This window comes from Drosophila bipectinata, chromosome 2L, assembly GCF_030179905.1.
Source record: "Drosophila bipectinata strain 14024-0381.07 chromosome 2L, DbipHiC1v2, whole genome shotgun sequence".
NCBI lineage: Eukaryota > Metazoa > Arthropoda > Insecta > Diptera > Drosophilidae > Drosophila > Drosophila bipectinata.
In genome coordinates, this window is record NC_091736.1 from 9,313,779 (window position 1) to 9,436,114 (window position 122,336).

At 41.6% G+C, this 122,336-nt stretch overlaps 19 protein-coding genes across 33 annotated transcripts; 6 read left to right on the forward strand and 13 right to left on the reverse strand.

Moving 5' to 3' along the window:
* Positions 1-2,395: 2,395 nt before the first annotated feature.
* On the reverse strand, positions 2,396-28,110 carry wwk (white walker). 3 transcript variants are annotated; one of them, XM_043212640.2, is made up of 16 exons: positions 27,707-28,110; positions 12,590-12,842; positions 11,968-12,338; positions 11,486-11,778; positions 11,275-11,430; positions 8,213-8,348; positions 8,022-8,152; positions 7,676-7,960; positions 7,276-7,605; positions 6,806-7,168; positions 6,650-6,741; positions 5,375-5,636; positions 4,822-4,920; positions 3,910-4,354; positions 3,666-3,811; positions 2,396-3,600 (listed from the first exon to the last, which is right to left on the reverse strand). In XM_043212640.2, exons 1-16 carry the CDS (start codon positions 27,948-27,950, stop codon positions 3,361-3,363), a joined length of 3,846 nt encoding a protein of 1,281 aa, XP_043068575.1. In that variant the 5' UTR covers positions 27,951-28,110; the 3' UTR covers positions 2,396-3,360. The 3 variants fall into 3 exon arrangements, with proteins under 3 accessions (XP_043068575.1, XP_017099243.2, XP_017099245.2); XM_017243754.3 differs by lacking the exon at positions 4,822-4,920 and adding an exon at positions 10,507-10,572 and having other exon boundaries at positions 27,707-28,108; XM_017243756.3 differs by lacking the exon at positions 4,822-4,920 and having other exon boundaries at positions 27,707-28,108.
* A 1,133-nt stretch (positions 28,111-29,243) lies between these two features.
* vas (ATP-dependent RNA helicase vasa) lies at positions 29,244-42,492 on the reverse strand. 2 transcript variants are annotated; one of them, XM_043212639.2, is made up of 10 exons: positions 42,355-42,492; positions 37,367-37,414; positions 37,282-37,309; positions 34,872-34,913; positions 34,533-34,815; positions 30,976-31,256; positions 30,175-30,918; positions 29,900-30,113; positions 29,566-29,840; positions 29,244-29,503 (listed from the first exon to the last, which is right to left on the reverse strand). In XM_043212639.2, exons 4-10 carry the CDS (start codon positions 34,890-34,892, stop codon positions 29,453-29,455), a joined length of 1,869 nt encoding a protein of 622 aa, XP_043068574.1. In that variant the 5' UTR covers positions 34,893-34,913; positions 37,282-37,309; positions 37,367-37,414; positions 42,355-42,492; the 3' UTR covers positions 29,244-29,452. The 2 variants fall into 2 exon arrangements, with proteins under 2 accessions (XP_043068574.1, XP_070132746.1); XM_070276645.1 differs by lacking the exon at positions 42,355-42,492 and adding an exon at positions 41,299-41,417.
* Positions 31,269-34,381, reverse strand: solo (sisters on the loose). The gene is made up of 2 exons (XM_070276643.1): positions 33,272-34,381; positions 31,269-32,951 (listed from the first exon to the last, which is right to left on the reverse strand). Exons 1-2 carry the CDS (start codon positions 34,123-34,125, stop codon positions 31,487-31,489), a joined length of 2,319 nt encoding a protein of 772 aa, XP_070132744.1. The 5' UTR covers positions 34,126-34,381; the 3' UTR covers positions 31,269-31,486.
* On the forward strand, positions 33,062-39,919 carry vig (vasa intronic gene). 3 transcript variants are annotated; one of them, XM_070276646.1, is made up of 5 exons: positions 33,062-33,218; positions 35,071-35,219; positions 35,636-36,394; positions 37,497-37,766; positions 37,837-39,919. In XM_070276646.1, the coding sequence occupies exons 3-5, from the start codon at positions 35,698-35,700 to the stop codon at positions 38,331-38,333; spliced, it is 1,464 nt and encodes a 487-aa protein (XP_070132747.1). In that variant the 5' UTR covers positions 33,062-33,218; positions 35,071-35,219; positions 35,636-35,697; the 3' UTR covers positions 38,334-39,919. The 3 variants fall into 3 exon arrangements, with proteins under 3 accessions (XP_070132747.1, XP_070132749.1, XP_070132748.1); XM_070276648.1 differs by having other exon boundaries at positions 33,094-33,243; XM_070276647.1 differs by lacking the exons at positions 33,062-33,218; positions 35,071-35,219 and adding an exon at positions 35,256-35,414.
* A 455-nt stretch (positions 42,493-42,947) lies between the features above and the next one.
* On the forward strand, positions 42,948-44,562 carry TfIIS (RNA polymerase II elongation factor). Its single transcript, XM_017243326.3, has 3 exons — positions 42,948-43,245; positions 43,359-43,445; positions 43,510-44,562. The coding sequence occupies exons 2-3, from the start codon at positions 43,374-43,376 to the stop codon at positions 44,383-44,385; spliced, it is 948 nt and encodes a 315-aa protein (XP_017098815.1). The 5' UTR covers positions 42,948-43,245; positions 43,359-43,373; the 3' UTR covers positions 44,386-44,562.
* Positions 44,563-45,269: 707 nt separating this feature from the next.
* On the reverse strand, positions 45,270-53,030 carry Chd1 (chromodomain-helicase-DNA-binding protein 1). 2 transcript variants are annotated; one of them, XM_017243615.3, is made up of 7 exons: positions 52,829-53,030; positions 51,418-51,906; positions 51,245-51,354; positions 51,008-51,181; positions 46,389-50,945; positions 46,207-46,329; positions 45,270-46,131 (listed from the first exon to the last, which is right to left on the reverse strand). In XM_017243615.3, the coding sequence occupies exons 1-7, from the start codon at positions 52,835-52,837 to the stop codon at positions 45,933-45,935; spliced, it is 5,661 nt and encodes a 1,886-aa protein (XP_017099104.2). In that variant the 5' UTR covers positions 52,838-53,030; the 3' UTR covers positions 45,270-45,932. The 2 variants fall into 2 exon arrangements, with proteins under 2 accessions (XP_017099104.2, XP_070132816.1); XM_070276715.1 differs by lacking the exon at positions 52,829-53,030 and adding an exon at positions 52,703-52,777.
* A 447-nt stretch (positions 53,031-53,477) lies between these two features.
* Positions 53,478-55,127, forward strand: Bem46 (abhydrolase domain containing 13-like protein Bem46). Its single transcript, XM_017243510.3, has 5 exons — positions 53,478-53,739; positions 53,801-54,042; positions 54,104-54,445; positions 54,502-54,680; positions 54,738-55,127. Exons 1-5 carry the CDS (start codon positions 53,601-53,603, stop codon positions 54,856-54,858), a joined length of 1,023 nt encoding a protein of 340 aa, XP_017098999.1. The 5' UTR covers positions 53,478-53,600; the 3' UTR covers positions 54,859-55,127.
* Positions 55,128-55,229: 102 nt separating this feature from the next.
* okr (DNA repair and recombination protein RAD54-like okr) lies at positions 55,230-58,139 on the reverse strand. Its single transcript, XM_017243509.3, has 6 exons — positions 57,897-58,139; positions 56,517-57,840; positions 56,310-56,463; positions 55,828-56,233; positions 55,607-55,770; positions 55,230-55,552 (listed from the first exon to the last, which is right to left on the reverse strand). Exons 1-6 carry the CDS (start codon positions 58,137-58,139, stop codon positions 55,231-55,233), a joined length of 2,613 nt encoding a protein of 870 aa, XP_017098998.3. The 3' UTR covers position 55,230.
* Positions 58,140-58,261: 122 nt separating this feature from the next.
* Positions 58,262-62,100, forward strand: Edem2 (ER degradation enhancer, mannosidase alpha-like 2). 2 transcript variants are annotated; one of them, XR_011442065.1, is made up of 9 exons: positions 58,262-58,401; positions 58,478-58,838; positions 58,979-59,125; positions 59,184-60,003; positions 60,059-60,452; positions 60,528-60,799; positions 60,948-61,046; positions 61,110-61,724; positions 61,789-62,100. XR_011442065.1 is itself a non-coding variant. In XM_017243507.3 (8 exons), the coding sequence occupies exons 2-8, from the start codon at positions 58,675-58,677 to the stop codon at positions 61,632-61,634; spliced, it is 2,421 nt and encodes an 806-aa protein (XP_017098996.2). In that variant the 5' UTR covers positions 58,262-58,401; positions 58,478-58,674; the 3' UTR covers positions 61,635-62,100. The 2 variants fall into 2 exon arrangements, 1 of the variants encoding a protein (XP_017098996.2); XM_017243507.3 differs by having other exon boundaries at positions 61,110-62,100.
* A 355-nt stretch (positions 62,101-62,455) lies between these two features.
* Positions 62,456-68,336, reverse strand: LOC108126802 (uncharacterized). The gene is made up of 5 exons (XM_070277318.1): positions 67,582-68,336; positions 65,841-67,508; positions 63,723-65,780; positions 63,467-63,665; positions 62,456-63,408 (listed from the first exon to the last, which is right to left on the reverse strand). The coding sequence occupies exons 1-5, from the start codon at positions 68,090-68,092 to the stop codon at positions 62,667-62,669; spliced, it is 5,178 nt and encodes a 1,725-aa protein (XP_070133419.1). The 5' UTR covers positions 68,093-68,336; the 3' UTR covers positions 62,456-62,666.
* A 677-nt stretch (positions 68,337-69,013) lies between these two features.
* Positions 69,014-74,890, forward strand: Pect (phosphoethanolamine cytidylyltransferase). 4 transcript variants are annotated; one of them, XM_017243739.3, is made up of 7 exons: positions 69,014-69,425; positions 72,215-72,465; positions 72,527-72,593; positions 72,658-72,770; positions 73,432-73,595; positions 73,656-73,841; positions 73,902-74,890. In XM_017243739.3, the coding sequence occupies exons 1-7, from the start codon at positions 69,304-69,306 to the stop codon at positions 74,217-74,219; spliced, it is 1,221 nt and encodes a 406-aa protein (XP_017099228.1). In that variant the 5' UTR covers positions 69,014-69,303; the 3' UTR covers positions 74,220-74,890. The 4 variants fall into 4 exon arrangements, with proteins under 4 accessions (XP_017099228.1, XP_017099229.1, XP_017099230.1 ...); XM_017243740.3 differs by having other exon boundaries at positions 69,016-69,425; positions 73,468-73,595; XM_017243741.3 differs by having other exon boundaries at positions 69,016-69,425; positions 73,489-73,595.
* LOC108126949 (uncharacterized) lies at positions 74,882-76,000 on the reverse strand. Its single transcript, XM_017243742.3, has one exon. The coding sequence runs from the start codon at positions 75,856-75,858 to the stop codon at positions 74,914-74,916; it is 945 nt and encodes a 314-aa protein (XP_017099231.2). The 5' UTR covers positions 75,859-76,000; the 3' UTR covers positions 74,882-74,913.
* Positions 76,001-76,142: 142 nt separating this feature from the next.
* LOC108126719 (coiled-coil domain-containing protein 34-like) lies at positions 76,143-77,618 on the reverse strand. Its single transcript, XM_017243393.3, has 2 exons — positions 76,983-77,618; positions 76,143-76,911 (listed from the first exon to the last, which is right to left on the reverse strand). The coding sequence occupies exons 1-2, from the start codon at positions 77,337-77,339 to the stop codon at positions 76,300-76,302; spliced, it is 969 nt and encodes a 322-aa protein (XP_017098882.2). The 5' UTR covers positions 77,340-77,618; the 3' UTR covers positions 76,143-76,299.
* Positions 77,619-83,453: 5,835 nt separating this feature from the next.
* Positions 83,454-92,574, reverse strand: nrv3 (nervana 3). 2 transcript variants are annotated; one of them, XM_017243607.3, is made up of 8 exons: positions 92,537-92,574; positions 90,048-90,476; positions 86,829-86,969; positions 86,501-86,620; positions 85,933-86,099; positions 85,746-85,856; positions 85,526-85,691; positions 83,454-84,924 (listed from the first exon to the last, which is right to left on the reverse strand). In XM_017243607.3, the coding sequence occupies exons 2-8, from the start codon at positions 90,172-90,174 to the stop codon at positions 84,821-84,823; spliced, it is 936 nt and encodes a 311-aa protein (XP_017099096.1). In that variant the 5' UTR covers positions 90,175-90,476; positions 92,537-92,574; the 3' UTR covers positions 83,454-84,820. The 2 variants fall into 2 exon arrangements, with proteins under 2 accessions (XP_017099096.1, XP_070133936.1); XM_070277835.1 differs by lacking the exon at positions 92,537-92,574 and adding an exon at positions 90,792-90,810.
* On the forward strand, positions 86,507-99,195 carry Gr39b (Gustatory receptor 39b). 4 transcript variants are annotated; one of them, XM_070277833.1, is made up of 4 exons: positions 86,555-86,638; positions 98,621-98,789; positions 98,844-99,011; positions 99,071-99,195. In XM_070277833.1, exons 1-4 carry the CDS (start codon positions 86,634-86,636, stop codon positions 99,125-99,127), a joined length of 399 nt encoding a protein of 132 aa, XP_070133934.1. In that variant the 5' UTR covers positions 86,555-86,633; the 3' UTR covers positions 99,128-99,195. The 4 variants fall into 4 exon arrangements, 3 of the variants coding, with proteins under 3 accessions (XP_070133934.1, XP_070133935.1, XP_017098938.2); XM_070277834.1 differs by having other exon boundaries at positions 98,844-99,015; positions 99,071-99,133; XM_017243449.3 differs by lacking the exon at positions 86,555-86,638 and having other exon boundaries at positions 97,765-98,789.
* Positions 93,881-97,100, reverse strand: LOC108127000 (cytosolic 10-formyltetrahydrofolate dehydrogenase). The gene is made up of 3 exons (XM_017243804.3): positions 96,936-97,100; positions 94,730-96,835; positions 93,881-94,667 (listed from the first exon to the last, which is right to left on the reverse strand). The coding sequence occupies exons 1-3, from the start codon at positions 96,939-96,941 to the stop codon at positions 94,038-94,040; spliced, it is 2,742 nt and encodes a 913-aa protein (XP_017099293.2). The 5' UTR covers positions 96,942-97,100; the 3' UTR covers positions 93,881-94,037.
* Positions 99,196-99,951: 756 nt separating the features above from the next.
* dtr (defective transmitter release) lies at positions 99,952-105,003 on the reverse strand. Its single transcript, XM_017243856.3, has 5 exons — positions 104,758-105,003; positions 104,229-104,698; positions 104,102-104,166; positions 103,894-103,979; positions 99,952-103,836 (listed from the first exon to the last, which is right to left on the reverse strand). Exons 1-5 carry the CDS (start codon positions 104,903-104,905, stop codon positions 100,025-100,027), a joined length of 4,581 nt encoding a protein of 1,526 aa, XP_017099345.2. The 5' UTR covers positions 104,906-105,003; the 3' UTR covers positions 99,952-100,024.
* Positions 105,004-105,204: 201 nt separating this feature from the next.
* Positions 105,205-109,095, reverse strand: Tsp39D (Tetraspanin 39D). Its single transcript, XM_017243308.3, has 4 exons — positions 109,011-109,095; positions 107,038-107,134; positions 106,351-106,929; positions 105,205-106,291 (listed from the first exon to the last, which is right to left on the reverse strand). Exons 2-4 carry the CDS (start codon positions 107,098-107,100, stop codon positions 106,226-106,228), a joined length of 708 nt encoding a protein of 235 aa, XP_017098797.1. The 5' UTR covers positions 107,101-107,134; positions 109,011-109,095; the 3' UTR covers positions 105,205-106,225.
* A 2,267-nt stretch (positions 109,096-111,362) lies between these two features.
* Positions 111,363-112,962, reverse strand: dimm (basic helix-loop-helix family member dimmed). Its single transcript, XM_043212580.2, has 2 exons — positions 112,674-112,962; positions 111,363-112,607 (listed from the first exon to the last, which is right to left on the reverse strand). Exons 1-2 carry the CDS (start codon positions 112,845-112,847, stop codon positions 111,573-111,575), a joined length of 1,209 nt encoding a protein of 402 aa, XP_043068515.1. The 5' UTR covers positions 112,848-112,962; the 3' UTR covers positions 111,363-111,572.
* Between the last annotated feature and the right edge of the window lie 9,374 nt (positions 112,963-122,336).

A 122,336-nucleotide genomic window follows, 5' to 3' on the forward strand; every position in this document is an offset into this window, starting at 1 on the left:
GTGAAACATTTTCGGGTCAGGTGCATGGGCCCCAGACTCCGGAGTCCGGATCCCAAACAGATTTCACCAACCTGTATCCCAGACAACGCCCCAAAAAGATTGTGGCAGTTAGTGGCTTGGACTCTGTTCGTTTTTGTTGGCCATTATCTTACGGTAATATCACTCATAAAGCGTTTTCTGTTTTCAGCTCGGTGGCTATTTGGTTCGTGTGTCATCATCACCACGATGATCATCATCGTCATTAACATCCGAGCAACCTTCGCGATCTCTTTGGAGTACAAGTACATATAGCAACTTTGGCTCGTTATGGTTTCCGACATAGGTTTCCTACCCCTCTTTTCTCTGGCCGGCTTTAAGCCATTATTCCGGTGTTACTTTTTCGTTTGGGTGTTGCGCAGATTTATGTCAGAGCCGGCCATTTTGATTGGCAAGATCTTGTTAGGGTTTTTTCCTTCATTTTATTTGGCTCTCTGGTTTTTGGGTTTATTGCAATACACTTGTTTTGTGGGTACCGCTTTTGACTGAAATTTCCGGTCGAAATCGGGAATTCGGCGGTGATCTTAACGATTATGACGGTTCGAATTAGGCTATTATTAAACTTCATTTTAGTGGCAAAATTTAGAGCATTTAAAGAATCGAAACCCTTTTATATAAACTATGATCCTAGGTGACAGGTTATACTTATACTTGCATACTTTTTTGGGGATTAAATACCAAACAAAGTTTGTGTGGCGAAATGTAAAGCGTTTCTGAAATCAGGAACTTTCTGAAATCAGATATTACTAATTATTTGAAAGTGCTTGAATTATCTTTAAGTTGCAATCCACCTTTCAGATAAATCTGTCGTGCTACGAATACTTGAACTTCATTTAGCATACGACACATATCGCAGCGGCCAGTGGGACGGACAATCGTGTCAGCTTTGCAACCTCAGGCCATAATGCATGCGTAATGCGACTCGTGCCCCTCGGGACAAAGGAGACACTCAGTTGGGGAGCGGTATGACGGTGAGTGGTGAGGGAGCTCGGGGCCTATGGGGTTTACGGGAGCGAGGCCCTAAAACGCGCGTTAATTAGCCGTACGTGAGGAGTGCGTTTGTCAAGCAGGCAAATGGCCAGCAACTGCTCCGCTCAGAAATTTTATCAGCCAACTGAAATCAGTTACAGGCAGCTCCAGCTCCAGCTCCAGCAGCAACAACAACGACATCTCACCTGCAACAATGACAAGTGTTGATGGCGATGACGATGACGATGTACGAGGCATGGGGCAAGAGAATATGGGGTATGAGGTATGGGATCTGAGGTAAGAGATTTGTACGTGGAATTGCGAGAGAGACCCATGTGTGCAGAGGGTTGACTTGACCCGTGTCCACCATTCGTTGAGCTTGGCTATAAAACAAAATGAAAAATGTTGTTGCAAAAAAATACAATAAAATAAAAACAGAATCTCACTCGCAAAACACTTGTTCCCATCTAGTGCAGTGCTATGTGGAGGGCAGTGGCTGGAGGAGCTGTTCTATTTGATTTAAACGTAATGATTAAACCGCAACCGCAACGATGCATATGACAATCAGTTGTGGAAAAGTTCCACAGCCGACCCTAAGCCGTCCATTATCCTTGACCCTTTTAATTAAAACAAGTGCCTGGGTATGGGGATGTTTACAAGATTTACATATTTTTCAGATCTACCTAGTTGCATACCAATTAAAAGGAATGAGGGTTATACTTAAGAATTTTTACAAGGGACAAAGAAATAAATTAATGGAAGAGGGTTTTAGAAGCAAAAAGTTCATATCAGCCTTAATAAGAACCTGGTTCGAAGAAACCATACATCTATGAGGCCTCTAAGATTTATCCAATGTCTATTTAAATTCTTCAAAATAGTCACTATATCGCCTTATAGACTGATTTTTTTTGGTTTTATCATTTTTATAGAAAAAAGGTTTAAAAATCATAAGATGGTAAAAAAGTTTAAGAAAAATTAGTCTCGTTTTATTTAGTATTAATGAGACAACCTTGATATGTGTCATAAATGACAGAATTTTTGTAATTTGTACCGAAAAAATGGCGTCAAAATCCGAAAAACAGGAATGAAATGCGAAAATTGATTTAAAATAACGCGTTTAAGAATTTTGAAGCGCAAAAAAGTCGCAAAAAGCGGTTGTTTTTAAAAAAATCAAGATTTTTAGTGTAATACAAATAATTTAAACACGGTTTTGTGTTATATCCAACCAGGTAAGTAATTCTTACTGTCACATTAAAAATTCAGAATCTCTGTTGCACTGTGTAATTTATACTTTTCTATTGAAATACTATCGTTCCTAAAAGTATACTCTGCTTTTTCGAAGAACTTCCTCTTAGCCAAGTTTAAAGCCCAATTAATTAAAATCAGTTAATGGGTTTCTCAAATGAATGGGCTTTAATTGAGTTCGTTTTTCCAACACAAAAGCACATACAATCATTAATTTATTTTTGTTTGTATAGATCGTTTCAATTACACTTAACAGCTACAATATATTTACAAATATCCTTTGGGTGAGTGTTTGAGTGCATTTGTGTTTAAAAGTAGGTCCTGTGCCCACAATATCGATACATATTTCTTGTAATAAAGCAAGTACTGAGTAAACGAAGAAATGCAGCATATTATAGTTATAGTTTTTCGTAAGAAAGCTGCTGATGTTGATAGTTTTTATCCGATCAGTTGTACCATATAGCTAAAAGCGAGTGCGAAGGCTTAAACCTTGAATATGGAAGGAACAATGGACGATATTATCTCACAGTTTCGTGTAAGTGCCTTAAGTCGTTGTGCTGTCAGATTTTGATTCGTGGGTGAGTGTGTTTGATTGTTGTATTCCTTAATTAATATACGTATATTCAATATTCATTTACTGGCAACATAAATGCAAAACGTAACATTTTCAACATTTCTTCGTGTAACAAATTGATTTTTTTTCTGCTAAACGCTAATTAACATTGACTACCAAAAACACATTCAACAGCTAAGATGCTAACCAAAAATTCGTTTCAAAACATTATTGCTTTGGCTTTACTGCTTTTTAATGTTTCAACTATTGCAGAAGGCTAAATATTATCAAGATTTTCGTTAAAAACGGATTTCTGCAAAACATACGCTTCTCTCTTCGATGACATAACTTAGTTTCTCTACTAAATACTACTAGGTATAGTTTAATAGTTGCATCCAACTCTGGACAAGACACACATTCAGCAAATTTGCTCACATATCATCGGTAACTTCGATAAAATCTCAGCTAGATGGGGAAGGATCCAGTGCATAGAAAACTATTTACAAAGTGTGCGAGTGGGTGGTTAATTAATTTCGGTACTTTCGTATTTAATAAGCTCAATTATCCGTATGTGGGTGCGAATGTGAGGGCGGATGATACTGCTGCGGCTGTTGGTATTGATTCTGATATTGATACGTCGAAGAACCGGCTTGACTCGAGGATGTGGGTGCTGTCATTCCTGATGGATTTGCAGGCTTAATCGCAGGTTTGATATCGTCGATTTGAATTAACTGTTCGATGGGTATACAAGAAAGCTCCCCACCCACTGGCTGAGGCATTGGTAGCTTTGCCAGGGCCTGTAAATAAAATAGAAATTTTATTTAATAATAAATATATATTTTCTTAAATTTTATTTTCTTACCTTGGCATGTTCAACGGCTATGGTGGCTGCCTTTTCCGCCTCGCGCTGTCTTCGCTCCTTCAGTTTTAGTGAGAATATGGCCACGGATCTCGCACTCTTGACCAGCTTCTGTTTTAGGCGGGATTTCTTGGCAGCCAATTCAGCTGCTAAAAGGACAGAAAGAATGAAAAATTTCAAAAAAATATGTAAAGTTTATATAATGTAAGATAAAAATTAAACCGATTATATTAAAGTTAAAAATTACCCTTGGCTTCATCATCTGTGTTGCCCGTTGATGTGGATGCGGCCTGAGCCTCTTTCTCCTTTTCTTTTTCTTTCTCCTTTTCCCTTTCTTTCTCTTTCTCCTTCTCCTTTTCCCTCTCCTTTTCTCGTTCCCTTTCCTCCTTGGCAAGCTTTTGTTGCTGCTTATGGGATGAACTGGATGAGGAGTTGGATAGGGCGCCGACACTGGGTCGGGATTGGGAATTACTAATGCCAGCGGGTGCGCCAGTTGGACCAGCACCGCTGGGACTGAAAACGCTACCCCCGCCACCCGAGGACGACGATGAGGATGCGACTATTTGCTGCTGCTGCTGGGAGGCTGGTGGTGTTGCTAAATTGCTGCCAGGTGCGCCGGACTTCATGGCCACGTTGCACCAGGATGGAGCCGGCTTTAGGATATCCGCGGTGTCGGCTGTATTCCCGAGTTCCTTCAGTTGGATATACGGAGAAAACCATAAGAGTTAGTTGTTAAGTTAATAGTGTGTTTGAACTCCAAATCTACAGACACCAAAAGCTTTCTGGGGATAGGCTTTATATATTCATGTGTATTATGCTCAAAATCCATGCCATTATATGATTGATGGGGTGGAGGTGTGGTGGATTGAGAAGCCAGCGTGGGGTTGTTTGTAAGAAAGCTTCTGCCATGCCAAATCAATGTTTTTAGATTACTTTCCCCCTTGCCCAAAACTTGAATTTTCAATAAAAGCAATTTTCAACATGGATATAACTTTATAGTAATACTATTAATACATCATCTACTGTCAATGATCCTGAGTAATTTCCAAGGACGAACAATACACATCAATTAACAAACACATTTTTCATATTCGTATGCATATGGATTTGATATATGCAGGTATATATAAATACATAGTTATAGGCATCTCGCCACTACCTTTGCAATACAATCTATGCTCCTATGGAGATTCGTATTATCGTTGACTTTTAAACGAGACATCCATTCTGGTGCATGAAGTTTTATGTGTAGCTTGTCCTTTGAACGGCAAGAGTCGAGTGGGGTTTTGGGTTAAGTGAGTATTTGTATTTATTCAAGTGAGGGTTAAGGTAGTGCATTTTTAAATCTATATTTCAATTTCCCAATTACTTAATAAAAATCAGTATTCTAAAGAGTCTAATAAGTCGTATATCGTTATCCTCCTTCCTATTTACATATTTAAAGTCCCTTTAAAAGTTTGGTAGATATAGATTTTGAGATTGTTAGTAAATTTAGTAAAGTGATGTTTAAGGACAGCTACAATTTGTTAGTGAGTTTCACAACTATCGGAGCTTTTATCGGGGTATGCAAACTTCTACAGACACAAAATATACATTGAGCAGCTACTGCGGCCTTTTTGGCCTGGTCACTAAGGAAATTCTTGTGATTTAGAGGGAAATTCCTGTTTATAAGAAGTGCGATTCTACTACAGTTCTATCCCCAAAGATCTTACGCTCATGTTCAGGGGCGTGGAGCTCTCCGCGGATATTTTTCGCGTCTTGTACGGTGGTATCTCCGGGATCGTCTGCTGCGGATCCCTTTGTCCGGATAATTGGCGCATTGTGGTCCGCTGGGGACTGCTGCTGGTGCTGCTGCCAGTGTGATCAGCCGAATCGCTGGATTTCTTTCGGAATGGCGGTATTTCTTGGATATGCATCGACTGCATACGGGCTGCATAAGCCGCCGAGTTGAGAGCTAGCGTGCTGGCAGAAGCTCTGTGCCACAAAAAGCGAGAAAGAGGGGAAAAAGTACAGAAATCGTGTAAGAAATATAGTAAAAAATTTTAGATAAAGCTCATATCATTAGTAACATATAAAATGAGATAACGAAGATTCAGCAGTTTGGCCAATAGAGAGAAGTTCACGAATTTTGAAGGCTTGTGAAGAGTATTTACACAGAAACGAACATATAATAACCCTCTAATACGAAAACTATCTGCGAAACATATTTATAAAACACGTTTCTAACAGCTATACATGATTAAGGTTTAAGAAAGTTAAGGATCTGAAAACCAGTCAAGAGATTACATATGTTTTGGAGCATTTAGGATTAAACTTCAAAGTCTCAAAGGCTTAAAAACAAAACCTTTTAAATACATTTAAATCATTTTATTTTCTTGAATAGCATTAGAGGGTTAAAGAAAGCAAATCTAATACCGATTTCGAACGCAACGACTTCCGAAACCAGTTCCAGATACAAACTATTGAAGCATTCATGTGATCTATTTAGTAATAGACTCTATTATATTTATCTTTTGTTTAAAACACACTGATCTATCATCTAACGAACTATCCAATCCAGCCATGATTTACCCGCTTTTTAGCTTTTTTTGCTGTTGTTTCATTCTCGGAATGTTTCCGGTTAAAGCTGTTAAATTTCTCACAGAATATCCAAGGTATGGCGGAATTTCCGGTATAAAGATTTGTGATTTTCTAACACAACTCTGACAAGCTCTAACAAAGAATAAATATACAAATGCATCTTAATTTAAGATTAGCCAAAAGTATTAATAAAAGAAAGTGCTCTTAAAAAGCTAGAAGAATATTTTTTTTAAGTAAAGTTATAAAAAAGGTAGATTTAATAACGTTCTCTCGAAATCGAGCTGTTGTGAGCGCATGTAGTTTACGAGTATAATGCTTAGGGACCATTAGTTCGCTGGCGTGTGCGAAATACTTAGGATGTTAAGACCTTAACTCCTTCGTTATTACTCTAATTGAGGGAAACTCACCCGCCATTGCCGTCCTGATGAAGACTCGACATTGAGGCGCCACCGTGCGGAGGGGTTGACTCGTGCAACGGCCTGATGAGTATGGTGCTGGTCTGCAAAGTAAAAGTGCAAATTTTAAATGCATGTTAGAAGACCTCCAACAAATGCAACACCCACCTGTGAGGGGGGTGAGTCCGGTGACGAGTCACGATTCTCATAAATATTAACATCCGCCTCTATGTTGCGACCATAGCTAGCGAATTCCTGACCATAGAGCAATATATCCTCGGCCACCTGGCTCTCCATGGACTGATCGTGGGTGGTATTGGCGCCGCTATCCATTTGCATGCCGCCGGTGCCCTCCTGTTCCGGCTGAGTGGACGTGGTCGACTGCGGCGTGGGCGGTGTGGGTCGTGGCGAGGTGCCCTTGCACTGCATTTCCCGACGGCAATGTTCGGCGCGTGCGATTTCCGCCGCCAGCCAGGAGGGCAACTCCGGCAGTAACCAGGTGAGTGCCTGCCGCAACCCCAACATTATGTGCTAAAATCAGAGTAAAGATTATTAATTCATCTTTGTTTCTGGTCTTGGAATTCAAAATTATTAAAATCAATCTGCTTTGAAGAACTCTTACTGAACCAGAAACTCACCTCGAGAGTGACAATCAGAATTATTGTCTGAGCGGTGGTCAGTCCCGGCCACAGCCTCGAAACCTGACCAGAGAGGCCAATTAGGGCACAATTCACGATGACAGCTGCCAGGGAAAGGATGCTCAGGGCATTCTGCCAGGTGCCAATGTTGGCCACACGCTGTCCAAACGGACGCTGATGCACATGGGCCAGCTTGAAGGCATCGGAGCGAATCTCCATCAGGTTGTTGATCAAAGCGCAGACGCCGGCCAGGGGAAAGGCGGCCGAAAAGAGCACCACATACCCCATTTGGACGAGCATCTCCAAATGGTCCGAAAATGTGCCATCATACTGAAAGGAAAAAACGGGAAGCAAACAGAGGTGAACCTGCAATTGAATAATTAAAATGCCGCACACTCACCTTGTACAGCGAGCTCTCGATTTCGGCCTGCCCGATATTCCGTTTGGACTCGGTTTGGTGGGCTTGGTGGCTTTTAGTGGGCGTGCCAGATCCCTCCGCCTTAAGCTCGGCCTCTGCCGTTGCCAGTTCCTCGGCCAGGCTGCGTGTCACGTTCTGGGTGGGGCTCAGAGCTCCCCACATGTTGAAGCTCAGCTTGGCCAACTTCCATTGTTCGACAAAGTAGGGAAGGGCAGACTCGCGTAGGTTTCCAATGATTTGACGAGAGATTAGTAGACCAGCCAGTTGCTAAAATATTTTAATTTTAAATTAAATTATAATTAAAATTAAAAAAAAATATTATACTCACCTCTTTAAGCTTATCCTCGTCGCGCAAGTAGAAGGCAATATAGAAAAGTGATAGAAACGAGTTGACGAATTGGAACAAAGCCACTTTGGCTATTAAATGGTTCTCATATTTGGACTGCAGACGATAGTTTTCTGTAAAATAATAATTAAATGTTGGTTAATAAGGTCAACCACTCGAATAGCCATACTAACCCCGATCATTGAGCCACACTGCCAGTTTAAAGTAGGCCTCGTCCATTAGGGTAATGGCTCCTGCCAGTAGAACTTTCGGAATGACACTTAGGCAGCACAGGACACTCTCCTCCGGCAACTTCGAGTCCCACCAATCCTGTTAGTATTAGGGAATAAAATAAGCCTTGTATAAATCTTAATTAGGGATTTTCTTATTAGCCAGATGCCTAAGGGGAAGTGTAAATATTAATCAACATTAGTGCCACCCACCCACTTGAAAATGCTAATCAATTTCCGGACGCCCATTTCAGCCCAACTCCTATATCGTTTAATTAACCTTTAATTATAATTCCCCACTTCCCCACCTATTTTTCTCCTATTATTCAACCGGATGTTGTATGTTTGGAGTTATTTCCGAGGGATTAGTTTGTTTGTGGTTTGTTTTTCCTCTGGATATCCCAGATACAGGTTTAATATTTGGTGAACTATTTGTTAAAGAGTTAAATACAATAGGTATCCCTTAACAAAAGCCTTTCATGCCTTCGTTTAATGTAGCTACATGTTTTAAAAAGCTTTTATAAAGTTTCGCATTGTTCGGCTTAATAGGCAGTTAATTTAATTCCTTTTTTCCCCAAACTATCCAGCATATTACGGCAATTTGGTTAATAGCTGTTAATTCCCTTTGAAGTTGGACACCTTTTTATTGACGTATTATGTTTAATGGGCTTTAATTATTTTTTGCAGCCGAGTTATAATCAAGGTAATGCATCCAGGAAGTTAACGAAATGGAAACTTCCATTAAATTTCAGCAGCTCTCCAAGTCATTTGATACAGACACACATACTGCAGCTAACAACTAAACAGTCAACTGGATACTTGTCCTTTCACCATACCAGTCTGCTCTTGACAAATTCCACCATAACCGCACACAAGCACCCACACGTGGCACGCTTCATTACGACAACATTTAGGTGCTCGGCTGAGCAGTAAAAAGAACGGAACCGAAAATGCCATTGTCCCCAGGCTCTCAGGCTACCAGGTACGCATTAAGCCACATGAACTACCAGCAAACACCCGACAGTGGCCAAAAGCCAAACAACAGTAACGACAACAACTAAAAGGTCCATTGTCTGGTTAGAGAGATGAGAACATGTCCACTAAGGCTGACAGCTTTTAGCACTTCTTACGAGATGAACAGACGAAAGTGTGAAATGGTTTCTCATCGAGAAAGCGTGAAAGGTCTTAAGACACGCCTCTAAAGGATTTAAAGGCCAGAGATAAATCTTTAATTCTATAGGATAAGCGAGGAAGTATTCAAAACTATTTCAATTCTTTTCAGACTTCTCCCTCGCTTGACAAGAGCTCTAAAGCTCAAAAGGACCTGTCGCAATTATCACATAAAGGTCAAAGCTTAAGACAGCCAGCTGCAAAAAATAGAATTCCCCCATCAGTCGCTAACGGACAAATTAAAGTTTATTTCCCCCAAGATTTAAAGACAATGAGGACTTGAAGGTCACGGTTAGTTGATGGTCGTTCAAGATGGCAGCATTCGTCCATCGTCCATTCAGATTGTCCCTAACTTTTGGCCTTAGCTCGTCGCTTTTCTCTTACTGAATCTTCAATTATCCGTAAAATTTGCCAATGTCAACACAAGTTGCTTAGTATTTTATCAACGTCGATGTTGGAGTCCCAGTTCTGGGCTTAAATGTGTTCCTTTTTCGCCATATATATTCACATCTTGCTCCTCCTTCAGCTTCCCCAAAGGCAGTTTATTTTTCGCCAGCTGAGCATTTTAATTAACGTCAGCTTGGTTAAAAAAAAGTATAAAAAAATGTGGAAAAAAAGAACTGCGTATGCAAAATAATAGCCGCAAGCCATTACAAAAACGCTTCGACCCAACTGCATATGTGTGGCCAAAGTTTTAATGAAAAAAGGCTTGGTTAGCACAGCCTGGAAGAGTGAAAACCAAAACAATTCCTTTTGTGTCTGGAACTGTTTGGGATTAATGGAGATTCTCCATTGGAGAACTACCCGAAAAAGCGCCACCAATTGTACCAATTCAACTGAATAACTGAAATGTGAAGCTACTAAGCGCAATCAACTACTCTTAAGGCTAAATCGATTGATCCGATTATGATATTTTCAGTGCTAATGACATAATTGGCTAATGACATAAAAGCTACCCCTTGGCCATAAATTATGTTGCATGTTTTATGCATTAGAGCCAAGCACTGGCTCGGGACTACAAATTATACTTGTGGTTACACAATACATACGCTTAACAATCGAAATGCAAGTTAAAAATGAATAAGAACCTTGTGCAAATTATACATGCATTGAGCAATTCCTTTGTCTGGTATGTTATGGTGATCCAGCCAATCCTGTGAAGTATACAAAAATAGAAAAACCAACAAAAGACCAACACAAGAGTTTAAAACGAAAACGAACATCAATTCAATGAGGCGTGGTGAGTGATAATGTTAATCATATTTTAGATGTATGTTTTTAGAAATAGTAGTAGCAGAAAAAAGGATAATAAAACGATAATTTACAAGTTCGAAAGAAGTTAAGCGTGTGCGAGGGGCAGTTCAGATATGAGCGTGTGTATGTTAAGCAATAGCAACATAAACAGCAACCAAAAGTGGCTAACACAAATTGATAAACAGGCAACACCCACTCACTCTCACACCTATGTATACAGGACACACACAGCCCCTTAATGTGAAAACAATATTAATTATACGCCCTGTGTAACACCCGTGCGAATTGCCCTGAAATGGAGGCACGACCTCGTGATCGCCCAAGAGCGCTTGGCTTATGCCCTTGCAAATAAAAATAAAGCTTTACGGGTTTGTTGCGAACCACTTGCATACATTTGGATGGGCCATAAAAATATGATTATACGGTAATGATATTCTCGGCAATACAAAAACGAAAGAAGTATGCACATTGATCTTTCCTTAAATATATTACATTTAGTTTAATATTCACTTATCGCTTCATATTTGAAACCCATACACACTCACAGGCCATATCCTTATAGTTATATATTTACAAAATAACATTTCTTTAGTGAAACTCACCTGAAAGCGTAACATGAGAAACATAACAACAAAGACCATGCAGAGACAGCATCCTATAATTGGAAAACTGACCAGGTAGCGAAACGCACGTCGTTGCCAAGCAGGAGCCTCCCTCGGCTCTAGTCGCCCAGTTACGTTGTTTTCCTCCAAAGGACCCTACACGCGGCAACATATTAATTATACAAATTGGTGATAGCTTCGGTTGGCCTACCTTATACAGGGGCCTGGGCGGCTCCAGCAACTCCGGTGGCGTTGATAAAGTGCCCCAACGGAAAGCCAACTCCACGGAATACCGCTTCCAAGCCTCCAAGTAAAGCGAGGCCCAGGCTACGTTGAACAGCGAGAAGAGAACATGACCCATGTCCTGGGCGGTCTGACCCTTGCCCCAGAGAATGCAATAGAGGATGGTGCCAAAAACAGCCGGTACGCCCAAAGCGCAGGTGTAATGACCCAGCCAGGCAAAGTATAAGGCAACCTTAACGCCAAAATAGGCAGCAATGTCGTCTGAAAAGGGGAACAAAAAATAGGTAAGTGCTTTAAAATGTTTTGTTTACATTACTAAGGTAAATAATAGTTATACTATAGAAACAAACTTGGGTACGTGCAGAAATTACAATTAAAATGTCAAGTCAATTGTCTTAAGTTTTCTATGCTAAGAACCTCCTAACTTAAAGTCCTATCTTAACCCCTTACCTAAAGGCTGTGGTGCAAATATCTGTTTAACCCAATGCGTCTGAAGCTGGGTTAGCGAGCTGGGCTCGTGAAGGGGAAAGACCTGTGTGATTAGGCCGGACTCCTGCCAAGCGGCCACAATGCTCTGGCCCTCAGAAACGGCCGCTCGTCCGTGCAAAGCATCGATGTCACTGCAGCCAGCCCGCAGTCCTTGGAGCACCTGAAGGACCAGCCATTGGCGCTCCTGTGAAGTGAACAGCACCGTGCTGCCCACATCCCCACGCAGCTGTTGGAAGCAGTGGCTCTCGCGGGTGGTGAACTCTCTCAGTGCACCACCCAAGTCTGGTCTTAAGCGCTTTGGCAGGCGGGCATCTTCGGCGGCTTTAAAGAGGCTGTAAAATAAGAGTTTATATCAGAAAATATTTGAAACTCATTCTTATAATTTTAAAAAGATATCTAGAATCTGGTGTTATAAGAAACATCTTAATAAACTTTTCAAATGCCCACAATGAATTTCATTTGACCAAGACTTGCTTATGAAATAAGGAAATGAGCACAGTTTCAATTGAAATCTTTGAAGAAAAATCAAAAGGAAAAGTTTTTAATTAAATATTCCCCCGCTCTGTCAAAAGGTTCCACTTACACATTCACCGGAGCACTGACATAGAAGGCATTCCGCCGCGAACTCTCGTGCGCCTTGACCTGGACAAGGAGCCCAAGACCGGCCGGTGGCTGGGAGCGGATGCGGGCCAGGAGCCAGCGGAGTGCCTCGTCTGGCGCGTCCTCGGGAAATTCAATAACCACGTCACATTGTGTGGGAATTTTATTGAGCCAGAGGCGACGCGGCGTCATCAGATGGCCGGCGTAGGGCACTTTGCGGCGTAGTTGGCGGGAAGCTGGAAAATTCAAAAGGAAAATACTCGTTTACTCTCACTTCTGCACTGCTTGTCCAACTGAATATTTATGATTTTGAAGAAGTAAAAAATTTTAAATAAAGCTCTGAGCAAGGAAAAAATATTCCCCACATAAAAACATCAAGCCCTTTTTTTGGACCGACTAAAAAAAAAATAAAACCATAGAAAAAATATGCAAAAAAGGTACAAACTTTGAAATAGAAAACTTGTGCCCTTTCGGATACAACAGCCATAATGGAATAAAATCTGCATCACAGGGAGCTTAAAAAAAGGTTCTATGCCACTCAAATACACAGATAGATACTCACAATACACAAAACACAAAAAAAATAAATAAACAAAGCTGACAACATGGTACCATACAAACTACAAACCGCAAAAATCCACAACTTTTAATTAGGTAAGAGAAACAAAAAAAGGCAAAATCTAAATGAAAATACAACCAGGTAACTTGAGGACCCCCTTTCTTCCGAGAATGGAAGAGTTTTGTGTCAAAGAGCATCCTGAAGCCAAAGAAACTATGACAACAAGAAAAATTACGAAAAAATTGACTAATGACTGAACACAGCTTGGAGAAGAAGGTAAACTTACACTAAGAGAAAATAAAATAATTTTTATAAAAATTCTAAGACCCGAGGTAAACTCATTTCGAAGCTAATGAAAAATTATTAATGTTATACCAATTAGTTGGAATATATTTCATTTAATTTCAAAAGAGAATCTGAGCTTCAAGTGCACCAAGTAGAACCCATCCGTAGTCACTACAAAAGTTGGGTGCCAGATTTTAACGGTCGTAATTAATTATGAACTCGTCCTACTCTGCACCCGACCAAAAGTGGAATTTCAAAAGGAAGCCAAAATAATGACGGCGAGAAAGGAAAAAAGCACAGCTGCACGACAACTGATAGAAGGCGAGGACTTCTTGCAGCCATTAGGACTCCTGACCTTGCGGCACTATCAACAGCTTTCACTTTACATTTGGCTAATGAATAATGTCACTTGCAATGACCCCCAATTTTGGTTGGTTGGGTGCCAATGTTGGCCTTTGATAAGAATAGTAATGGTTATTTCTTTTGCACTTGACAGGGCTTGAGTTGTCAAAAAAAAACACTAATTGAAATGTACGACTTTACTTGAGCAGAGAATAATTGATCGGATTCCATTGACGTAATACTTAAATCTATCTAATTTCCTGCGTAAAATAGAACACCCAAAATCCTCTAATTCCCCAAAAGCTTTCATCTTTTGAAATATTAGGCATTTCATTTCGAAATAGAGACACAAAACAAAACCCATCATTAATTAAACATCAGAGTCATTTATATTTTCGTAACAGCTTTCCGAACGAATCTCCATTAGAGATTTTGGCATATTTAGATATTTATGTAACAAACTCAATTACACAGATTATAATGTAATGCCCCTGAGTTGGTACCCAAAAGGGCTTAATTACAATGCATGTGGATGGTTCCAAAGCACTTCTAAATATGGTGGTACAAAACTCATTAGGAACGACAAAAACAGACCGCAAAAGATGACAGTATCCTATGATGCGAAATTCGGTAATTAATTCCATGAATAAACCAGGGACAACAGGAAACACAAATCTATACCAGCATGTGATTGAAAGATAGCGGTTCGGTTCAATTCTGTTCTGTTGCATGGCAAATGAGCTGTGAATTTGTCTGTGGGAAATGCAAATACCAAAATCGTTTCAAAAAGAGACCCAAATCCGACGCCCCACGGGCATCACATGATAAACTCATACGCAATCAATGTACACAATGTACAATTGCCATTTTGATATGCTAAACACACGCACCCATGCCCATGAGCACCCCGGAAAGGTTTCCACTTTCCACTTTTATATGGCAGTGGCGCCCTCACGCACTGCTCATAAAATTGTCACAAAAGAATGGATCATGGCCACAAGGACCTCTGCCGGGAGGAGCACGCTCTGTGCATAGTTGCTCTTTCCTATCCTAGGGGATTGGGGAATAAAATTAAAGGCACTTCGAGGTGAGTGAAAAATCCCGAAATACTTTATTGTCGGCGTAGGAAGCTGGCATGCAAATTAGGAGAGAGCCAATAAAAAATGGAACACCCTTGACGCAGGCAATTTGTTGGTTACTTTAATCATGATTAACTTATTGCATATATGGGTTGTTGGACTATACGAGTGGCTTCACTAACTGGCACAATAAACAATAAATAGTTAAAGAAATAGTTATAGTTTTATTTAAGCTTTTAAAAAAAATAATATTATAATCATATATTTTCTTCAACATCTTTCAGTATTTCTGTGTTGATCTGGGATTTCCTTACTAATCCTACCCTATCTAAATCATTTTCCGCAAGTAATAAGGAAAATAGGCAAATAGCTAAAGCAGCAAAATCCTCCATCACATAAACTACACAATTCATTATACAGTCGGCACATGCTCAAGTTGACACCGACAAGGACGACTCCCGGTCTTGGTCCCGACCAAGCCAAACCAGACGAGGAAGTGGCAGCTAATGCCTTCGGCTGTTAAATCACCAGCAGTGGGCGCCCAGGGGCAGGCTGTGCGTTGAATAATTAATGAAATCGACTTTGGGCAACCATCCGGGCTCGGTTGGCGGCGAAACCAAAACCCGAATCGCGCCACAGCCGACGCATAATTTGTTGCATAAGCAGGACGAAGCTGGAAGAGTGTGATGGCTCAAATTTAATCAGCGGCTGCTGACTCTGGAGTCTGGGCGGTGTGATGATGTGCAGCTCAGATCCCTTCTCGACAACATTCAGTTAAAACAGTTTATGTTTTAATTAACCTTGATGACGTTGAACGTGGAACGAGAAAGTAGTGAAATGAAAGTGAAATGACTAGAAAAGCTCATTAGCAAACGCTCAACACTCCACGCTGAATGTCTGACATAATTGACTTGAGCTCGAATAGCGTCTAATTGAAATTAGATGATGTAATTTTGATGATGACCTGTCGTACTCCGTCTATTTTCCACAACATAGTTGCTGCGGAAACCATTTTCCATTATCGAATAAGTTAGTCAGGTCAGGTAGTCTCGCTATCAGACACATGTCACTTTCATGGCGGGGAGACAACAAAGTGGTACTCAATTCGGGGGATTTTCCTCTAACGACAATCTGACAAAATTGCTAAATGGATATAAACAATATCAAATATATTGCTTTTTGCGGCCAACCAGGATAAGCTAAGACTATATCAATTGAAATGCAGGTAACACAATAAGAGGTCTTCCTGGTAAAAATATGTTCATGTAGCACATTAATTGTTTAATAAAATATTTACACTTTGTTGATGATACATTCAAGATAAATACTCCGATTAAATGCACTCAACCTTTCACATACAATTCATACATAAATTCATTTGCATATTTGCTTATATCCTTGCCCAAAGGATATTAAATATTTAATCGACGACGAAAAAATAAATCGTTTCTGTTTCAGTGGCGAAAATTTTTCACATGGGTACTATCAAAACCAGTCAGCCGTAAAGTATTTTCCTCCTTGGGAGTTAAGAGGTGCCGTGGTTTTATCGTTTCACTTTTTCAGTTTTATTGGCATCCTTCTGGCTTCGCTTACTACAACTCAAATACATATATAACATATATAATACATGTAGTTGTTCTTTGGTGGCAAGTCTGTATTGATGCACTGTATCCTTGCTGTGATTAATGTACCCAAAACTTCATTCCCATTACTTTTTTGTCGTGTCTCCTTCGACACATTCACCGGCTATCCAGTGCTCGTCCTTTGTAACTTTTGCTGCCCAAGTGGTTGACAGGACAGTGAACATTCAAGGACCACCGCTTGGTCAGCATAAATTAATTGCATTTGTGTATGGGACACAGACCCCAGGATATGGAGCATCAGACACAATGGATTTATGGAGGCGTTCTCCACAGCCAGTATAAGTATTTATCATCAGAAGGTATATATGTATATTTGTGTTTCTGAGTGGCTTAAGCACATTAAGGTGCCAGGTCTTTAATTGAGTTTTAATCAGGTTAAGTGAAAGTGGTCAACAAAATCGGATTGGCAATGAGCTTCAAGCTTAATCTATGCTAGAAAGACGGGTTTTATGTTATATGCATAATAGAGATATCTAATTTTATATAAATGCTTTTGAGAATATAAAATTATTCAAGGCCTGGCCTCTTTCACATTTTTCCTTCGTTCATCTCATCAAAAGGATTTTTCATAGACATGCTCTTCCGCAGTCTTTTTCCCAAATGCTATAACTGACAACTAAAACCACTCAAAGTGTCAAAATCCCCAATCAGAGTGGAAGGGAAGGATGCAGAACGAATGGGTCTGTGTGGGATGGAAGTCTACGTGGTGGACCCTTCAGCGAGACGGGCTCTTGAACGAGCTCCGACTATATTGATTGGATCTGCATAAATAATTGAAGGCGAACAATTGAAAATCAAAATGTTTCGAAGACGGCGGACACCACACAAGTTAGTTTAGTCCATTATATAAAATATCTTAAATTGTAAGTCTTCTTAAAATTTTCAATTATATAAGTGCGCAGCTGAGAACCGTTTCAGTTCTGCTCAGTTGGCCCTCGAAAGAGTTAATTAGGGTTGACGGCGACAAAGCTTTACGTTCCTGGAGCTCTTTTAGCTTAAATGTGTCAGTTCTTTTTTTAGCAAACTAAATTGAAACAGAGCTAATCTTTACCTTGCATCTTTCAAAACCTCTCAATCTTTTTCCAATTATCTTTCAGGCTGCAAACAGGACTGTCGGAAAGGCAAGCGCCTGTGGACATAATTACAAATTATGTTCGCAAATTAAATAATAAATCTTGCTTATGTTTATAATGAAAATCCACTTAGCGCGGAACCGGCACAGGGTCAGACAAGAGCAAAATAGCAAAGCGCGAGATAACAACAGGACAGGCAGGCAGCGCCAAACAAACAGGACATGCCAAGGACATGCACGCCAAGAGATTTTCTCCGCACTGCTTTCTCTTTTCATTTTCCTGCGTGTGCTTATGTCGAACATTATTTAGTTGCCAGCGCTGCTATGTTAATATAAGGTAACACGAATTCTCCCCCAAAAACCCAAAAGAACACAAACACACATACCGTTTAGAAGAACCGAGTTTAGGGGAAAAGAGAATGTGCCAGGCAACCAACATTTTAATGGCTTTTGAAAAGATGCAGCCAGAAGACTCGTCGCGGCTTAAATAATTTTAATTGCTTTAAACTTAATTAGGTCTGCGAGAAACCATTTTGCGTTTACAATTTAAACGAAATATGTCAGCGGGTGTGGAGGAATTTTATTCTATAATGCGATACAACGAAACCATAATTTGGTGGTGTACATGGCGTATACGTAATATGTGCTGCAAACGTCAGATCATGTCATGTTAGGAACTTTGTCCTGTGGTGGGGCTTTGCAATTGGGGGCTGTTCAAAGTGGCTGTGACGGCACCTGACAGGTGCGTATATCATTGCCATAAACTCGAGTTGTCAAATGTCAAAAGAACCCAACAATTGGCATCGAAAAGATGAGTGAAATGTTTATATTAAATTGAAGGAATTGGCGAAATATTTAGGGATACTTTAACTACGAGCCGTCTAAAACTTTCCACCACAAATCTGCATCATAAAACCCTTCATTTGACGCGCCTCTCTGCTCGATGTGACTAATAACCCAAAAAGAGGAGATTTTTGATTAATTGCTTTACAACTAGTGGGCACACATTGTGGTGCTTAGCATGTTGTTCCAGCCTGCTTTATGGTGGAAAAACAAAAAGACACTGTGAACCAGGAAGTGATGATTGATTGTCCCTTTTAACGGCCACAAAAACTACAATAAAGGACAAAAACAGGGCTGACACAGTGTCTGGCTGTTGAATCCAATACTGGAAATCACATTTAGCCTCATAAGTGACGCACACGCAGGCTGTAGCCCGGCCTTGTAAATGCAACCATTTAGGCCAGAAGGAAGATCCTACCGAAGGATAACCGCAGCTGAGTCCAGTTAAATCTGTGGCCATGCACATGTGGCCCTACAGCTTATCTTGGATCTGTGTCGTCTATACGCACACCTAATGTAAACCACTGCAAATCTATGATTGGAATATATTTACTTTATATATACGGACATAATTGATTTAGTGGTGTCCGGACATCTGTTCAACCTCGAGCAAGTAAACAGGATGTTCGGCGGAGAGCACGCAACGAAGAACATCACTTAAGAGCCACCGGATGTACTTGTGTTAGGTCAGCAAACAAAATACAGTACTACCTCGCCTCTAAAAGCTTAAATAAGTAAGCTTTACTTTAAGCCTAATTAGCCTTAGAGATTTTTATTTTAATAATATAATTAATGTCAATTCCGTTGCTGTACTGAGGCTTTCGTTCTATCTAAAGTCTGCATTAAAATTGCTGCATCATAACGCAATTTCCTTTCTGCTAGCTGCTAGCTGTCTTTTTATTGAATAAACATTGTGGCTTGGCTGTCTGACATCAATTTTCCGCTTCCTCGCCTTCGTCTGCAGCCGCTCGGTAAACGGAAATTGATTTTATGCTGATGTAAATTAAATAACTAAAAAGCGCACATCAACAGGCCACGCACGACTTCCAGCCAATCAATTTGTGCGAAAAAAAGTGCGGCGAATAAATATATATTTCATTGCAATAAATATGTAATGACAATCCAAACGAGCTCCTTCCTGACCAAAAACTGAAAATCATTACGCGCATATATCGGAGAGAAAAGAATGTCAAAATTCAATTGAATTGATGAAAGAATTTCTGGCTGAGCGCCACACGAAAGGGCTGTGATTGATATGAAAACATTTCCAAATCACAGCTTGAAAATTGTGTGGAAAAACGTCAAATGTTATTTATGGCAAAATCAAGTCGAAGGAGTCAGTGAACGACGAACGAACAATTTACAAATGCCACAGACTGGAAATGTTGGTGGCGTTCGCGAAATTTAGAAAATATAGCATACTTAATTGGGCATGGAGAAATAAAATTACACACAGGTTTTTTAAGGTTTTTGCAAATTTGGAGATCTATATAACTATTCATTTCACAATCACTTAGCTACTTGAGGTATCTCAACTACTTAGCAGTGACTGATACTAGAGTTCTTGGCGAAATGCTAGCAACATTCAACTTCCGTTGGCCTCATTGATTTTTTCTATTTCTATTTTCGTCATTTTCGGCAACATTTCCAAGTGCACTTGCGGCTATTGCGACTACACATACCAGCATATATATCTACATACGTACAGCTGGACAAGCACTATACATACCTATATATATATAGGTTGGACTGAAGCCAAGAATCGTTCTAAAGGCAGAGGACATGCAATGTATATATATACAGACAAAGAGTACATTTGGATTGGTTCTCTTTTCGCTTTACTTTGTATTTTTTTGGTCCAATTTTTTGGCTGAGTAGAAAACCAAGAGCAGTGCTGTTGGCGGTTGGTTCGACTCAACTTCGACGGAAACAGGTAAAAGATAACGGAGGCCCTGCTCTGTAAAAGTACTGCGAACAGGAACTATTTCCTTTGCCATGGTTTGGGCATTTGTGCACTATCCTTTGTTTCCTGCAAAGCAGGTTAAGCCTTCAGCCAGGACTGACGAATACACGAGCATCATCAGGACTTAAATGTTATGCACAACGGGAATGCAAGCAAGATTGTCAGATAGCTTTGGCTTTATGGTATATCCTCCAATCCAACTCCAGTGCCCCTCGTTGCAACACCATTCAAGTCTGGCATATTCAGACATTGTCTGAAATCGAATTTTGGCAGTGCTTTGCTACGTGTGGGGGTGTCAGGATAAGGACTGACAACTGGTTTGAGGGGCGAAACCGTAGCATTCGATGTGAAAGGACATTGTCTAACCAGGCAGAGTTCCTTTACTAAGGTTATCGCTACCTTGTTATGTTTTTACAAAGAGCGTAGCTCTATTTTGTGGAACATTAAAGTCATTCTTTGTATTTATTTATTTCTTAGGCAAACAATTCCATTTTGAATTAAAATATGTAAATTCCAGTTTTGATTTCGGTTATTATTTAGTTTAAGGTTTTATTTAGAGCTATTAAATTTTTTTTAATTGTGTTATTTAAAGATCATTTGAAACAATGAAACATTCTAGGTTAATCTCAGATATATTCTTGTTTATTAATACTTTTTATTGAATATTGAATATTTTCCTGTGCAATCTTCTGTTTAAAACAGTATGTTTGAAAAAAGCTAAATTTTATTGCGATTAAATAGAGCATAACTAAAAATGTTCAGTATATTTCCACATTGACATTTAAACGATTTACAGTCTAAGTGAGCTCCCTGGGTTCTTATTTTAAATCGAATCACACGGACCGAATGACTTGTAAGAGAAATCTCCTGCCCACCTCGTTTCGCTCTGTTGAATCCCTATACAAAGCTAATCAATAAGAAATTAAAGCAACACTCTGCAGCTAACCTGGCCGACACGCAATGAACTCGGAACGGCAAGAGGCAAAGGTAAAACCGTTGACATAAGCCAATCAGATTAGCAGCCAATCAAAGCTATGAGCCAAACTTGCACACAGCTACGCAAATGAAACCGGTATGGTAACAGAATACCGGCCGGGGCAGGGATACGGATAACAAGGCGGGGAATATATGGGGTATTTTACGGAAATTAAGCTGCTCTCAGTGCCGGCAGCACAGATGCCAATGCTGCTCATAATGATGATGGTGATGATGTTTGGCGCCATCGATGACTTTAACAATTTGAAACATCGACGCACGCAAAATCCGAATTGTGGATGGATTGACTTTGCCGACTCTTCACCTGCAAAATCCCGCATCAGCTGTCAGACAGTTCAGTCAACGATTTGGGTGAAAGTATACCAAGCATATGCAACTATGCAACGGATGCAAATACACACAGAAACATCCGGTTGTCTGTAACTGGCACGGGAAAAGGAGACGGTAGTCGTTCGGGTGGTGGGCCTGTGGCTTGGCGATTCGGTTGGATGTACTCAGGGCTGGAGATGGTGTCGGGTTGGTTGGCTTCCTTGGAAGCAACATGCGCAACTTGCCACGCATTTGCATATCAAGATTTTCAACAGAATTGTGGCTAAGCTTGCCACCTCTAGGGTTTTAAGCGAAACTGTAGAAAACAATTGAAGATCTTTCGGATAATGTTTTTAAACTCTTACTAAATATACACCGTCAATTTAAGGTCCCCGTGCTATATCTTTTAAGATATTCATAAGACGTTTAACAAGCTAAAATAAAAAGAACGAACGAAAAGGATTATCCAGAGAAAAGTTCTGATTTTCTTCATTTTTTTCTGAGCTACATCACGACCGCAATCATTTCTCAAATAAACTGACAGCTTTGCAAATTTATATAATTTATTATGTGAAAAAAGGACCTCGGAAGATAACAAAATATGTATGTATTATTATACACACATTTGATTTATGGAAAACATAAAAATTCATGAAAAAACATCGCATTTAATTTTGGCCAACTCTTTTGAGATTTCGCCTTTCGCCTTGAGAGAAGCCATCAATTTTTCAAAGAAAACGGAAGAAAACAAAGCACTCCTGCACTGGGCACTTAAGAACCATAAAGAATGCAACACAAACAATGAAAAGGCCATTAAAATTCTTTATTTAAAATCAGTTCCGCTCTCTGCGAGCTTCATAGTTCCTGCTAAGCCAAAGTGCAACGACAATGTAATGGCCAAATAATGGCTTGCCATGGTGTAATCTTTATGGAGCCTCTTTGCTCTGGTTTTCGATGACCTCTATTTTTTAATTTCCTCCAAAGTTCAAGAGCAGCTAAGAGAGAACATTATTTGTTTATTCTTTCAAATGATTTTTTTTGCCAACCAGAAAGAAATCTGACAACCTAAGAAAAATGAAGCATTTTCCATGCCCATGTTTTTCCCATATGTGTGCTCCATATTTGCTTTTCTCTCAGCCAAAAGCTTTCGTAGACAAAAGGCATTACTATATGGACTATGTGTATGTAAAGGAAAAAAGTAAGAATAAACTATGAACATTATGTGGGGCTTTTGTTTGGCTTATGTTTTTGGCCCGCGATACACAAGCATGTATAATGCCACATGTTACGCCCCCAAGATCAATGCAATAAAAAGATTCAAAGGATGAATAACCCAGGGGCTGGCCAAGTGAATGGATACAGATAATATATAAAAAAAAAGAAGTGTCACATAAAGGTATCCTTTCAGGTGACTGGGTTCATAGAAATTACATGGTTCTATACAATGCATATACATTCTTTCCTACCCATATCTGCCATCTGCTTAAATCAAATATTTTTACCGATTTGAATAAAACTTTATTTCTATCGTTCCATTTTCTGTGCATCCAAAAATCGTTTAAGGTCCTCCACTTGAGAATCGGATGAGAATTGGGGAAGATATAGCCATTCCTGTGGGCCCTCTAGGAGAAAAACTCATTTTCAGGGATCCCCTCCCGAAAAATGCACAAAAAAATTAAAAAATATTTTGTCTCAGGATTTTGATGCAGAATGGTGGCGAATCGATCCACAAATTGTTTAAGGTACTCCGCTTGAGAATCGGATGAGAATCGAGGAAGATATAGCCATCACTGTGGACCTTATAGGGGAAAACTTCATTTTCAGGGGATTCAATCACAAAAAATGGACAAAAAATTGAAAAAAATTTTGTCTCAGGATTTTGATGCAGAATGGTGGCAAATCGATCCACAAATTGTTTAAGGTACTCCGCTTGAGAATCGGATGAGAATCGAGGAAGATATAGCCATCACTATGGACCTTATAGGGGAAAACTTCATTTTCAGGGGATTCAATCACGAAAAATGGACAAAAAATTGAAAAAATATTTTGTCTCAGGATTTTGATGAAGAATGGTGGCAAATCGATCCACAAATTGTTTAAGGTACTCCGCTTGAGAATCGGATGAGAATCGAGGAAGATATAGCCATCAAAAAATCAAAACATCAAAAAAAATATCAAATATCAAAAATATCAATATCATCAAAAACAAAAAATTTGAAAAATATTTTGTCTCAGGATTATGATGCAGAATGGTGGCGAATCGATTCACAAATCGTTTAAGGTACTCCGCTTGAGAATCTGATGAGAATTGGAGAAGATATAGCCATCACTGTGGGCCCTATAGGGGAAAACCCCACTTTCAAGGGATCCCGTCACGAAAAAAGGACAAAAAATTTAAAAAATATTTTTTCTCAGGATTTTGATGCAGAATGGTGGCGAATCGATCCACAAATCGTTTAAGGTACTCCGCTTGAGAATCTGATGAGAATTGGGGAAGATATAGCCATCACTGTGGGCCCTATAGGGGAAAACACCATTTTCAAGGGATCCCGTCACGAAAAATGGACAAAAAATTGAAAAAATATTTTGTCTCAGGATTTTGATGCAGAATGGTGGCAAATCGATTCACAAATCGTTTAAGGTACTCCGCTTGAGAATATGATGAGAATTGGAGAAGATATAGCCATCACTGTGGGCCCTATAGGGGAAAACAGCATTTTCAAGGGATCCCGTCACGAAAAATGGACAAAAAATTGAAAAAATATTTTGTCTCAGGATTTTGATGCAGAATGGTGGCGAATCGATCCACAAATCGTTTAAGGTACTCCGCTTGAGAATCTGATGAGAATTGGGGAAGATATAGCCATCACTGTGGGCCCTATAGGGGAAAACACCACTTTCAGGGGATTCCATCACGAAAAATGGACAAAAAATTGAAAAAATATTTTGTCTCAGGATTTTGATGCAGAATGGTGGCGAATCGATCCACAAATCGTTTAAGGTACTCCGCTTGAGAATATGATGAGAATTGGGGAAGATATAGCCATCACTGTGGGCCCTATAGGGGAAAACCCCACTTTCAGGGGATTCCATCACGAAAAATGGACAAAAAATCGAAAAAATATTTTGTCTCAGGATTTTGATGCAGAATGGTGGCAAATCGATTCACAAATCGTTTAAGGTACTCCGCTTAAGAATCTGATGAGAATTGGGGAAGATATAGCCATCACTGTGGGCCCTATAGGGGAAAACACCATTTTCAAGGGATCCCGTTACGAAAAATGGACAAAAAATTTAAAAAATATTTTTTCTCAGGATTTTGATGCAGAATGGTGGCGAATCGATTCACAAATCGTTTAAGGTACTCCGCTTGAGAATCTGATGAGAATTGGAGAAGATATAGCCATCACTGTGGGCCCTATAGGGGAAAACACCATTTCAAGGGAAAACACCATTTCCATTTTCCCGTCACGAAAAATGGACAAAAAATTGAAAAAATATTTTGTCTCAGGATTTTGATGCAGAATGGTGGCGAATCGATCCACAAATCGTTTAAGGTACTCCGCTTGAGAATCGGATAAGAATTGGGGAAGATATAGCCATCACTGTGGGCCCTATAGGGGAAAAAAGCATTTTCAAGGGATCCCGTCACGAAAAATGGACAAAAAATCGAAAAAATATTTTGTCTCAGGATTTTGATGCAGAATTTTGTCGAATCGATCCATATCTGGATCTCTGCAAGGGTATAAAAAGAACTATTCAGGTCATAGAATAAATAATAAATACTACACAATTGTTTGAAAACGATTGCCGACTCTACAAATTTATTTCCCACTTGAACCCCTGACAACAATACCATAAAAGGGGTTAACTGTCAAAATCATGGAATCATCTATGCCACCCGCAGACCCACAGCCCCATCCTGGGGCCTGTCAATGCCGATGGCAGCCAGAGCAACAAATTCCCAGGCTGTGCCCTGAAGCCAACGCAAATAAAAATGACAACAAAACAATCTTCGACAAAGGCAAACAAACAAAAATGCGAATACAAACATGGACAGTTAGACAACGTCGGATCCCAGACGAGAGCAAAGAAAATGGGGGTACAAAAGCCAACGTTAGATATGACTGAAGTATGATTCAATTCCATTACCAGACGTAATGCACAACGGGAACCCGACAAAAAAAAAATCGATGAGCTCCCATGAACGCCATTCGGCGAATTTGCTTCTAATTCCTAACGCACGCAAGTGCAGCTCCATTGAGAAATGGGTTGGTGCTAATGGAACATTGGGGATGGCAGTTATCGTGGGACAGAATAGGGTGAGAACGCTGGCCACGTCACTCGCTCGTCCCAGAATGCCAGTAAAGTTTAAAAGTCATGTCTGCCATTTTGGCAACACGTAAATCCGCGCACTTCCTGAACACTCACTCCTCGGCCACACAGTGGATGGCGCTCTGATGAGGAGCCAATCGAGGTTCAGGTCAGGAGCCCTCCTCCTCCAGGAGGTGGGAGCTTTTGGGTTCACGCGAAAAACACCGCAACACGCTTTAAAATTTGTTGTGCAATTTTCACAGCTAACGAAGTGGGAGACCATGGAATTTGATTAGAAATTCAAACGGAAATAGGACTTGGAAAGCCAGTAAATTGCGAGGAATATTCCACAAGAATGATGGTTATATAAGCTGGGGAATAAATTCAAATCTTCAAATAAATTATAATAAACAGCGACATTACTCTTCCACCAAAATCAATCATATACCATATAAAGCATATAATCAATACGCAGTAATAGAAATCGCCTTGAGGCTCCTAACCCATAAACTAGTAGAGGCGACCCACCTCATATGCCATTGACATGAGACACTTCACCCCTGCACGCAAGCAAACTCAACCTTGACCCATAAAAGCTAATGAAATTAATTAACTACCCTCATGGAAGTCACCGAAAGTAAACATGAAAGGAGCCAAGTAGTAGAATTCATCGCATCACATATGGGGCAACTCGAGCGAATGGGCAAACACTTGAAGTAAAATAGTTAATCCATTTGCACACTCAACATTTAATGAAACCCGCAGCCACTGGCGTGCCCAAGGAATAAAAAAAAACAATCAATATGGGGCTGGGGAAGCGGAAAACCAAGTCCAACAAGACCAAGTCAGCAAGACGCCCAATCAATTAAAGAGTAATCAAATGGGGAATATCCCGCTCTACTGTTGCAGGGGGGATATGCACCGCTTGAAGCGCATTTTCTTTGTCATCTGCTACATAAATAATTCAAATTGCGCCTTCCTTTAGACGATGGCGACGTCTTTCAATAGCTTGGCAGCACAAAGGACTCGACTGGGACAATGGCAATGCACCACTGGGCACGGGCAGGGGCAGGGCCCACACGCCCACTTGAGGCGGAATGAATGGCAAAGTTAGTTTTATTTTTCTAACGCTAACAGAACTTGACAACGGAACCGGAAGTATGGCAATTTAAAAGTCATTCGATAGTTGGCTCGATCACAATTAAAAACTTTTAAGCAAATTGTTTGCGAATAAAAAAGTTTTCCTCAAAATATTTTTGGAAAAATAATTAATTAAAGACAGGAGACCAATGCACTTGCGCATGCAAGAGGGTTAAAATTAAAGCACAATCAGTTCTTGTTCCAAAATCCCCTCCATGACAAACTGGATCCAATCAAAGTTTCCGACGTGCTCCAGTTGTTTTTGATTAAAGAAAAATGAGAGCCCCGCAGCTATTCACACGCCTTCGTTCCTTCCACGCCTTCTCCAACCTGCTATTTCCTATTTTCCACCTATGACAAATGAACCTGGTTGGAAGTTCGCCTCGATGGAAATTGTTTGTTTTTCCGCCGAAAGGTGGTGGTGTGCTCCGGGTTGCTCAACGCAATTGGCACTCAAATATTCATCGGCTTACGCCCGCCAATTTTTGCGAACAAAACGAAATACTATACCCAAAAAAATAGGAAATTATTGTTGTTTTTGCCTTTGACACTCACCATTCTCGATGGTCTCCTTGGCACAGGATATTATTTTGCCTTTGCGACGTCGCAAATTCGATTCAAAATTGTTGTCATCGGTGAAATCATCCTCTCCGCCATCCCTGGTGCCGCCGCCACCATCGCCGGCTGTTGTAGTCGCCGTAGAATCCGGCACATCCTCCGACGACTGCCGCTCCGAGTACGAAACTCCGTCTCCGGACCCTTCACCACCGTGCATTAAAGTTTTAAAACTTTGGCTCATGCTGTGCCAAAATCTCACTTTGCTGATTTATTTTAAATTTTATTTGTTTTTGTTTTTTATAGTTTATAGAATCTTTTCAGATATTATAAAAATATTATTCTATTACATTGCAGTTTAATCACAATATTTGCGTGTCAATTAATTGACTTATTACAAGAACAGGCCAAGAAAATGGTTTCACTCATTAATCAGATGACCTGAAAACGCAGGTAAACAGAAGCCTTTTGATTACAAGTTTATGAAAAAAAAATTAAACGGAGGAAAACGCAAAAATTGGGTGCGTGATTCGAAGAAAAGCTTAGCACGCAATCGGCAGAGGAAAAGTGTAAAAAGAAATGCCCAGACTGCCGGCTAAAAAGACGTTTTTTTTTTCTGTTTTAGTTGCCATAAATGGCTAGTAAAAGTGGGTTGGTTGGCAGACTAGCGATAGTAAGTCACCGCGAGAGAAGGGTGGGTGGGTTCGGGTTCAGTCATTACCCGCAACCCCCGAGATGGATCCAAAATACGATTTCAAAAATAACTACCAGCCAAGCCAGCCATCAGCAAACTAAAATTAAAACCTTTTGAAAGTTTTTTGCAAAACCAACAAATAAAAAAAAAAGCTGAAATGCTTTTCTTATTTCATAATCGCTTCTTGCATTTAGGTTAAACAATCGCCGAAATAACACTAGGAATTTATTTTTTTTAACACAAAGAACTGCAAGTCGCTACTTTCGATAGCATACTTTTGGGCTGGAATTGCCGTTAGTGGGCCGAGGTACACTTCCGTGGTTAGTTTTATTTCAAAACTGTTAAATATATTTATTTATTTTGCTGTGGAAATGTGAACTGGGGTGTAGCCGTCGAAGAAAGAAAGTGTTTGCGCGCTAGGAAATGCCGTCAGAGACTGAAAGTCTTTCACTTTGCCGTGGGAGCCAAATACCCAACACAAAGAGCAGCCAGATTCGTGGTGAGTTACTCAGTTATTGATTTTGTACACTGCAAAGACAGCAAAGGCAGAGAGAGAGGCACGACGCATTCGGTGGTCGCCGGATGGCACTGGCTTTTCGGTGGGAGGGAATCGCACTGGCAGGGCGAGGCAACCATACATTCAAAAAGCCGGCTTGGATTCGAACGGAGAGCGCGAGAGCTGACAGAAAGACAAACAACAAACAATGAAACACGAAGGATGAGTACATAAGAACAAACATATGATTATACCGGGCACCATCGTGGCTTAAACGGGAGTATCTATTTCATAAAGCTCTTTGCTACACATAAATTAATTTAAAATAAAAATCGATCATTTTTTTCAGGCACTTATGCCATTGTGAGTATCTCTCGGTTTATTCTATTATTTTTAAACTTCGTACAATGTGTTTAAAAATGGTAATATGTTGGTAATGGTTGAGTAACTGCTGTATATATTCAATATATATATACTCCTTAAGATATCTAACTTAAACCACTAGGTCATCCTAGTCAAAATTCGATGGTTAAGTTCAAGTATTAACTTAAACCCCTTAGTCCCAGTCCTGCTCGTCCTCGTTAGCAGTAGTCGAGTAGTTCTTGCCCTGAGATTGGAAGTCTTTGTTAGTATCAGCGCTATCATACAAGAGAAGGTATTTCTACTTACACCACCACCACGAACGTCCAGGCCACCAAACTTCGACTCCAAGTAACCGCCACCGCCGCCACCTCCCATCTGGCGGAGGAACTCGGGAACTTCTTGCCCCGACCCCTCTAACGTGGCAATCAAGTCAGATGCCAGGGATCGGTCTTGGTCGGGATCAAAGAAGGAGGTGGCGCGGCCGTTGTTTCCCACTCGGCCAGTGCGTCCAATGCGGTGTACGTAGTCGGCAATGTTGTTGGGCATATCGAAGTTAACCACATGCTTTACATTTTTGATATCTGCGGAGGATTAATGGAGGATTAATGAAAGTAATCTGGGAATAATAATAGTAACCAACCTAAGCCACGAGCGGCCACCGAGGTAGCAATCAAGACCTTCATCTTGCCAGTCCTGAAGTCGCGCAAGGCCTGCTCGCGCTGACTCTGGAGACGATCGCCGTGAATTGAAGTCGTCGGGAACTCGGTTTCGGACAAGAAGGAAGCTAAGAAGTCGGCACCGCGCTTGGTTTCAACGAACACAATTGTGCCGTTGGCGTCTTCTCGTAGAATTTCCTACAAACATAAGCAATATAAGCATAAAATGAGCACAAAATCATCCAGAGATTAAACCCACCATTAGCTTGGAACGCTTGTTGAACTTGTTAACTTCGTAGACGGTCTGAGTGACATCCGAGCACGCACCTCCTACCACGCCAATGGTGACAAACACATAGTTGTTGAGGAATTCGCCGGCCAGGCGCTGGATCTCCTCCGGGAAAGTGGCCGAGAACATGAGGGTCTGATGCTCAGATCGCATGGTGCTGTGCGTCATGATTTTACGCATACTATCCGAAAAACCCATGTCCAGCATGCGATCGGCCTCATCCAGAACAACGAAACGCACGTCCTCAAATGTGATAAAGGTGCGATCAACGAAATCCAAGAGACGCCCGGGGGTGGCGATCAGCACATGGCAGCCCTTAGTGATGCACTCGTTCTGATGCTTGAACGAGGTGCCTCCGTACACGATACTGATCTTGAGGTACGACTCAAATCCAAATTTTCGGGCCTCACTGAAGATCTGGATCGCCAGCTCGCGAGTGGGCGACACCACGATAGCCTGGGGCTTTCCAATCTCAAGGTCCTGGGGTTCCTCCAGCAACTTGCTCAATATCGGCAGCAAAAACGCAGCCGTCTTGCCAGACCCAGTCTGGGCGCAGGCCATCAGGTCGCGTCCCTCGTTGATAACCGGAATAGAGACCTTCTGAATTGGAGTCGGCACCTTGTAGCCAGACTTGATGACATTTTCAGTCACTATGGTTCGGAGGCCGGCTTCCTCGAACTTCTTGATGGGCTTGGGCACATCCTCTCCGCTAACCTGTTGGTGGACAAATATTTTAAATTTGACCTATGAGGGGCAGAGTTTGGGACCAACCTTCACGGGAATGTTGTCGTATTTGGAGAAATTTATACCGGAAGTAATGCCGCTACTGAAAATCTCATTCTCGTCATTGGTGGGCTCAGGCGGAATGTAAAATTCGCGCTTCTTCTCGCCATCATCTCCATACTCGTTGTTGTTGTTAACATCGTCATCGTTGCGGCGACGTCTCTCGTAGTTGCCGCCTTCTCCACGGCCCCCACGTTCTCCTCCGCGTTCACCACGTTCTCCTCCGCGTTCACCACGGAATCCTCCGCGACCACCACGAGACTCTTCTCCTATTTCATAAATGGTTGATACGAATATTAAACAAATAGTTTAGACGAAACTTACACCAAAACATTTAGAAGACCACTATTATCAGTAATATAATCAGAAAAATAATTAAAAACCCCCTAGGGATTTATCCTAGTGGTACAAACCAATGGAACTAACAATACTTATGAAATAACCTCTAACTTTAATGCTTAATTTTAATATCTTAATAGAATTTATGAAAAGAAGTAAGCTAGCGAAGTGAAAACAAGCGACCATCGGCGCTTAGATTGATGAAATTTTTGGCTTTAAGGTCGAGTAAGTATCGAAAGGTTATAGCCGCATCCATTCGACTTTTGACAAATGGAGCTTTTTGGATATCCATCGAGGGCTGGGTTACCAGACCGATCATTATGCCGGATACTATTTGTGTTCTTCTGGCTGGCACATTGAAAATGACCTGCGTGTTGTAGAACTTGGTGGAGGGTGTGGAGATGTACTTTTTTTTCGAATCTTTGCCATTGGAGTCTGTGCCGCTCTGATCACACAGCTCCTTTTTCTGGCGAATAATCAGCGAGAAAAGATCAATGTGCTTCACCACATAGGCGTAGCACTCCATGGCTTCGTTATACACCAGTTTGCGACGGTCACTCAACGTTACACCTGTCGCCCTTTCAGCAGTGGGTATGGGTATATCTGACACACCATCTGATTGGTTTATTTGGTGGAGGATCTGTGATGGGTCAACATTAATGGGTGGCTGTATTATCTCCACGCTGGTCACCACGGCCTTTTCGCTTGTACTTGGCAGACAAGGGGTTTCGTCCAAAGACGGGGCTTCCACTATCGGGGGCAGTGTCGGAGGATCAATAATGGCGTGAGATATATTTGAGATATTCATGGAGGTTAGTATTTCGGAAGTATTGTTGAGAGTTGTGGATTCTTTAGGTGGAGGAGCCCCATCAGAGGTTAGGGCAGTGGAGCTTAAGACATCAGTAGGCGCAGCTGGAGGGAATATTTCGTTGACCGACTTGTCCTTCTGATGAGATTCGTCTGCCGATTTTCTAACAGCTTCTGGCTCTGCTTGAGTTACTTGAGCTTCCGGACCGAACTCCATTCGGAGCTCCTTCTCCATTTCGGATGCTTGTTCTAGTAAATCCGCCAAGAAGTTGGTCGTCACATTATGATTGCTTTGCGCCACCTCCGGCGGTACCACAAGCTCTGGCGTGGTGGGTCTTGGAGGTGGTCGTGCTCCTCGAGGCCTACGAACCCGGCGCCTTCTTTGTCTTGGGTTGGCCGGTGCCGATCCTTCATTGTAGTTCATAACCTCCTCCCGTGTCCGAAATATACTAGCCCAGTCCCGGCTGACGCTGGCAGGCTCTGGTTCTGGAGCCACCGAAGCAGCGGCAGTAGATCTTAGTTCCCTTATGGTATCTGAAAAGCCAGAATTTAACTCTAGCCGCTGCTCCTCATGGATCGCCGGAAGCAGGGGTTGGAAGGACGAAACGGATGAGGGAGTAACTCCAACGCGAGACCGCAGCACTGAGGGAGGATCCACGAGCGCTGTTTCCTCGGTATCCGCCGGTAACACCAAAGTACTGCCCTCCGCATCAGATACTAATGGAAACTCGGCCGGCAGGGGTGGGGCACCTAACGACCCATCTGGCAGCGACAACTGGTGATCGGGGCTATCGATGGTGCTGGGGAAAAAGGACCGTCTGTGGACGAACATGTGGGTTCGCATTAGTCTTTGGGCATGTATGTATATGTATTTAATATGTTAGTAAGATGTTAGCAGTCGTCTGGAAACATTTTCAAGTTAAATAGTAGCTTTGGAATCTATAAGTCTTGACAAATAATATTTTATTTCTTTCCACAAAAAAACACGAACATGTTTTGTTAAATGTTTTCGTAAGCTTTCAATGTTCGAGTTCTTCAATTAACTGCCGACTGACTCCGGAGCAACTCCAGGGCGCCCGTACATGGTAAGGTGTTAGTTTGGAATGCCGGGTTAGTATACATATTGTGGAGTAAGTACCTATTGTGTTCGTTGATGCGTCGCAGCGGCGTGGAGGACGCACGCATGGCACTCTGACTGAGAACCCGACTGGACGACAGGACCATGTCCTCGTCCCGGAAAGAGTCTAGCTGATTGGTGGAGACACCTTCGAGGAACTCCTGGTTCTGCGATTGCTGCTGTCGCGGCATGTGAACCGTACCGCTGACATGGACATTGCTCTCCAGGTGTTGATCCACAGGGGCAACTGGTGCTCTTCGCACCTGGTGCTCTTCTGGGCGCAGCTTGAGTGATTTGCGAATCCCGTAGCCCCGTGGCCTCGGACAAAGTAACCACGACTGAGGAGTTACATCGGGCCAAGGCATTCCTCTGCGATATTCTTGCATGTTTGGATACCTGAGCAACCGACAGTCGCGTAGAATCATATAATCTTCGTTTAGAATGGTCCGATTTCTGGAGGAAGGCACATAGGTCGGCCGAGGCGCTTCCGATGGAAGTGTCTCGTCGTCACTGTCACTGTCGCCCCCAAGGCTATCCCTGGACCTATCTAAGGCGTTCATATACATCTCCTTTACTTTTCTGATGAATGAATCCTCGCGGGAATCATTTACTTCGCGTCGATGGCTTGCATTTGGTTCACGGGATGTGCGACCCTCGTCCGTGATGGCTCTTCGCCTGCTGGCCCTTCGCTTTGATGGCGGGGTGCTGGGAACTGCGAACAACTCTTCGTCCAAGTTCTCATGCAACTCATTGACTCCCCTCTGCCACTGCGCCAAAGCGCATTCCCCTGCTGGTTCCGGCGGATCTTCCACGTTGTTGAGTAGGTTATCGATTTCCAAAATAAAACTGTCCATTTTTGCGGCCGTTTCGCGCATTTGCTTCAACTCCTTATCTCGGGTTTCCTTCTCGAGTTGCTGCAGGGCGGTCCAACCTTCGTGAACCAGGTTCCTGAAGGCGATGAAAATATATTGGCGAAGCTCCCGCAACTGCTCCACGGACTTGTACTTGCTCAGGTCGACCTGATCGATGAAGGCGGCCACCACATCCCTGTCCCAGCTATTAGGGAGTGGCGGTGTTTCCACAACTAAGGTGGCCACCAATTACCAAAAAAAAGGAAAAGAAAATAACGAAAAAAGAGAACAAACTACATGACAAGACGATAAACTAAATAACAAAATATTAGCATACTCTAGCCCTTTAATGAACATCCTATCTTAATTTGAACCCTTTCCAGCCATGGAGATCGAGCCGAATAGATTCATTGTCCACCACTTCCACTTACCGTCGTCGTCATCCCGACGTCCACGATAGCCGCCGCCTCCGCCTCCTTCGCGGCGACCTCCGCGGTAGCCATTTCCTTCACCATCCTCGTCTCCGCCGCCACGGCGATCACCACCGCCTCGGCGATACCCGCCGTCGCCGTCGCCACCGTTGCGTGCGCCACCCCCGCTCTTGCCTTGGTCGTCGTCATCACTCCAAGCGGATGCATCCTTTTCCGGCTTGCCCTTGGGCTTGTCCTCCCAATCACCTCCACCGCTGCTGCGGCCGCCGGTTGGTGCAGAGGGCTGGAATCATTCAACATATTAATGGGCAGTCTTGTTAAAATATCAAGGATACGCACCTCTTCCTCCCAGTCAGACATGGTTCGGAGTAATTACGTAGGCTATATAATAGAAAGGATGATTATTTCTCGAAAATTCAAACTTGGCGCCAACAAAAAAGCCTCTTAAAGACTAGTTCTTTAAACTCAATTCCTTAGCCAGCCACCTCAATAGAATGCCAAGCTTTCATAATAATGACCCCATTTATTGCCATTTCAGCCTTCCTCCCACTAATGTCATGAGATGATATTCAAAATCAGTACCAAGTAGAGGCTACGAACAGAGGCCGCTAAACACAGACGTTGGGGCAACCAGTGGGACCTTGTCCAACACCCATTTGCCGTTCGCATCGGGACGCGGCCAAAAACGTGAGTCTCTGTTTTTCTATGTATACCAAGAACACATGTGGGCCGCTGGCTTGGCGCCCCTGTGTGCGTGAGTTGGGCCATGTGCGTGTGCCTTGGCCTGCGCCTGTGGTGGTAGGTAATACTAGCAGCGAGGCGAAGAAGAAACGCAGAAAATTAAGGTTAGAGAGCAGCCAGCCAACAACAGCCAGCGGAAAAGTAAGAAAAATCCCTCGAAAAGGCGCAATTTAAATGCCAAAAATTAAGTTACTCGATTCGCTAACAAGATAACTTGTAAAAAACCCAAAATTTAACACATTTTGGGGGATTGTGAGCGTTTGAAAAGTCAACTGTGATTGCCCCGAGAAGGGGTGGTGTGAGGCGAGCGAGCGAGAAAGGAAAATCAATCAATTCAGGAATTGTGTAAAATTCTTTTGCAGGAAACAGCAGCAGCAGCAGCAGTAGCAGCAAGCCTACCAAGCAGAACCACACACCTCACAGCATGGACAGCGCCGGTAAAAATCGTTATGAGCTCTTGTTCATGGACGACGATGTCAGCGATCCATTAGATAATCTTGTGGCGCCGACGGCCGCAGCAACGGCAGCAGCAGCCGCAGCTGGCAAGAAGAAGCAGCCGAGTGCTGCGGGTGGTGCTGCATCGGGTGGCGCCAAGACCGCCGCCAAAGTGCCCAAGGCGGCCAACGCTGCCGGAGGACCCAATCCCAAGAAGCCCAACCAGGCCGAGAAGGAAAACAAACCGAATGCGCTGAACAAGAACGATGGCAAGAAGTTTGCAGCCAACGGCGAGAAGCAGCAGTTCAACAACCAAAACAACAAACAGGGCGCTCCTCGGCCGGGCGGTGGTGCCAACCGAACACGTGAATTTGGTAGCGGTCAAGGACAGGGACAGGGACAAGGACAAGGACAGGGACAGGGCCAGGGACAGCAGCAGCAGCGCAGCGTAAACTTCCGTCAGCAGAACGGCAATGCCGAGACACGCGAGCAACGCAACAACCGTCGCAATGTCCGCGAAAACGGAGGAGGAGCACCCGATGGCCAGCAGTCGCGTCCGTACCGCGGCAACCAGGGTGGCGGCCCAGGCGGTGCTGGCGGCGATCGGCCCCAGCGCCAGAATCGCAACTACGATGGCCAGAACAGGAAGCGGGAATTCGATCGCCAGTCAGGATCAGACAGAACCGGTGAGTACCACGACCATCTAATAGAACTATCAGAGGGCGGTTGGGGCAGACATAACCACAAACGGACAGGGCGACAGCCCGCCCACCCAAACGAAAAATTAACAGAAACAGCCTTTCCATGACAACGAAACAGCGAGGCGGTGGCCAAGACGAGGAGGAAAGCCTACTCACGAAACTAATTATCCAGATAGCACCTTAGATTACACGTTTATTGAATAGAAACTGAAAGTATATAGCCTTTGATAGTCTCAACTCCTGTTTGATAACCTAAAGCTGGGAGTAGATAAGAAGAATAAGCCCCCGCATAGTCCCCCGCTCACGTGGTGGATCGTCCAAAATCAATACTAATGGCTGGCAGCTAAAATCTGTACATATACCTAGTAGTTTTCTCCCACCCCGCTCTGCGATCTGCGTCCCACTCTTCACACTTCGGTTTTGGAATATCCAAAATTAAAATCTAAAATGCTGAAGCATGGCAATCGGTAGCAACAGCCGAAGAAGCAGTACGGCACAGCACAAATCTGAAGAGAGAAATGTGTTATAAATAGTTTGTGCCTCCTCTTGGCGGCATTTTCCCGTCTAGTCCCACCATTCTAGTCTAACGCAACGCGGTCGGTTTGGTTTGGTCTGTAGGAGGCCCATTCTATGGAAGGCATAGAAGCCAATGGGGTGGTGAAAACAGCTCGCCCCTAAATCTGATTACAGCACATGACTGGTCGGCTTATCTGTCGGTGTTCGAGGGTCGCTAATTTGACAGAAGAGAGCCATTGGGCAAGGTTACTCGTAACTAGTTGACCTAATTAGGGATAGATGGGAACCCTTATCGATTATAGTTACAGATATCCTTCCTTGAGGTTCCTATCATCAGAATCTTCAGTTCCACATACCTTTAAATGAAAAAGATTCGTCGTTTGCCTGAAAAACATAATTGTTTTAATATTTAAACAGAAACTATAGTCTGGTACAACTTACTTATCGCACTACAGGGTCTTCTAGTAGTTGGTTTGCGCGCTAGTGCAGCTGAAATAATTAAAATAATTAGAATCAAATTAGAATCAAGAAAAGTTGAGCAATTATTAACTTAATGAATTTACATATACAGGTGTCAAGGCTGTGGACAAGCGCGACGGAGCTGGTGCCCACAACTGGGGATCGGTCAAGGAGGCCATCGATGACGTTAACAAGAACGAAAGCGAGACCAGTGTGAACAATGCCGAGGGCGGCAACAAGGCTGACGAATCGGGCAATGAGCAACAGACGGAGCAGCAGGCGGCCGCCGAGGAGGAGACCAAAGAGCTGACCTTGGACGAATGGAAGGCACAGCAGGGACAGCGCATCAAGCCAACCTTTAACATCCGTAAAGCCGGAGAAGGTTTGTTTACAATGTTTTTTTTTTTCCAAACCTTTTTTTTTAAAACTCCCTCGCTATTACTCCCCTCCAGGTGAAGACACTTCGCAATGGAAGAAGATGATTGTCCTGACCAACAACAAGAAGAAGGAGAACGAGAGCGAAGAGGAACTTGAATACGATCCTGCCATGTACCCACAGCGCGTCGGCCGTCAGCAGCGCGTCTTGGACATCCAGTTCAATTTTAACGACGGTCGCCGCGGCGGACCCGGCGGATTCGGAGGTCGTGGCGGTGGACGCGGCGGCCCGCGCCCCGGCGGCATTGGCGGTGGACCGCGCGGAGAGGGCGGCAACCGTGGCGGACCACGGGACGGTGCTTCCACCGGACAGCAATACAACAACAGGGCGGACAATGAGGGCGGCAATGGCGGTGGTGCTTCGGCTGCACCCAACAACCGGCCGCCAGTCGATCGTCGCGGCCCCGGAAACAACAACCAGAACAGTGGAGGCCCGGGACCGAAGCGCTTCGATAGGCAACAGAATGCTGCTCCCAAGGTGAACGATGAGCGCCAGTTCCCCACACTGGCCTAAGTCCAAGTTTAGGCTGGAGGAGAAGGTGAAGGAGGAGTTCTTCAACTTGATGTTTTGGTGACTGAACGGGGCGAGGAGGCAAGAGGAGGAGGCAGAAGCGCTGGCAGAGGAGAGCAGGTTACCAAAATAAAACTTATAAATTACATATATCACAGACAAGAAACCTTCGAAACAAAAATCCAATTGTAGCCGCCATATAAGCCAAAAGCAACAAAAATACCAACATCCAAGCTAATAAATTTAAACATTAGATACCCATAAACGGAAGCAATTTTAGTTTATGCGTGGCCCGACTAATCAGATTTTATCATTAAAATCAGGATCAAGAGCAGGGACTTCGTATAAACTAGCATGCAACACACTCGCACACACACACACACATCCTCCTCATTGGGAATTTTGGTTCTTGGAATTCCCCGAATGGCTAGAGCGGATATTTAAATTGTTTTATTGCATTAACCAAAAGCCAATGCAATTGAAAGTTGTTTTTTTATGTTATCACACACACTCACTTAACTCATCCTAATAATCAAATCACAATTAGTAAGTCGCTAAACCGGCAAATTATGATATGGAACATCACGGCTTGACCGACCGCAGGAAGCAAGTCCCTCAATATATAATAATACAATAGTTTTCATCGAGAGAACAGTAAAGCATTTTCATTACTCATATTATTTTTGTTCTGTTAATATTTACATTTTCGGAGAGATTCTCCTCGAAGTTGTAAGCTTTTATTTTTACTATGTTAACTTTTATTTAAAATAAAGCAAAACTAAATGGACAAATATTTAACTCAGTAGTTGGAAAAATACAAAACAAAAAAAACAAAAAATATGAAAAACTGAAAGAATAGTAAGTGTTAAAACCTTTGTAATTGTGTTTCTTGATGCAAATTCTACGATTTAACTTTTAAATTTAATAATTATAAAGCAAACCTATGCATCATATATACTACTTTTAAATATAAAAAAAACCTAACTGAAAAAAAACACACACTGAAATACAAAAAAACAAAACAATATTACTTTAAGCATTATTAAAGAAATAAACAGAAACAAAAATTAATTATATATTGAATAACCATTGGAGCAAATATAAACCTTAATAAGTAGATTTAAAATTCCACCAACAGTTGGAGAGCGCTTTCAAGTCAAGACGGAAACAAAATCCTATAATCCTACTATGCTAACACACAAGATCCCTGTAAAATTGTTCTTCTTCTACAATTAGAGATTGTATAAATTATATATGAGATATATATATATTCGTACATAAACCGAAAAAATCAATGATAGGGATAGACACTCACACACACGAGAAAACCAAGAACAATTTTATGACAGAAATCGAAGAACTCAAGCAGCAGATCAAGAAAGAAAAACGTAAATGAAATGAATCCAGAAACATAAACAGAAAGAGAAACAGAAACGTAGGAGAAAGCACTTAGATGAACAAAATATACGACATTTTTGAAATAATGTATTTTGACCCAAAGAACAAACCATTCAACAGCAAACCGTGTTGAGAACTCGTTTAAACGTAAAAATGAAAATTAATTTGATAAAATAAACAAAAAAAGGAAAGTCTCCGAGTCTAATGCTTGAAGGGGAAGGAATTGGTAAAGAGGGAACAGAGTGGCAGTGGCTGCCTACTGCAACGTGTCTAGTCACGCATGCGCAGTGCGGAAGCGGAATAAACGGAATTGAAACGTAAACTTATGAGAAGCAAACAGAGGGGAAAAATCACAATAAATGTATGAAAAGATGGAGCGAACGCACAAGTTTCTTTTGGGCGAAAAGAAAGATCTGGAAGTTCCAGTGCCTGAATTAGAAGGATTTGGTGAAAAGTCGACAGAATAAAAAGTAGTTGCGTCTACTGCCTTTCAATGGCCGTCGACTGCAACGCGTCTAGACACGCATGCGGAATACGGACGCGGAACGTACGGAAATGAAACAGGGGAAATTATTATGAGCGATTGAAAAAGTAAGGAAATGCTTAAGTTGCTGTCGTTAGAAAAAATTATCCTGAATGAAAAGGAAAATGGACCGGAAGGAATTGGTAAGAGCAGAATCTAAATAGCCTTTCACTGCAACGACGAATGGAACTGGGAAAATTATGAGAAATAAGTGAAAAGGGGGGAAATCATTAAAAACAAATATAAAAAATTGAAAGAAATTTGCTTTAGTTGCTTTTGGGCTAAAAGAACAAAAGAAACTACTTCTAAACATCTAGAAGTAGCCCCAATGCTTGAACAAAAAGAAAGCGAAAATGGAATTTGGGGAAATGGGGAAATGGGAAAGATCTAGAAGTTCCAATGCTCAAACAGGAAAAAATTGGTAAAAGAAGAAGAATAATGGACAGAAGGAAAAACTTTAAAATTCTAGCGATGAATGGCATGGAATCGGTGAAAAGGCGAAAAAACAATAACAGAAAGAACAAAAGCACAAACAGATAATAAAAAAGCAGAAACGGAAAGGCTGCATATGGTTTTGAGAAAAAAGAGAAAAATCTGCAAGTCCTAAAGCTTGAATGAGAATAAAGGAGGAAGGAGGAAAGGGTGTAAGGAGGAAGAAATTTGTGAAGGAAAACCTAGCCTAGTTACGCATGCGTAGTATGGACGCGTGACACGCGGAATCGTGCTACGAAAATGAAAAAGCTAAAACGCTTCAATTACCTTTGGCCAAGAAAATTGTCTTTAATTTTAGCTTATGAAAATCTTTCAAAGTATAAAAAAGCACGAATAAAAAGGAATAAGACGAAAAAGAATTGGAGAACTCTGAATTAAGCACTGAAATTGTAATTAGCAATGGTTTTCAAGAACAATTTCAATTTAATCCGCGAATAAAAAGAATTAAGGCAAACACGAGAGAGGCAGAACAAACCGACTGAATGATTTGCAAAAATGTATCACGGAATTGGATTTAAGAATTCTTTCATAAAACTTTTAATTTAAAACACGTACCAAGTTTTTAAGTTCTTTGGTAAAAAAGATAAAGCTTTTAATAGTTTACTTGCCAATGGCTCGGTTCAGCTTGCACAATTCACTTTTTTATAATTAAACTTTTCACTGATAGCTTTTTTAGTTTTTTTTTCAAGAGCTGTTGACTGGGACAGATCACAGGAGAAAATGAAAGAATTTATGAAGCCAAAGGCGCATGTCAAATGTCAGTCAGGGTTGCCGATTCTCCAACAGCTCTGTAAAGGACTCTGTTAAGCTCCAGTGACACTGTTATTGCAAAATCAAGCTCTGGCAACTCTACGAACTAACGGTAAATGAAGCACGAAAACAGAGGCGAGAAAAAGACGCCATGCGAATAAGAGTGTAAGAAAGAACTTGGAGAATGTGTGTGTGTGTAGATTACTTGACATTTGTATGAAAATTTTCTTATTTGGAAGATGGGTGTAATGAAGGAATTGAAGAATCAAAGAATGTTACTTGCAAAGTGCACGTTTTAAGGCTTTTTTTCACATAAGCAAACGAAAATACGTACAAAAAGGAAAAAAAGTTAATGAAAATACTCGAAAGTTCTTTGGAATAATTTTGGGGTTTCTCTCTTTTATACTAAAAGGAAATTTTATTTGGTATTGCCGACGATCTCAATGAAAATCTTAGGGACTTTGGACTAATCACTTTTTCATTGGTTATTTCGATTCTTTGAACTTTTTACAACTAAAAGAGAATAAGAGAAAAAGTAGTAGCAAAAGATTCATTTCATGATTTTCTTCCCCGAAATGAATTACTGCCATTGGAAAAAGACAAGACCGATCATGGCTTTTTTATGCGAATATTGGGTTGAAAAATTACCGTATAATCGAATTTCTTTTGAATTTTGTAGTATTCAGTTTTAAAAAGGTAGATTTTTTTAATGCTTTGTAATGGAATTTAATGTTAAAAGCCGCACAAAAAAGAAATGGAAAGCGAAAAATTTTAATTTGCACACAAAATGATTTTTACTTTAAAACCTTATTTAGGCATGATTTATTGAAAAAGCTTGAGAAAAACATATATAAAACTCACCTGATAAGTTAGTTGAATAAAATATTAAAGTATTTCACCAAAATTTAACTTTTTCACTGCACTTCTTTGAAGCTTCTTCGCCGGCGGGACCGGAAGTGAGCAGAAGGTTGTTTAATGGGACCAAGTGAGAACATTTGGCTTATGGCAAAATAAACTTGGCGTTTCTATTTTAGAGCGGAACGGTCCCACATAACCGGTTTAAAATCATTTAGAAAAATGAAGTTTGTTTTAAAAAAAATTAATGAAAACAGTATTGAAATTGGTTTTTAATTCATAAAAAAAAAATATATTTCCTGAGACGAGCATTAACAGTGAGAACCGTATATGAACAGCTCGCGTGCTAAATTTTTCGATTGTAAGTCGCTACCAAATAGAAATGGTACGCTTTAAATGTATGCAATATTTTGCGTTTTAAAATATTTTAAACAAACACACATATAACTTAAATTGGTTAGTTTCTGCAAATTTGTACATAGTTTATCGGTTAAATTTTTGGCGCCTACCATTTTCAAGCAGTTTTCCATCTCTAAAAAAGGCTAAAAAAACTCTAAAGTATTTCAGTGATGTGCAACGCCAACGTCGAAATATATCGATGAATTTTAGTGAAAGACGGTCACTCCCCCGCACGTTCTGCGAATACAGAAAGAAAATATAAACAACTTCTGTGGGATACATTTAGAAACTAATAAAAATCTAGGCATTCGCAGTTATAAACCAGGCCTGAAATAAACTTATATTTCTTTATAAGAACTGAGGATTATTAATTTCTAACATAAAGCTGATTTTGCCGTCCAAGGGGTGCCGCCAAAGAATCCACACTGTCTTCCAAGTAGTGCGGTAACATAAAATTACACGAAAAAATCACCACAACGTTTATAGGAGCGAAACAAGGTAATTATCGTATACTTTTACCAAAGGCCCGTGACATGGCACAGCATATGGGACCTCGGAAAAAGGCAGTTGGCTGCTAACCTAACCTCTGTTCTTTGGTTCCTTCCCGGCAGTTTCTGGCGGACAAAATGAGCGTGGAGGACGAAGTGTTCCGGATTCAGAAGAAGATGAGCAAAATATCGACCTCAAGCGACGGGACAGTGAGTTGGAACACAGTAAAGACTCTGCACTGTAACTGTTTAAACTAAAATTGTTCTATTCTAGGGACAAGATCAGGCATTGGATCTGCTGAAGACACTGCAAACGCTGAGCATCAACCTGGAAATACTGACCAAGACACGGATTGGCATGACTGTTAACGAACTGAGAAAGAGCAGCAAGGACGAAGAGGTCATAGCGCTGGCCAAGACGCTGATCAAGAACTGGAAGCGGTTTCTGGCCAGTCCGGCGCCAACGACGCCGAATAATAGCTCGGCCAGCAAGGAGGGCGCCTCCAACAGCAGCAGCGCCTCAAAAACCTCATCCACCGCCAGTAAATCGTCCTCCAGCAAGGACAAATCCAGCAGTAGCAGCAGTTCTTCAAAGGACAAGCGCGAGGAGAAGAGGCCATCGTCGTCACAGACATCGTTCCCATCTGGGGGAATGACGGATGCAGTGCGCCTTAAGTGCCGAGAAATGCTCACCAATGCCCTAAAGATTGGCGAGGTTCCCGAAGGATGTGCCGAGCCCGAGGAGATGGCGGCCGAGCTGGAGGACGCCATTTACGCCGAGTTCAAGAACACTGACATGAAGTACAAGAACCGCATCAGGTCGCGTGTGGCCAATTTAAAGGATCTTAAGAATCCTGGCCTGCGCGGGAACTTCATGTGCGGCGCCGTGTCTGCCAAGCAACTAGCCAAGATGACGCCCGAGGAGATGGCCAGCGACGAGATGAAGAAGCTCCGGGAAAAGTTTGTCAAGGAGGCCATTAACGATGCCCAGTTGGCCACCGTGCAGGGCACCAAGACAGATCTCCTTAAGTGCGGCAAGTGCAAGAAGCGCAACTGCACCTACAACCAACTGCAGACCAGATCCGCGGACGAGCCGATGACCACCTTTGTCATGTGCAACGAGTGCGGCAACCGATGGAAGTTCTGCTAAGTCCCAAAGTCCCACACTCCAAATCGTACATCCACCACCACTATATTCTTATTAATTTGTAAAGACACACATTTAACAATTTTGTATTCGCCGTGCCAGTTTACACGTGGAGGCGCCTATACTGACCACCTAAGAGAGATGAGAAATTTCAATAAACGAGAACTATTGATAAAACTATCTACTGTGGCATGCCGGTGATAAGGCACTTGGACTGCCACATGCTGTTTGTGTTTCTGATAACGCTGGTGCGTCGGGCTAGCCATTCAAACCAGTTTCTAGTTCCAAGTCTGTCTTTGGTTTTAGAAAAGGCGCTCTCTTTGGGAGATGTGTAAGATTTTAAATTTGGGAAATGTAAAGATTTACTCTAATTCGAATATTTTCCAATTGGATTAAATAATAGGGTTTGGTTGTTGGTTCCTAAAGTGTATTTTATTAATTTTCTATAAATGTATTTAATTTAGGAAGCAAAAAAATTCATATTTGACGTACCAGTACTGCAACATTAGCAATTCTTGCACCATTAGCGCTTTGCTTATAGAACCATAAATAATTCTTAAAATTTTCATTAAAATGCATTTAATTAAATTTAAATTTTGATGGGCCGATTTTAAAAAAAATTGATGTACAGTCCCTCTGTTACTACATTTTAGTTGAATAACAGGGCGCGAATTCCTGAACCGGAACTAGTCACTTACATAGTTCGTTCAGCTGGTTCCAAATTTACAGTGCAAAATATCGATAAGACAATCGATATCGTCAAGGGCGGTCAAAATGTAAGGATTTAAACATTAACATTAGTTCCAGACTAAAATATTAAACCTAAACTTACCATATTCCACCGTTCATTGTAAGAAGATGACCAAGTTTACTGTCAACTGTATCAATTTTAATCGAATATAATTTATAATTTATTGATATAATAGATTTGACGTCAACTACAACGCACTTTATGTTATTATACCGTTAATATTAATATCTTTAAATTTAACTAAATTACACATTTCCGATTCATTCGCTGTTTATTTCTAAATGTTTATAAAAGTTTGAATGCAAATTAGACATAAAACAAATCCATAGTCTGCTGCGACTGCCTGGACCCCCCCAATTGGGCTCCATTGCTTATATGTGTTTACAAATCTATGTATCTTAATATATAAATAGTGAGAATTGGTTGATCTTTGTTTAAAAGCTTTTAGACGACGTTCGCATTCGCGTCGTGGCTACTAACAGCTCCCATCAATAACCTGCCTGCTGCATACAGATATACAGATAAATGGTACAAAAATAATGATTTGCAATAACGATCGTTAAAGCCTTTGACTTATACACACAGTAGGACTAACTAAGTAGTAGCGCTCCATGCTCAATGATACAGTGCTTGCTGTGCGATCGGATGTGTCACATAATTTAATGTAGCCTATACTAGCTGCTAGGTATTTCTTGTACAGATCATCTACGAGCTACAATGAACGTATTGTATGCTGGTTCGATTCCTTAGGTCTAGGGATTTTATGTACAACTCAGGTTCTAGATCGGGTGCCGGCACCTCACGTCTGCGTGCGTCGCTCGTAGTCACTGCGTCTGTAGTCAGCCGGATAGTCGCGCGGCATAACCGGATAGCCCCGGGGATCACTGCGATATCCAGGTGGCGGTGGCGGCAAGCCTGGTACGACTCCATTCGGCATATAGTAGGGCGGCAGGTAATGGTTTGAGTAGGCATGCGGTGGCAGGTGGGCGGAAGGATATCTAAAATAATAATTTATGCATTATTTCGAAATGGTTGATGGTACGGGGGATATAGTATACTGGACGTGAACTCACCTACGTTTATCTGGGCGTCGGTCGCGATCTCGTTCACGATGATCGCGATGATACCCACCGGAAGCACCCCCACTTCGGGGATAACCTGGGTCGTACCTATCCCGTTTATAGTCGAGGCTGTACCTGGAACAGAAGAAAGCGGTTAGGAAGCCCGAATGACATACTGGAGTGTATCTGGTTACCGTTCCCGGGCGTGCCACCGCTCGGACTCTGGCGTGTAGCCGGAGGGGGCAGGCGGTGGCTCGTAACCAGCACGACCACTACGACTGTTGGGTGTGGAGGGCGAGTTGAGGCCTTGGCGTCGGGAGTTACTGCTGCCGCTGCCCTCGTAGGAGCCACCAGTTCCCGGAGGCGCGCCACTTCCACCCGCGAAGTAGTCCCCCCTTTGGTGCTTCTTTCGATCCTCGTGGCGCTCTGTATTGAGACGCTTGAACGACATCGACTTCAGTTGGTCGCTAATGCCTCCGCCGGGAATCCCCGCTATGGCACTGCTGGCATCCGCATCGTTCTCGTCCCGTTTCCTCTTCAGCGGCGAGTCGTTCGCAAAGCGTCCAGAGGGAAGAGTGCCGCCAGGCTCCGAGAACCGCGACTGGCCGCTTCGTTCTTTGTCCTTTTTCTTCTTTTTGCCGGCGCCCTTGTCCCGCTCCTTGTCCTTCTCCTTGTCAGTCGGAAGCCCATTTCGTTTGGATTTGTTCGGACTACCCGCCGCATCCTTGACTCCATCCTTGGCTTTTCCCTTCCCCTCGCCCGTCTCCTGCTTGAGGGCGTGCTTGTAGATTTTGAAGAGACGCTTTGCGTCCAGCTCTGTGAACTTGGACACAAAGTACCACAGATTGCTGCGCCACTCCTTCTTCTCCGAATCGCTGTATGGCTGCAGGCACACGTCGATCTGCCGGCCAATTTGCAGCAGGCAGTCCTTGGTGTGCTGCATCTGGTCCTGCTCCGACAAATTCAAGTCCGGCTGGTCGAGAGCCTTCAGGGCCTTCTTGACGGGCCGCATCTTCTCCTTGCACTCGTTGAAAATGCTGGGATCCAAGTCGCCCAACACCTCCAGGGCTCGGGGCTCGTTGTTGGCCGTGAAGTGCATGGGCTTGTTGCCGTTGTTGTCCGAAGCGCTCGTCTTCTTAGTCCGGGCCTTAGCCCTCTTGGCCTTCTTGGCGGGCCCGCTGGACGGCTCAGCGGTGGAAGCATTGTGCGGCGATGCGGCGGACTGATCCGCTTGGCTGGCACTGCTCTCGGTGGCCACCGCAGCCTCCTCGCCTTCATGCGGTTTGCTCTCCACATTAGAACTGGCTCCATGCTGAGTGGCAGCTTTGCTCTCGACGGCCTTGGAGGTTCGAGGACGACGTTGGCGCCGCTGCCCCCCCTTCGTGAGCTCCACATTCTTCTTGATGATCTTTAGCAGGTACTCGGCTCTCGTCTGGAGCTGCTTCGCTTGTGGCTTGCGTGTGTCGTTGAGGAGGATCTTGTCCGTGAGCTTGAGCGCGGGATCCAGCTTCATTTGCTCCCAGGAGCCAATGCCGTACTGGTATATACCGCACAGCAGCTTGGTGTCCTCCTCGGCGCCCCATTCCACGTCGAAGACCGGAGCCCGAGTCTTGATGTTGAAGGTCCAGTTCTGACGCTCCTCGGCCGCGTTAGGCATGATCTCGTTCAGTGGCTGCAGCTCCTGCTCGGAAGCTAACAGCTTTTTGGCGTTGAAAGAGACGCCCCCCAGCTTCACCGAGAAGGTGGCGCGGGCCCGGCGCTGCTTGGCGCCCGGTGTCTCATCCACCGTCGAAGTCTTGTTCTCTTCCTCCTTGTGTTCGTCCAGGAACTGGACGCAGCGGTCGTGCAGCATCTCGCCCAGTCGTTTCAGCTCTGCCAGCGGCTTCTCCTGGAGCTCAGCATCGCAGGCGATGGCCTCCAGCCGGTGCAACGGAGCCGGAAACTTCTTATAGCTGCGGATGAAGCGCCTCAGCTCGGCGTCCGTGAAACCAGTTATCTTCTCCTTCATGGCGGGTCGTCCCCGTTTTCGAGGGCGTCCGTCGTCGCCGCTGCCCTCCGAGCCCACTTCATAATCGGAATCGGCGGAGTCGTTCGCTTGCTGCTTGCCCTTACCCTTTCCGGCACCCCGCTTTCCATCGGCCTGGTTGGCGGCCGCAGTCTTCCTGCGGGGCGGAAGGTAGAGGTCTTCCATCTCCTTGGCTCTCTCCTGGTCCTCGATGACCTTGCGATAGCCCTCCGGAATAATGTCATCCCAGTCCTTGCTGTCGTCCTCCTCGTCGCCAGCGTTCTGCTCCTGTTTGGCGGCCGACTCGCTTGGCTCCTCCTCGAAGGCGGCTATGCTGGCCACCTTGAAGGCGGACAGCAGGTCATCGCCCGGCATTTCGGGGTCCTCGTTGCGGGTCTCTGCCCTTCGCAGGATCTCGTCGATGTCGCAGACCAGTTCGTCATCGTGCTCCTGCTCATCCTTGAACAGCTCCTCGGCGCCGAACTTCAGAATGGCGGACAAGTCGTCCTTGTTGAAGGGATTCGAGTTGGAGGAGTGCCCGTTGCCGCTCTTGTCCAGCACAGTTCGACCCGTGGTGTCCATTCGCTGGATGACGAGGTGGTCGAGAACCATTTTCTGCTTGGCACGCTCCACAATCTGCTCCTCCACGGATCGGGCGGTGACCAAGCGATAGATGTTCACTTGATTCTTCTGCCCGATGCGATGGGCTCTGGCCTGCGCCTGCAGATCGTTCTGCGGATTCCAGTCCGAGTCGAATATGATCACCGTGTCGGCTGTGGCCAGGTTAATGCCCAGTCCTCCAGCCCTGGTCGAGAGCAAGAAGCAAAAGTCCTGGCTGCCCTCGGCGTTGAAGTGGTCCAGGGCCTGTCGCCTCATTTCTCCCTTAATACTGCCGTCGAGGCGCTGGAAGGGGAAGTGGCGCTTCTGCAAGTAGTCCGCCAGGACGTCCAGCATGCGCACCATCTGGGAAAATATGAGGACCCGATGGCCCGTCTCCTTCAGGCGGCACAGCAGCTTGTCCAACAGCACCAGCTTGCCGGATCCCTTAAGCAACGTCTGCAGCGCCTCATCCTGCTGCAGGCCCATCAACTCGAACTCCGAGGGCCGAATGAGCGCCGCGTGGTTGCAGCACTTCTTCAGCTCAATGACTATGTTGAGGAAGGTGGAGGTGCTGCCGCGCTTGCCCTTGCGAAGGGCGTCAAAGTTCTTGGTGAGGATCCACTTGTAGTACTGCTTCTGCAGCGAGGTCATCTCCACGCGCAGAATCTGCTCCACCTTGGCCGGCAGCGACTTCTCCACGTCCTTCTTCACCCGGCGCAGAATGTACGGCTCCAGCTGCTGGTGCAGACGCGTGTAGCCCTTGTCCTCCGCGTTGCCGTGCTGCACCTCGAAGTTCTCCCAGGTGTCGAACTTCTCGGGCATGATGAAGTGCAGCAACGCCCACAGCTCCTTCAGGGAGTTCTGCAGCGGTGTGCCCGTGATCAGCAACCGGTGGTTGGTGTCGAACTCCTTGAGGGATTTGTACAGCAACGAGTCGTCGTTCTTCAGGCGATGCGCCTCGTCCACCAGCAGCGCTGCCCACTGCAGGGTGCCAAGGAACTGCTTGTCCTTCAGAACGATTTCGTAGGTGGTGAGAATGCAGTTGAACTTGAGGCGCTTGGAGCCCTCGAACTGCCATTCGTACTGCTGGATTAGCTCGCGGGACTTGATGTCGCCCAGGTAGGTGACCACATTCAAGTCCGGCGCCCACAGAGCGAACTCGCGCTGCCAAGCGGTCATCGTACTCAGCGGCACCACGCAGAGGAACGGCCCGTACAGATGGTGGACCTTGAACAGTGCGTACAAGAAGCAGATCGTCTGGATGGTCTTGCCCAGGCCCATCTCGTCGGCCAATATGACCGAGTTCTCCTTGCACCACGAGTGCAGCAGCCAGTTGAGGCCGTCCATCTGATAGTCCCTCAGGGTCAGGCCGGCAGCCAAAAACTCTGGTTGGTTTTTCAGCCGCGAGAACTTCGGTCGGTACTTGAGAACCCGACAGTGGCGCGAGGGTGTACACTTTGAGCATTCGCGCTCGCTGAACTGTTCCGCACAGCGCTGCCACTTGCGCATCACCAGAGCGGCGTCCTCCCATGTGGACTCCGCGTAGGGCAGCGACTGCCACTTGCACAGGTATTCCTCGGTTCCGTCATCGGGTTTGGAGCCCTTGGCGATGATGCGGTCCACGTTGTTGTATGACTTGAGCAGCTCTTGCTGCAGCTCGAGCTGGCACTCGAAGTAGTCGATGTCCTCGGGCCCAGCGTACCGACGCCAGTAGGACAGATCCTGCTCCTTCTTGATGAAATTGTCCAGCTTCTTCATGCCCTTGGCCTTCATCTCGCGCAGAGTGCTCTCGGACTCCCACGTGTTGTGAATGTACGACCAGCCCTTCCATTTTATCAGGAAGTGGCACTCCGTGTTGCCATCATTCTCAGGGTTCTGCTGCTCCCCGTATCCAGCGTTCGGATCAAATCCGTTCTCCTCGATGGCGTAGATCGTCGTCTGGTTTCCGGTGCATCCCTTCTTGCCCATCCGCTGAGCCAGGATGCGCTCGATGGTTTCGCACTTCTCCTCCTCCTCGGCGGCGGCAGCAGAGGCAGCGGCTTGACTCTCGTCATATTCAAAGTCAAGCAGGTCTTCAGAGTCGGTAGCCTCATCCTCGGATGCCTCCTTGTAGCTAACGGCAGCGGCGGTGCGTCTAGTAGCACATCTGCTCCAAATCAAACCCCCGATTAGAAGATAATGATGGTAAATGATATATATATGCGTTACCGTTTGCTGGCATCATCGTCATCACTGTCCTCGGAGCTGAAGGACTTTATCCTGCGTCGTTGCTGCTGTTGAGCTGCCTTGTTCCTGGCGGATGCGGCTGCAGGCTTGCGTTTGCTGGTGGCGGATGTGTCCTCGTCACTCTCCTCGCTCTCGTCACTTTCGTCCGAGTCCCAGCTGGCAAATGAAACAATTGCGTTCAGAAAACAAATGTGGAAAACGAAAGCCCTAAAATCTCACGTTTTCTTTTTCTTCTTGGGAGCTGGAGGACGCCTCGTCTTGTCGGCTGCGGTTGGCGGCTTACGAGCCTGGCGTGTACGTTTTGGTCTGTAATCCTCTTCATCGTCCTCCTGTCGAAAAAAAGTCTCGATATCAAGTGGTATTGTCCATCAAACCATCAAATCCCGACTTACGCTGCTGCTGCTGGACGTGGAAGAGACTTTGGCGGAACTATCACTGGCTTCATCGGCAGAGGGTTCGCTGGTTGCAGGCTGCTGCCCAGCCTCATCGTCGTCGTCATCGTTCCCCGTTCGCGAGGAGCTTCTGTCGACGCTCTCGTTCGATTTGCTGTTGCTCTGTGCCTCAGGCTGTGCCTCAGTCTCCGATTCCGAATCGCTGCCACTCGAACCAGCACTCGAGCTGTCCTGATCGTCTGTGAATCCATTTGTTTTGCTGTCTGCTTGCGCTGCAGCTGCCGTTGGCGGAAAGCCGGCCGTCGCCGTTGACTTGGCTTCCTGATCCGTGGAGGCATCACTAGAGTTTGCAGAGGAGCTGTCCGAATCCGAGTCAGATCCGGATGAGCCACTCCCGCTTCCGCTGCCACTGTTTTCACTGAGATTGGCTTCGTCCCGATTATCATCTTGTTCGTCTGAGCCAACACTATTCGCGGATTCATTGAGTGCCTGGCCATGAAAGAAAGGAAACATTTATGGGATTTGAAGCATAGTTCTTAAGAATAAAAGAATAGTGAAGAATTCTCTTTGTCTAATAGCCCCTAGAGGGATAAAGCGTCTGATGGAGCAGCCGATTTCCATAGAGATTCAACCGGAACTAAGAAACACCTCGAAAACGGATGCATTTTCAATCCTGGCACTGTAATTTGCGGTTTAAATGGCAAAAACTTGGCTGATTTAACGAAAAAAATGATAAAATATTTAAGGAAAATATTTTAATTAATTTTTAATAGAAAAACCGAGTAGTACAAGAATAATCCAGGTACCGGCGTCTATTTGGTGGCCGAAAAACCCAGCAAATCTGTCCAAAATTCGTCAATGAAAAATTTTTACCTTTGGATTTCTGATTACGTAACGGGTGAAAATTTTCAAATAGCACTAGAAAACGATGAAATCCAGGCATTTTTAAGGATTTTTGGAGCCACAGAAGAGGAAAACAAACCGAAAAGGCTGAATTTGACGGGATTTTGCGAAAATGGGTACCCAACCGATTTCCAAAAAATCAACACTGACAGCCACATTAGAGCCTGGAGAGTTGAATGCCATCATTAGATGTGTGAAACAAGGTCCATTTATCGGATAAATCCTTTGATTCGCCAGGCCAACTCATTCGCAGTCGCCCCATCAGCCAGCAGAGTGCGGGTGTCTCGCACCGAGACTCCCGCGGACTTCGGGGCTGAGCAGCCACGCCCACAATACGGAACGTGTGTGTCGTTTCGAGCACTGGATTTTAGTTCATACTCACACGACGACTTTGACATAACTGATGTGAATCGCCTGGTTTCAAATGATGAAAGAAATTCATAGTTTTTTCGACTTTTTTCACACACACCGACTTTCGACATTCACAGCTTTTTCAAGGCCTACTCACCTGGCTCATTATATTGTCGTGGTAGCACTCCCAGTTGCCTTGTAGCGCTCATTAAATACGGGCAAAACACTTGTACACAATCGCTGGCAAATGTTTACGATTTTCCCGTTGGCCACTTGTTTTTAAATGCACTTTTTCGGCACACAAAAGATGTTCACGTCGTCTTCGACTTCTTCTTCTTCTTGTAATAAAAAATACGCCATTTTGTTTTTAGTGCCATCTCTTCAGCCAGAGCTACCTCTATTGCAGCCCTGGTATATTCAGCTTTGCCATCTCTAATAAGCGGATGAAAATAAGTGGCAACTTTAAAGAAGAATAATTTTAAATCTTTTATTTAAAGATTTTGAAACAACAATGTCTGAAAAACTCATTAAAAAAATGTTCATAATAATATTATTTCTTTTTAAAACGACCTTTTTTGTAAAACGTTCGAATAGGTCCATTGTTTTCTGTTAACTTCTCATTAACTAAAGTCCAGCACCCCTTAAAAGGAGCCCCAACCAATTGAAAATATTCGAAATGTTAAAGTAAAAAAACATAGTGTTTAAAATTAAAAATTATGTTTCGAAATTTAGTATGACCGTGATTGCGTGGGCTCAGAAAATATCGATTACTATTTGGCGGGATTTCACAACTGTTATCGGGCAACACTAATTTGTTTTTGTTGCACCTCCTCCTCCGCAGTTACCTAGTTGTTATTACTTTGGATTGGATTTTGTTTTTCGTTGTGAGTTTAGGCTGGACATGTAGATCAGCTGGACGAGAGACGACCATGAAGGAAGTGGGCATAGCTCTGCCCAAGTCGAGGGGAGTCGGCGTGGGAATTCTCGCTGCATTTCTACTAACCTTCATATTCTACTATTTCTACGGGGGATATATGACGTTCGCCGTCTTCGCTTTTGTTCTACTTTGTACGTCAAGTTAATATTATTAAATGGGTTAATGAGTCTAAAAAAGAATTCCCTTTTGCAGTGATATGTTACTATGCACAAGACCTGTTGCTTTACCACCCGGATCTGCCCGCAAATTCGCGAATCTACATTCCGATCCCCAGCATGCATAACCTGCACCACATCACAGTTAGCATCAAGACGCCTGACGGGGTGACGTTGCATGCGTTCTGGATCACCCAGCCGGAGGAGCGAAGTAAGTCAGTGCCAACGCTGATTTACTTCCACGGTAACGCCGGAAACATGGGCCATAGAATGCAAAATGTTTGTAGAAATTCTCAAAGAGATACCACGATGCAGTGCTTTAACCCTTCAATCTTTGTAGGTGTGGGGCATTTATCACCATTTGCACTGCAATATTCTTATGGTGGAATACCGAGGCTACGGCTTGTCCACTGGTGTGCCAACGGAACGCGGCCTTGTCACCGATGCGCGGGCCGCCATCGATTACCTATATACCCGCCACGACCTTGACCACTCACAGCTAATCCTTTTCGGGCGATCTCTGGGCGGAGCTGTGGTAATTGACGTAGCTGCCGACACGGTCTACGGCCAGAAGGTTATGTGTGCCATCGTTGAGAACACTTTCAGCAGCATACCAGAAATGGCAGTGGAGCTGGTGCATCCTTCTGTGAAGTACATACCAAATCTAATGTTTAAGAACAAGGTAAAAGAGGTGCGGTGTTCTTTGGTGGCACTTTAATAATTTTCCAATCATTTCAGTACCAGTCCATTAGAAAGATAGGCAAGTGCTCGGTGCCATTTTTATTTATATCGGGCCTTGCTGACAACTTAGTGCCACCGCGCATGATGCGCGCCTTGTATGCCAAATGCGGCAGCGAGCTGAAGCGCCTGCTGGAGTTTCCGGGCGGCTCCCACAACGATACATGGATAGTAGACGGGTGTGACTCACCGAGAGATCTTTTAAGTACATAATTGGTAATATTTCTCTGTTTCAGGTACTATCAAGCGATTGGAGGATTCTTGACAGAACTGCAGAAGGAGCCGTCTCCGCTGCAAAAAGCTCCCGAGAAGAGCAATGTTTGGGGCGAGCTAGAGCATAAAATTATTGATGTATAGCTCTTGGAATTGAATACATGAAGTGTTCTACTGACTGTGTTAGTACTGCAAATAGTTTAATATTTATACAGGGTTTTAATCCAAGCATTGCCTAGTGTTTTATTTTTGCTGAATATAATTTTTCATTGCGTTCGAAATCTACATACACTAAAGTCTTTAACAATTGGTGACTTAACTGAAATCAATCAGTATTTAAGAGAATAAACGAATAATCTGGTTCAATTAGCTGCTTGCCAGATTCCACTAATGATTCCACTTGGAATATGTTACATGTATTGTTTAAATTTTAATGAAAGTCAACGACAATAGCTCAAGTTTCCTACAGAGCTAACGCAAATCTGGTTCATAAAAAGAAAATAAACCGAAAACTGTTTAGAATCCAATGAAATCTTCATCGGCGCTGTCATCACTGAGGGGTGTAGATGGGCGCTTTTTACAGACTGGTTGATCCTCCTCCACAGGATCTGCTTCGGTAGTTGTAGATTCGGGATTCTCCTCAACCTCCTTGGCTTGCGACCGGTGATGGAAAACAAAGGAGACGCATTTGCTGTCCGTCCAAGCCTGGGCCAGAATGTTGTCGGGCAGGCCGCGATTGTTGGAGCAGTGATACCATTGCGACAAGTGAGATGTGCAGTCCGTGCTTTCGGGGGGAGGCTTCGTTTGGATGTTTTGGACACAACGTTTGCACTTGAGTCTGCAAAGTATTTATTTTAATATCGGATTCAGATCCGTAAAGATAAGGACTCACTTCTCATGCGTGTCGGAAAGGATTTTTTGATCAAAGCTGAACAAATCCTTCAGATCATCGCGGGTGAAATGCTTCTCGGATGACTCGTTGTTGTCAATGATTGTGCTGGACAATGACTTTTTATGGGTCTGCCTTTGTAGGATCTTCTCCTCGATAGTGCCGCTCTAAAAGGATTCTTCAATGATGGATTATTCCTTAAAGTGGCAGTTCCAAATACTCACCGCTACTAGCCGATAAATGTAGCAGGGCTTCTTTTGTCCGTCACGCCACACTCTGGCCATGGCTTGCTCATCGTTGGCTGGATTCCAGTCCGGATCAAACATAAACAGCCGATTGGCTCCAATCAGATTCAAGCCGCAACCACCAGCCTTACTGCTCAGCATGAAGAGAAAGCATTCTGAATCCGGGTCATTGAACTTGTCCACCACTTTCGAGCGCTTTTTAATAGACATGGTTCCATCTAGTCGCACAAAGCCATACTTTCTTTTTCTGGCTAGCTGTTCAAACAAGTCCAGTGTCTGTGTGTAGTTGGAGATGAGGACGACCTTGTCATTGCCATCGGCTCTGATAGCAGCCAGCATGAAGTCGAGCAACATGAACTTGCCACTCCACTCAGGACAGATTTCTCTGAAAGATGAATTGCAATATTTTTGTATTAGTTCGCTATAGCTCCCCTTGTGCTCCTCTTGGGGAGTATCCCTACTTTGGCTTGTAGTTACTAGGCAGCACATTCTGTGAGTTCTCAAATCCTTTCTCCTTAGCTTCGATCTTCGAGTGTATAAGATCTGGGTGGCTGCAAATCTTCTTCAAGGTGGTGATGTCCGCCAATGCCGTCAGCGAGGCCTTTTCGTTGCAGTCTTGGAAAATATTTAAATGCAATGAAGGAAAAGGCCAAGGGATTCGAGCTTACCGGCTAGACTGCGTCGCACCTGGTCCGAATTCAGGAAATTTGTGTAGAGCTGGAGCTGAATGGAGGTGAGCTTGACGCAAATGACCATTTCGAACTTAATGGGCAGGTACTTGGTGAGAATCTGATTTGTGCGGCGGATAATGCATTGATCGACCAGCCCGATAAGCTCCTGGGTTTTCTCGATGGCCTTTTTCCGCTCCCCGTCGGTGGAGTCTGCGTTCTGTCCCCTCAGAATGCTGTTCTCGAAGTTACGCTTGAAATCAGCCGCCGAGCCCAACATTTCGGGATTTACAAAGTTGACCAGGCTGAAGTACTCCGTGAGATCGTTCTGGATGGGTGTTCCCGACAGGAGAACACGCCGCTTCGTTTTCAGTCCCATCAGAGCCTGGTAGGTGAGATTGTCGCTGTTCTTCAGCCGGTGGCCTTCGTCGCAGATCACCATACCAACCTCGTATTTGCAAAGGATCTCGGCGTATATACGAAATGTTTCGTAACTGATGAGCAGGACGGGAGTACCTAATCGGGCGGAGGTCATAGAAAACTGTTCTAAGGCGCGTATGGTGTTCTCTTTGGTGCCACCTTCCATCGCCAGGCAGAGGAGCCGGCCTTGGAGCCACTTTGTGAATTCCTTCTCCCAGTTCTTCACCAGGGATGAGGGTGACACGACTATTGCCTTGTTGATGGTCGGCTTACTTTCGGGGCCCTGCCGCAACAGTGTCCAAACCAGCGTCACGCACTGCAGAGTCTTTCCCAAGCCCATTTCATCGGCCATGATGCACCCGTTGAAGTCGCCCTTCCTGCCTTCCACACATTCATACATAAAGCGCACGCCCTCGCGCTGATGCGGTCGCAGGATGTTGCTCAGCAACGGATCCACCACAACGTGGACGAGCACCTTGCTCGGGTCCATGGACATCCGCTGGTGCTCTGTGTAGTTGGGAGGTTGGAAGAGTACCAGGGCGTTGCAGGCCTGCGGATCGTGAAGAGGGCGCCGGACGACTTGGCGGCGTACGCCCAGGCAGCGATTTCCTCCGTAATCGGGCACATAGTTGTCAATGGGAACCTTGAACTTTCTGGCCAGCACCTGGGCGATGGCTAGCTCGTAGGGACTGTTTGCCGTGAACCGAATGGGCAGGGGAATGTCTGAGTTGGTGGCATCGCGAAGCCCGAACCGCTTGCTCTCCTCGTCCGCATCCGTATCTGTGTCCAGTCGCAGATCCTTCTGACAGGCCCGTTTGTTCTTCTTCTGGAGTAGTGGCGGGGTAAAAGCGTTGCGCGACGCGGCAGGTTGTCCGATCCTTTGGCTGGGCGCCAAGCTGCGCCTCTAAAGGAACTGGTCTTTAAAATCTCACAGTTTTATATAAAAATCGGTGTATTTACCATTTTTACAATTTTGTGGCGGTAGCGCGAACAGTTCTTTGAATGGGAACAATCGCCGATATATATCGATATATCGAAAGCAACTCGGGGGATTAGGTCACACTGCCGGACTCCGCGCAAGTGGTTATTTTGTGATAAAATAAAAATAAACTGAAAACTGCGGCGTTGATAAGAAATACGCTTGGGAGCAAATCGCCAGCAAAGCAGTCTACGGCAAAACACTCCGTCACCCACACACATCATACATCGGGAGTGTTTTGGAGACCCTCTGGCGAGGTTTGGAGGCGTCTACGTTAGCTGCAGTCGTGGTCATTTGTTACTGGAACAGAAAATCAACAAACGAGATTAAGAATAATTAGAATGATATTCGGGACGTTGCCGCACTGCGATGTATGATTCGCAGTGTCGACGCTCAATTGCGGGAACAAGTGCGTAAACCCACATACACGACCGAGCGCACAGCGTCGGACGGAACTCGAAAATTAGGTCGCCGTTTCGGCAGTGGGTGAGCATTTCGGTGGCTATTTTTAAAGCCAAATATTTGTTACATCAAGTTTTTTTTGCTGTTTCGGATTAAAAAGGTAATCAACCGGACCACAGGGCCAAAAGGAGCCGTCAAAAACGGAGACAAGCATTAACACACACAGGCGTATTAGTTTCAACAGCACGTTCAAAGTGAAGGTCAACGTCACAACGGCAACGAACGCAGCTGGAAACAGAAACAAAACCACCAAAAACATCAAGATCAGCTGCCAAAGTTGCTTTTGACCCACACACAATGTCGCTTTACGCTGTCTTCCTCCCCGCTTGTGCCCCTGGTCCCGGCCAGCGGCTGGTGCTTACATTCATATTGGGACTACTGATCCTGGTGGCCTGTGTCCTCAGTACAGAAACCTCCATGCCCACGCAGAACATGTCCAACAAGGAGAGGGCTGAATTGAGGTAAATCAGGCACAACTAGCCATGGATAGTAAGGTGTTTTAGTACTTGGCCAGTAATTAGAAACTAATCTAATCACTGACTATGAAATGTAACAACGTAGATTGCATATTTCGATTAATAACTTGTACATCCAATTGTAGGGAGGAAGCCCGAGATATGTTCTACCATGCATATCGTGCCTATATGGAGAACGCATATCCAGCCGATGAGCTAATGCCACTGTCCTGTAAAGGACGTTATCGAGGAGTAACGCCTTCGCGTGGCGACATGGACGACATTCTCGGAAAGTAAGCTACTTATGTCTATAATCCGATGTTCATTTACTTAAAATCTATTGGTTTTAAGCTTCTCCATGACCCTAGTGGATTCTTTGGACACCCTTGTTCTATTGGGCGACTTTGAGGAGTTCGAACATGCCGTAAAGCTGGTCATTCGGGACGTACAGTTCGATAACGACATCATTGTGTCGGTTTTCGAGACAAATATCCGCATGGTGGGTGGCCTGTTGTCTGCCCACATTCTGGCCGAGTATTTGCAGAAGAATGCCGACACCATGCACTGGTATAAGGGCGAGCTCTTGGAAATGTCCCGAGAGCTGGGCTACCGCCTCCTCCCAGCGTTCAACACGTCCACGGGAATACCCCATGCCCGAGTCAACCTACGACTCGGTATGAAGGACCCGCAGCTGAAGAAGTCTCGGGAGACGTGTACTGCGTGTGCGGGGACCATCCTTTTAGAGTTCGCCGCTCTTTCCCGACTCACGGGCGATCCTATTTTTGAGGTGCGGGCTCACGCTGCCATGGATGCGTTGTGGAAACTGCGGCACCGCGGCTCGGACCTGATGGGCACCGTGCTCAACGTCCATTCTGGCGACTGGGTGCGTCGCGACTCTGGAGTCGGGGCAGGAATCGATAGCTACTATGAGTACCTCTTCAAGTCGTATGTCCTCCTCGGCGACGACAAGTACTTAGCCCGATTCAACCGGCACTATAATGCCGTGATGAAGTACGTCAGCGAGGGACCCATGTTGCTGGATGTGCTCATGCATCGCCCACATGCCAAATCCAAGAACTTTATGGATTCGCTGTTGGCCTTCTGGCCAGGCTTGCAAGTCCTTTCCGGGGACCTAAAGCCTGCGGTTCAGACCCACGAAATGTTGTATCAAGTATGTTATAGGACTACATTCTATAGTAAAGATTCTAATCGGACTTCTTCCACAGGTTATGCAGATGCACACATTTATTCCTGAAGCCTTTACCGTGGACTTCCAAATCCACTGGGGCCAGCATCCATTACGACCCGAGTTCATCGAGTCTACATACTTCCTGTACCGAGCCACCGGAGACCATCACTATCTTCAGGTCGGCAAACGTGCCCTAAAAACACTCCAGCAGCATGCAAAGGTCTCTTGTGGATATGCAGCCGTCAATGATGTTCGCACCGGAAAGCACGAGGATCGAATGGATTCGTTTGTCCTTTCCGAAACAATCAAGTACCTGTTTCTGCTCTTCTCCGATCCCCACGATTTGATAATCAACATTGACGAGTTTGTCTTCACAACCGAGGCACACCTGCTGCCCCTTTCGATTGCCCAATTGGGGAATGCAACCTTTAGTAAGTATCCGGGCGCTAGAACGCCACGTAATATCATAAATTACGCAGATGTTTCTTAAAATAACGCATTTATAGGCTTTCGCCAAACAGAAGAGCACAACGTACTCGACTTCATGCGCACCTGCCCCAGTTCCAATAAGCTTTTTCCTGAGAAAGTACGCAAACCACTGCGCAACTTCATTACGGGCTCGTGCCCGCGCACCAGCGGCGGAAAGCGACTCAGTGCCCTGGATTTTCAGGCAAGCAACGCGGATCATCTGCGAGCTGTTTACGACATGGGCATCACCATGGTTTCGGTAGGCGACCGCAGCCAAGGCAAGGTGCGACTGTTTCATAGTTTCTATAATGTAAGTTTTTTTCTGTTTCGCGTTTTTTGGTTCCGTTCGCATCATCCGATATCGAATTTTCTCTCAAAATCATCCTATCCCCTCCATCATTTTCACATTAATTTTCCCGAATATTACCTAATGTCCATGCATCGGTATGTTTCTGTAGGCCAAGAGCCACGAGGAAGGCGAAATGGGATTGCAGTTCATGCAGGAAATGCTCGAACTGACCAAGATGCAGAGCATGAACCAGCTGGCGGCCTTACAGGTAAGATTATAGCGACTAAACCATTGGGATGACCTTCTAATAAGACTGTTGCATGTCCCACAGGCTGTGGCTTTCACTACGGATGAAAAGGGCCAGGACTGGGCCGCCCTGATGGCCGGACCATCGCACTTTAGCCCGGAGCTAATTGGCGATCAGTTTGTGGAGGGCGACGTTGTGTTGTCCAAGCCGCTGCGCGCCTGCGACGACAGGCTGGACAACGCGGCAGAGGCAAAGGGTAAGGTGCTGGTCGCCGAACGCGGCGATTGCACTTTTGTGAGTAAGGCGCGTCTGGCTCAGAAATCGGGCGCAGCGGCGCTTATTGTCTGTGATAACGTCCCGGGATCTTCCGGGGAGACACAGCCTATGTTTGCTATGTCCGGTGACGGGAATGACGATGTCAACATTCCGGTCGTGTTTATGTACAGTGTAGAGTTTGGAAAACTGTCGGCAATAATGAAGAGAAGAAAGCATCCGCTCAGCGTTCGCATCATGCAGATGGTGGAGTTTAAGCGCTGGCAGCTGGCAAAGGAGCAGCGAAAGAACGAGACGGCGACCACCTCAAGCCAAAAGCCGGAAAAGGAGTTGTAGTGCTTGCTGCTACCTACCCGCCCCCAGCTTCAGCGCCAGCCACTGTTCCTGCGATGGGGCAACTCGTACTCTTAAGTAGTGTCCGCCAAAGTAGATATCTTTTTTCAGGATTCATGGAAGAGCAACTAAATTTGAAATTCTTGTACTTTACTAGACATGTAAGACTTTCTTAACTCATCCGAAATCCGAGGGAAATTGGGGAGAGACGTAATGCTACCCAATCGTATCCACATCCTCGTACATTCTTCTGTGTAAGGTTGGGCCGCAGCCTCGCGATTTTTTAGATGAATTTTACTTTTTTGTAAGTAAAGCTCGTGTACATAAACTAGATCATAACGACTAACTAAAAAGTAATTAATTAAGCAGAACTAGTTAGAAATGTAGCATCTCGGGAAGGCGAGCGAAAGTGTTTAGCTAAACTAATAGATTGTGTGCAAAAGTAGTTTTAAATATAAAATTAAAGAAACGAGGAGGACTTTTATTGGGGAATTGGGGACACAAAGGGTAGTACTATCCTGTGAACTCTGATACATATATAATAAAAGGTGATTTTTATTTTAGTTTACATTTCCATTTAATGACATTCTTTCATTTTGGTGTTTCCTTTGAACTTATGCATGTATGATGACACTTAATCGGCTACTCCAGCTCAGAGCACAAAATAAAATAATTAACCTACTTGAAGGATTTTGTTTTTCTTTGAGAAAAAAAAGTAAAGAAAACTCAATGATTTAAAAATACTTAAACAACGAAAGTGAGGGCTCACTTGGCTCCTATCGGGCCTGACTTACTAGGGACTTAGTCTAGATGAAACAACTGGATGATGATGCGGTCTTTGCGGATTAACTATCGGAATTTAATCAATTGATAATTTATACTCGCAGCACGTCCAGGACACATTCCTGGTACACTGGGGTTCTCAGTTCAGTTCACATTTAAGGCGTCAAGAGATTTGCTTTCGATTTTGAATGGTTTTTGGACAAAGAGTGTGTGTGATTTAACACAAAATACTTGCTTCAAGGCGACGACTACCTACAATTTATCTACACTGGCGAGCTGCTGCTGCTGGATGGCCAGCTTGAGCATGTGGTTCGCGATGCTGTCCACCGTTAGAGACTTGGGCGACATCTCGACCACTTGCGACTTGTCCCGGACGTAGAAGCGCTGCACTCCATTCACCTGCGGCGCCAAATAGGTCAGTTGCCGCGGGTCGACGGCGCTTATCCAGGCCTCGTCCTTCGACGCCGACTTAATGATTAGATGATCTCCGGTATTCACCGACTCCAGGTGCGTCTCGAACTGGGGCGACGGCAGGCGATGCACATGCAACAGACGATGCGACGGCGTGGCATACGAGATCTCGCAGGCAATCACATGAACTTCGGCCTGTTTGGCCGGCTCCTTCATCAGCTGGTACAGCACCAACATGCTGCTCTGGTCCAGATCCAGGCTGGGATAATGCATTGCCCCCAGACACCTGCCCAAAGGACGGCCCAAGTCGTAGTTCATCACTATGTCTCCACTGCGGTGATCCCAAACGGTTATGCGGCAGTATCCATAGCCAATCAGACGATCCTCCGACACGCACTCGATATGGTAGAGCTCGTGGCGCAGGGGCTTGAACTCCCGAATGGAAGCTAGTGTGTCCAGGTTTGGGGTGAGGGAGTATTTGCACATGCCGGAGCGTGGCTTCCCCACCCCGACCGCTTGCTGCCAGGCCATGACAAAATATCTCGACTCCGCGATACTGGTGTATATCACGTTCGATGGTTCGCTACCGGATGAGGCAATCATTAGACTCTGTTGTTCGTCAAGTTCCTTACCAGACTTACCAGTTTACGGAGTCCAAGTGCACGGAATGCATACGGGGCCGCAACTCCTCCTCACAAAAATAGTACACATTCACATGCAGCGTCGTCAGCTTCACTTCCCGCTTGTGCTGGTCCAACGGACGACACCGCATTTCCAAGTAGACCGGCGTGGAGTTGTGCATGCACATGCGACTTCCATAAGGAGCTTTGATCTCAACATCTGTAGGGCGTGGAAAATCAGATGAGGTGCCGAAATCCATGCTCGATCTAGTCTTACCTGTGGTGGTTCTCCGCACTCGCCCTAGGTTCATCCACCGCGGGGACAGTTCTACCTCGAGATCCTTCTTTGCAGGCTGCTCCTCTGCGGCAACTTTGGTCCCACTCAGGGGCGAGAAGGTGTGCCGCGGATGGTGTAAGACATTGAACACCTTCGAGAACTTCCAAAAGGATATGCAGGTTTCTTGCACCACGATCAACTGCTCCAGCTCATAGTACATGTACAGGACCAGACCGTGCTTGGGGTCGAGGGGATTCGGCAGTTGCGAAGAACCTTCGTTGAGGCGCACCAGTCCGCCTGGCGGAGTAGATAGAATGTCGTTCTCCCGGATAGGATGAATTGCGGTTCCCGCATTTTGCCGTAACCGGCGCTCACCCCCAAACTTCGAGCTTAACGGGGCAGGTTGTGGCGTCGGAGGGTAAACTAGAACAGGTTGGGCATAGGCTTGTCCTGCGGTTGATTCCCGTACAGCAGATTTGTGATCATCCGAAACATTTTTAGGTACGGTTCTGTGTAACTGAGTGGTGGCCGGAGAGGCAACTACATTGTGTCCAGGCTCCTTTTCTAGAGTAGCTGGTAGAGACTTGGTACGCAGTCGCTTAGTGCGTTTTACGGGTGTGATGGGAGCGTTCGCCGAAGTAGACGTGGGGCTCATGCTCGGTTTGAGGGCCTTGGTCTTGCGGGAAGTGATGGGCGGACCTTGCTGCTGCTGCAGGCGGTGCTGCTCGGGCAGGGTCTTTTCCGCCGGCTCTGGCCTCTTTAGGTTCGATCGCGCCGCCTTGGACATTAGCACCTTCTTGGGACTTTGCATGGTGCCGCCACACAACCGCTTTCCACGGCTCTGGCCCACCTCATCCGTAAGGGCGTAGCTCTTGAGAAGGCTGACCTTGCGGTTGCGCAACAGCTTGGAGTTCATGTGAGTAGTGGAACGAGTTACCAGGTCCCGGGCGCGAGGTTGTTTTGCCGCTACAGGAGCTGCAACAGTGGTGCGGCGTCGCTTGGGAACTCTCGGGGCCTCTTGTTTGGGTGCTCCATGTGTCTTTCTGTGCTTCGCTATTCTCACGGTCTTGGCGTTACTAGCAGTTGGTGAACTTGTCATTTGGGTTGGCTTCTCCGGACCTTCTTGCAAGAGTCTCAGCTTCTTCGATGGAGAAATTATCCCGGTGGGGTGCGGCGCAGAAACATCGCCAAAGGGTTCGATTAGGGGAGCCGGTGAAGTTGCGATACGAGAGGTTTGTGTTGGCGGCGGCGGCGGCGTATGCGTTTGTGAAGGTGCGTTATGGTTCGCCTGAACGATAAAGATGGATGGCTTGGTCTCGCGCGCCTGGCGCAAGCGCTGCTGCATTGCCTCGAGCACCTTGGATTGGGCAGGTGCCGCTGCTTCGTAAACTTTCGCAAAGGCTGCCTCCACAGATTTTGGTCGATGCCCCTCGAGCCTCTTTCGTTGCAGGTCTTGCATCATGGTGGAAAGGCCCGTGCTCTTCCATTTCAACTTATTTGGTTCCTTTTCATTGGTTTTTTGTACTTCTTCGATGGGTGGTTTGGACTTTTCTCTCAGCTCCTTCCTGGCATCCGAACCATCTCCCTGCACCTGATTTTGGTCCGGGAAGGGAACTTCTTTGGCTGGAAGGGCCGACTGTCGCGGTTCGCTTGGACCTCGAACTGATTCGAGACTAACATCTCCCTCGTTAGCTTGGTGCGGCGCATGGGAGGTTAAGTTTTCGTCCTTTTCGGGGCTCCCGTCGCTGCTTGTAGTCACTGGTGGCTTTTTGTCGTTTGCTTGTTGCCGATCCCGCTCCTTCTCGCGCCGTCTGCCACGCACATCGCTTCGCATCCTGTCCAGTTGCTGCTGGGGACGCACACGAAGCGAGCGACGAGCAATCGTGCTGTTGGCCAGCTCCCGCATCGCCGAGGCTACCGCGTTTGCCGTGGCCAACTCGGTGAGACCCAGGTAGTTGCAGAACTCTTGCTGCTCGTAAAACATGGCGTCATTAGGACTAGTGCACTGTGGTCCCCTGTTTAGATCCATCTGCATGGGCGTTGAAACGTCTTTCAAGTCTGTGGGTGAAAGGACTGCAATTAGCATTAATGTATTAGGCTTTACTTAAGTACTCTTACCGTCGCCTCCAGGCCCACTTGTCGGCTCCTGGTAGGAATACAACTGGTTCGGTTGCGTTTGCACATTTTGTCTCACAATTTGCTGTTGCGCTTGATGTCGCATAGCATCTATGACCCGGTCTGCCAGCTTTAGGTCACCTGCACCCACAAGGTCGCATGAGGTAGTATCCGTGGACGCTTGGATTCCTCTGGGGGTCGCTGAAGACTTGGGAACGGTAGCCACTAGTCCCGGAGTCGGTGGGGATGTACCTGCTGGTGTCTCAAGCGAGAACTGTTCAAGGTCTGTGGTGGATGTGTTTTTGGTGTATTGTCTCTCCGCTAACGTCTGCGTCTCAATGGTTTTTACGTCTCCGACAGGGTGAACCGGCAACTGCTCTTCCGTTTGATCCTTTTCCGGGACCAAAGTCGTCACAGAGGCATTATCCATATCAACTACCTCATAGCAGTCGTCCTCATCATCGTCCAGCACGATGGTCTCTTCAGTGGGTAGAACGTGCAAAAGGCGCCTTTGCACCACCCGGTCCTGTGGTGCTGGCTCATCGTCCGTCGACTCAAACGCTTCCATAATTTCGCGGGTAACTTTCTCCAGGTCGCGAGTTAGCATCTCTCGGAATTTAAGGAAGTTGTGTTGACGCTGCGGGGCTTTGAGTGCCTCGTGCTCCTCAAAGGCAGCCTGAAAACTTTCTACATCCTCGACGGGTGCGCACTCTTCAGCGACTGCCGTCTCCCAGCTAGAAACTTTCTCGCCAGGACTCATCTGAGGCTGCGCCTGACAGATACTGGCTAGCCTCCGGTCCATGGCCTCTGCGTATAGCGTGTTCTTCATCAGTTGAGGGCACTTTCGCTTCAAGGGCGCAACCTTCGATGGAACCTGCCCTTCCATCAGTTCGTCATCGTAGTCGTAGTTGTAACTGCCGTCCGGCATGGACGAAGAGCTGACTGGAAATTCTGTGGGGCTACTATGCTCGCGAGTCACCCGGCGAGCTGCTTGACTCTTTAGCGGATGTTCTTCCTCCAGCTCGTTGATCATAATGGACTGAACAGGGTGCTGCTCTTCAATGCCACAGTCTTCCTCCTCATCGTCATGGTCTTCCAGTTCATGATCATATACCTGACAGATGTCCGGACGTTCTTCTTCCATTGGCGTGTCGTCTACAAAGGTGGCGTTTTCGTTCTCCTCGTGCCCCTCATCCTCTACCATTTCCGGGTGTGCAAGTGGCTGCCTAAGAGCGGCGTCGCTGAGGTAGACATTGTTTCCGTCTGTCAGCCGTGCCACATCCTCTCCCAGGCCACCTATCACCTCCTCAATATACGTCCCATTAAGACGTTGATTCGCATTCCTTTCGTCGGGCAGCAGGCCCAGAAGCGTTTCACCTCCATTTCCGGCCATAAGGATGGCCCTAGCAAATTCCTGTTCGTTGGAAACTCCCTGCGTGGAGACGAGTATCTCGCAGCAATGTTCATCAGCTAGCATGACCATGTTCTCGCCGTCAACGGTTTCATAGATTACGCATGGTTCCTCAACAGGCTGCAGGTCATCATCATCCTCCTCATTCTCGTGGGGAACCAAAACGAATTGATCGTTTCCGTTGGTTAGCAACACACCAGGATTATGGCCGACGGCATGCAGCAAGGACATACCAGAGTTTCGAGGATCTTCGGGCAACTCTACAAAAAAATAAAAAATTCTTATTGGTTGGGGAGATATACAGGGATGGTGTTGGCTTGAAGGTGAACCCACCATTCATCTGGACGACATCGCGGCAGCCGTGCGAAAGTTTAGTTTGTGTACGGTCCCAGCTGGGGGTCGTCGTAGCCATTGCATCCTCATCTGATAATACGCGACGGCACAGTCCAAAGATAAAATGTGCGTTATCGGATATGTTGCTCCTATATGATGTGTTTTCGTCCCAGCCCTTGAACCCACTGCCACTGCCACTATCGAAGCCATCGCTTGAGATGAGACTGTGTATGTCCGAGTCGTCAGAGATCACGTGCAGCATGCTGTCCACTGCTGGATCCAGGTCCGTGTCATGATCACGGAATTGCAGGTTCTCGCAGGGCAAGCTACCATCAAAGTGTGCCTCCGCATTCCCAACGACTTCTCCAGCGTCCGCTTCAGGTACTGTTTCCGTTCCGGCGCCTTGATCGACAATGGCTTCCACCTCGTCTCCAGCCAACGGCGAGTAGATGTCCAGCAGTTGTTCCTCGGCCGAGACGTAGGCCACGAGCCGCGCTCCTCGCTTCGACATCGCGGTCACTCCGTTGTGGTTAAATGCTTAAAACGTACCGTGTAGCAATTGTGGACAAATTTTTACTGAATTTAGCACGTGAAATTTAAAAAATATACTTGATGCTGTCTACTAAACAGTGCCCGAACTGACAGTGCCGGTGCATGATTTCAATCTCAGGGTCTGGTCTGTTTCTCTCGATTCTAATGTTCTGTATTTTTGCGTATTTCTTGTTTTTTGTTGTGTATTACATTCCTATTTGGCAGCAAATATTTTTTTTGATTGGCCGAAAAATTTCAAGCCAAATATTATCGATAGTTTTAGTTATTTCGATAACAAACTCTTCGTAGCATTCGTCACCTACGTGGGCGGCCGCTCAAAATAAATAATAAATAATTTGAATTTTTGTTTCAAAAGAGTTAATAAATAAGGAACACGATCATCCTTATTTTATATTTTAACTTTAATTTTAAGGAAAAGATATTAACTATTATTTTACATATGTAGACATTTTTAAAAGTTAAAAAAAAAAACTTTCTGTATGGGTTTGTAGGATTTAAGGCACTTAAAATTAATATCATATATTTTTAATTTTTTTTTCATAATTTTTGAAATATTTATTAAAATAAATATGTATTTCGTTTTATAAAGTGTGGCCAAAGAATTACCAAACGACTTTCGAATAACTGGCAACTTAGCTGTTTTTTAGCCAAATCAGTATTTTTTTATTACCTTTGAGTGGAAAATAATATATGTATCTAAATGAAACCTGTTATTATGGAAAACAGGTTCTTGGTAAACAAAAAACACAATCAATTTCTAAATTAAAATTTTGGCTATTAGCTATAATTCGCTAATTATTATAATTTCTAGCTATTTTTCGCTATGTGGGTTGGCCTGGTAGTAGTGGGACCAAAGCGAGACGGAAAACAACGGTGCCCTCCACCACAACGGAGACCCAGCCCCAAGAGGTTTTTCGTGCGCCCGCGCTGATAAGGCTAGTCACCCAATGTGAACTCTCGGTTTTGAGCATGGAAACTAAGTAGCTCGGGAAATAAATATAGCGAGAGTCGTCGTTTTTGAGAACAAATTACACCCAGTGCTCGAAGTGTTAACGTCGTCGAGTATTCGCCTTGAAAAAAAATCAGAAATACAACGCTTTTCCTTACGTTGAAACATCGATGTGCGTACAGTGAACGCCGTTCTAAATTGGAAAATTCAATAAGTTAGCTATGGAGGACAAACGGGCCAACGGCGACAGCTGCGGCAACAACAACAGCAACAGCAATGACAACAACTCTTCTTGCAACGGTCAGCCAAAAAAGAAGGAAGTACGCGTCTGGTGCGACGGATGGTGAGTCACTTAACCGGGACTGGGACCAGCGTCGTATGCGGGATTCCGTGAAAGAGGGATTTACTATTTTAAGAAACCAGTTAAGGTAGGGCAGTAGAACAGGTAACGGTTCCATTGTGTTACATCACCCGCTCCAGAGGCCACAGGTTCCATAGATTCCGTAACCTAATCGGAGCGCGATAAATAACATTTTTTGGTGGACTGGCTAGATTTCAGGGTTTCCGCATTGATTAACGAATATGTGCCAAACCGTCATACATGCATATGGTATATGTAGTTATAGTACATACGTACGCGTATAGAAAATGTCGATTTCAGGTTCAAGGTCGGCTGGGGAAAATGGCAATGGTTTAACGCTTGACTGCAAGTGAAACAAAAGATTTCAGTTTCTTGTCTTGTCACCAATTTGTTCGAAAATAATGACACAAATTTAGAAATAATAAAAAACACCCCCTGCTTATTCACTGATTTGTAAAAATAAACAATCTCTAGTATTCGCCCCCTCTATACAGGCCAGTATGCACTGAAATCATAAAACCGGTTCAGTTTTATTAGAAATTAGTCATTTTATGGCGCCATGGATAATTGTCCTATCTCAACAAGTTTCGTTGCTTATAAATTGCAACAAAATGTCCATAGTTTTGTTTAGTTGTTTCTTTTTCTATCTCTTTGGCGTCTATATACATACATCCGTTTCCAATTTGAAAAGGCACACACCCAGTATACAAAAATAAAATCATCGTACGATTCTCTCTGTATATACCCCTATATTTGATGAATGACGTCCCCCCTGCCTATGCCGCTTTATAATTCTCCCTTCCTTTTGTGGATCAGAGCATTCTTTTCATTTCACGTGGCCTTGTTGGATGTACCAGTACGCCGGTAGTCCCTGAACATCACGTGATTTGGGTTTCGTCATGCCCCCGCCTCTGGACCAATATGCTGGCCACGTCGGGTAGCTCTCTAAGCTGCCAGTTCGGCAAATACATATAGATATGTATGTATATTACATATATATATATATCCAATTGACATTTTTGCTTAAGCATTGAGGGGTCAGAGCATTCTGGCCGGTATGTTAATACAGCTGGAAACATTTAAATATCCCCACAGAATAAAACAGCAGTGTTTAAATAGTTGCACTTTATATATTTTTAGCCCTAGGGTCTATGTCCGGCGGAAAAATATATGGCTAAGGGCATGAAAAGGTTATAATCCTAGAGCTCTCTGTATGGTGTATTGTATTATTTTGAATATTAAATTGAAATTTTGAAAGTAAAGATTATACCCATATTATATTCAAAGATAAGAGAGCTTAAACCAACTCAAATTCCTTTCCACTTCCGGGTTATTAAAGGAATTTGACACGGTTAAAGTAGATTAAGCTTGTCCGAGTGTGTAGATCCATTCAGCTTGGAGCTGATAAGTAACCGGACAGTAGCATATTTGGCATTAAGTTATCAACAATGAAAATACGACATCAGCGAATCAGCCCCCTGGTAAAACCAAAATATAAACAAATAATATTTTTCGATGTTGCTGGGTAATCGGGAGAGTAACCCAGTGTCAAGCCACACATGTGCAAAATGGGCCAAAATGTGTTTAAATCAGCAAAGACTCATCATCTTTGACGCAAGCAAGTAAGATTGATTTTTTGATTTCCATGTGTACCTAACGATCTCAGTGGCTTGCCACTTTCTGGGAATGTCAATGAACTGGGGCTAGCTCGTAATATTACTGTAAGAGAGCTGGAACCTTTTTTATAGAGGTTCTACTAGTAGTAGGTCCCCATGAACCAAATCCACTTGATTTGCTTGCTGGCTTGGGGTTCGTAGTCAGAGAACAAATTCTACTGAGAATCGCGTGATATTTTTTAATCAGGAAAGTACGTCGGCATTGCTGTCGTTGCTTGTTGCTCATTCAATTGATTAAGCGGCCCCAGTGTCTGCGGGATTGTGGCCACATACTATATGTACATATGCTTGTTTACTTTTGTTTCCCCCCGATCGGCATAGATTTATTTCTGATTCAAAAATCTCCGGGAGCAAAGGTTTTGCTTCCATTAACAAATGGACCACGTTTTTACCAGATGCTACAGGCTTGTCTTTGGACAAATCGCCCAAAACATCCACTGATATTATACTGATGCCTATAATATAGAATATAATACAAGTTACAGTAACAGTGTTTACTTTTAATTATTTTGAGTGCAAAAAGGTAGTCATTACATCATGTGAAAGTAGACATACATAATGGGTATTAAATGGAATTTAAACGGCCTCTCACGTTGTCGGTCCCTTATCAAAACAAAAACATATAGACCACACGTGCCGTGCGTCTATGAATAATATTTGTATACGTAACAGGCAGGGAATTCTTGAAATTAGTAAGTTCAGGTGTAGCTCCCTTGGGGTACTACCCTTTCAGACTGGCGTGACTCTCTTTAAAATCTGCTTATGCAAATTGTGCCAAGTGACCAGCAAGTTTATTGCAGTATTACTAACCAGTATTGGCATCATCAAGCTTTCTTAATTACGTTGGGCTAACTGAAGTCGTTTAGTTACTTAACCCAGTTTTAAGGGACAACTTACCATAATTTCATCAAATGTTTGGAGTGTCATGATGGCTTTCCACTTTGGTTGCCACTTGTGGCTAACTTCTGTCATCATTATTGCCAACTTTTAGAAGACTCGTATCAAAATAATTATTAATTTTTGTCAGAATAACATTTCCGCTTCCAAGAAACTGGTTCCGCCTTATCTAACAACAGGTTTCCCTTTCCTCTACAGCTATGATATGGTGCACTTCGGACACGCCAACTCCCTGCGACAAGCCAAAGCTCTTGGCGATAAAGTGATTGTTGGCATACACACCGACGAGGAGATCGCCAAGCACAAGGGACCTCCGGTCTTCACTGAGGAGGAGCGCGTCAAGATGGTAAAGGGCATCAAATGGGTTGACGAAGTGGTCCTTGGCGCCCCCTATGTTACTACCCTGGAGGTCCTTGACCAACACAACTGTGATTTCTGTGTTCATGGAGGTAAGTTATCCAAAGGATGGCTAAAAGCCCAACAGACATTGATTGTTTTACTTTATTTTAGATGATATTACCATGACTGCCGAGGGAGTAGATACATACCATCTGGTTAAGTCAGCTAACCGCTATAGGTAAGTCCTAACACACTTTATTCGTTTTTGGGGATAATTTCAAACCTTTATCTCTGTTTTTCAGGGAAGTCCGCCGCACGGCAGGAGTCTCTACAACAGATCTTGTGGGTCGCATGTTGCTTCTCACCCGCAATCACTTCCGTCAGGGATCCGCGGAATACGATATAGAGAAAGAAGGTAGTATTTCATTGTTGAATGTCGAGTGTGGTTTTATGTTTTTCTGTTTAATTTTAATTCTCTCACATAGCACTATATCCGTGTTGTGCAAAGATGCCATTATACTCTCATTTTTAACAATTACTAACAACGTTAAGCTACATATATTTTCGTATCACCTCTATTCGGAATTATATTTCTTTCAAATTCTTTTTATATTTCTGCATGCTGCGCATAAACAATCGTTGAAATCAGTTCTAAGTAAGGACATAATATCATGTCTGTTAGTGATTTGATTCAATGCCCACCTATATTGCGCATAGTAGTTAACATTTAACATATTTTCAATTGTTGACCCTGACTAATTCTTTGCTTTATTTTGCTCTACATCTTTACTCTTTCTCTTTTTATTTCTATGTACGCACTGTTTGCCACTAACAAAAAAAATAATACAAATCTTTATGAACCCTCTGAATAATTCTGAAAATGTCCTGTGCGTGTGCGCGCCGCGAAATGAATTCAAAATGCCAAATGCCCAATGACCAAACCGCTATCAAAATATCAATATATCAAAATATCCAAATCAAAATCGAAATCCAATCCTAAACGTAAATTACGCTACTTAATTAATACACGCTGCATTTGTCTGTTGCTTTTACAATACAAAAAAATTACAAAACAGTGAACATTTTAAAACATCAAATAAAATTCCGTTCAGGTTCATCCAACATGGGTCAAGATTCGGCTGCCAAAAGTCCATGGACGGGTTGCAGTCAATTCTTGCCCACCACCCAAAAGATCATACAGTTTAGTGATGGAAAGTCCCCGAATCCAGGCGATAAGATCGTAAGTTTTTCCTAATACTTGGATTTATTTCAAAAGTCGAATTATTTTTATTATTATTAGGTTTATGTTGCTGGCGCCTTTGATCTGTTCCATGTTGGACACTTGGATTTCTTGGAAAAAGCCAAGAAACTGGGGGACTATCTAATCGTTGGGTTACACACAGATCCCGTGGTCAACTCTTACAAGGGCAGTAACTACCCAATTATGAATCTTCACGAACGCGTTCTCAGTGTTTTAGCGTGCAAGGTACGTACATAGCTCTTATTATATACCTAAACCGAACTTATCATTATATTTTATGTACAGTTTGTTAACGAAGTTGTGATTGGTGCGCCTTATTGCGTGACTGAGGAACTCCTAGAACATTTCAAAATTGATGTGGTGTGCCACGGACGCACCCCGATCTCGCTAGAGGACGGAAAGAGTGATCCATATGCCCTGCCAAAAACCCGAGCGATCTTTGAGCTGATCGATTCTGGCAACGAAATGACAACGGAGCGTATTGTTGAACGCATTATCTCTCACCGCCTGGAATACGAGCGCCGCAACCAAGCCAAAGAAAAGAAGGAAATCGAGGCATTCGAGGCTCTGCAAAAGCAGAAGCTCACACAGAAAGCAGGGTAGTCGACACCAGATTCCGGCCATTCACACTAGGCGATTGTTTTACTCGATGTGTTTAGTTTAATTTTTTTAGTTTGTTTCGTTTAGTTGTCGCCTCGTGTGCACACTATCCCAGTTTTTAAAAAATTCCCATTGTTATTGTGTGATGTTAAAAGTGATGCGCCGCTCCCAAAAATCGCCAAAAACCAAATGAGATATGGAGAGCAATCAACACAACAGCGGAACCCTCTCTTGTTTTCTAGTACAATTTTTGAATAGCTGCGGGTCGCACATGCGGCTTTTCCAAAGCCTTGATGATATGAAGTTACCATATACGCAAACGTATATATATATATATATTTGTAATACCTTTATTTAGCCTATTTAATGTCAAAATTTTATGTAAGCTCAAAATTGTAAATCACTCTGCCAGTCTCGTTATTGAAAATGTAACTTTCTAAATTATATGAAATATAACTAAGGTGTATATCAAAGTAAAACAGTGCAGTTGCCCAAATTTGTAATTTGCTGATTGTAAATACGAAATGGAAGCGCAATTATGAAGCCTGGATTAGCAGGAAGCTGCTAAGTTAAACGTAATCTCCGATACTTTGTTCTTATTATTTATAAATTCATATGTATGTTTCAATGTTTAGCTTATAGATTCAAAAATACAGAGCCAAAAATATTCAAAATGCTGTTGTCTTTATTGGTGTTTTTAAAACTTTTCCTCGCCTAGCACCTTCAGCTCCACCATTAGCATCTGCTGCCACACATCCAAGTCCATAACCTCCCGTAGATCATCAAAACTGATGAGGATGACATTACTGTCGGTTTTTATAAATTCCTTGCAAGACAGACTATCTTGATGTATGGGACGTGCCTTTAATTCCTTGGAGTAGTAGCGGGAAGATTTGGCCGCTTGGACTGTTAGGCGTAACGAGATGGTCGCCTTTTGCAGAGGAGTGCTGACCCAGATGGCCAGGACATCGTTCTTTGTCTTCTGTTTTTGCCACAACATTGAGTGTTGGGTGCGACAGGCAAAGACCATAAGGGCATCGTGCTGCGAATAATGGCGGTACCTTGCTGGTAGGTGAGTATTGCGTTGGCACTTGAGGGGGTTCAGGCCATGCCGACGATATACAAATACTCCCAGCAATGTGTTAATATCGCTCTCGAGGCTGCTAAAGTGGCAGCTTAGGGACACACGTTTGTTGATCCTGACCTCTTCAAGGGGAATCCCAGAACTCGGCATATGATCGTTCAAATAGTGACCTAGCAGGGCAGATATATGCAGAGAACAGCGACATCCGCTGCATGGGCAGGGCACCAGATTCAGTCTGTCCCAAGGCGAGGGGCTGGGCGAGACTACAAAGAGCGGACTTCTTCCTGCACGTTCGCTGGGCGCAGCCGTAAAGGATTGGAAGCTGTCCAGCCGTAGAATCTGTTCATCGGAATGCGAGGCCACAGCTACAGCCATGGGCAACCGATAGTTGGAGAAGTGCTGGGTGTACAGCGAATGATGTACGTTCTGCTGGTTTTGCTTTCTTCTCTCCCGGCGCTTTTGATTCCGGCTCATTGGATTCGGTGGCAGATATGGAGACTTGGACGATGATGGGGAATCTCTTCCATTGTTGGAATCGGGAAGAACAGAAGATAGCATATTTTATGGCGGGAAAGGTTCTTGGATTAGTTGTTATGGACTGACATAATTTTGTTTATTGAATAATTTTAGAAATGGATGTGAGAGAATAGAAATGATGAAAAGATGTATGAATTTGTTTAATGAAGTGATGAAGTGACAGTTAAATAACTATATACATAGTTAATATTATAAAGAACTTTTTCTTTTATTTTAAATTTTTAAACAGATATTGACTTTAGTCGGAATATTATGTTTTAATTCATTTCTTTTATAACGACGAACCCATTTAAACATATAATTCTATTTTATTCATTGCACATAATCATTTTAATGATAACAAATTTTTTCATTATTTTCTCATTCGAACAATACATGGGCTAAACAATTTTTATGTAATTTAAATGGCTTATTTAGTACAGAGACTACAAATCAGAATAGTGTATTGGAACTATTCGGCTTTTACTTTGGTGAGTTGATGGGGCCCAGCCAAGGCTGGGGATTGACATACAAGTGGGAGATAGTGCCACGAAGCGAGTCCATTCCTTGATTGAGGGGCACTGGTTTCGGCTTCTCGTTCACATTGCACATCCACTTTTGCCATGCCACCTCAGCCATTTGCTTGCGGCGCTCTTCCTCCAGCGCCTTAAACATCATATCCTGCCTCTTTGCCTCACGCTGGGCCTTTTGCTGCTGCTGTTTCTTTATCCACCAGCCCTCTACCACCTTTCGAATCTCTTCTTGGGACACGTTCCGTGTTGGCTTACTGACCTTTGTGGGCGCCACCTTTGACGAAGTTCCTCCTTCGAAGGGAGAATCGATCGGACTCTTGGATAGTGCCATGCTGGCTTGCATAGCTGCCGTTCGAAGGTGTTTCTCTAGGCGTTGATTTTCTGCCAAACGAGCTTTGTCCTTTAGCCACTGGTCGTAGCACATCTGGGCCAGCTGCTTACGTTCTTTCACCCGCTGCTGGTCATAGTCCCGCTCCCGTTTCAAGCGCTGAATCTGTTTTTGGCGCTGCCTCTGCTTAGCGGAGTACCAGTTCTCATAGGCAGCATCATGTTCACGGTGACCCTGAAGAATCCGAATAGGACATATATCTTAGATCTTAGTTAATACAAATGCCTAATGCTATTGGGTCTTACCTTCAAGCTATTCACGTGTTGCAAATAATTCCGGGAGCTCGGCTGAGAACTGAAGTGTAGTGAGGGAACCAAGTCACTTTGGCTCTCAGGCGACTTAAATCCTTCGTACGTGACTGACCAACTGTCCGTAGAGAGGGGCGATGACTTTCCCGAATCGGCAACAAAAAACTTGGAACCGAACTTTTCTTCCTTAACCAAATCCTTCTGCGATGCATTGCTTTGGGGTGATGGTTTAGGTGAAAACACTGCGGTGGGTGATCCGCAGAAAGATGTGGATCGACGGTTGAGCGTTTTCCCGCTATATATTTCATCACGAATTAGTTGTCCTGATACGCTTACGTGTCCAGAGAAGGCCATTTTTCACAAATTCAAAATCTCCAGAAATGTGCCTCTTTAAATGTGAAAATGAACTAACTTCTAGACCCGATTAATGGAATGACAAGAATTTTTTGGGTTTTTATTGTTTTCGAACCGATCTGACAGGACTTGGACTTGTAAATGATTAAAAGTTCATGTGTAATATTGAGTTTGTTTTCCGCAATTGCTGAGTTTCTCCTGGGTTTAAGTTTTCTCAAATACAATCCACAGTCAGGGACTGAAAAATCTTAAAATATTATTTAAAGGTTATACAGGTTCATTGAAGCTTTGGAGGGTCTTTCCGTTGAGACATATTTATAAAACTATTGAATAGACTATCGATAACATAGTGAATACAGGTGGCGTACAACTAAAAGCTCTCCGATTTAAATGATGCCCCAACAAAATTGTTTTGATCTGAAAAACAAGCATACTTTAATCCTTAGAACTATGTAGAGTTTTGCTTTATTAATACTGCCAAATGGAAGTCAGTTCCACCAGATGGTGTGTGAGCTAAGCTCGGACGGCGTGAGTCCTGGAGAAGCATAATCAGAAACATTGTCTTTCAAACGAACGTGGTTTCACCAGGTTTGTGGCTCTGTAGTCAGGATTTCCTCAGTTCGGTTGCAGACGCAAGACAAGGCAGAACGATATAACAACATTGGCTCCTTAATACTTAAATTCTTGCCACCATCTATGTCACTCCTCGGGAACAGTGCAGCCAGTGGCGGATTTAACAGGTGGGCAAAGGCGCGCTTGCCCACTGGGCCCCCCCGGTGAAAGTGAAAATTACACTTTCGATTTCTTTTCCACAAATCTGCATCAAAATCTACGACCAAAATATTTTAAAGCTTTTTTGTCAAATTTTCTGGGCTGTCCCCTTCAAAATGTGCAAAATGCATGGGGAGCCTCATATGACCCACTGCGAAGGCCATATCTTAGGAAATATGCATCCGATTCTTGAACGGAATACCTTAAACGATTTGTGGATCGATTCTCCATAAATCTGCATCAAAATCTGGGAATAAAATATTTTAAGATTTTTTTGTCAAATTTTCTGGGCTGTCCTCTTCAAAATGTACAAAATGCATGGGGAGCCCCATATGATCCACTGCGAAGGCCATATCTTAGGAAATATTCGTCCGATTCTTGAATGAAATACCTTAAACGATTTGTGGATCGATTCTTCATAAATCTGCATCAAAATCTGGAAACAAAATATTTTTAAGATTTTTTGTCAAATTTTCTGGGCTGTCCCCTTCAAAATGTGCAAAATGCATGGGGAGCCCCATATGATCCACTGCGAAGGCCATATCTTAGGAAATATTCATCCGATTCTTGAACGGAATACCTTAAACGATTTGTGGATTGATTCTCCATAAATCTGCATCAAAATCTGAGAATAAAATATTTTAAAGATTTCTTGTCAAATTTTCTGGGCTGTCCCCTCCAAAATGTGCAAAATGCATGGGGAGCCCCATATGATCCACTGCGAAGGCCATATCTTAGGAAATATTCATCCGATTCTTGAACGGAATGCCTTAAACGATTTGTGGATCGATTCTTCATAAATCTGCATCAAAATCCGGAAACAAAATATTTTTAAGATTTTTTGTCAAATTTTCTGGGCTGTCCCCTTCAAAATGTGCAAAATGCATGGGGAGCACCATATGACCCACTGCGAAGGCCATATCTTAGGAAATATTTATCCGATTCTTGAACGGAATACCTTAAACGATTTGTGGATCGATTCTTCATAAATCTGCATCAAAATCTGGGAACAAAATATTTTTAAGATTTTTTGTCAAATTTTCTGGGCTGTCCCCTTCAAAATGTGCAAAATGCATTTGGAGCCCCATATGACCCACTGCGAAGGCCATATCTTAGGAAATATTCATCCGATTCTTGAACGGAATACCTTAAACGATTTGTGGATTGATTCTCCATAAATCTGCATCAAAATCTGAGAATAAAATATTTTAAAGATTTTTTGTCAAATTTTCTGGGCTGTCCCTTTCAAAATGTGCAAAATGCATGGGGAGCCCCATATGACCCACTGCGAAGGCCATATCTTAGGAAATATTCATTCGATTCTTGAACGGAATACCTTAAACGATTTGTGGATCGATTCTTCATAAATCTGCATCAAAATCCGGAAACAAAATATTTTTAAGATTTTTTGTCAAATTTTCTGGGCTGTCCCCTTCAAAATGTGCAAAATGCATGGGGAGCCCCATATGATCCACTGCGAAGGCCATATCTTAGGAAATATTCATCCGATTCTTGAACGGAATACCTTAAACGATTTGTGGATTGATTCTCCATAAATCTGCATCAAAATCTGAGAACAAAATATTTTTAAGATTTCTTGTCAAATTTTCTGGGCTGTCCCTTCCAAAATGTGCAAATTGCATCTGGAGCCCCATATGACCCACTGCGAAGGCCATATCTTAGGAAATATTCATCCGATTCTTGAACGGAATACCTTAAACGATTTGTGGATCGATTCTTCATAAATCTGCATCAAAATCCGGAAACAAAATATTTTTAAGATTTTTTGTCAAATTTTCTAGTCCCCTTCAAAATGTGCAAAATGCATGGGGAGCCCCATATGATCCACTGCGAAGGCCATATCTTAGGAAATATTCATCCGATTCTTGAACGGAATACCTTAAACGATTTGTGGATCGATTCTCCATAAATCTGCATCAAAATCTGGGAACAAAATATTTTTAAGATTTTTTGTCAAATTTTCTGGGCTGTCCCCTTCAAAATGTGCAAAATGCATTTGGAGCCCCATATGACCCACTGCGAAGGCCATATCTTAGGAAATATTCATCCGATTCTTGAACGGAATACCTTAAACGATTTATGGATCGATTCTTCATAAATCTGCATCAAAATCTGGGAACAAAATATTTTTAAGATTGTTTGTCAAATTTTCTGTGCTGTACACTTCAAAATACCCTTCAATGAACCCTGAAAAAATTTTGCCCACTGGGCCTTTTTCCTTAAATCCGCCACTGAGTGCAGCAGTCCAGCTCACCTGAAATACCAGAATCCTTTAGCAGGAAAGTGGCTGGGAAGAGATGGTCGCCAATATCCGGAGAAATTCTACATTACGGTTCGAATAACTTGACAGATCTCTTCATCGAAAACTGGGTTCCAATAAATGAATTGTTGTATGGGGTCGTAACATCGGCCGTCGTGTGAGAGGATTTATAGTTCGAGTTGCAGCCATCCTTTTAAGTGGACATTCTCCAAGAGTTTAATTAAGTCTTTCTCCACGAAATCCCCAATATCCTCCAGACGGCTATATTTTACTACTAACAGTATATGATAATTAACTTAATAAAAACACTACGAACTTTTTTGTTTATTTGGAATTACTTAATTCCATATCAACATAATATTTTTATTGAATTCAGTAAAATTTTTCAAGTATTTCATTTTTTATTACTCGTACACGATTTTCGTTTAAGTTTCTTTAATGTTTTATGTAACCTTTTCTTGTTATTTTCATCTTCGTAAATTTATATACTTGTGAGTTCATTTTAATATTACAGCTTATGTTTTATTTCATTTTTTTTGTATTTTTTTTTTCTGTTTTTTATATTTTATAGTTTAACTTAAATCATAAAAAAAGCAGTGTTTTGGTTTTTATATTCTAGATACACCATTTTTTTTTTGGTTTACGATGATATTTTCTAAATTAAAGCAATATTTAAGGTTCTTTGGAATTGAATTTTTAAACACAATAAATTTGTTTTTCTTAATTTTTGCAGATGCAAGTTGTGTTTTGGTTTTTTTTTATTAAGTTACTATTTATTAGAGCTTGCAATTTTTTCTTCTAAATACATTATTTAAAACTGAAGTTATTAAGCTGCTCCAAAGTTCCCCTGTATCGTGGGTGTTTGTTTTTTATATTTTTTTTCTTGTGTGAGGGTGATCAACTAAAATCTAAATTTTATGCACTTAAATGTAATTTACTTTGTTTCTGTTCTATTAATTATAACATATTGCATACATTTCCATGTATATATGTCATTATGTTATAGTTGCCTTAGATTTTTAAGACTTATTTTAAATACATTTGTATCTCTTAGTTTTCTATTTAATATTTTCCTATTGCCGCTAATTTTGCCATTTATTTTCATTTGTTTCATTGGTAAATGTTGAAACAAAAATCCAATTAAATTAAAATCAACATATTACATCAAATACTTTTAAATTTGACAAAATTATTCGACTTCGCCATAGTGTCACTTGTTTCTGAGGGAGATCCAATGAACTAAAGACCACAAATACATGACCCAAGAATGTAATGGTCTTTCATAAGAAAATTAAATAGATTAGAAGCTGGTCCAAGTCAAGACGGAAATCAATATTTAATTTCCAAATTTGTCCGACAAGTCTGACAAGAAATTGTTCAAAGGGTGTTTTTGAAATATTTATTGACGTCACTGTTGGGTTTACACACAAAACGGTTAAATGTTTTATGTTTGTCTTACCTTTGGGTTTTTTTATTTTTACGTACACTTTGTGTAAAAAATGGCAGTTTTTATACATGCTTGTTAAATATAATTCATTTTAATTATGTGCTAGTTGTTGCCGCCTAAAGATGAGTAAGAATCTATAGTGATTTCTATTATTAAGATCTGTCTGGCAACCGCAAATCGGCATGGTAAATCTGAATAAAAAAAATTAAATTTTGGAATTTAAAGGTTTAACAGTTTACGGCAGTTTTATCATATCTTTTGTGTTAATTTATTTTGTTTTGAGTTATTTTAAGTTTTTTTGTTTGTTTTTTTTGTTTTACCCCAGATAACCCATTAATATTATCGGCGGTTTTGGGAACACTTTGCCGGGGGAGTAACATATAATATAAAAAATGACTTGCAACTATAAAATCATTATATTCTGATGAAAATTATAAAGGCCTTGGGAACCAGAGTGTTTGAAAATAAATTTAATTTATTTTCTGCCAGCGATTGCCTGTATTTGTATGAAACATCCTATTTTAAAGATCTCCCTTCAGTAATTTGTTATTTTCTTGTGACAAAATATGCTGCAGGCAATTAATTAGACTACTTAACTAATTATATTTTCTTCATTTTTAGTTATCTTGCTTAGCCATAGAAAACATTAAACAATTTTTCATAGCTTCGATTTTCGTAACAAAATATGTTTGAAATACTTTCCAATTATATGGGTATTTGAGGCAATAAGGAAACAATTTTATTTTTCAACAAAATTTTTAAAAAACTATTTAGTAAAATAATCCTAAAGTTTTCTCTGATTTAATTAGAGGCCCCATTATCTATTTTTGTAATTTTCTTAAGCCGTGGAAATTTACATCTAAACTTCATTTCATGAAAGTATGCTGTATTACTTTTTATGGTAATATATTTTAATATTCATTTAACCATTTTCATTTATCTATTTCTTATTAAATTTATTATTTTAGTTTTATTATTCAAGTATTTTGTTATTTTATTCTGACAAAACTTTCAAACTGTATAACATTAATTTATTTTCTTCATTCTGCTAGTCTCTTACATATTACGCTATATAAGTGGATGGAAAAAAGGGGTTAATTATTAGGCATTGGTTTTCCTAATTAAGAACTATTGTAAGGATTTTTTATTTAGGTAAATTAAAAAGCTTGATTTTAGAATTGGTATATTACTAAACAGTGCCTGCTATGCTTAGTATCGAGTCTGCAGTTTGTATCTGTAAGTGAAAATAATCGTAATCGTATCCACTAAGATTCGCTGCCACTTTGTGTTTGAAGAGATAGTAAATAAATGGCATGTGAAAGACGGGGGGCCGGGTCCCCCTATAAGTAGTATCCTTGGTCTTCCTCTGAATTGGGTTAGCTGCAAAACATAGTATGATATGGAAACGGATTTTGTGTTTTATTTATTTGAATTATTTCAATTTATTATTTTTAGGGCTTGTGGTTGTGTGAACATAATATTTTCGTTTCGAATGCTTATCATTTTTATTGTAACCAGTTACTCCGTGCTTCAATTTCATTCTTGAACAGCAGTTTATTCAATCATTTTCATCTGTTTACTTGTTTCAGGTTTATCCCATTGAAATCGGAGTTGCTCTTTAAATTTTCAAGATTTTAAATTTTTTCCATTTCTGTGTTTTTTTTTTAAATATTCTTGTTTATTAACTATTTTTGTTGCAATTTCTGTTTTTATTTGATTTTGTTAAGTATTGAATATAAATTGGGCTTTCTTAATAAGTATTTCATATTTTTTTTGTTTTTTTTTTTATTTTGGGAAAACATGCTTACATATGCAACAAAAAAATAAACTATAGGTAGAAAACAATACTCGGTTGGTATATTTTGTTGTCGTGTGTTTTCCAATTTTACAATTAATAAGTGTATTAAATTTTTATTAACTAAAACAATAGTTTTACACAATTTTAATTTGTATTTTGTTTTTTTTTTTAACTTGAGTACAGTTTCAATGTTTAATTCGCTGCTTTTGTCGTTTATTTGTTTTTCTTGATTCTTGCCCGAAAACAATTTTCAAAAAGCAAAATAAAACTTTTTTTTACCGTCTTTTATACTGGCCACATCGTATCTTGGGAATTTTTGGCAGTGTTTGCCATATGTAACCTGAAGATATGGGATGTTATAAATGTTATACGACTCTCCCAGTTCGACCTCGGAGAAGGAATTATTTTCATCAAACTAGCAGTGGAGTGAAGAATAACTTTCATTTATAAATAAAAAAGTACTTTCGTGTAATTTTAATTTTACTTAAAGTTCTTGTGGCTTTCGCAATGCACCTGCGATTCTTTGTTGTGCTGCTTAGGCAATAAAATGCGGCAAAGGAATCCAAAATAATGTATTTTTCAGGCGTCGATGTAAATACAACTTTTGTAACGTTCATTGGTTACAATCGCATTTATTATGCGTTAGAATATTCCGCCATGATGTGGCTAGTCTAAAAACGGTATTAACAACGGTTATATATATTTTTTTGTCATTTTTTTTTTAATTTTTCTGATTATACATATTTTGCTCTAATATTCGTGGACTGCCAATATTATTTAAACTTTTTTTTGCCTAAATGGTAAACTAAATAAAATGTTTCTAAAAAATTTAGTTTTTTTTAAGATTCCGTGTGGGGCGTTCTGTTGGTAGCGTTGGGTAGGTTCTTATATATTTTTCTTTATTTGCATTAAAGCGCTAGATTTTTTTAATAATCCTTTTTCTTGTAGCTTGTTCTTTTTTTTTAGTTCTGTCTTTGGTTGCTGCTGTATCTTGAATGCAATTTTTCTTGCAATAAACCCGTTGTTTATGCTTGTGGCTACACTTTGCTTATGTTTGTTGTTTTCTTTCTAATTTTCTTCACTTTCTCCCACTCCACCTGTTTCACATTGCTTCCTCGATTTCAGCTGCTCTGATACTGTCGCATGCTGTTGTCCTCTCGGCTGCGTATTGTTTAACGTGTTTCTTAATCAACCATCAACTCGAAGTGGACGGATCCTCTCCTATCCGAGCGGTCGTGGTTAATGTTGCGGGCCCAGGCTTTGCACTCGATGTTTATTAAAACGCCGGCTAAAAAAAAATAAAAGAATAAAGAAATTTGATTTAGTACTTTTATTGAACATACATACGTATAAGAAGTTATCTATCTATCTAAAATGCCTATCTGTCTATTTAAATAGCGGTTACCCCGTACACTAGACATCGAAATATCAACCCATCAGCAAAGCATTATCTATACCAATACATTGCTGATAAATTTATAAAGTGGGTTGAATGCTGAAAAAAGTCTAGGGACTAGAACCGTTCTACTTAATAAAAACAATTCAAATTAACTATTTTTTTATGGAGCTATCATTTACTTTTTGTTGAGTTTTACCTGCAGGGACATAATTACCCATCAAATGGGCATGTTATGTGTCATTTTAGGATTTAACTGAGCATAAGATTGCATTTAACTAGTTATAATACAATAAAGCCAAAACCAAAGAGGTCAAAAAGAGTTGTCCTCTTTTGTTTTGAAAAGAAGTCTGGGTTGAATGGCTTATGAGGTTAGGATGCTATCACAAACTAGAATAATATGCTAAGTAGGGGAATTATGACGTAATTGCCGCTCAAATAAAAGGAAAGGAAAAAAAAGGAACACAATGAAAATATATGTCAGGATACTTACTTTCAACAGTAAATTGCACAGCGACAATTGGTGGAATGTATCCCTGGATGTTTTGGAACGGAAAATAGTAACGTGGGAAACCCATACGTGGGTAATAATCACGGGCCTTGATGTTTTCAACATCGGCGGGATTTTCACCCTCGCACGATACCCAAACGACATTGGTCTGAAAATGGAGTGTCCTAAGAAACTTATTTTTAATTTCAATATTAATTCATACCTCATTGGGCCGCAGACTTTGTTTTTCCTTGATGTGCTGCTTCAGTTCTTCAGGCATATCGTTTGGCAAAGTTTTAGAATCGTTATAAATTTCTGGTACCCAATTGTAAATCTAAAAGGTTTGAGTTGCATTTTTATAATAGATATTATTATTTCCTTTTTTCCATGAATTTTCATAATATACGTACCTTATTTAACTTTAGGAATATGCAGGGCCTGGCCACATGGTAACCAAAATTCTTGTCGAATGTACACGGAGCGAAACTGGCAACATCAATGCCACAAACTTTGCCGTCTGGTGGAGGATGTTCGAAGCTGCAGTTTACTTGATTCTGTTTCTCAAGATCCTCGTAAGCTATAAGTTTGACATAAAATTATTAATAAATGGGCATTTATTCTGTTTTATTAGCCAAAGAAATATTAGCAAAGTTCTGGGAGACTCGGAGTAAGCAATACAATTTTCGAAGTATAGTTGCTTAACACAAACAAACTTACTGTGATCTTTTTATAAAAGGTTTCCAAAAATCATATTATTGAAAAAAATTAATTTTTATAATTATTCAAACAAATAAATAAACACAAGCTTCGGTGACCGAGGCTTCAAAAATCAAATTGGTCATCATACAAAAAAAATTGTCACATTTTAAATTTGGTAAACGGAAAAATATCTTCAAGTTTATACACAATATCTAAATTATGTTAAATTAATCATAAAAAAAATCATAAAAAAAATATGTATTGGTGATTCATACTTACATTTCAGGAAACGAGCAGTTTCATCAACCCAGTACTTATAATTATCCTCTTTTGATGATTCATACCAAACTAATGTGCTCTCAACATTTGCCTCTGGTGGCATGGGTCGGAAACCAAGACCTGTATTCATAAAATGAGGTAAAATTTGGTTCAATAAAATTTGTTTTTTTGTTTAAATTTAACATTTTTATAACTTTGTAGTAGTTTAATTTATTAAAATGGCTTTTTTAAAAGAATTTCGTTTATTTGTATTCGTTTTAAAGTCCGTTACGATAAATCATCGTTTCAAGTCCTTAGCGGTTAATGAAATATGTATGTGTATACCAACCTGGGTTGGATCCAATCAATCCGTTGTCAAGCATCCACTTGGGCTTTTCATTGTCCAATGTTGTGTAAAATACAGTAAATATGGCAGCAAAGAATCCAGTTAACGCCGCATAAAATATTATATAGAACAGGAGGATTTTCGCTAAAAGGATAGTTAAGATAAAATATATTTAGTTTTTATTGAAGAAATAACTGACTAACATTAATGTATATTTTTGTTATTAAGTAATATTTATGGTTAGTATAGTTTAAAGGGAAAATATATAATTTGAATTGTAGGTAGTAAGATTTCGGAAACAAGATTTTTTTTAACAAATTTATTGCGCAACAGATAATACCCAGCAAATAGATTTATTTGTTTGGCCTTTAAATTAAGATCACACTTTGGTCGTTTGAGCTTTTAATTATACTTTGATGTGGGAAAATCGCTCTGAGATCTTTGGATAACGTGTATCGTGGGAAATAGTTTTATTAATAATTTCCTTTATGTGAATGTTCTGCCTAGCGGATTCTCTTGTTTTAGAAAACCAAATATTGTTTTATTAAGAACATCATGATTTATTCATCACAAATATTTTTCTAAGTGTACTGGAAGGATTTGGTTAAATTGACTTTTATGATAAAGATTATCATGAATACCATATACACCTAATATTTGTATTCGGATTTTTTTTAATTCTAGTATTTTATATTAAAAATAGAAATAATGTTTTTTAATTTTTGGAAGTTAATGAAATTAAATTAAAATCTTAAAAGCTAAAGGAGAAGCTTTATAGTGCGATTGCGCAGTGCTAAGCTTGCTCATAAGAGCTTTCGCAACTTCTGGTATATAGCTGCATCCGTATAATTTCTATATTTTTATGCTGGATACGGTAGATTTTTCCTTACCAATATTAGTATGGTAAACTATAATGTTTTTATAATCAGAGCTTGTATTTTATAAAGAAGTAATTTTTTAGTAAAAGAATTACTAAGCCCACAAACTAAAGATTGAAATTGAAGTTCTTGATGTAAAGAAGATTATTCTCAATTACTTTATTCCAAGATTCCATTTCAATTAGGTAACTGATTACTTGTAGATCGTTTTGGTATTTAATCGTTTCGTAATTTGTCATCAAATTTAATTTTTCCTGTTTCTAATACTTAGTTGACTTTATATTGAAATCCTATTCAATTGAATTAAATATGAAAACATTTTTGGGTGTTTTAATGTGTAACTATATACACTTCCGATTCTGAAGCAACATGAAACTGTTACGTATATGCTAGACCCTGCGCACAATTTCAGCTTTTAGCTCTCGCTCCTTGTCTCCTTTGAACTTTGACATTTGCACAGAAGTGCATTTTTTTACCAGCATATTTTTTTCAGGCGATGTATCAAATTATGCTCGCGACTGCATCTACAAAGTATTCCACAAGGAAAAAGTAAACAAAACGGGTATTTCGTTGGTATTCTTGCATTAAAATTAGTTATTAGGTGAAGTAAAGTATTCATAAATAATGAAATCAGAATGTTAAGAGACATTTTTGGCTTACATCCGGTGACCATATTGAAATATCTCTACTTCCTGATGTTCCTCCAAATATGGCGACACGCCATTTTTTTGGTTAAATACAGAACTTCCACAAACACCCACCAGATGGCGCATTTCAACGTGTTCAAACTGTGAACGCTGTTGGTTGTTTTTCTAAATTCAATGTTTTCAGCATAAAATTCGAACTAATTCTCAACTCGGAGAAAACAAACAATGCTTATGGATTGAAGACCCAAAAATACAAAGCTTAAACTACTTTTTCTTTTGCGTTAAAACAATACATCGATTGTCACTTTTAAAGCCTAATTGGTTTCTAATAAATAGAATTTTATTCTATTGAAAGAATATATGGGTCTTTATAAAAAAGGACAACCCATGCGGCCCCAAATCAAAGACCAATATAAGAAAAATTAAATATATTTTAATTTGATCGAGGGAAAAAATGGCTTTGAGACGTCGCGGCGATCTCGATGAAATTTCAAATGTAAATTTGTTTGATTTGAGACTCAGCTATAGAGCTCAGAAAAGTTATAAAAAGAAGTTATAAAAAGTTATATCTTTACACCATTTTTCTTCCCGCTTATGCAATTTTCTATGACTCTGTTGTTAATTATGGCGATAAAAAACTGAAACTTATTAGCGAAATTTAAACTATTGTTATGCCCTACACTCTCCGGATAGGTTTCGTGAACCAGTGCAAATTGGTTCGTTTTCGATGCCCATATAATTGTATGGCTTGTAGCCTTGTCCTGCTTGATTGTTGTTCAACAAATTGATGTCAATAATAGAGTGCCATACGTATGTACATTTAAGAAATTTATAAATGCGGCAATTGAGAAATTTGCTGAGATTTTGTTAAAAACAAAGAATGAAACTCAAGCCGCTTATTAAACAAATAAATTTCTCAAATAAATTTGTTGAACCAAAGTTTAATTATGGTATTAAATACAGTTTATATATAATAAATAATAATATAACTAAGCTAAAATTGAAGAGTACTCTTTTTATATAATAGAAAAATTGTAACCCAATATGAGAAAAAAAATGATTTCAACGGGGTAATTGTTTGGCTAAAAACTCATCCCAAGAGTTGTTTTCTAAGTAGGCTAACGATAAAAAGAAACTAGAGAACAGCCAACCGCCTTTTTAAGCCCTAACTAAGCTTTTAGCCGTGGTGACAGTTCAAATTGGGGCCGAAATCGATTTTCTACGATTATAATCAATGGTATAGCAGAGATCGCATGCAAATGCCTATGCACATATGCATGTAGTCACGACTTTTTCACAACTTTTTTTTTTTGCAAAAGAAGGAAATTGGGTTAAAAGTAAACAAGACTAAATCTTTGGGAAGTATACACCTTTAATATGGATTGTCCACTTGATTAAAAAGGTAAAAACAAAACAAATTACTTTTTAATTCTTTGTTCTGACGTCTGTGGGAGGATTGATATGATTAGTCATGTATACTCATGCCAATAAAAAACGACAAATGTGATTGCTAATATAGACAACGGAAAAGGTGCACAATTATGCAATCAGAAGACTGGAGACCTTAAAATAGTTGAGACTTTGTTGGTATTAGGTCAGTACGATAGAGAGTGTGTCAAGTAAGCCAAAAGTACATAAGATTGTTTTCTAAATTAAAAATAACTTTTATCAAATATAAATAAATAGAAAATACTCACCCCAACTGGAACCGGTGCGTCCAAGGCATTGGCTAGTTTCACTGTTCCATAGGAATTTTTTGAAACCCTCCCACTTGCCCATTTTTGGCGGGGGCGCATAATATTCACCAATTTTTTTGTCGGCCATTATTATATTGTTGTTTTTTGTTTTTGTTTTTCACTTGAATTGTAGGAAGGTGTTTGCCTATAAAGCTAGTCCTTTTAAACTATTGTTATTTGTTGTTGGTATCTTAAAGTTTAATTTAATGTTTTAAACTCTTATTAAATATGAATATAATATATATATTTGATGCTTTTATATGTATTTATTATTGGTGTTAATTTTATTTGTGAGATTTCTTAATCAACTGCGTTGGTACATCATTTTCGGTTTATTATGGAATGTTCGAAGCAGTATTTTGTTAAAATTTTCGTTATACTCTTTCTTTACTGAAATAGGAAATAATTGATCGATTAGACACATGAAAACCTAGATTAAACCTAGATTAGTAATAAAAATGTTGAAAATTATGCTAATGCACTTTTTGTTGTATAAAGTTATTCGAGAGTCTTTTTCAGGGATTTCTTTGCAAACCCAATAAGCATTACACTTTTTTTTATTTATGTAAGAACTCTTTTTACGTGTGTCAGAATGTAAATGATTTTTTCCAGATTCTGGGCCTTTTCAATAAAGCAATTAGATTTGTCCTTAATTTAACATTTTCTTCAGAACACTTATTGCATAAAGTAATGGGTTTTAATTACATTTTCCTTGATTTGGGCCGCCACTAGGCGGAGTTGTAAGAACAATTGAGGGTTACCTTTGCCTTCGTATCTGGCGGATGTGAAATTTTGGTTTTTCGATATTATTTATCCGCAATTTTAATGAATTTCTGCTCAAGATATTTTTTAAGAAAATAAGTTTCAGCCACCACTGCCTATTTTATCCACACACTCTGCCAACTGTTATGTAATATTAAGCATGGAAAAAAACCTCGAAAAGCCAATCCAAGCAAATAGGCGCAGGCGCACTGGCCAAGAGAGTGCCGAGAGCCAAAGGAATTTGAAGAGAATGATACTGGAACCTTTGCCTGGAAGGACAACTTTTCCTTTAGTTTTGGTGCAGCAGAGCTTTTGCAGGACTCGAACCGAATTCATTTGGCTGACAGCTGGGCGCCAGCCTAATGACTGACTCCTTCGAGATTAGCCGAAGGGGAGTTGTTCGGTGAATGGATGAATGGAACTATCTGATGACCGGACTTGTCAGATATGAAAACCCCCAAGAAACCATTTGGAATTTTTAATTTCTTTGAATTTGAAGGAGTTATTATAAGTAGGTGATGAATGTGCAGTAGCAACAGATCTGGGGTGAGGCAAGGTCAGGAGCTAGAAAATGCAGTAACGAAAAACTTACTTTGTGATATAACAGGAGGCTATCACAGATATGTTCGTTAACTTTCGGGCTTGCAATATTCTATTTTAAGATCCTACCTTTTCATTTTGATTTCTTTTAACCCACATAAGGATTGCGGTAGCCTGACGTTTTTTTTTTATTCTGTAACTTGTGACGCGGCTGCCGACTGAGCTGCCCTTTTGCGGCACTCATTGCGCAACGCGCCCCGACTGGCATCGGTTCTATTCCGGCGCCTTTGGTCGTTGGGCGTGGGAAGTGACGAAAACAAGGAGGTGGTTGGGGGGTGGAAGTCGTTGGGTAGAAAAGGGCATGGCGCACAAATGTAGGCAACGCAGACCCCATAGCACAACACCTTAAGAAACTTTTCATTTTCTATCAAAAATATGATTTTAGCTCAAAGATAGATTTTAGATTTTTCTCTAAGCAATAAATTTGAAGGAAAATGTATAATAGTGACATAAAAAATCATTTAAAGTTATTTTTACACTCTTTTCTTTTTTAACCATTTTTAAACTATTCAATTGCACTTGAGTAATATTTCTATTTATTTATTGATTTGCTTGGATTGAGGATTCTAGCTTGGTTAGGTTTATTCTTGTTGGTGTGACAGAAAAATCGAAATTCTGTATGTATGTATATAGGTTTTACAAGGATATCTTTGCTTCTGGCACAATGTCCTTGTCTCAAATGTCACTTTTATTTTCTCTATCGTATGGACGTAATCAGAATAAAATATCACTCCTGTTCTATTAATATTCATAAATTTGTTACGTTATCGTTCACTTTGAAGAATTTGTTGTTTCATTCAGTTTTGACTAACACACAACTTTAGGTTTCATTTTTTTTTCATTATTGATTGGTGAATTTTTATGTAATCAGCGATTCGGAGAAGTATGCAAGGAATCTTTGGATGATTTTCCGACTACACACATACAGAATGAGTTTTCTTTGGCTTTTGAACGTCTTTTCTCTACGCAGATTTGTACATATAGTCTCTAAAAATATATGCAGCGAATGTATATACATCTATATAGAATATATGTATATAAATGTATTTCTATGTGCCGTTAATCCGCCAACGAATGCGAGTACCAACCGTCCACTGTTAAAACGCCAATGATAGTGCCAGTTCATCGCAAATTGCAGCTGGGAATCGCTAGCTTTCGGGTCTCGACTCTGGCTTCGGCTTCGGTTCACATCGGCCCCTGGGTTACGTCCACGAGATAACGGCACAGAGGGGTGGTAGACATGGGGCTTGGGGCGTGTGGCGTGAAGCGTTGGGAGCCGGGTGGTTGGCAGCTTTGCTTGGAATACACCACCGCGTCTGAGCTTTTTCCGCGCGCCGCTAAATTTTCTACTCAAATAGGTTCTGTGGCATTGGAATAAAAAGACGGTGGCGGTATTTTTCTTTTTTTTTTTTATAACGCACTCCGCTCTTTAGGGATTGAGACTGAAGAGCTTTCAGCTACATTTTCTGCTGCGTTATGCAGTGCCTCCAAACCTTGTGGCATTCAAACTTAAAAATATAAGTATTTTAATATTGAATCAGAGAGATAGGCACTGTAGTTTTGGCTAAAAATAAATTCTTAAATTCTAAATGTATTCAAGACATTAATACGCTGCTAGAGGGTATTGTATTTATTTTAGGGAGTCAGTAACGCCCTATAGAAGAAATGTCCTGAAAATAAAAATGTTTTCTTGGATGATATAATGACATATAATCTGCATATCTCATATAATGCATAGACTTTCTTTAAGATTAAAAGGTTGAAGATATTAAAAAAGTTATAAGTCTAATTTCCTCGACAGCTTTTATGTGTATTTTGTTTCTGTGTACTTCTGACCTTTATGTAGCTCACTGTCGTTATTCGTTATTTTTAGGCAATTAAAATGTCAGAATCCACATCCTTAATCAGAGCCTAAGCAAATCAATCTGGCCCAAAGAAATCTAAGCAAGTCAAAAATAGCGGAGCAACCTTTCAGCGGCAAATAGTCGGATGCGGCGAATCTGAGTTCGTCCTGCGCAGTAAAATGATTTGTTAGCTTTGAAAAAAGGAAGAGACTTGTCCTTGCAATAGAACCCTTATTGATTATTTTCATTGTACCAAGGAGTTGGGCTACAACAACTTATCAAAATGGTAATTTAAGCCAAGAAAACCAGCAATTAAAATATACATATACTTGTCAAAAGGAAATATATAAGAACATAAGTAGGGGAAGCTGGAGCTTTTTTTTCTCTTTGAAACTTTGTCCAGCCCCTGCGGCAAGGACTCAGCTGATTTTCGGTTACACAACAAATATTACAGATGTAATAAAATAACGCCGGAATTAAGTCATCGGTAACAGAAAAAAACCCCTTTTTAAAGAATATGTTATTTAAAACTTCAATCAAAATTAGTTCGGAACTATACGACTCTTTTAAGTGAAAATCACACATAAATTAGCTTTGTTACTAAACAATCTTTGATAAAATAGAAATCTAGTTTATTTATAAGGCATACATAATATTACATTATTGAGTAGATAACTAAATGCTTTGCAAAATATCAAGTCTTTTCTTGAAGGGTCATGGTAATCTCAGATTCAAACAGTGCCCTTTAGTATTCTATAGTAACACACTTCGTCTTCAGATAATCATTGAGGGCCTCCTGACCCAAGTCCTTGCCATATCCGCTCTGCTTGAAGCCTCCAAAGGGAGCAGCCACATCGGTCTTGTTGTACACATTGATGAACACAGTTCCGGCTTCGATGCGATCGGCAAAGCTGAGGGCTTTGTTGATGTCCTGTGTGAAGACCCCACTGGCCAGGCCGTACTCAGTGCGGTTGGCACGCTGCATCACAGAATCCACGTCGCTGCCATTAAACTTTGAGATTATCATGATGGGACCGAAGGATTCCTCCTGGGCAATGAACATGTCATCCGACACGTTTGTGAATACCGTGGGTGTGAAAAAGTATCCCTTGAGATTCGCAACACGGCCACCGCCGTACACCAGAGTGGCTCCCTCGGCCACGCCCCGTTGACAGAACTCCAGGAGCTTGTCGAAGTGGGCCTTATGGTTCTGGGGTCCGTGGGCAGTGGAGCGGTTGAGGGGATCCCCAATGGTCATCGAACGCAAGTCCTTGACCACTCGTCGAACAAACTCATCGTGAATGCGATCTTCCACGAACAGGCGTCCGGCGGCGATACAGTTCTCCCCCTTATTGAAGAATACCGATGACATGCCCTGGGGGGATATAGTCAAGTCAGTTTTAACACCTTTAAATATTAAGATATATTTTCACTTACATGCTTGACTGCCTTGTCCAGATCACAGTCGGCGAAGATTATCAGCGGGCTCTTACCGCCCAGCTCCAGAGAACACTTCTTGAGATTGGAATCCGCGCAGGACTTCATAATGTGCTTGCCGACAGGCGTGGATCCGGTGAAGCCCAGTTTGCGTACAAGCTGATGATCGGCCACTGCCTGACCAGCTTCGGATCCCTTGCCAGGCAGGACATTAATGACTCCTGGAGGGAATCCGGCTCGGACTGTTAGCTCGGCGAATTTAAGGGCAGTCAGAGGGCAAGTCTGGGCGGGCTTAATGAGACATGTGTTTCCTGCAGCTATACAGGCGGCCATCTTCCAGGAAAGCATCATTAAAGGGTAGTTCCATGGTGTTACTAGACCACAAACTCCGATGGGTTCTTTGCGAGTGAAGGTTAGGACATTGTTGGGTCTGGCTGGGTTTACGGGGATCGTATTTCCCTGGATCTTGTCGCACCAGCCGGCAAAGTACCGCCAGGCATCTATGGACATGCCGATGTGGGTCTTAAGGGCTAGAGTGTACACTGCTCCAGAGTCCACCGATTCAATTGTGGCCAGTTCCTCCTTGTGCTTCTCCATTAAGTCGGCCAGGTTGAGCATTAGTTGGCCACGTTGCCTGGGCGAGATTTGCTTCCATGATCCATAGAAGGCACTGTGAGCAGCCTGCACCGCTTTGTCGACATCGTTGGCCGAGGCACAAGCCACCTGGCAGAGTACCACCTCATCGGTGGGGTTCACAATGGGCAGGGTGGCACGCTTCTCGGCGTCCACGAATTCACCGTTGATGAACAGCTGGGTTGGCACTCGGATCTGCCGCTTATTGGCTTTCAGAGTGAACCCTTCGTAGGCCAACTGCTGACCATCTCCACCGCCACTTCCCTGGCGTAGAGTCCTTACCAGCAGGTCAAAGAACTCCTCAAACACAGGGGCCATAAAGACCTGTTCGTTCTCTAGAGGCACATCGAAGGCATCCTTCACCTCCTCCACCAAACGTACCACATCCATGGATCCAGCGCCGGCTGCAAAGAAATCCGTCGATGGCTCGATTTGTTGCTTGATGATGGCCTGCCAGATTCCTGTCAGTTGCACCTTCTTGGCCAACTCATCCTCAGTAAAATCGGTGATAGGTTGCTGTTGGCCTTGTTGGAACCACTGGCTGGCATTGATGACCTTAGAGCCGCGCTTTACACGGCGGACGTTGACGAAGGCTCCGTCGGTACCCTCGATGAGAAGCCCGGCACTGTGGATCCATGCCGGCTTGTTGAGTCCCTTAAGGCGCAGGGCCTGGCCTCCGGAAACCGGACCGGCGGAGTAGAGATGAGCTCCAAAAAGACGAATCTCCTCTTCGGTGCCGTCCGCTTGAATCACCGTGACTATGGCCCCGGGCACTGAGTCCAGGCCTCGCACAAAGTTCCAAATGCGCTCGGCAGACTGTTGGAGATTGAGGACCTGGTTCTCCGCCTTGAACATGGCCGGATCGTAGGTAGCACCCACCTCGGTCTGTGTTATTTTGGGAGCAGTTCCACTGGCAACCATATCGACAGCCACTCCCATGGCTTTGACGCCCTCGGGGTAAAGGAAACGTTTGTATATGGTGTCCAGGGTGTCCGTGGGCTCCAGGTTGGTCTGACGGGTGAGCAGAAGCGGTCCCGTGTCCAGGCCGTCGTCGGCCCAGAAAATGCTGAATCCGGCCACTTCGTCGCCCTCGATTAGTGTCCAGGAAATTGCGCTGGCTCCGCGATGGCGCGGCAAAATGGACGGATGATAGCAGATACTTCCCAAAGGCGCTCCATCGATAACCTCCATGGGAATAAACTGGGAGCAGTAGGGCAGTACATTCAGAGTAGCTCCTACTGTTTTGTATTGCTCCAACACCTCCGGCAGGGTCACTCCTTTGCGACGCCAACTGGCGAACTTGAAAACAGGGATCTTATGAGCAGTTGCTGTGGTTGCCAGTATGTCCTCTCGACTGCCTTTGTCCGGGATTGTGAAGACACCGACAATTTCGATGTTCGAGCGCTCCAAAAGAAGCTCCAAGACGTCTGCCGCAAAGTTACTTTGGCCAATAATGGCAATCCGCAGTTTTAGCTGAAAATTATACAATTGTTAGCAAATAGATTTTTTTTATTTTTTACTGGCACAATTTTAAAACATTTAGAATTAATATAATTTTTCGCACAATACTAACAGCCATGTTAATAGACACTTTAGCACTTCCGTAAAAAACACTTTCAAGTTAACTTTTCCTAATCTCCAACGAGCAGTTCTAATCCAAGCAATTCTGGTAATAAACTTTTGCTTTTAATGTACTTGGCGAGTACTTCCAGAGTCGGCCAACTATCAACTGAAACTGAGTGAACAAACCGAATCGTATTTATACCCTTGGCCGGCACACACAAGTACGTTATCAGCAGATGATTAACAAAAAAATACAACAAATTTTCAATGCATGTTGTTGCCTCACTTCGCATATATTTCATAATTAAATCATTCAGAACTAGATTTCTTATCTGACCCAGGGGTATACATAGCTGCAACTTATTCTGCACGCAACAAAAATCGTACGCGTGTCTATTTTGCATGATCAGAGGGCAGACTTTCTTTATTCTTTTTAATGTTCTAAAGAATTCTGAAGGTTTCCCAAATGGCTCAACAGTTGGGAAAGTAGACGGAATGTAAGCTGAGACCCAGTGACTTACTGAGGGGGGTTCACCTGAATTGCTGACTTTCAGTGTCTGAGTGGGGTTTTCATTTTCATCGCTAGCAACACGTGTTTTCATTATAAAATAATCTAATACCTCGGTGACCTATTGATTAACTTCACTGCAAACAAATTTTTTTGGAATGTTAAGGATTTACTTCGGAGAATATTACGTATTATTATAATAAATATGGACCTATTTACAATCTATAATTATTTTTATAAGTATGATTATGATATTCATATAAAAACCTAAAAATAAAAAAAAAATATAATTTTTTTGCTTAGGGTAACTCTTATATTCCGATATCGACAACGAATTAAGCGAAAATTAAATGCTCTGATCAATCAACTAGTTGTTGCCCTAGAAACCAATTAAAAAATAGGTACTAACCAAGAAGTACTACTCATTTTTCTATTAAAACCAGAAAGCCATTTATATTAGTTTGTTAGAACCACCACAGAATGTTGTACGCCTTGCAGCCAAAACTAAAATACTTTGCTTTTCTGGGGCTTGTACCTTGGTCTGATAGTTGTCAGTTTCTACAAATGGCATACTCAATCGTTTTAATACTATTTCATGTGGGTATTTTTGGATATGGCATTTACATCGAAGAAAGGGAAACCCTTTTTCTCTCAGTGCTGGTCAATGTGACTGTTTTTGTAGCCAAGATTGCGTGCGCCATCATAGTACTAGTACAGATGATAGTGCATCATAATGACTACTACAGATTTTGTTTCGAAATGACGAGCATAGAACTGCGACTTCAAAATGAACTTAAAATATCTGGCAAGAGATTTCGATTTTCAAGCTTTAATAAGATCGTGGGACTTGCATTGGTCTCTACGTTGTCCTTTGTTCCATCCATATGTGTGTCACTTCTACTAAACCTCGAGTACTTCTGGTCCTCACTCACGTCTATGATAATCACAAGAGGACAGTTTGTACTTTTGATGCTTTACGTTGATTTGATGAGTGAGATCGTGTGTATCGTGGAAAATCGCTTGCAGACCATTCTCAACTGTCACATGATAAGTGGAAATTGCATCCTGGATGGAAACTGCAAGGTACTCTGTTCTCTAGAGTACCTTTTGTCCCTCAAGCAGAGCTACATGGAATTGCATAGCCTATTCATCTATTTTAGCCATCTTTTTGGCTGGTCTATTCTCAGCATTTATGTGGTCATGTTCTTGGACAGTACTGTGGATATATACTGGACCCAACAAGTTCTAGCCGGGCTTTACGATAACACATTTCTCTATTCTACATGCACCGGTTTCTTTCCCGCAATTGTTTTCATTTTGACTTTTTGTCGATGTGGTGAACAGTGCAGAAAACAGGTAAAAATCTATTATGATTTTTTTTAATTGGGTTTAATACATTTTCAATATTAGAACCTGCTAATTGGTTGCCACGTCCGGGGCCTCACCTGCAACATCCAGACCTTGGGAGAACCTGCCTACATCGATGTGCTCTCGGAATTTGTGATGCAAGTGGAGCATAATGCATTGGAAATCAATGTTGAGGGATTCATGATCATAGATAACTCTCTTCTGATGTCGGTTGGTATATTTTTAATTTTATATTTCTTTAAATATGTTTTCTTTTATGATATTTTCAGATATTAGCAGCTATGGTCACCTATCTGATAGTTTTAATGCAATTTAGTTCTTTATAGAATGGCTTTTATTCTTAGAACTTGATTATGTAATTAGGGAATATAATTCCAAATTAAATACCCAAATGTTTGGCCCACTTAATTTTTTATTATAGTTTTCAAACTGACATAATTAGATAAGATAAGAACTTCTATAAAAATCATTTTATCGTACAATCCAAATTTGGAAAAGTTATCATATCTTATCAGAAACCTTGAATTAACCAAAATAATTTTATTATCAACATCCGCATATAGTATAAAGAAAAATTTTTAATTCAAAAAATGCAACATCTAAAACAAATTTTAGTCATCAGGTGTTTAGTTTAGCTTGACATTCATTGGTGGGGGGTACAAAATAATAATGATAAGACTGGGAATTCATCTATTTTTTTTTGAAATTATACATTTAATGCAGTAAACAATTTTGAACATGTGATCAACAGCTGCTAGATGGTGAAATTTTGGGGCCCGTCTATAAAAAGGTACAAACAACTATAAGATCGGTTTGAATATGGAATACCACTGACCGGCTAATCTTACTAGGCGTAATCAGTGGCAGCTTAGTGATAACCTGGTCGATTGCCCTGCGCCAAGTACGAGCAATAAGAAACAAAGCGAACCGGTTTTTCTGTTCCTCCATAAAGTTCCGATCCAGTTTAAGGTGGTTCAAGATGTGCCAATTTCGATAGACTGCCGGGCCAAACGGTATAACCGAAGTCCGCCTAATCGCTTTTCAAGTGTTTTTTACTTTTTATTAATTTCCATAGACTGATCGTTTCTTAACTGGTTCGTGGCGGATTCAAATCTCATAGCTTATCTCTTATAGGTGATTAGGAAAATGAATAATATTATTATTTTTTTTTTAATTTTTGGAATGTTCATCAACTTGGCATTAACTAGCAACTATAAACGTATTTAAAATCTTTTAAAAGTAACTTGAGCACTAACTCCGATCTCCTTCATCACAATATCACCATCGTCGTCCAGGATCTCCAAGTTGCACTCGATTTCTTGAGTTTTTATAGATTCCTCGTAAATTGGATCGTCTTCTGTTGTGTTTTCTTCTGGTGCTTCGAAATAGTCTATTATTAAAGGTTTTTTGGCGTTTGATTCAATATTGGTGTTTTGTGATCCAGATGTTAATGGGGCATCTGTTTTATCTTGGCTTGTATTGCCAATAATTTCCTGCTGAGTAGACTCTTTTGGTGTTTTATCCTCTTTAATAGTTTCCTCTGGAATGGGGTTTTCAATTTCTATAATATTTTCCTCTGAAACTGGTTTTGTATCCTCTATAATATCATTCTCTGAAATTGTTCGCTTTTCATCCTCCCCAGCCATTCCATTCTGATCCTGCTCACTTAGTTCTTCTATGATTTCCAATTTAAAGTCTTCTTCATCACCATCCTCATCACTTTCACCAAACTCCTGCTTATCCAGCCTTGCTAAGTCCTCGGGATCAAGAAATTTGTGCAATGTTTTCGATAACATGGCCCATTTGGCCTTTGCGGCTTCAGACGCTTTACGTCTTTCCAACTCTGCGGAAGATATCTTTGGTTCGATTTCCGATTGCAAGGCATTCCCTTCAACCTCATCCAAGGTTGGCCCTTTGGGAGACACCTGCATATTCTTCTCGAGAAGACAGCACAAGTTTCTACGCGTGGCTTCTTCGCGTTCTTGAACCATTTTCAAGTCGGCCTTGAATTCTTCGGAGTAAAATGATTTTAAAACTGATTCTGGAAGATTTGGAGGCTCTACCACGGCTATTTCTTCCCCAGATTCATAATCGGTTGGGGCATCAGACTGAACGTCGTCGTCAATGTCATTGTTGTGATGGGGCTTAGGCTTAGGTTCCTCGGCTAAGCGGTCGCCGTTTTCCTCGTCGAAAATTGTATTTTTTGTATTAACTAGAGTTTCTTCCTTTAGTTCGTTAAATGTCTTATCCTTATCCTCAGGCTCTTCTTCCTCCGTAAGATCAACTTGGCTCTTTTGTTCGAAAATCTTAGATCGACCGACGGACAGGTTCATGGGTCCCAGCTCAGTCGATGCATCCTGAACTGAAGGGGCTGGCGGTATTAACATAAGTTGGCGTTCTCGTTCCTCGTACTCCTTCATGCGAATCATCATTTTCTTCAACAATTCATCTTCCTCCTCTACTTTTGGATCTACCGGCTTTGTCTTGGACACGTCGGCATCATCTTTGGTTAGAATTGTCTGAAGCATTTGGTTTTCTTCGTTGGTGAATTGGACCTCCCGCGATCCAGACTTCATACAGGCCTTTAGTTCGTTGTAGCTTCTCATGCATTCTATAGCGGCTTCAGCCTCTTCATTGTTTTGGATTTTCTCGAGATCTAGCTTCTGGAAGAATTCAGTGTCCAGATTGCCGAAGGTAGTCATAGCTTCAAGAGAATAGAACTCTGGCTCTGGCTCTGGCTCCGGTTCGTTCTCCTTTTCTTCGCCGGCATATTCTTCGGACTGTGGATCCAGACCAGCCCGTTGAAGGGCCTCCAAAATCAAATGCTCCTCCGACTTCCTTGGCTTGGGTTGATAGGGGGTTGTCCAAGGACGTTTCAGAAACGCTCCCCCATGATCCTCCGATTTATCCTCATCGGCAGTGTCATAGCTATCAGACTCCGAGTCACTAATCAATGGGGGTGGTGGGGGCAATTCCTCCAACTCCCCAGTATCCTTCTTTACAACCATTAACCGGTTGTCGACCACCTCTAAGGTGTCATCATACTTGTCGCGTTGAGCAAAGCACCTCGCCGCAGAGTTGGCGACATGGCGCTTGAGTTTCTCGTTCTCCTTATTTATTCGAGCATCCAAATTTTCAGCCGTGTCCTTGTTAAACTCCTCAAGATTTTTTGACTTCAGCAGCTCTTGAGCGGCACGGATTTTGTCCACTCCTGATGATGGGTTACGCCCCAGTAAAGATGTAGTTCCAGGCTCAACCATCGAGTTGACAAAATCAGAGAACGTATCGAGGCATTCACGGATACTCTTACCACCGGCCGGATTTTCAAGTGCTGGGGGTACCAGTTTCTCCAACTTCGGTTCTGCCGAATAGCTGAACTCCTCATCGGACTCAATCGGTCCGAACTCGAAGTTCTTGGGCTTGGGCTTCTCGTCAATCAACTCCTCAATAATTTCGTCCAACACCGAAGTACAAATACCTTTCAAGTCGGAATCTTCTATGGTGACTTCCTCGTGGTACTCCACCGTTGTTTCAATATTGTACATTTCATTATTTTTGTCCTCCAACTCTTGCAAGAGCTTACGTAGCTCCTCCTCTTCTGCTGCCATCTTCTTGTTCATCTCTTCGCACATCTTTTCAGCGGCTTCCATGCTTGTCATATTTGTGATGGGCTTCCTGAAAATATTATCATTATCTTTGGGATTCTTTAGTTCTTTTCTAGGGAGTTGGAGTTGTAGCTCCTCCTTTGACCAATCCTTTGCTGGGATATCCAGTCCAGCACCAAAAACTCGCGTAGGAACATTATCTGTACTGTTGTCCAAGATTTTGGCAAACAACTGCTCTCTCTCAGATGCCTCGGTTTCAAGTTTGGACTCCATTCTTTCCTTCAGTTGCTTTCGACATTCATTCATTTTATCGGTAAGGAGTGGCGACTTGGCCTCCAAATGAACCTTCAAAGCCTCTTCGTCTGTCTCGCTGTCAGACTGGCCCAATGGATCGTCCATCAAACCGCACAAAGATTCTGAAGCCTTTCTAAGTTCCTCTAGATCCTCCTCCATGTGCATACCCATTTCCTCCAAGTCGTGCGAGCACTTTTCATTGGTCATTGCACTGTCTTCCTCATAGTCCATTTGCTCCCTGGTTTTCACGGTAGTAAACAAACTGATTTCTTCAGGTTCCTTGTCAACACATTCATTTTCATTATTGGGACTTGCTTCCTCCATTTCAAATTCTCTTAGTGGGTCCTGATGTTCGGTACCCAATAGTTCCTCAATAGGGGCGCCTGAACTATGAGCCAATTCAGCTTTAGAACAAGAAAGCAGCATTTCCTCGACAAGCCTGGTTCTTGTTTCCTTAGAGGATGCCTCGTTCTTGTTTTCTTTTTCTATGTTTTCACCCAATGTCTTGATGGCTGTATATGATTTCATTAAATCTTCAACATCCTGTTCAGAATCGCTGTTTGAAGCTTTTTCATTATCATCCGTATTCTCTACAAGTTCTCCGCTGGTACCCTCTTCAGGTTGTTCTTTGACATCGTCATTTTTAATTCCCTCATCAACTTTTTTCTCAGAATCGAAGTCTTCTAATTTTCCCTCCGTTATCATAATTCGCTTTCCCTTGGAAGTGTCCTCTTGTGGGTCCTCTAACTGTTTGATATCATTATTTTCAGTGTTCTCCTGCTGCACCTTATCTTCCTCTTTTTTGATAATATCTGTATCACTGTATTGGGTATCATACAGGACCTTGGGGCGGCCCTCGAGGGGTTTGCGATTACTTATTTGCTCAGCTATATGGTCGGCATGGGAGCCCACGCTTTCATTATCCTCAGCCGAACTGGAGCTGCTATTATTCTTCGAGGATGGCGGTCCCGACACCTCGTCCCACAAGTCGTCCACAGTGTTATTTTCCAGTTCACACTTTTTACGACAATCTTCTGCGGACATTAGGGCTTTTTGCTCCTCTTCAGAATCACTGGACCTAAGTAAAGGATCTTGCTGATCAGCTGGTTTGTGCTTATTACGCATACGGATAGTGCCTAAAAAGATTGGGGTTTTATCTAATTTTTATCATAATCGTGATTTTTAAATCTTACTGTTTACACTGTCGCGTATTTTTCGATGCTCAGCCCTGTTCCAGCGACGGTTTTCCTTACGTTCTCCTTCATAGCCCTCCCGTTTCCTAAGGAAATATTTTTTATTAATTTACTAACTTTGATAAATGGTTATTTATAATAAAAATATATTATACACAAAACTGTGAAAGTTTTCATTTTGTTTATAACTTATTCAAAGAATTCTTACCAGGCCTCGGCACAAGCACGATCACGAGCAAATACAGGACGACTATCCAAGTATGTAAGTTCTTTCTAAGGTAGAAAGTAGTTATTATAGACCTTTTAAATATTTAGTTAAAGTTTCAATAACTTACACATGCCAGAATTAGTGTTTTACGATACTGTGGAAGTCGGGATACTACTGGATTTCCCTGCAAAACTAGGACTTTTAGATTGGGCATCTGCTCAAATATCTTTACAATAAGTATATCATCAATTCTGTTGTTCGATAAATCCAAAACAGATAAGGTTTTGCATTGAACCAAATCTGAAAGGCTTTCGGCATCTTTTAGGTAGTTGGATGCTATATTAAGTGTATTCAATACTGGTAGTATGTCGGTTCCAATATTCTCTATTTTGCGAATATGGTTGGAGCTTAGATTAATCGTATCAAGCTGAGGACAGGTCCCCAAATTTTCAATTTTTGTAATAAGATTGTTTTGAAGGAACAGACACTTTAGTTTGTTGAGTTTCTCTAGTCCTTGGATCTCAGAAATGGCATTACATTCGAGCCAAAGGCACTTCAGCTCTGTATACTCCTCCAAGCACTCGATGGATTGATACCCTAAAACGGATTCTATATAAATATACTTTTTTTTTTATTAAAAAGCTGCTAATATTTACCCTGGTAATGCAAGTAAAGTACGTCGTTTAGTCGAGGAGTCTGGTAAAGTTTGTCCCTCTTGCATAGCTCTTTTAGGCCCTTGCTGGTCATACGATTCAGCCCCATTACTTCTCGGCGGCCAGCCACCGTTCCGGATCCTTGCGACATTGTTTTTATTCAGTACACACTAAAATTGTATATTTCGAATGTCAATTGCTTATTTTGTTGAGAAAGAAAGACTAGTTGACGTAGTTGCAGAATAGCCAACTTCTGTTCTTTCCAGAAATGTTATTTACTTTCAATGAACAATCGAATAGATTTTGTTACATTGGTTGTTAATGGCAACAGCTATTATTGGTATCCAGGTAATATCATATACGTGTATATTGAACCTCACTAAGAATGGATGTTTTTTACCCAAATACCATAAATTGAAAAAAAAATAGGAAAAAAGCAACAAATTTTTGTGGTGCTTCACAAAGCTTTTATTTAAGGTTACTCGTACATACAAATACATATTTAAAATTCATAAAGTTACTAATAATATTTTCAAGTTTTTCTTTTAGTTGTAGACAATTACAAATACAATGATCGTCCATTATAAAAGCCTCAAGATTCATATGTTGTGTTTTAAAAATGCTTTGTATAATGCAGTTCAATCTAAATGTTTTAAATTCGATTTGAAGCCGATTTATTGTGTGTTTTAAAAATGTTTAAATTTACATTTAATTGGTGCACCTACGGGTGATAATTAATACTATAAGGCATAAACAATTTATAAGGAAGTTTCTGGGCATTGGGTTCTTGTTTTTGCACCTCGAAACTTTTACAGTAGACACTATTCAGCATTTATTTTTTACTTTAAATCTGCAACACAAAGCAAGAAATAAAATTCTAGAATTTTGATTCTATTTTGAACATAAAATAATTAGTAAATGGAAAAAATCAATAGCAGAAACAAAACAAAGCCAGATCACAGCTTTTCGAGTATAAGATTTCCAAAATATGTTCCAATAATTTTTTAGGTTCCCCTTCAAGAGGCCAAGTCCTTCAGTCAAATAAGCGAGATTCTTTGTAAAAAGTTATTTTTTAAATTGATATTTTGCAGATGTTTTAACAGACGGATATGTAAATATGCAGTTTTCTTTAGAATAGTCTACACTAAAACAAAATACACTCATGAAAACAAGGTGGGATTTTTCATATGATGAAAATGAATGGGTTTTTCAGCGGTGCACCCCATCTACGTGAATTTTTGTAACATACATGTATAGTTATATATAATCATATAAATAAATAATAAAAATTCAATAGGGATGTGATAATAGTTGAGGTGATAAAATAAATTGGCATTTTCTGGTGAGAATTTAAGTGGGTATGTTCGATTCTAAAACAGTCGCTAAAAAATCTCGCATACATATAACTTATATAATACGAAAATCGGTGCTCCCATTTCAAAGACGACAAACAGGATCTTCGCTGCGCATTTTAAACGTGATCGTAGCTCCTCCGAAACGACCGATAAAGGCAGCAGGCGAATAGTATGGTTAATAACTAAAAAATATTTTAAATTAATAACAAAAATCAGATGCATAGATGACTAAGAGACATACCTGAATACCCGCCACAGCCAAGACAACTGAGGCTAAGATCAGTGTTTTTGAATCCAATATGTTCAATAGTTTCTGGAGGCAACCGTGGGGGGCGGCATCTTTAACGGTGCATTCCTTGGATTCGCTTAGATTGATCACCGAGCAACAGGCCGCCGGAAGGGTCTTGTTTGGGAAAATAGCCTCCCAGTCTTCGGGTCCATTGGTGCCACAGCAGTCCAGCTCAGTTTGCAGCAAAGTCCAAGCATCTCGGTAGTCATCCCGTTGTTTGTAGTGGCTCATGGTCGTGTTGAACTGTCCCTCCATCAATTGTTTGAGGCCAGTGTGCTTCACATAACCGGCAACGCCCAGGCCAATCTCGAACAGGAAAATGACCACGGCCAAGATGGCAAAGCTCAGAATCATGCAGCTGCTTTCCTTCAGAGCTCCGCAGCATCCCAGGAAACAGATAACGGCCACAGCAGCTCCCACAATCATAAGAATGATGGGAGCCGTCCAAATGTGGTCACTAACGAAGTTTGAATAATGCGCATAATTCAATTGGACCATTCCACCCACCAAGAAGATGAGTAGTCCGGTCAGCTGAAGGAGATAAAATAAGTGGCTTAAATAATGTAAAAACACTCAGGAAATGGGAAATGCTTATTTGAATTATTATAACATCATATTTGTAAAGAGATGACAACTTACCGCAAAAAGAAGATTGCAAAAGAATGTCAAGTATTTGACACATGCCAAGCCACCTGAAGCCATTATGTTCCCAAAACCGTCAAATCGTACTTCAATGCTGGAATGGAGGGTTGAAAGAAAAATGATAATAACCAAAAAATCAATATTATGGTCAACCGCAAACAAATGCCCCCAGAATATAGGACTCCAAGCCAACCCCAAAATCAAAGCCAAACCGTGTGGTATCTGTTTGAACCGCGGCCCATTACTTTCTCCATAAAAGTACTGTCCTGACCAACTAACACTAATATGTACACGTAATGGTTCGTTTTTATTTTTTTTGAGTATTTGTTTTAATAATTTTGTTTGGCACCATTACCCCAAGTGGCCCAGTTGCAGTCGCGTTTTCATCGGATTTTAAATGGTTGGGGGTGTTGGCCGCGGTATGGCTTGGTGGAAGGCATTTGGTACAAGGACAAAGTGCTTTGGCTGCATTGAGTGTAGCCAGTTCGGCAAGGCAGAACTCAACTAATAAAATCAGAACAAAATATTTACAATGTTGAAAATAGGACTTATTCCATAACTTAATTTCATGTAGTGATAAAAAACACATATCCTTATCTATGAAAAGCATTATTTATCTCTATTCAAATTTCTTAATTCTTATTTTTGTCTAAATCAACAAATAACAAACACAATTGCCAAAATGTGCCCCTCTTGGAGTACTAATTTATCTGAATAAGCAAAATTTTGCTGACTGCAATAAAATTGGATGTTCGGATCAAAGATCTCGATTTGAAAGATATGCATGAATTTGTATATGTAGTAAACATAATATCGTTTATGTACGTTTGTTTGTAAGATCTTATAATAATACTCTTATTGAGTAACCCAACGGCTTGAACTCTTCAATCAGTAGAGGTCGCTGCTCCAATTAGCGCACTCGAACCAGCCCTTCCTTGGCATAGGCACAAAAATGTACACTCTTGCCTGTTGTTATGCGAAATCGATCGTTTTGAAATTGTGTCAACCGTGGAAAAAATGGCAAAAGAGTCACTGGAGCAGTTATACTAAATGAAGCTCTATCGAAAAGGGTAGAATAAAAGTTTTTCCTGACCACCTGACACATGACTTAGAGCAATCAATAAAACATCACCCGATATGGACGTACATATATGGGACGTTATGTCGGGGAAAGTTAATACTCATACCATATATACATAGCTTAGAGTTGTGAAAGAAGTTATATATTATTTATATGGGAACATAAATGATCATAAAAATAACTGTCAATACTTTTTCTTACTTTCCCATGTGTTTTCCATTATGTTTTTCTTGAAACTAATTATATTTTTAATTACTATATAGATAACTAACTAAGAATAACTAAATGGTGGCCCCACTGTACTCCCGGTAACGGCCACTTTTAGCACCAGGTGGAGCTTTCGAGGGGGAGCTAACACTCAAGTGGAACAAAAGGGACGGCTGGCCGGGCCTGGACATCAATAATGCCAGTCCTTCGATGGTTAGAAAGTATTGTGTGGTCATGTGTGTGTGTGTGCATAATGATACACCTGGGTGGTTTGCGGGCCTTCTATTAATTTTGGAAACAAACCCGTTGGCCTGGTCATCGGAATTCTCACGCATCGGAGCACCTTTTAGAAACTACTGCAACGCAATAACCTTCTAAAACATAACAATTTCACTTAGGTATGCTGCACAGTACAATAGAATCTAGAATGTTGAAATCTCAGGTAAAAACGAGATCTAAAAAAAAAGAGACTTGGAAAAACAAAGGCCAGAAAAGTGGAGCGGAAGTCAGGCAGTGAACCTGAAAAGAAATAACTTCACACTCGCCCCCCTCTCTCATATAAGCCGCTCTGATTCTGTCTCTACCTATTGGAGTTACAAACTCCAGCTTAAAATTTTAATACCTCCAGTAACGTTAGCTTAAAGATAATTCACAGATAATGGGCCTTAATTTGTGTATATACCTGTCTAAAATCACGGCACTCTTTAAGCGTTTGATTTATCCGCACTAGCAGAACTCTTATCGGCACAACAACGAAAATACAAATAATGTTCTGCTAGCAGAGTTTCCAGGTTACTCAAGCTCTACTTGAAATGTTACTAAAAAATCCTTGGGACGCGGGAAATTTGAAAAACCAGTTTTCAAATCTTGGGGTAGATACATCGCATCGTTGTAGAAAATCTCGGCTTTTTATCTACAGTTTGGAAACCTAGTTACTTAAAAAATTGTCATGATAACTGCAAAATATATTGAATAATATATTTTGAACCTCGTCAAATATATCAATCCTCAGAAAATTGGATGTCAACAATTACTGGCTTGTTAACGATCAACTTGCCAATATATATTTATTGGTAAAATAAATAAAAAAAAATATATATTTTATTAATATAATTTCCAATTTTAATGTTATACTTTATTTTTTCGTTTTTAAATGTTCTAAAAACCTTATCTCACTTTTTAACACTTTTTTATAGTATTAACGTGGTCTTTTATTAGACGATATGGCAGCACCAAGACAAAAATGGCGGATGCTATGACTTGAACTACATAACTTAGAAGTTTAAACAAATAACATAAATAAATTAAAGCATACGACATAATAATTATATGAATCTTAAATAAAATTTTTTGTTTATATATATTTTTAGGATATTCAAAAAGAATTTATACCACAAGAAATAAAAACATTATACAGCGGGAAAAATTCAAAAATGAAGAAATTTTGTTTGCTTTAGAAAATTTAAGCTTTTGTATTCCATATCCCGCCTATAATTCTCTACTTCTTGTAAAATTTAAATAAAACACAATCAATATTTTCAATTTATTTAATATATTTTCCGTTTGCACCGTTTTAGGTATTTATAGCATTATTTTTACATTGTACTTTATTCATAAAGATGTGTGAATATACTTTAATTTTCTTGTACCCAACAAATGCTCGTCAAACTAAACTCTTATATTTTATTTACATTACGAGTTATATGTATGTATTTTTAATATTTATTTTTTTTTTAAATCTTTGCTTGTATTTTAACACATAATGTTGGAGAAAGTAACATTTATGAGCCATGTATACTTATGTTTAATAGACATAAATTTAATTTTAACTTTTACAATGCGGATCTAAGGAATTTCTAAACATCTATATTGCATTTTTCAAATGTTTTATTTACTATTTATTTTATTTTGTTGATTAGAGCATGACTAGAATTACAATTGAATGAACTGATCGCTTTGACTTGCTGGATACCAATTTCAGGACAGGAAAATTGCTCGGCCCTCGGCGGTTTCATTTTATTTGCTTATAGAATTTTGGCATAGGCCTTATATTGTTAGATATTTCTATGTCAAGTTTTCTATGTTAGCTATATATTTACATTGACTATCCCATATTACACATCCCGACTAATAAAACATAATCAACAAGCTTAACTTGGCATCTACGAAAACAGAGTCACCCTATCGACAATTTTTCACTTAATTGCTGCTAAGACCCCAGCATCTTCTTAAGCTCCCACACACATACACGCGCACACACACACACGCAGACCCATCACCTATCCATTCCTAGCTCCCACCACCCATTGAGCACCGTTATTTTATTACTGTTTACCGTTCCGAGCGTCACTAGTGTTGTTCCTTTTCCGCGCCCCGTGGGTTCGTCCGGGGTTCGACCCATAACGGAAGTGTGCCAATTCCAGTGAGCCATTCAACGTTTCGGTGTGTTAATTGTTTAGAAGCCCCCCCCCTTCCTCCACCCCCTTGCCGTCCTCGCCCCTCTTAATCCTTGGTAAGTTTCAAGTGCATTAAAAAGATCATGGGTGGTAAATTAACTTATTGGCGCGTCACTTCGACGGCGACCGTTCCGCAGTCGCCAGAGTTGCTAGTTAACGGTAATTGATGCTTTGTGTTGTTGCTATTGCTGGCAATTATATTATATAATCGCGTTCACATACTATCGAACATTACTTCCTTAACAGTCCTTACATCTTGATAGGACATCCATTTTGTCACGGACTGTGGTATAATTCTTTCTGTTTAAATGAGAAATCGCTTTAATTTTTATCTTAAAAATTTAATGTGTTTTTTGAGTGTTTTTACTTACAATATTCCAACGTTATATAATTTATTAAATTTGACTGCTGGTTAATTGTTACTTATCTTACTCCTTAGGTTTTAAATCTTTGATTTTTTGCATGCTTGTACATAGTATATTATTCAAATAAGTATTATTTGATTTAACTGAAATCCATAATGAGTCAATTTTCTTTTTTTAAATTTTTAAATAACCATTAAATATTTGCATTAATAAAAATTTTACTAAAAAATATATAAAACCAATTTTTTGTGCAACACAAGTGACTAAATGGATGATCAGTAGCACTAATTAATTGATCAAATAAAGGACACCTTTACAATTTTGTTTATCCTTACATTAATTTACTATTACGTTGTTAATGAAGTTTTAATACAGAGTTACTTACTATAGAGCTTTCATTAGATAATCACCCCACTCTGGGGCTTATAAAAACTCCCGGAATGGTTCATCGAAATTATCGTTAACATCCGGGAAGGTTCCGGAATTGCTGCCGACCCCAACTCCCACCCCCACACCTACACCCACTCCAATGCCCACTCCCACGCCCACCGGAGTGTTGCCATTGAGTATAAGAGTAGACTGTTGCTGCTGCTGATGTTGCTGTTGCTGCTGCTGCGATTGCAACATCGTGCCTCCCATGTGAACATGGCTAAGCATCGCCTGCTGATGGTGGGGCAGGTTGGCCTGTTGATGCTCCAGCGGCGTTTGTATGTGCATGCTTTGGGGCTGGAGGCTCTGCATCGAGGAGGCTGTGTTTGCCACAGCGGTGGCGTTTAGCAAGCTGCCATCGGAGGCGGCCAGGAGAGCACAGTCGTAGGATGCCCCGTTGGGCATCGTGTCCTCGAAGCAAAGCGTGGCCGCATTCGCACTAATGGTAGCGCCACTCAATCCACCCCCTCCTCCATTCTCCGCCGTAAGATTGGAAAGCAGAACGCCGCCGACGGCCCCAGAATTCAGCTCCATGGCCGCGGCCTCTTCGTTCCGTTTGGAGAGTATAATGTGCGTCAGATTAATGATATAGTTTTTGGCCAGCGTCAAGGTCTCGATCTTGGAGAGTCGCCGCTCCATCTCCACGTGGGGAATGACTTCTCGAAGCGACTGGAAGGCATCGTTCAAGCTGTGCATCCGCATCCTTTCCCGCTCGTTGGACTCTAGACGCCGAAGGTTCCGCTCCTTGGCATTCAAGGCGCCCTTGCGCCGCCGGTTTGAGCTTGAATTGGCATTGGACGAGCTGGAGTGGGCGCTGTTGGGCGTTAGGCTCGAGGAGCAGCTTCCGTTTCCGGCCTGCTGGCCCCGCCCCCGACTTGAGGCCCGCTGGCTCTCCTGAGAACCGCCCTGCTGCTGGCCATTGGTGGTGGTGCTGCTGCCACCGCCGTTGCTGCTCCCGCCGCCGCCGCTCGTATCGTCGCTCTGCGAGCTGGAATCTGTCATCTCCAGGTCGCAGGTGTTATTGCTTAACTGCAACGCAACAAGAAAATCGTATGAAAATGACAGTCCCCTCTCTTGCCGTCCATCTACCTCTACCTGTGAGGTGCGTCTGGTGGCGCGTCGCACGGGCCGTGAAAGCCCCTCCGCCGATTCCGGGGACAGGCCATTGTGTCCGTCCGTGTTGTAATTGTTGTTGTTATGATGCAATTGCTGCTGCAACTGCATAAAGTCGTGGCTGCTCATCAGTTCCGTTAGCTGGGTGGCATTCATGGCTTCGGAAGGTTTCAAACATTCACAGAAATCCAAATTTTTGCTATGGATAGAGGGCAGAAAATAAATAAAATTTTTTAAAGGAATTGTATATATTATGTCTGAAACAGACTGATTGTTCTTTCATTTCTAAAAAGAAAATAAAACATACCCTTGTACTCTACGAGTACCGGGTATAAATATAGGATCAGAGGGGAAAAGTTTCTACAAAATTCTTATATAATAGGATTTATAATTTTCTAGCTCTAAAAACTCTTTTCTAACATCTTAAATTTGACCTGATATAAGTTTCGAAGGACATTTCCAGAAGAAACGATCACTTCATTACTCAATTATCATTCTAGAATCTAGATCAAGGATCTTTCTTTTCTAAAAACGCCAGCATATTTTCTAAAACGCCACATTTTCATCATTTAACGACTTAGTTTATATACATATAATCTATGAGGATTTATTAGTTTTTATTCATTTATTGTTTTTTGTTTTTCCTGATATGACATCTATTTGGATATTCGTTATCTTTGATCGATATTTGCTATATTTATTGAACAACACACGTGACTGTTTGACATATAAATTAGGTCGAGTGACGCATAGCTATGTTTCCGAGATGTAATATTCAGATAGAAATGACGGTAATATAGGAAAAATCGGAAAATGTCAGGAAATCGGAAAAGTGCCTGGAATTGTATTGCAAGATTGCGTTTTCGAATTTCTTTGAATAATTAAAACAAATTCGCAGAAAACATCTCTATTCTAGTATTAATTTTCTGATTTATTTTATATTCTTTTAGAATTTGGTTTCTTTTAGAATGTATCTATTAATAGGAATAGTAAAAATATTAACAAAACTAAAAAGATTATTTTCACTTAGACTGTATTGTACTTAATGGGTTGCTTGCTGTTTAAATTAAGAAAAAGAAAACTATGAGCAATAGGTGACCGATGAAGTGCCTTTGCCGCCTTCGCGTTGTTATGGTTATGGCCTTTGGCTTTCCAGCATTTGACCCGGAAATTGTGCTGGAGCATTTAAAGAGAGGGGACACGGGGACCTGGTGGCCTGGACATGAACAACGACTTTGTTGTAATAGAAAACGCACATTTCGCGTTGCAATTCTTTCTCGGTCGGCGTTAAGGTTGAGAGAAACAAAAGTGTCGGTATTATTTAAGGACAAATGTTTCTTTGGCCCTTGAGTATCGCACTTCTTTAAGAGTGTTTGTAGTAAAAGAAATACAAGAAAACATTAAACCGCAAATGGTGTCACCTAGAGGCGGGAAACCCTTAAATGGTTTTATTTGGTAAGGGCTGTAAATTGATTTCATAATTATTTGTACAAGATCATAATCACATTTGGATTAGAACTGGTAGGCATATAATAATAATTTATTATTAATGAATAATTATGGGGAAAATTAGCTGCGAAGTATAGGGTTTTCAAATCTGCAAAGTTCTTAAATTAAAAGTAAGCTATCTACTCTTGAGCTACATTATATAATTTATAGATTTGGGTTAGACACGTTACAAGAATGTAACGTTTCTTTTTTTTTAACATCTTTTAATATCTTAGCAATATATACAATTAAAATGTATAATTGCAAGACCATCTTATTAAACTCGCAATCTTTGCGGAAGAGCTCACAAGTAAGCCCCAAAAAGTATGCTATTGTATAGAGAGAGAGATGGGCTGTGCATTAGATCCTTTTCATTCTTTATTCGTTAATAAGATATAAAGAAATATAAATATAATATGTTCTTTAATATTTTTTAAAATATTTTATTTGAAGCGCTCAAATATTTTAAAGCCTAGTTCCCAATTTTTTTAAGATGTAGATTTACGTTAATAGACGCATGGTTTCTCATTGTCACACGGAAATTATTGAATTTAGCGAAACGATTTTTAAGGGATATTTTTAAGGTACACATTTTAAAATAATTTAGAAATTTCGCCCAACATATTTTTGTTACTAGATCCTTGGTAGATCCATCTGCAGACATTTTAGGAAAATAAATTCTTGATCAGATCCTTCTGAGATTTTCTTTTAAGAATCTATGTATCTTTAATAAAACCTTAAACCCTTTCGAAAAATAAATTCTTGATCAGAACCTTTTACAACTCTTTTTTTTAGCCAATATCTTTGAAAAAACTTTTTACCCTTTATATCCTATCCAAAAGTTGACTTTGAAATTCAATACAAGGAGTGCAGGTTCTTTGCAACAGTCTGCACCTTGTCTTGTGTAATATTTATTATGCTTTCTAGTAAATAAAGAATGTTTTGTTTGCCTTCTTGGATGTGGGTTGAAGCAAGTCTGGAACAAAGGTGCACTGGTTTTGACAAGTATAGTGAGAATTTTGTTGTGGTATAAACGCAGTTATGGTGAACCGAATGAACTCAAATTATTCAATCGCATTGAACTTCAATAATTGAAGAATGAGGTTTATAAAAGCTCGATACAAAGTTCTATTGACAAAGATCCCTATATTTAATTTTGACACATTCTCACACATAGAGTCTATAGAAGAGTTCCTAAAAAAATACCTATAGAAAATATCAAAGATTACTGATCCTTATTAAAGATCTGCTGGCATAAATATGAACTGATGTCAAAAAATTTTAAATAATATTACTTGTCTAGTGGTTGACTTTATGAATTTTTACCCAGCGGTATCCCCACTGTATTAGCTATTTTTCTAATATTCCGTATACTTATGGAGTATATTTTTATTTTACGTAAATATTTACCAAAACGAAAACCTTTTACTTACAAATTTATTAAACAATTGCCACGCAAAGATTATTAAAAACTTTGTTAATTTTTATTTGGATAATTAAATCCTGTTTTCAATCACTATTTTCACACAAAATGTGAACAAATTTCACATTTATTCTGAGCATTTTATTTTTTGTTAGTTAAAAACTCTTCCATCCAATAAACAGCTCCAATTTTCACAATATATCTATAAATGTAATCACTAGGTTTTTCCGATATATGCGATACCGACCAAATGGCATTGGATCAAGATAAGCGGAACTGAGCGCGAAGAGTAGACCGGAAACGCGGAAGCGTTGAGGATGACGGCCACTTGTGGAATGGCTGCAACGACAAAGCGTCGCCGTTTGGCAACCCGAGCTCGGGATGAAGGCGAATCACAAGTTTCGGCCGATGAGGCCCGAGTCGAGCAACAAGTCCACCATACCCAAGGGCTGGGGGTGGACACCGGCACGAGCTCCTGAGTGAAAGCAGACTGACGAATCGAGAGCAATTCAAAAGGCTCAAAAAATGAGTAGAAATCGGAGTGAGTTTCGGGTTTAACCATTGCCTTTTGTCAGCCCACGAACATGGCTAAAATAACTGGCTCAGTCTGAGACTTTTCAAATAAATGATAAGGCTATTTTTGGGTTATAGTTTGATATCTGATGTTTTCTATTTGCTAAAAATTGCCTCAGTTATGATTGTATTTTTGAAAATATTCATCTATTTCAGACTCTTAAAAAGATCTATTTCGGGATAACCAAAATAAAGTTTTATAATATTTAAAGTATTTTTATATAAAGAATATTATAAAGTACGCCAAATACGTTTCACTCAAGCCTAAAACTTAATCACGTTGAGGGCTGCTGACTTGGATCCAGTACACCAACCCACATCCCTGACTCGCCCAACGGGGTGGCTTGTGTTTTGGAGTTCCTAGACATGTACACCACGTGCTCAGCCCAACTCCGGGGGGGAGTTACAACTAGGGCCAGCCCGCCACAAGGGTGGAAATCGGGGGAGTGGGTGCCTGATTAGTCCCGGTGACGCATGTTCCTCTCAACGGCCTGCATTCAACACCCACAACCGCCAGATCCTTTTGTTACCAACTCCAATTGACTGAGTGAGTTGTATACTGTTATTATTATTATCGTCTGTTTGTTTATGCTCTTGTTGTGTTTCCTTATCGGAGAGTTTTTATCTCATGATAAACTATTGTCGAAAGATAATAAACTGTTGCCACAGAAAGTATGTCTTTTCAGATTCAGAGAGTTGCCCATCTTCCACAAAAGATTTTTATAATTTTTAAGCCCCATTTGACTCTGCTGAAAGGTTTTTAAAAAATTTTTTAAAATATTTAATAATTTTTTTAGATTTACATAATTTTTTTTTTTTAAGTTCACTCTTTTATCTTTGCTCTTTACAAAATCAATAGATTTTTACCCAAAGGTTTATTATTTAGTCATTCCCTCACTGCTATACTTGTGGTCTTTAAGCCAACTTCAACAACAAGTGCACTGGCAATACTTCCCCTTGAAGCTCTCCTTCATCCAAGTGTCGCCAAATACAGATTGACAGTTAATATTTTTAAACTGGCAACAGGATTTCGTTGGATGGGCTAAGGAAGCACGTTGTCTACAAGGACATTATGTAAATCGCAGGACAGCAGGGTTAATGGCGGCATACGGCATACTATCCCCCAAGTGTTTTTGAACCTATGTAGATGTGGAAATAATAAACATGAATGTATAAAAATAGACTCCAGACCAGCAGAAAGGGAAGAGTAGGAAGGGTCTTGCGGCAAAAGTGTAGACCAGAGGTTCATGCAATCCTTAACAAAAGGACCTTTGCATTATTTTCAATAGGAAAAGTTCTTGGCCGTTTGCGGTGCAGCATACCCCGTGTTTGAGACTTCAACATTTAGTTGTGCGTCTGGTGGCTGCGGCTCTTTTTGATTTATTAAACCGATCATTGTAGTCGACAGTCTGCCATAAACAAAACCAAGCAAACAACTGCCCTATTTAATATCGAACACGGACTGATTGAGGGCTGAGACATATTCGATTATTAGCTTTTAGTAAAAAAAAGAAAGGGAAAGACTTAAACAAGTCAAGTTTTTCCTATATAGAACCAGGTAGTCCCACCCTAAGAGTGTTATTCTTTTATTGAAATTTCAGAATAACCTTTATTGTCAAGTATTAGAGGTTAAGGCTAATAAAATATTTTGTATAAATTAATTTCAAGTTTAGTATTTCCATCAGCAATCATGGCAACCGCAAAATTCGATTCAATCCAAGCCTTAGCTCGGCTTAACACCCACCGCCTTTAATAGAATCAAAAAAGAAGGCTTCACCACATGACTGGCATATTTAAGCAGCCAGTCCCTCATCGACTTTAACACGTTTAAGACACAAATTTAATCACAAGGGGGGCATGCCCCAGCCCCCAGCTGAAAGGACCCTCTAAGCCGGCGCTTCTCGTGGCCGGGGAATCGCACCCGCGGTTATTTAAAAATGTTAAAAACAAGAAAAAACATAAAGCAATTCCAGGAATAAGGGGGCGACTAGAAAAAATAATGCTAAGAAGACGTACCCTGACCGGATTCAGCTTCCTGCCCTCTGGGACCAAGGCATCCAAAGCGGCCTGTCAAATGTCAATAGCGAAAAAAATCTTCGCAGCATCTCCCGTCGTCGTCTACAGAGGCTCAGTATCCTTGCCGTTTTCTCGTCGGATCACCGCAAAAAACCATGTTGACAAGCCCCAAACCCATGGAGCTATGGGGAGAAGGGTGTTGGTCACTGGCGTATTTACATTTATTATTGCAAGCTCTTTTTATGCCAAGAAATATTTCTCACATAATCGGTCTTAGTGTTTTAATGTTTACACGGGCGATGGCCTCCATTTATGTATTTTGTGAATTCTTATTATTATTATATCAGAAACCAATTTTAACAAAATCTGCCGATTTTTAGCGGAGATATACCCATATCTCCTCAATGCAATGAAAACGAGTTAGAAGCTTTAAAAAATGGAATAGAAAGTTTGTCGAATATTATGGAGAAATATCAAGCCGAAATACCAAGGAAAAGCAAAGCACAAGCTGCCTCTTGTTCGCTCTTTAAACTCCGACGCCAAGATCACCTATGAGAACTGTGTGGCTCCTGTCTTCGAGTGGTGCAACTCCATCAATGGCACCTTCGACATCTTCATTCGTATCATTGGAAACAAAGACCTATCGGAAATAGATAGGAATATGGTCTGGAACATGACAGTGAAAACTCTGGATTCGGGCCTCGAAAAAACCGCAAAATCTCTGGATCTCCTCACCAATGTCCAATACAAAACCGCTGAGCTCAAGAATCAGTTTAAAGCTATGTTGTCTGATATACACACTGATTTCGGTCCAGGTGGCTTCTACGGCACAGCGAAGGTGGAAAATCAGGGGAAAATCGATGACAAACAGGTGTTATTGAAGTTACATATTTCGTCTTTGATTGGCCATTTGTTTCATACGATCGGTAGCCTGATTTTTGGACCCATTGGTGTTGCATTGGGCATCGCCATCTCCTTTGCCGTGTATTCAAGAGTTGGCCCATTGGGAACAAAAGGAAACCTACAGGGAAAAAATAGAGGCTATTGAACAGTTCTTCACGGTCCTAGCGGAAAAGGTTGAAGATGCCACCGAGATAGTGAAGGGTATTGAGAACGCCCTGGAGGAGGGCAAAACCAATCTGCTCAAGCTCCAAGGAATAATTGACGGGACCAATAATGTGTGTTTCCTGCCCACAAACTCATACTTCCAATACTCTAATTTTTGTCGTACTTTATTTTAGATCAATCACTTTTTGTTGTCTGACATGGCTATTCTGCGAGTAGAATTAATTCCAGACATCCTGAATCTGAAGAATCAATGCACCAAGTACTTGGAGTGGCACGGATACGATTCTTCCTTTTATCAGAACATCAAGTCCAGAACCCGTCGAGCAGTCTCCAAATTCTGCGAAGGCCAACGATTAAATGCAAAAGTCATTTTGGCCTAGTCAGGGTCTTGGAACTCCCCACAATCTCAGGAATTGCTTCTCCTCATTGATATTCCTCCATATCCTCCGAGTGGAATCATGTAGTCGAATAAAAACCCGGAGTGGAAAGCGGAGTGGATTCCAAACCCGCTCCAAATTGTAATGCATACTCAATAAAGGTCAAACTAGTTACTTTTTTCATAAATCAAATTGGGTAGATGGGATCAGTTGGCCAAATATAGAATCTGTGGGAAGAGCCAACCTCATATCTTCAAATACACAAATGTTGGGTCGATATAATCTTGGAGACTATAAGAGATACAACTATCCGATTTGTAACTCGATTCCTTTTTATAGGAGTTACAGTTGAAAAGATCTTATATGTACGTAATAGCTGACAACAACCTATGAAGCTGACAACTTTTCAATTGCAGTATACAGCCCCACACTTTGCACTCTTAAGTTAATAATAACAAATAAACATTTTAGCTGTGCCAAGACTTTTGTTTCAGAAAATAAGTTTCTTTCCAATTAAAATTGCAAAAAATTGAATAGCATTAAGAAAAATAAAAAATGAAAAGTGCCTTTTTAAAATTGCAAAAAATAACATTTAAAGTAAAAAATTGCAAGTGCGGTATTGTATACAGAGGATGTAATCCGGAAGTTCCAAAACTGAATGCTCAACTCAACAGCTCTATAATATTTTAAGTACTTCTAACTACTTTCATATGGAATTTCAATAAAAATCAATAGTCATTTTTTACTAATTTATTGTTTTTTTCGTAAATTTAAATGTAAACTGTATTTAAAGTGCTTACAATCATTTTATCCCTCTTTGCTGAAGAACTCTTCAATGAAAGTTTGAATGGAATGCTGTTCCGAGAAGTCCTCATATTAAACCAGCCACTTGGTGTTTGGTCTCTCCACCCACATTAAGAGGGCGGAGGATGAAAAAATAAGTCAACATAATTATTATTTACACTGCAGCCGATGAAAAACGAGAGAATTTGTATTTATAGCATACATTTCGATGTAACGAGCCAGAAGGAGATGTTGGAAAACATATAAAAGGCGGCCTTTAATATGGTTGCTCTCCTTTTTCCTTTCATGGCCGTGTTTACTAGCCCCCTTCCCGGAGAACTGTTTGCATCAGTGGCTTAAGAATTGCTAATTGGTGTCATTAAAAAGTTAAAGGAGAATTCCTGAAAAACATCCCAACATCAAATTGTATGCAAAAGGACATGTGGTTAGGGATAAAGCTATTTATGTTTCGAAGGATTCTCAGGCTCAACACTGCTTTACAATGTTAATGTAATCAAAGTTTAAGTTTCACCTGATTTGTGATTATGAAAATCGCAAAGTTTGCCCAAAGGAATAGGTGAGAAAAAAGAATAATTTGAAAAATTAGCATTTAAATTACGGTAGCAGCACGTTCAATGAAGCGATATTAATTGAAATGCCCCGCCTGGAATGGTGAGTGAGTGGGAGGAAAGTTACAAGAGCACTGACGTCCGCAGCCTGCCTTTGATGGGTCGCGATTTGCACCTTTTGGAAAATGACACGGGAGGTAATTGTTATTGATGGCGCATTACGAGACTATGGGATGTCCTTAGGGCCAGTGACAGTATTTTAAGGTCTTTCAATGTAGCTGGCACTAATAGCCCCACTGAATTGTCTTGTCTGAGGCGTGGATTTGGCTTTTTAAATAGATCACAATTAAGGTAATCCGATAACTTTTCGAACATACAAAGCTCTTTCATTATATTTTCATATAGTTTAGATAGAGCCCCAAGGACAATGGGCTTACAAATACTAGACTATGAATATTTTACATTTTGTACTGCGACAATGCGACATTGGGGTGTTGGGGCCGGGAGGGATTCAGATTGCTTGGTCGGCGGACTGGCGCCGCGTTGGCCAAGCCGCAAATGAGCAACGCCTCTGGCCCCAGCCCGCCCCTACACCCCCTTTGTCACACGAATCGCCACCCTCTAATCACCCAACCAGCCCACATACGCACACACACACGCATAACTATGGGTGAAGGAAGAACAATCTATTTGCATTTACACCAAATGTACAAATTTATTTATCGGTGAGGCAGTGGAGAGGAAGCAAAGGGGTTGGGGCGGGTGCGAAAGGGGATACATGTTCGGGGAGGGTGGGGGGGTTGGTGGGGGATTCGAGGGGAGCAGAGAAGCCAGAGCAGAGAACGTAGAAGCAAACGTCAAACGACGTCATGCGAAAGTTGTTTGCGTTGGCGAATAGCGTGCAAAAGTAGGCAACGTTATCTTCTCATTGTGGCCAGAGCGTATGTGTGTGTGTGTATGTGTGCGTGCGAGGGCAGATGTGGGGTAATGTGGGGAAATAGATCATGTTTACACACATGACCGTGCCACCCCTACACGGCATTAGGAAATAAGTGTGTGTGAAGCATGCTGATGAGCTCTCCGCTCCGCTCGCTGGTTGTTGTTTTTCTTGAGTAAACTTTAATTGTTTTTGATTTTGCTAAGGATTCATGTGACATGAGTTTTATTCGATTTTTGTTTACACATCAGGAGGGGTTCTCCTTCAAGAAGGGAAAGGACACCACACCATGTTTGCCAGATTTGTTTTTTGTTCTTCTCTTCTCGTTATCTTTTTTTGTTTTTTTGAAGCCTTTTCAAATGCTCAATTGTCAAACAAATTGCGGGAAGGAGTGGGAAAGTGGTCCGCCTT

Coding starts and splice junctions, on each gene's coding strand:
- wwk (XM_043212640.2), bottom strand. CDS start 27,950: ATGAGCCAAAGTTTTAAAACTTTAATGCACGGTGGTGAAGGGTCCGGA. Junction 5,637..6,649: donor CATCAGGACGGCAATGGCGG/GTGAGTTTCCCT, acceptor TTTGTGGCACAG/AGCTTCTGCCAGCACGCTAG. Junction 4,921..5,374: donor CCACGCCCCTGAACATGAGC/GTAAGATCTTTG, acceptor TGCCGTTCAAAG/GACAAGCTACACATAAAACT.
- solo (XM_070276643.1), bottom strand. CDS start 34,125: ATGCGCGAAACGGCCGCAAAAATGGACAGTTTTATTTTGGAAATCGAT. Junction 32,952..33,271: donor CGCATCAACGAACACAATAG/GTACTTACTCCA, acceptor GTTCGTCCACAG/ACGGTCCTTTTTCCCCAGCA.
- vas (XM_043212639.2), bottom strand. CDS start 34,892: ATGTCTGACTGGGAGGAAGAG. Junction 30,114..30,174: donor ACAAGCGTTCCAAGCTAATG/GTGGGTTTAATC, acceptor TTATGTTTGTAG/GAAATTCTACGAGAAGACGC. Junction 29,504..29,565: donor TGGACGTTCGTGGTGGTGGT/GTAAGTAGAAAT, acceptor TTCCAATCTCAG/GGCAAGAACTACTCGACTAC.
- vig (XM_070276646.1), top strand. CDS start 35,698: ATGGACAGCGCCGGTAAAAATCGTTATGAGCTCTTGTTCATGGACGAC. Junction 36,395..37,496: donor GTCAGGATCAGACAGAACCG/GTGAGTACCACG, acceptor TTACATATACAG/GTGTCAAGGCTGTGGACAAG. Junction 37,767..37,836: donor CATCCGTAAAGCCGGAGAAG/GTTTGTTTACAA, acceptor ACTCCCCTCCAG/GTGAAGACACTTCGCAATGG.
- TfIIS (XM_017243326.3), top strand. CDS start 43,374: ATGAGCGTGGAGGACGAAGTGTTCCGGATTCAGAAGAAGATGAGCAAA. Junction 43,446..43,509: donor CGACCTCAAGCGACGGGACA/GTGAGTTGGAAC, acceptor GTTCTATTCTAG/GGACAAGATCAGGCATTGGA.
- Chd1 (XM_070276715.1), bottom strand. CDS start 52,762: ATGAATTTCTTTCATCATTTGAAACCAGGCGATTCACATCAGTTATGT. Junction 51,182..51,244: donor CCCAAGAAGAAAAAGAAAAC/GTGAGATTTTAG, acceptor TTCATTTGCCAG/CTGGGACTCGGACGAAAGTG. Junction 46,330..46,388: donor CGGTGGCACGCCCGGGAACG/GTAACCAGATAC, acceptor CTTCTGTTCCAG/GTACAGCCTCGACTATAAAC.
- Bem46 (XM_017243510.3), top strand. CDS start 53,601: ATGAAGGAAGTGGGCATAGCTCTGCCCAAGTCGAGGGGAGTCGGCGTG. Junction 54,043..54,103: donor TGGGCCATAGAATGCAAAAT/GTTTGTAGAAAT, acceptor CAATCTTTGTAG/GTGTGGGGCATTTATCACCA. Junction 54,681..54,737: donor GATACATGGATAGTAGACGG/GTGTGACTCACC, acceptor TCTCTGTTTCAG/GTACTATCAAGCGATTGGAG.
- okr (XM_017243509.3), bottom strand. CDS start 58,139: ATGATGTGTGTGGGTGACGGAGTGTTTTGCCGTAGACTGCTTTGCTGG. Junction 56,464..56,516: donor GGTGCGACGCAGTCTAGCCG/GTAAGCTCGAAT, acceptor ATATTTTCCAAG/ACTGCAACGAAAAGGCCTCG. Junction 56,234..56,309: donor CCTAGTAACTACAAGCCAAA/GTAGGGATACTC, acceptor TTCATCTTTCAG/AGAAATCTGTCCTGAGTGGA.
- Edem2 (XM_017243507.3), top strand. CDS start 58,675: ATGTCGCTTTACGCTGTCTTCCTCCCCGCTTGTGCCCCTGGTCCCGGC. Junction 60,453..60,527: donor ATTGGGGAATGCAACCTTTA/GTAAGTATCCGG, acceptor ACGCATTTATAG/GCTTTCGCCAAACAGAAGAG. Junction 60,800..60,947: donor TGTTTCATAGTTTCTATAAT/GTAAGTTTTTTT, acceptor ATGTTTCTGTAG/GCCAAGAGCCACGAGGAAGG.
- LOC108126802 (XM_070277318.1), bottom strand. CDS start 68,092: ATGTCGAAGCGAGGAGCGCGGCTCGTGGCCTACGTCTCGGCCGAGGAA. Junction 67,509..67,581: donor CGATGTCGTCCAGATGAATG/GTGGGTTCACCT, acceptor ATTTTTTTGTAG/AGTTGCCCGAAGATCCTCGA. Junction 63,409..63,466: donor CACTTGGACTCCGTAAACTG/GTAAGTCTGGTA, acceptor CTCATCCGGTAG/CGAACCATCGAACGTGATAT.
- Pect (XM_017243739.3), top strand. CDS start 69,304: ATGGAGGACAAACGGGCCAACGGCGACAGCTGCGGCAACAACAACAGC. Junction 72,466..72,526: donor TGATTTCTGTGTTCATGGAG/GTAAGTTATCCA, acceptor ACTTTATTTTAG/ATGATATTACCATGACTGCC. Junction 73,842..73,901: donor TCAGTGTTTTAGCGTGCAAG/GTACGTACATAG, acceptor TTTTATGTACAG/TTTGTTAACGAAGTTGTGAT.
- LOC108126949 (XM_017243742.3), bottom strand. CDS start 75,858: ATGCTATCTTCTGTTCTTCCCGATTCCAACAATGGAAGAGATTCCCCA.
- LOC108126719 (XM_017243393.3), bottom strand. CDS start 77,339: ATGGCCTTCTCTGGACACGTAAGCGTATCAGGACAACTAATTCGTGAT. Junction 76,912..76,982: donor AACACGTGAATAGCTTGAAG/GTAAGACCCAAT, acceptor CGGATTCTTCAG/GGTCACCGTGAACATGATGC.
- nrv3 (XM_017243607.3), bottom strand. CDS start 90,174: ATGGCCGACAAAAAAATTGGTGAATATTATGCGCCCCCGCCAAAAATG. Junction 86,621..86,828: donor ATTGATTGGATCCAACCCAG/GTTGGTATACAC, acceptor TTATGAATACAG/GTCTTGGTTTCCGACCCATG. Junction 86,100..86,500: donor AACTGCTCGTTTCCTGAAAT/GTAAGTATGAAT, acceptor TCAAACTTATAG/CTTACGAGGATCTTGAGAAA.
- LOC108127000 (XM_017243804.3), bottom strand. Junction 94,668..94,729: donor TGGACAAGGCAGTCAAGCAT/GTAAGTGAAAAT, acceptor ATATCCCCCCAG/GGCATGTCATCGGTATTCTT.
- Gr39b (XM_017243449.3), top strand. CDS start 97,914: ATGTTGTACGCCTTGCAGCCAAAACTAAAATACTTTGCTTTTCTGGGG. Junction 98,790..98,843: donor GTGAACAGTGCAGAAAACAG/GTAAAAATCTAT, acceptor TTTCAATATTAG/AACCTGCTAATTGGTTGCCA. Junction 99,012..99,070: donor ATAACTCTCTTCTGATGTCG/GTTGGTATATTT, acceptor TGATATTTTCAG/ATATTAGCAGCTATGGTCAC.
- dtr (XM_017243856.3), bottom strand. CDS start 104,905: ATGTCGCAAGGATCCGGAACGGTGGCTGGCCGCCGAGAAGTAATGGGG. Junction 104,699..104,757: donor ACTTTACTTGCATTACCAGG/GTAAATATTAGC, acceptor AATCCGTTTTAG/GGTATCAATCCATCGAGTGC. Junction 103,980..104,101: donor CGTGCTTGTGCCGAGGCCTG/GTAAGAATTCTT, acceptor ATATTTCCTTAG/GAAACGGGAGGGCTATGAAG.
- Tsp39D (XM_017243308.3), bottom strand. CDS start 107,100: ATGGCTTCAGGTGGCTTGGCATGTGTCAAATACTTGACATTCTTTTGC. Junction 106,930..107,037: donor TTTGCAATCTTCTTTTTGCG/GTAAGTTGTCAT, acceptor TATCTCCTTCAG/CTGACCGGACTACTCATCTT. Junction 106,292..106,350: donor TGGCTGTGGCGGGTATTCAG/GTATGTCTCTTA, acceptor AATATTTTTTAG/TTATTAACCATACTATTCGC.
- dimm (XM_043212580.2), bottom strand. CDS start 112,847: ATGAATGCCACCCAGCTAACGGAACTGATGAGCAGCCACGACTTTATG. Junction 112,608..112,673: donor CCACCAGACGCACCTCACAG/GTAGAGGTAGAT, acceptor GTTGCGTTGCAG/TTAAGCAATAACACCTGCGA.